A 123518-nucleotide genomic window follows, 5' to 3' on the forward strand; every position below is an offset into this window, starting at 1 on the left:
GCTGTGAAGAGTTGCTTCTTATAAAGCCCCCAGAAGAGTATCTGGCACACAGTGACTATGGAATGAATTTAGCCATGATCATTTTGTATCAAACTGTGTGTATGTGTTTAGAAATTACACACACACACGGGAGAGAGAACCCAGATTCAGATACAATCTCTACTCAGGATCAAAATACATATACCCTCCCCATTTTTGCATTTAATTAATCATTAGGAGTTTTTGAAAATAACCCTGAAGATACATGACATCCAAAATCATCATTTTGCCAAGGTTTGACTTTAAAATCATGCCCATTATGAAGCCAGAAAGGAAGAATAAGTCACGGAGCAAAATAAGGGAGGCTGATGAACTCATCAGCATATGCATCTCAATTCAAGTTTATAATCTTATGTAATATGAGATTTTATTTAACCTTAGACTCATCCCAGTTATTTCCTCTCTTTACAGATGAGCCAATTATGTGCTGCAGCAGTTGAGTCACTTAAAGATCTCTCTGGGGCTTCCCTGGTGGCGCAGTGGTTGAGGGTCCGCCTGCCGATGTAGGGGACACAGGTTCGTGCCCCGGTCCGGGAAGATCCCACATGTCGTGGAGCGGCTGGGCCCGTGAGCCATGGCCGCTGGGCCTGCGCGTCTGGAGCCTGTGCTCCGCAACGGGAGAGGCCACAACAGCGAGAGGCCCGCGTACCACACACACAAAAAAGATCTCTCTGTTACAAATAATGAAACCACAGCTCAGACTAGTTGAAGCGGGCGTGGACATTTATTAGCTCCTGTAACTGGGGAAGATACTGGATTGGTACACCTGCAGGCTCAGCTGGGTTCAGGGGCTCAAACAATGCTCTGAGTTCTTTTTCTCCCTTTGTGGCTTTGTCTCCCTCTGTGTGTTTATTTCATTCCAAGACAGATCTTCAAGGAAAAAAATCGATGGGGCCTATGAACCAGAGTCTCAGATCTAAAAGGAAGAGAAACTCTTTTCTTCCCCATCGGTACATGTGTCTACAGCAGAGCAAGGAACTGTGATTGACTTAACCTGAGTCATGTGCCGAGCCCACAGAAACCATCTTAACAGTGAGGACTACATCTTCTGTGAGCAACACAGATGCAAAATCATGGCCACTTAAAATTCAAGTTTAGCCAAAAAAGTGTGTAGGCAAGCAGTCCAAGACTGCCATGGCAGGCTCAGATCCACGTGGCTCTCAGGGTTTCAGTACTTCCTGTCTTTTTGTTCTGCCCTTCCCAGGGTACAACATAGCCCCACATGGCAGGATAAAGAATAGGGTGGGGGAAGCATGAGACATTTTCAGACTTTCAAACAACTCTGATTCAGCCCCACTACATAAGGCCAAGGAATCCAAGTATACGCATACAGAGAGGGCTTCCCAGTTTTTCACATGACTTAGCTAAATCCCAAATCCCACACTGCCTAAGGACGTTGAAATGCTTACTTCTCTATCCACCTCCTCGTGACAGATGCCTACGCATCCATCAACAACTCAACTCCTCAAAAGAATAAAGTATCCGCTAATCCTCCTGGTATGGTGGAGAACTGCAGGCCCAGAGAAAAGCTAAATACACCGTCTGCTCTGTGACGAGCCAGATTCCTAATCATGCAATCAACAGGGCTGACCGCACATCGTCAATGGAGATGAATCGAGATGGTGGGTATGGAGCTGGTGCTGAGAAATATCAAAATGTTTTCCCCTCAGCCTGGTTCCCTCCTTGTCATTGTTTTAGCAGTTTTCACTTCTAATACTAGATCCAAATTCTAAGTTACCCTTGACATTTGGGCTTCTGCTTCCTTCAGAGAGAACTCAGGTGTACAGGAAATGTTGTCCTCTGTTTAGGATGGGGTCTCTCCTCTGAGCTGGACCAGATCTAAGCCAGGCATGGCCCAGAGCACATTTCCTTCGAATAAAACAAAAGAAAGACCATAGCAGCAACCACCGTGCCTGGAGCTCCCTTCTGAGGAGACGCAGGGGTGTGGAGGGAACACCTTCCCCAAGCCCAGCCTTAAAGTCAGTTGTGGATTTGCAGGGCTGTGAAGCATGTAGAGAAGCAAAGCTGCAGGTTATTTCCAATTTGGTTTTTGGAGATGAAGACTGGCTGGGTGGCCGGGTAGCTTCTCATCTACTCTGAAAATTAAACAGCACACTTTGCATATACTTTTCACTCTACCTTCTTATCCATAATCCCATTTTATTACTCTGTAACCCTGTAGATGTTAAAGTGGGCTGGGAGGAGCTAGTCAACTATTACTTTCGTTTGACAGATTAGGAAACAAAGACCAAGAGCATGTGTGATTTTATGATCGTTGCAGAGCTGGTTAGATGGCCCATCCAAGCCTGCAGCCAGGGAGCCTGATGTCCAGACCTCCTTTCTATCCACTAAAGCAGCAGTTCTCAGCATCAGCATCACCTGGGAACCTGCTAGAAGTGCAAATTCTGAGACCCTACCCCCGATCTACTGAATCAGAAATTCTCAGGGTGGTGCCTATGATCTGTGCTTTAACCAGCCCTCCAGGGGATACTGATGCACCTCAGGTTGGAGAGTCGGTGCTGGGACTGGAGGTTGCACGTACTCCAAACACTTCTCACACCTTTGCATTAAAGGGACCCTTCTTAACCCCTCGCGTTTGTTTCCAGAGTGGTCATGAAATATGTACTTAGAAAGCTGGTAACTGAAAGCCTGGACCATTCAGGCTCCTTGAAATACTTTCTCTTAGTAAACTTCTAGAGCCAGCTCTCTGTGAGGCTTGTGCTGATTAGGGATGGAAACCTCAGCTTTCCTTCTTACTTGATCTCTCTTGGAACTTTCTTGCCTCAGGTAGTTTTGTCTCCTAGGAACCACGGAAAGAAAGTGTGTCTACCAATACTCCCTTTAATTTCTCTTCTACCTGATACTTTCAATGTGTTAATAATTTTATACACGAACAGTATATAAATATACTTTATTTTTTAAATATTTATTTATTTATATTTTTGGCTCCGTTGGGTCTTAGTTGAGGCACGCGGAATCTTCGTTGCAGTGCGCGGGCTTCTCTCTAGTTGTGGCGCACGGGCTCCAGAGTGCGTGGGCTCTGTAGCTGTGGTGCGTGGGCTCAGTAATTGCAGCCAGGCTTAGTTGCCCCGCGGCATGTGGGATCTTAGTTCCCCGAACAGGGATCGCACTTGCATCCCCTGCATTGGAAGGCGGATTCTTTACCACTGGACCACCAGGGAAGTCCCTTAAAATGTACTTTAAAATTTAAAAAGATCTGAGAAAGAGCTTTCCATACACACACACACACACACACACACACACACAAATTCACATGCAATTCTGGACCCCTTGAAGGTACTGACGAAATAGTTATTGAATTTATTAAAGACTTTCCCTTAGAATCAGAGGAGGAAAGCAAATACTGCTGCTAGGAGGAATCTTTATTCGAAATTCTTTAACACACAAGATCCTAAAAGAATAATAAACCTATTGTGTCTGATGGAAAACAGGTATTTGAGTGTTTGATTCTAGTACAAAAAACATATGCGTTTCATTGTATACATCTTAGTTGCAGTAGAAAGGAGAGAGTTTCTATATCTTAGTTGTTCATTCAATTACTGGCTCATTTATTCGTTTTTACTGAGTGACCATGCATGCCGGGCCAGGCAGACTCCCAGGCACTGGGCTAACACAGTAAAGGTGGGTCTGCCCGCGTAGAGCTTACAGTATATGGGAAAGACAGTCTATTAAACAAGGGATAAGAGCGTCATCACAGGACACACTAGATACATTTGGAGCACAGAGCAGGGTAAGAGAACCATGTGAGGGTGGGGACAGGAAAACCATAAGGGTCACACAAGAGGCTGGAGGCAAAGCAAGGCCGATAGAAGCTGCCCCAAACTGCAATGAGCACGGGAAGGAAAGGGAGGGTCCAAGGGCTGGAGGTGCTTCTGCAGTCTAGTTGATGTCAGCGGGCATCACTGCCTGGCCTTTGGCGAAGGATGGAGAGGATGGTGAAGGTCAATAAAACCATGCTGGCTGCGCCTCCGATCATCAGGCCCAGGAGGCTGCCGTGCACCTGCACGGCCTGACATCGCTCCCCAGTGTAGAAGAAGGCGTGGCCAGAGACGCACCTGGGGAGACAGGACACAGGGGCGTGTGGGAACCACCTGAGCCCCAAGGGCTTCCTGACAACAAGACCAACACAGCAACAATGGCAGGGGACACTCAGCAGTTACACGCACCTGGCCTCGTTCAAAGTGCTTTACGCAAGTCAATTAATTTAATCCTGGAACAACCCTTTGAGGTGGTGGTTATTACCAGGCCATTCTCATCATCCTTATCTTTCAGAAAAGTTAGATAATTTGCTCAAGGCCATGCAGTTAGTAAGTGTCTCACTCTTGAAGTCTAATCTCTGAAGGTCTGTCTCCAGACCCTGTCCTCTTGGCTACCATATGCAAAGTTCAGGAGGAAGGTTTGGGACACTTAAAGAACGTGTTTCCTGACACACAGTAGTGATGGTTCAGCAAACTCCACCAACGGCTGCTGAAATTAGTGGGTGAGGGTTTGAGGAAAGGCAAGATGTCTGCATGGCCTCCGAGTGTCTCTCCCAAGACGTGTGTTAATTAAAGAGTGAGGAATGGTAACTTCTCAGGAGACAGGGCTGGCAGACACCCTCTTGGCCAGATGACAAGGTTAACATCACCGGTAATAACACATATTGACATCCGGTACCCCTCACATGACACACTGAGAAGGTCATATCACGTCTTGGTTCTTACCCAAAATGTACAACCTCAATATAATCATGAGAAGACATCAGATAAACTCAAATTGAGGAACAATTTGTAAAACAACTGATCAATGCTCTTCAAAAGTATCAAGATAATGAAAGACAAGACCAAGGACCAGCTCAGGATTGAAGGAGCTAAGGAGACATGAAAACTACATGGAACACGGGGTCCTGAATTGGATCCTGGAACAGAAAAAGTGTATTGGTGGAAAAACTGGGGAAATCTGGATAAGATGTATCGTTTAGTGAATACTATTTTTAATAGTATTTACCTTTGTTAATGCCCATTTCTTGCCTTTGCTAATGTACGGTGGTTATGTAATATGTTGACTTTAGGGTATGGGGAACTCTGCTGCATTTTTGAAGTGTATCTGTAAATCTAAAATTATTTCAAAATAAAAGTTTAAAAAAGAAAGAACATAGTGGAGATCAAAAAGAGCTGAGAAGAAATGTAGGTGTTTTGGGCCAAGCAGACCGGCTCCCACATCTGCTACTATTCTATCAAATGAAACTGATGCTTCTGTCATCACATACATCCTTTTAGGAAATATTTTATGCAAATAACAAACATTATAAAAAGAACTATTAAATATAGCAAACTGTGCTGACAGACAGACCTGGATGGCAAGTCTAAGCTCCAGCATTTACCATCTGGGTAATTTCAGACAAATTACTTACTTCTCTAAGCTTCAAATTTCTTATGCCCTAAACGGGGATAAGAAGGGCCTTTATGTCACAGGGTGGCTATGAGGAATAATTTAGATCATGAATGCATACTGCTCAGGGGAGCATGTGACACAGAGCAAGCAGCCCCCAAATATCAGATATTCTTCTTCTTCTTATTGAAAACATAAATATGATAATAGTACAATTGCACTAATGGACAATAGAAATAATAATTAATAACAATAATAACATTTGCAGTCAGGGAAGGTTTAAGCTTGGTCCTGAGTCCCTGTGGTGGAGCCTTGATGCTAAAAGCTCTGGGTCGGGACTTCCCTGGTGGTGCAGTGGATAAGACTCCCTGCTCCCATTGCAGGGGGCCCAGGTTTGGGCCCACATGCATGCCACTAGATCCCACATGCATGCCACTAAGAGTTCACATGCCATAACTAAGGAGTCTGAAAGCTTCAACTAAGGAGCCCATCTCCCACAACTAAGACCCGCTACAACCGAATAAATATTAAAAAAAAAAAAAAAAAAAGCTCTGGGTCATTTTTGAGCCCTGCAGTGGAGTTCAAAGTGCCAACAACATTCAAGATGCTGTTGACAATGTCCCAGAGGTAGCAAAGGGATACACGTGAAGAGACAGGAGATTTGGAACTCTTCTGCTCTGGCAGGACCCCTGCTCTGCCCTCTGATTCCAGGCACGGCATTGTGGAGTCAAGGACCGACACGGTTGACCATCTGATGGCATGGATGCCCTGACCCGAGAAACGTGCCTTTTAGCAGGGTAAGCAGACATAGGGCTCCCCTCTGCCGGCCTACACCTGCCGCCCCAGGCCACAGAGCCTACCTGCAGCTCGCCATCCCCTTCACGTTCACACAGATGCCTTCGTTTTGACAAGGGTTCGGGTCACATGGGTCTCTGAAGTACTGGGGCCAGTTGTGGTCCTCCATGGGGCCCGTGTTGTCCACCGACCGCTTCTGTCGGCTGCGATGCCCCTGGCCCAGGCTGCCCAGTAGGTCTTTTTCTAAGGAGGCCTTTCCCGAACCTTCTTCTGAAGCCGGCTGCTCCTGGCCTTGGAGAACGAGGCTTTGGGGGACCAGCCTGCTGTCTTCAATGTGAACTTCAGTCTGCTCAAGGTGAGTGATATCTTGAGGAAAGAGACAAAGGGTGGTGAGGAAGATATATGATTAAACCTGACAACAATTCACTTCCACTCCTGGAGGAAGCTCCCTGGGCTGCCTCCACCCCTCTTGGTCACCACCTTTAGTGACGTAGAAAAGCGGCTTTGAATCCAGCGGATTTTCATGATGCCAACTGTTTTATAGATGGATTATTTTTTATTGAAGTATAGTTGGCTTAAAATATTATATTCGTTTTAAGGTGTATAAATAGTCATTTGACATTTTTATAGATTACACGTCATACAAAGTTATTATAAAGTATTGACTATATTCCCTGTGCTGTACATTCCATCTTTGTAGCTTATTTCATACATAGTAGTTTGTACCTCTTAATCCCCTGCCCCTATTTTGTCCCTACCCCTACCCCTTTCCCCTCTGGTAACCACTAGTTTGTTCTCTGTATCTGTGAGTCTGTTTTGTTATAGTTGTTCATTTGCTTTGTTTTTCAGATTCCACATGTAAGTAAAAACATACAGTATTTGCCTTTATCTATCTCACGTATTTCACGAAGCATAACGCCCCTCAGGTCCATCCATGCTGTTGGACATGGCAAGATTTCATTCTTTTTTTGCCATGTTTATGTTTAAAGTAGTCCAATCACGATTTTATTTATTTAACTTGAGAAGAGAAGCATAAAGTGAGTATGAATAGACTGATTGAAACTAAATTGAAGTCAGCCAACTGTCACATCTGATAAGTTATACAAAAAGGTGACACTAAAATTTTAGTTTCTCCCCAGGACAGTTAAAATCGAGATGGGAGTCCTTCAATAAAAGAGCACAATGTGGTTCTCTTAGAGCACATCTTTTTTTTTTTTTTTTAACCTAGTCCCCCCCAAAGATCCCCACCTTCCATGAGATGCTTTAAAAAAATCCATGTAAAGTCAATAGAACACCCAGAACACAGGATTATTGATTCAGGAAAACCAGCAAAATACCTTCAAAGTCCACAAACAAGATAAGGTCGTCATTTTTAAGGTAACTCCTCCTTTTCAGCATTTGGTGGGAGATGATAGCACCCCAGCCCCAGTCGATGCTTCTAAAACAGGCACAGCTCTTGTCATAGGACCCCACGACAGACGGCCTGTCCCAGATGACGGAGCCATTCACTGCTGCAAAGTTACAGGTTACAGAAAATCACATTATCGCTTTACTTTTCACTTTCCATCTGTCTTTAATGAGTATAGAGAGCTTTTTTTTAATTGAAGTATGGTTGATTAACAATGTGTTAATTTCTGCTGTACGGCAAAGTGATTCAGTTATATGTATATATACATTTTTTTACTATTCTTTTCCATTATGGTTTATCATAGGATATTGAATATAGTTCTCTGTGCTGTACAGTAGGACCTTGTTGTTTACCCATAAGAGCTTTGTTAATCAGAAAAAATGTGTTGGAAAAATATCAGGTTATTTACTCTTTCCAGGAGAATTATGCTGGAGAGGGTGTGGAGAAAAGGGAACCCTCTTGCACTGTTGGTGGGAATGTAAATTGATACAGCCTCTATGGAGAACAGTATGGAGGTTCCTTAAAAAAACTAAAATAGAATTACCATATGATCCAGCAATCCCACTACTGGGCATATACCCTAAGAAAGCCATAATTCAAAAAGACATATGCACCCCAATGTTCATTGCAGCACTATTTACAATAGCCAGGTCATGGAAGCAACCTAAATGCCCATCGACAGACGAATGGGTAAAGAAGATGTGGTACATATATACAATGGACTATTACTCAGCCATAAAAAGGAACGAAATTGGGTCATTTGTTGAGATGTGGACGGATCTAGAGACTGTCATACAGAGTGAAGTAAGTCAGAAAGAGAAAAACAAATATCGTATATTAACGCATGTATGTGGAACCTAGAAAAATGGTACAGATGAACCGGTTTGCAGGGCACAAGTTGAGACACAGATGTAGAGAACAAACATATGGACACCAAGGGGGGAAAACCGCGGTGGGGTGGGGATGGTGGTGTGCTGAATTGGGCGATTGGGATTGACATGTATACACTGATGTATATAAAATTGACGACTGATAAGAACCTGCAGTACAAACAAACAAACAAACAAAACAACTTATACTAAACTTTCTTTGGGTTATTTGTATGGAAATATGTTAATATAAATGTTTCGGACATTACATGAAATTTCTAAAAATCTTGTATGTTCTGGTGCAGTAAGTCATAATTCTAGTTATTACTTTAAAATGTGTATCTCAGAAATAACTAAATTTCCTTGGCAATTGCATTATTATGAACTTTCGTCAAATCTTTAACCGTGGTCATTTTTAAGTCTTTTGTCATTTACAGACAGGTCTGGGTGTACTCTGATGCTTTTGCAAAAATGTTCCTATAAAAGGTTTTCATCTTCAAGGAATTCATGGAAAAGACTCTGACAAGTACAGGTTTCTGGTAACTGACTATACTGCCGAACTGAATGAATAAGCATTTTCAGAACTCTAATGGAAAACTGATGGATTCATAAAAGTGCTAACAAAAGATCAAGTTAAAAAAAATTAATTACATGGGACTGAGTGAATTGATGAGGATGATTATAATTTTTGTAACTTTCTGTTTGAATAATAAACCCCCCCAAAAAAACCCCTGAGAATTGGGAGGGGGGTGGAGCAGCGAACCACCCCTGTGAAGGGTCATTGCCCACTACTGAGTAACTTTTCAATGAAGGGGAAGAGAGAGCTATAGCTTCTTCCTTTTAAGGCTTAAGTCTCTTCTTTTGAAAAAAAAAAATAGTTTGCCCGTTCCTTTATTCATGCAAGTTTGTTTCATGGACCTACTGACAATGAGTAATATTCCAGGACTCAGTGCATTAGTTTTGCACAGAGCCTCACAAATTCTGAGTATTTGAAAATGATTAGCTGGATCTGTCTTCTCGGACTGAGCTCAGTGAGGCAGGGACTGGCTGGTTTGCTTGTACTCTAAGGGACTGGCACAGAGCTTGGCACCTTGCAAGCCCTTACTTAGATGCTTGATGGATGAATTCAGGAAAGAGAGAGAGATAAGATGACACTGAAAATTTTCACTTACATAGAAAACAAACTTCTGGTTACCAAAGCGGAAAGGGGGTGGGAGGGATAAATTAGGAGTTTGGGATCAGCAGATACAAACTACTGTATATAAAATAGATAAACAACAAAGTCCTATTGAATGGCACAAGGAACTGTATTCAATAGCCTGTAATAAACCATAATGGAAAAGAATATGAAAAAGAATAAATATGTATATCTGAATCACTTTGCTGTACAGCAGAAACTAACACAACATTGTAAATCAACTACACTTCAATGAAAGAAAAAAGAAACAAGGACATTTTAACTTAATGCTCCAACATGACATTGCTGTAGATGTGCCCAAGGAGGAAATGTGAGGGGAAAGTTAATCTCTCCTGTACAGATGAGAACTGTGTCTGTTGGCCCTTCCAGGTGGAGGGGCAGGTCTTCTAACCACCTACCTGTAGACGTCTGGGACTTGGAGGTAGTGAACACCATGCTGGAGGACATTCTCTTCCTGACATCGGGTTCCTGGTCGAGTATTGTCATTATCACCTGTCTGTTCTCCACTGGCCACTCCAGGACAGCATCATTCTCTCCACTACACAGATGAAAGGCAAGTCCCAAGTACCCAGAGCTCCTGGAGGTCGTTCTGCCATGAGGGTACAAAGTCAACCCCAAACCGTAGCCCTCTGAATTGTAGAATCGAGGGCTCTGAAGCTTGTCCCCTTTGACTGTGTTCTGCAGGACTTGAGAGAATTTCCGGACCGTCCAAACCCCTGCGGGGCATGGGGTTTCTGTCAAAGTGATGTCATCCAGGGAAATTCCCCCACTCAAGTTCTGGGGGTCACCCTTTGTGCCCTGGAAAATGTAGCGAAACTTCTTTTCCTCTCTTAGTGTAACATGGGCAATTTTCCAATTTTGGTCCAAATCTCCTGAGGACAGAGAATAAAATTGGTGACAACTGTGACTAACATTTTTGGAGCACTTGCTTGGAACCTCGTACTGTGGCAGGTGCTTTACATGAGCGATCTCATGTAATCTTCACAACAAACACAGGAGAGAACTGCTATAAACTTGTTAAGGAACTTTTCCAAAGTCACATATCTAGTATGGGAAAATCGCTAAAAAAGAAAAAAAAAAAAAGACACACTCTGATTTATCATAAAAGTCTTAATCATGAATTTGTTTTCCATTATTATTCCATTCTGCAGGTTCTGGGCTTTCCCCTGGGTTTGTTGGTATAAATGCACCCCACCCCCTTAATGTTAGCACTGAATGCACAAGTACTGGGCTGAACCGTATAAAACAGACCTTTGATAAGTTAAAGGTCAAACAATGGCAATTTCATATGTCCATATTTATAATCCTTGGTAACACAGCAAATTCTCAACTCTTAAAGGGCACCTAGCTGTCATCCCTCTATTTGATAAAGATGCTCTGTAAATTTCAGCCAGAAAAGTGAACCCCTCAAAACCATTATTTGTAGTATTTTCTACCCACAGAGTGACCTGGGTAGAGACAATTTGGGCCCCCGTTCTTCTGAGTAGCCTTTACTAAGGAAGCCTCCACCCTTCAAGAGCAGCAGCTTCTTCTAGAAGTACACAAAGAATGCTTCCTTTATCCCATTTTAATTGAGAAATTCTTTGTTGAATGGAAAACTAGAAAAACACGTCTCTCCTTTTCTATTTATGAACGAACCACCACCATAATCAAAGAATGTAAGTACTTAGCTTTTGTAACCCTGGATCTTGATTTTCAGTCAGATTACTCTCACAACCAACTAACTACCTTAGCATTTTAAGGTTTTCATGATCTTCTTATCGAAATACATAAAGTATCACTAAGGAATATATAAGTGATCTTAGTGAAGTTAATGTATACAAGTCACTTGCTTGCCACCAACTTCACAAGTGGGTTTCAAGTTACCTCAGTGTATTAAATAGTGGTATCGATCAGTTTGCTGAAACAGAGGCAGCTTCCCTTTTACCTTCCAATCTCCGCCTTTGAATCACCAATTTTCTCTATTCTGTCTTTCTCCAAAGCTCTAGTGAAAACTAGATTTTTATATTCTGATTGGCCTTCTTTTTTCTTTCCCTGATTGGCCTCTTTCAATAGTATATTTCAGGCTCACCTGAACCCGCAATTTCTGAACGGTTAAAACATCCATTGAGTGGTTAAAACATGCCAGGCATTATGCATTTCAAAGAGGCAGAAGGGAGGTGGAGGAAAGGAAGGAAGAGGAGACAGAGGGGGAGGAGGGTGAAAAGGGAGAGGGAGGGGAAGGAGGAGAAAAAGCACAATCCCAAATATGAAGCCCAATCAGTCCTTGCAGGATGCCTTTAAGTACCTTGAAAGGTCTTCACCTTGACCAGCTTGCGAACGTTGCCCGTACCGTCATCCCTCCTGACCCAGATGGTGAGTCTGTCTGAAGGGCTTCCTGTCATTTTATAGAAAAACTGCAGGCATTGCTGCTTCCTCTTTGGGTAAAGAATCCGAGACTCCAACAGGGCTGCCTCCTCTGCTATCCCCAAGCTGGTACTGAAGTACATGAAGTAGCCGGCACCTATGGAGAGAGGACCCTAAAGTCCCACCTCTGGCCACAAATACCCCAGGGTGCCCTCAGCCCAGGCAAAGTGAAACAGTGAGCAACAGCCATCAACCATGCAACAAAGGCTAGAACTCTTCTGGGGAAAATAAAAAGGTTGTTTGTCAGTAAATATTCTGTCTGTCTCCACGGACAGAATTGCTGGTCAAAGTCACAGCTCTCCACTGCCTCTTCTGATTGCCTTTGTTCCCAAGGTTGTGAAATGTACACCTCTGACTTAAGGAAATACAGACTTTAAGCAAAGTTGATGGAATCTAGTGTCTGTGAGATGAATTCCATTTTCTTCATTAACTTTGTTGTTTAGAGATTCAATCCAAGGAAAAGCGATGGCCTCCTAGCTATATAAGAAACTGTGGGATTCAAAGTTTTAGGAATTGAATTTTAAATATTCACAATGAGAAGGGTTCAGTTTCATCCTTTTGTAGCCTAATAACTGGGTGTACTATCCGTGGTAAAGAATCAACTTTACTGTGTCCTAAGAAGAGGCATTCAAGGCACATTAGGGACCAACTGAGGGTTTCTCCTGAATGTAAAGAAAGCCTTGGAGGAACACTAAGAAAGAGGGGAGAAAGGGTCTACATTTATGCCAGAGGCTGGGTTTGCCCAACTCATGTATCTCAAAATTCTCTCCCCTAAAACAAGCAGGTGGCTAAACAAATACATCACTTGGAAAACCAGCACACTTTTTCAAAGGCAAGGACAATGAACAATTCTTGCATATAAAGAAGTCATCTAGGGCTTCCCTGGTGGCGCAGTGGTTGAGAATCCACCTGCCAATGCAGGGGACACGGGTTCGAGCCCTGGTCCGGGAAGATCCCACATGCCGCGCAGCGACTGGGTCCATGAGCCCCAACTACGGAGCCTGCGCGCGTCTGGAGCCTGTGCTCCACAACAAGAGAGGCCGCGATAGTGAGAGGCCCGCGCACCGCGATGAAGAGTGGCCCCCGCTCGCCGCAACTAGAGAAAGCCCTCGTGCAGAAATGAAGACCCAACACAGCCATAAATAAATATAAAAATAAATAAATAAAAACGTTACCATTCTTTAAAAAAAAGAAGTCATCTAAACTTACTCCAATACTCAACCTCTTACCAAATGCTCCACTCAAAACATTTCATCAAGTAAAAATGAAGTGGGCATCTACAGTTCCAGGTACTTTGACAGTATGAGTCCTTGCCTCATCTTGCCTCACATATGGGGCATGAGCAAGGATGTTTAAATAAGCTTTCCACAAAGCTGAAAAATACCATATGTCTTTAATATATCATCAGGGTAAATTATATTTGCCGGTATGTTCTTCTCAATACTTTATCTTACTAGCCTTAGACTTTTGTGTCGTGAATTGCTGAGGGCTTGGGTTAGGGTAAACAAGAGCTCACAGGGCTAAGAAGGTCTCCTGGTTATCCTTGCTCAGGAATTCCACCAGTTGAGGTCAGAAGTATGAAGTGCAAGCCCAATAACTCAAGCTGAGGAGTCAGGAGACCTGAATTCTTGCCCTAGAGCTGCCAGTAACTGGGTATTCATTCATCCCTCTGGGATTCAAGTGGGAAGTGGCTTCTATCCTTCGAGCTCTTTGAGTGTATGCATCTACCTGAATAAGGCAGTGCTCTCTAGCAAAGGAAACCCCGTCCCATTATCTGCCTCCTGTGGAAGAAGCATAATGGCTGGTCAAGTTAACCTGAGAAAGCTTTTCTAGTTACCTCTCTGGGCTGTGGTCCTTTCCTTTCCTACTAAAATGCTAGAATATTCTTTCAGCAGATTCCTCTCACACGGAGATCACCTTTCTGTTTAGCTGGAACTTGCACATTAGCCTAGCAGCAAACCCACAGGAGAGATTAGATTAGAGGCTATGATGGAAATTTAAAGAGAACTTCAGGCGTAGATCACCGTTTGGACACTGGAGATTATATGTTTAATAATCTGATGTGTAACAGAGACTTTCGCCCTTTGCCAAGGCGCGAGGAAGAGTGGCAATCGTTGACAACCTCTGACATTCTCCCTGGTGGCCTGGCATCTGGGTGATAAGCTGGGTCTCTTCCGTGAAGGAACTCTTACCAACTCTCACACAGGCGTGGACTAAGGGACTTGATGATAGTCCAATCTTTAAAAGGCTATTATAATCTATAACCCTGCCTGCTTCCAAATAGGGTTGGTACAATTTCAATGACAAGCACATAATAAAAGGGTGTTAAGATAGAAATTGAAAAATAAATAGAACCTCTGGAAAGAAAGGGACGATGGGGGAAATAAGTAGGGAGTCAGGCTGCTGGTCTGCCTTGGAAGATTCTAGACGCATTATCTCTTTCCAAGCTCACTGTGAAGGATCAATAGCTTGATGGTCAGAGAGGCTTACAAAAAGCCAAAAGACTTAAACAGCAACAACAACAAAAACAACTTCCTGGGGTCACAATTAGCAAGTGGTGGAGCCAGATTTTAAACCCAGGTCTCTCCTGACTTTATGGCTTTTTCACTGCACAAACCATGTACAGGAACTGTCTGAAGCTGTTATCCAATATGACAGCTACCAAACGTATATGGTGACGGAGCACTTGAACTGTGGCCCGTCCAAACTGAGATTTGCTGTAAGGATAAAATATACACCAGATTTCAAATACCTACTGTAAAGAAGTGTGAAGTATCTCATTAATAGTTTTTATATTGATTGCACATTGAAATGTTAAGATTTTGGATCTATTGGGTTAAGTATATTACTAAAGAGAATTTCCCTCATTTCTTTTTTATGTGACTGTTAGAAAATTTTACATTACATATGTGGTGCGCACTGTAGTTCGGAGGACGCTGCTGTTAGAGACATTGCCCTAATTTACAAAGTCATATATATATATATTTGGCTGCACTGGGTCCTTGTTGCTGCTCGCAGGCTTTCTCTAGTTGTGGCGAGCGGGGGCTATTCTTTGTTACAGTGTGCAGGTTTCTCGTTGCAGTGGCCCCTCTTGTTGTGGAGCATGGGGTCTATGCAGGTGGGCTCAGTAGTTGTGGCTCATGGGCTCTAGAGCAAATGCTCAGTAGTTGTGGCACACGGGCTTAGCTGCTCTGCGGCATGTGGGATTTCTCCAGACCAGGGATCGAACCCGTGTCCCCTGCATTGGCAGGCTGATTCCTAACCACTGCACCACCAGGGAAGTCCTACAAAGTCATATATTTTTTAAAATTAAAAAAAAATTTTATTGAAGTATAGTTGATTTACAGTGTCGTTGTTAGTTTTAGGTATACAGCACAGAGATTCAGATAGATAGATAGATAGATAGATAGATAGATAGATAGATATAGATATTCCTTTTCAGACTCTTTTCCCTTATAGGTTATTACAAAATATTGAGTACAGTTTCCTGTGTTACACACACTCTATATAAACTAGATAACCAACAAGTACAAATTCATATCAACCATTATGTCTGTATCAGTTTTGTCATCACTTAAATGAACGTTTCTTTTGCATGCCCAGAACCTGGATGCTTTTTATTGTGTTAATAATAAAGATATGTCAGGCTTCCCTGGTGGCGCAGTGGTTGAGAGTCCGCCTGCCGATGCAGGGGACACGGGTTCGTGCCCCGGTCCGGGAAGATCCCACATGCCGTGGAGCGGCTGGGCCCATGAGCTATGGCCGCTGAGCCTGCACATCCGGAGCCTGTGCTCCGCAACGGGAGAGGCCACAACAGTGAGAGGCCCGCATACCGCAAAAATAATAATAATAAAGATATGAGAAATGGTTTTTGTCCTCACTCAGAGTTCCAGGTTTGATAACTAGCATTCCAGCTGAGGCCAAACATGCCAGCTGCCATTTCCCCTTGAACCTGGAGAACCTCCATAATGTACCCTCTTGCTGCCTTCACTGACCTGTGCATCGTCCCTCCAAGGTGTGATCCGCTTGTCCAGGCTGAGTGCTGTCCCCATGGACCCAGTCAGCAGTATCTCTGGTACTCTGAATCATCCCACAGATGTTTGCCTTCTCGAAATCACAGTGGTCCAAAAGGGTGTGAGTTGTGGCTGCAAATGATATTTTTGTCACCTGGTTAAAAATTTAAGGTCTCTCATGTCAAATGCCTAATGGCTAAGGCTACTAAGATGTCATTGTTCTGGCAGGATCATGAACCTTTCGTCGTCTTGATTTTTCTCAATTGTAAGTCCTGCCATCGTGCATTAGATAGCAGAACCTGCCAACACAGATGCAGCCCTACACACTTCACAGAGTCAAACTATAAAAAGGCTTACCATCATGCTTTTCTGTAAATGCCAACCATCGACTCCTTTAGATCAAGAATGAGGTACCTATTATGCTGGGCTTTGTTCTTAGTAGATCTTCTCTACATACATATTGAACAGGATTAAAGAATGTGTCTCTGAAGACCAATGGGGCCATTTTAGAAAACATCCCATCTCTGAGCATTAGAGGACTCCAGGAACCACTAACCTGGACAAAGAATTTAAGATACAAAATACTTTCAAGCCTATAACTATCTTGGGCTTTACATAAGGATGCTCCCTTCAAAGGGAAGCTGAAGACGTTGGACAATTCCAGCTCCTTACATTGGCCCAATAGTTTCACTTTACAGAACACAAACACATAATTGATTTTCATGACCATCTTGTGGGGTAGGTGTTACAATTTTTTCTAAGGATAGGGAAACTAATGTCCTTAATGAAATGGACAAATTAACAAAATTAACAAATTAACACAAAGGAAAATGTACAGGAGTCCCGTAAGGTCAGGGCGGTTACCCAGTCCTCAGAACCAGAGGTACTCACTGCAGTTGTACATTCTGTTCAGCCTCTCCAAATCGATACCACTGAAATCCAGGCGCTGCCCAATGATGGAGTTAAACTCAGGGATCTTGGCTGTGATGGTGGGGACACTAGCATTCTTGTTAAATGAGAGAGGCTCATAGTGCATCAAAGACTCGTAATCATAGGGTGTGTTGAGGTCTGTGATGAAGTTGTCATCGTAGGTGTTAAAGTTGTGCTGATAACCTGTCAAGGAGGGAATCCACAGGCCCTGATCAGTCATGTCATTTCCCCATCCTACCCTCTTTGACTAGATACTCAAGCAGAGACCAAAATAAGGGAGAGGGGGCAGAATAATGCATCTTTGATCTAAATATATATACATATTTAACATATTTTATAATTTGCACAATGTATATAAAATTAATATATATCAATGTTCACTAATAACATTGTAAAGTACTAATATATTATATAATAGTACATACAATTATTATAATGGATATTAAATAGAGAAAGCCTGTGGGCAGCAACAAAGACTCAACACGGCCAAAAATAAATAAATAAAATTAATAAATTTTTTAAAAAGTAAGAGGAAGCTGGTTTGAGTGGGAAAGAGTCATGAGCTGGGGCCACCTTGTCCAGGTCAGGAGAACTGATTCTGAGAATCTTTCCCTAACTCCTTGTTCAGTAAAATTGTGTGGTAGCTTGAAACTGGCATAGTAATTAAATAAATGGGTAAATACTCCCAAAGAGAAAAAAAATACATGTTATAATTAATAATAAATATATACATATTATTGAATATGTGCATAATATATACATATAATGTAATGTAAATATACAATGCATGTTATTAAATGTATATTTAAATCAAAGATTCATTTTTATACATATAAATAAATAAATAAATGTGTGTGTGTGTAAGTATGAGGATTTAAGAAAGAGAAGATAAGATATCGAAGTGGAGGCAGGTATTCCTCATGGTAGGAAAAGGAATTTTTGAACTCAGGAAAATATTCAGGATTGATCCATCTTGCTAACAGCCAAGTACTTCATCCACCAAGAGCTGTACCTGGCCAGCTCTCCAACAATTTAGGAAAAAGAAATCTAACGGGCGGAAGGAAAGTTTAGCACCTGGCGAGAAAGTGGCGTCCTGTCAATCAAGGCTCACACTCTCCTGTTCTAGAAATGGCCCCATGGTGAGAAAAACAGAATAGGAAGAAAACTGACTTTCCTTTCAAAATAGAAAATGAAAATATTTTAAATGAGATTAGCATAAGTAAGAGAATATGCCCTGCAATGTGAAATGCTGAAATGAGAAACCACCCAGATACTCTTTTAATCCAGCAGCCATCAGGAATTTACTGGTTCAGCTGCAATAATGGGAAGTTCACGGTTTTTAATTCCCTTCTTAGGAAGTGATAGAAAAACTGAATGAGAATACTCATAACTCTCCCAGTCAAAACTTCCCACCTTCATCATCTCTTTCTCCCTTTCTAGCTTCCCATCCAACTGTTTTTAATAATTAGAAGAAAATGTGACCAGCTTTCAAAGACATCAACTCAGGTACACTCAGGATTGGAGAAGTGTGGTACAGCCTGGCAGTGGTCCCCAGATGCTTTTGGAAAAGCCCATGAACCCCTTTGATCAGAACTTGTTTTAACTATAAAATGACAATACTGATGTTACATCCTCCCAACTCACAGGGGTTTTATGGGGACTTAATCCAAGAGGGATCGAAGCATTTTCAAAGTTGGTACAGAACTGCAAGAAGTAAATAACCCCAACAGGGAAGGAGGAGAGTCATTCCTTCCAGAGCATGTGGTCTTCAGATGGCCGTTAAGGGGGCAAAATTATAAAAAGCATTTAGGGGGTGTGAGGACTTGGGCGTGGGTCTGGGGTCTCCTGGTAACTCTCAGTGGTATCTTAAGCAAGGCACTTTCAACTCACTGGCTGCTTTCCTTAACTTGCAATAAAATCATCAGGTTAAAATAGATAGTTTTATTCTTTATTATCCAAGGATACTTATCAGAATGCTTTACCAAATAAATGTTTTTAATACATTTTAAAATTTAACTCAACACATTTTTGTCATGTCTACTATTTACTGAGAGCTGTGCTAGGTGGGTGGTGGTCCCTGGCAGTGACTAGGACAGGCACGGTCCTTCAGGGAACTCACAGCCGAGAGGCTGAAGAGGAAGTGATCTTGTAAACCAGAGCTCATGGGCAAAACTTTTGTGTAAAGGGTCAGATAGAAAATACTTTTGGCTTTGCAAGATGTATGGTCTCTGTCACAACTACTCAACTCTGCTGTTACAGCACAAAACCAGCCATAGGCAGTATGTAAACAAATGGGCACGGCTATGTTCCAATAAAGCTTTATTTACAAAAGCAAACAGATATGGCCCACAGACTGTAGTCTGTAGACCCCCTGCTAGACTTCAGAAGTGTTTTGCTTAATAAAAGAAAACAGATCCAGAAAACACAATTCTGACTTCAGAAACAGAGATGGATCTGGGGAGAGAACTATATGGCCAATAGAGTATCTTCCTAGGTTAAATAATAAGATTGCCATCAACTGAAGATGAGATGCAATAATGTCATAAATTACCCTGAGCAATAATACTGCCCTTGCTTATGATCTAAATTGGATTTGATGTCTCATTTGAGGAGAGTTCTCCAGTGATTGCAAGCAGTTTAGATATATGAAATTACACCTAATGAAAACACAGACAGGAGATGAGCAAACATGGTGAGTCATTTATGCTCAACCCAAAACTGAGCATGTCTGCAAATTATCCTTGTAAGTGTACAGGCTCCCTCTGAGAAAGGGGACCTCATATGGTCTAAAACGATCTTAAAAGCACCGAGCATTGTGTTCTTCAAGACTTAAAAATGCGAATGTTTTCTGCTTCCTCATGTCATTTTCAGCAGAGTTAAGTATATAAGAGAAAGTAAGAAATTCAGGCCTCTCGCAAATTCAGACGAAGTCTAACACTGCCCGGAGCCTCACAAGCAGAGATTCGGTCCTTTGACCTGCACTCTTCTGGCGTATCTACACAGACCCAGATATAAGGCAATTACCCCTGGGAGACAAAATATACTGTTTTTGATCTATTATTTCATACTTGGGTGAATACTGTCTAGAACTTCTCTAGATTGTATCGGGGGACAAATAAGAATATTACTTGGCCTCTAGCTCAGTGGTTGAATGGTAGGATGGGTGGGAGTATAGGTGTGGGTCCAATCCTGGTAACAGATTAGGCTTTTACAAACCACATGGTTTCCCCTCCTCCCACCAATACTCCACATTCATGAAATATCAGAATAGGAGGTGCCGGGAGGGACACAGATTGAGAAACCCCAGAGGTGATTTCGATAGGATTAGCCATCTGTACCCCTGCCTCCTGTGAGATCCACGGTTACAGCTGACTCCAAGACGAGCCAGTTCTAGCAGAAGTCTTTTGGAGACTGCTATTTAATTGTAAAGTATGGCCAGTTCTTCCAAGTCCCTAAAATTATTAGAGATGCACTGCAGTCTGTGAACTCATACGTTAAACTGGGATCTAAATGAAACAGATAATTACGAGGCAACGATTTGCTTCATGAAAACCATGTGTGGTCATAGTTAAGGCACTTGCAATACATTAAAGTTTCATTAAGCTATCACTGCCAAAAATGATGCTTTTCCACTTCCTGAACTAATTCCTAATCAAACACGAGGTGTTGGGACTTCCCTGGTGGTCCTGTGGTGGTTAAGATTTCACCTTCCAATGCAGGGGGTGCAGGTTTGATCCCTGGTCAGGGAGCTAAGATCCCCCATGCCTCATGGCCAAAAAAACCAAAACATAAAACAGAAGCAATATTGTAACAAATTCAATAAAGACTTTAAAATCGAAAGAATCTTTTTAAAAAAACTAGGTGTTTTCAGAAACACAGCATGGAATGTCCATTGGTAAACTGAGTTATAACATCTTCATCAGAATTTTTAGAATAACTGCATAATCATATGTGAAATAAAACTGTGTTATCCTTTATGGGTTGGGGGCAGAAGGAAAGAGGTGCTTAGAAAGGAGAAAGAAAAGACTTGTGCATTTTGATGAATCAGAAAGACTATTAGCTAGAATTAACACAATTGGGAGTGCAAATTCAGATGAAAGGTGGTTTTGGTTTTTGCTGTAGTTGTTTTGTTTTTAAGCACCTATTGTTGATTTGGTAAAGCACCAAAAAAAATTCTGGAGTATGTCTTCGGATTATCATACAGTCAACTAAACCTCATGTAGTTTTCTACACAAGATTTCACATGCAGAAAAAGGACCCTGACATCCTCAGGGACCTAATTCATTTTACTCACTAAGACAGGAGAATAGAATTTTAGATAGATTTTCAACAAAAACACTGAAACAAAGCAAGAGCTTTTGATGATCAGTTAAGCCTACATTTAGTTAACCACCATTCGCCTTTCCCTGAGACACTTATATGGGATCAGTTGTGATCAGATGAGCACAGCCTACAGCAGAGGCCATATTTTGTGTTCCTCCTGGAGAAATTGAAGCTCCCATTCATACATAGGTTTGGCCTGGTCATCCCAGGGTTGGGCTGAGCAAGTGATAAAGATAATAGCACCTTGGGTTCATACACACCTGGAAGAATTTCATCCCACCAGATCTTCACATAATCATCCCGGTCCGTCCTTGACTGCTCATGGTAGAACCCCAGAGCATGCAGGATCTCATGTTCAATGATAGCCTTATAGTCGCATCCCTGGCCAATGGAAAGGTTCTGTCCTACGTGTCGGTCGCCAACCTCAGACCAGCACCTTTAAAGAGAAGAAAGAAATTTTCTTCTAGAGAATTCTTAAGCAGCTGTAATTCATAGGATTCCAAAACACAAATTAGGTTAGGTTTGAAGAAATTTAGTTTTGATTTCAAAAAGAAACTACTGATACCATTCTCATCAACATAGGGCACTGGTGAAAAAAGCAACATTCCCTGGAGAGAATATTATGCAGGCTTTAAAAGTGATAGGCCATTATAAAAGTACGCCTACATACTCAGAGGCAAATCAATCCTAATAATGCATCAGGTAAAAAGAAGTAAAAATTGGCATTTTTCTTCACCTTCACAAACCCATGGGGCATTCCAAAGAACAACACTATTGCTTCTATACCACAAAGCTGTCTGAGCAGTGGCTGTGGTTGATTTATGTCTTCTCCTTTACATTTTCATGACTTTTCAAATTTCCTATAATGAGCAGGCATATATTTTATGATCATAAAAAAGAACCTCATTAAAAATGCAAGTTAATCAAGTTCATTTCTTGGGGTATTACCCAATCTGCAGCATTATGACAACACACAGCAGGTGGCTTAACTTATGACTGAAGGGCTCCAGGCAAGAAGGACCCATAAATTCCCTCAGAAAATAGTGGACTCAGGACCTGCTAGCAGATACTCTAAATTCCTCGTGTGCAGCCTCTTTCCCTCTTTTTCCCAATTATTTTTGTCTTTTCTCGTACATCTGACTTTCCACCTCAACAAGGATCTATACCTTAACCAACGCTCAACAGAATAAGAGATCTGACAATAGTTTAAATGCTACCAGTGAATTGTGAGTTCCTTGGTGACAATCACATTAAATTACCTGCCACTGTTTTCCAAAGACTGCTAACATCATATAAGTTCAAATGCTAATAGGCTTGATTTCTACTCAAAGATAGACCTTAGTTATTTTCTAACAACTTTATTAAGGTATAATTGACATACCATAAAATTCACCAATCTTAAGTGTACAATTCAATGATCTTTAGTTAATGTACTGAGTTGTGCAAACATCACCATTATCACCTTGCCTGACGGTAGCATTTTATTACCAATTCAGAGTTAACTCTGCAAAATATCCACAATCCAGAGGGAGCATTTATTATTTATCTTTTTTTTAACATCCCTCCCCAAAGGAAAGGTGTAAGTTGCAAAATACGGTAACTCCACCACTCTGTAAATCTTTGACCTTGTCCTTCTGAAAGAGCCCAGTTAACCTCCAGCTTCAGAGGACCAGGATCCTGAAGGGTTTGGGGCGCTTTGGGCCAGCCCCTTTCCTGGACCCTCTTCCTCCCTTTTCCTCTCCCCTAACTTAAGTGTAATAGAGACATCTCCCGACCACAGGCAATGAGTCCCCCGAATTCGGGTTTTCTCTCTCTTTCCACCTCCCATTTGCCCTTCCCTTTCCTCTACCTCTCCATCCTTCTCCTTTCTTCATCTCTCTGCCACTCAGCTTGGCTCTGCCTGAATCTTCGCTTCACACTATGTCCTGCTTCTGCGGTCACCATAGCATACTAGACCTATTCACTTGTTATTACTCCACCACCCCTACTGGCCAAGCTTACACCTTTCGAGGTCTAAGACTCTTCTCGAGGAGCTAAAGCATGTGCTAACTTCCTTCTTTACGTCTGTTACCCATCCATGATTAACAAAATCCCCACCTTCAGAACTAGACAACGAAATCCAGGCAACACCTAGAGGCCATGTTGGGAACTGCAGTGTGAAGAGATACCTACAGAGTCACGGCAGATGGTGGCTTTGCTTCGCAACTTCATCTAGCTCAGACTGGTTGATATACGCACCGCTGAAGACAAATGTCTTCTTTCTTGATATACCATTTATTTCTTCTTAGAAATAAGTAACTCTGAAAAGCAAATCTACATCTAGAACTTTTCAAAGAGGTCCAGCCATCAGAGTACTATACTTTAAAACAGAGCCATTAAAAGGATGCATTTTATACTTTAATAAACCTGACAAAAAAAAAAAAAAAGGGGCTTCCGTGGTGGCGCAGTGGTTGGGAGTCCGACTGCCGATGCAGGGAACGCGGGTTCGTGCCCCGGTCCGGGAGGATCCCACATGCCGTGGAGCGGCTGAGCCCGTGAGCCACGGCCGCTGAGCCTGCGTGTCCGAAGCCTGTGCTCCGCAGCGGGAGAGGCCACAACAGTGAGAGGCCCGAGTACCAGAAAAAAAAAAGGACTGTAATTTAAAGCATAACCTCAACCCAGGAAAAGAACTGAGATGAGTCTCCCTGGTTCCCCGAGGTTTCCAAACAATTCATTCTCTACAGAGCTCATTAAAAATGTGATGCCACTTTAAAAAATTCACAGTGAAAGATTTGAGTTTGCTTTTAGTTTCTTTCCAATTTCTTCTTTTAGCCTTTGAAAGAGATGTGTCACTTTTTATAATCAAAGGACATGTGATTTTCACACTCTGTAAAATTTCATACTAACCCATCAAACTGCTGAAAGATGATGTACGAGCTCTCTCCTTCATAGGGCTTGAAATCCACACAGGACTTGAGGCGGAACATTTCAAAGGCATAGAGAATAGCTCCTTTGGCATTCAGTGCTGCAGAAATCAATAAAAATATCAATGAGCCTTAGCTAGCTCTTGGATAATATATATAACCTATGAACATAGAAAATCACGCCACCACATGAAATCCACTGGGGGCCATGACAGATTTTTTTTTTATAGTAAATAGATCCCTTGAAAACTAAAACTGACACATTATTTGTGGATATAAACACTAAGTGCATATGTTAAATACATAATGTATATGTATCTACAAAATAAGAATACACTTACGTATGTGTGGCTGAACAAAATCATAACTTCCCCACTTTCTCCCTTTCATTATCCCCCATTTGAGCAGAAGTTCTGAGCACCTTCCCTCAGGAGAGCCGCACGGCAGAGCACAAGACAGAAGTGATTCAAGCCACTTCTGTCTTCTGGATAAAGTACTTTGGAGAGCATTGGGAAAGGGATTCCTTCCCCCAATCTAAAAAGTCACCACTCTTGCTAGAGGAAGAGAGCAGAGCTTACAGAGGTTTATGGCTCCTGAAAGCATAAGAAGTATGTGTAATATTTATGCTGCTTCCCTGTAGGACCCCCAATAGATGGCAAGCCTAGATAGGCAGCTCTGCAGGCAGCCTTAGAAAAGAGTTCTGTAACCCAAGTTTGGAACCAAAGCAGCAGAAGCCTTAGGGACCTATAGATGCCTATTAGTAACCTTTGTGGATCAATGACCAAAGATCAAATATCATTCCTTTTGCCTAATCTGCACGTGTACATACCTTGGTATTGCATAAGACAAGGATGGGTGGGGGAGAAAGATACTCCAAAGGAAAGGAGATTGTTTCTTACCGTGTGTGTGTGTGTGTGTGTGTGTGTGTGTGTGTGTGTGTGTGGTTTTTAATCCCGTCAACTTGTTGGAGGTAGGTCTCTAAGTTACAACTTAAGCTAAGTTCTATAAAATTAAATTACATTCTTGCACATTTGATTTTCAGCATTCTCTCAAAGAGTTTCTAATTCTCGGCACTTTACCACATACTTATCTCATATTTTTAAAATTAATGTTTCTTAAATCATGTCCCAGTAAATAGGGATGCTCCTTGAATTTCCAAGTGCCCTGTCAAACACTGGGGAAAAACAACTCAGCTCAATTTTCCATAAAATAACTGAGAAAAACAGCACTTGTTACTACGTAGCTTTTCTCCAGAAAAGGCATGGGAGGCAGCACTGATAAAAAGTGATGGAAAATTCTTGAAACATAATCTATGTCTCCTGACAAGGGGAGCAGCACAGCAGCTCATTAAGACTGAGCAACATTGTCCTAGCTTCCCCTCTCCTCTTGCCCATCCACAGAGGATGGGCCTCCCAGACAGGCACTGCATCATGGTGGCTGCTGAGCTGTCAGTCAGGGGCTTGATGTCGGCCAGTGTCCACGCGTGGCTTCTAATATTTATTTATTTCCACCAATTACTATTTTCAACAATGAACAAAATGCAACTGATTTCAGTCCTTTATATTAAGAGAGAGAAAAGAATAGAAAATTTTAATACAGAGGAACAAGGACAATGAAATATAGTCTTTTCTATTTCTCAAAAGGGTGACATGTTTGTCTTGCAACAGAAAGGGAAGAAATCAATATATTGAAACTAGTATCCTGGTACCATATTTAGATTCAACCTAAACAAACTGTTATTGCAAGTGCACATTTTTCATTGCTATGATGTCAAATTATATTTAATTTTTGTTCTTTGTGTTGCTCTTGGTCTGATTAACATGTTAGTGTGTTCTGCATTTTAAAAATCATTATTTGATACTCTGTATCTCAGACTGGTTAAGCAGCATGGGTTCAGATGTAATGTCATGCCTCTCATACCGTGCGGTAAAGAACTGTCAGAGCTTAGAAACCCTTTTATACGTTGGTAGTTACCCCAAGTCTGAAGCTGATGATCAGGAGGAGAGGTGAGACAGAAGAATTCAACTCAAAACTCGTAATGAAGAACAATTAATATTACCCAGATTGTCGGCCAGGATGTAAGGGATGGGGAACTTCCACCTGGCGCTGGGGTCTCTCAGGCCATTTCTGGAATTCTGCAGAAATAAAGGCAAAGGTGACTGGACAGTTGGTCTCCTTGGCTTCCCCCTTCTCTAAACTCTCACACCACTAACAATCTGTCACACAATTCAAACAGTTTAGTCAACTTATCTTCTGATTATATTGTAAAATCAATAGAAGTTCATTACAGACATTTTAGAAAATTCCAGAGAAATTTTTGAGAACCAAATAAAGGTGACCTACAATTCCTCAAAACTGAAATAGCCACTTTCAATATGGTGGTGGATTTCCTTCTCTCTCATGCTTCACTTATTAGGAAAATTGGATGGACAAGCAATTTAACAATTATAGACTGTCTTGTACTGTTCGCTAATGTTTTTGTCTGTTTTTGTTTACCAGCAACCACAGTGGAAGTCTTTGTGGGTACAGATTATAGATGAGATTTTTTCATCTCAGTGGCTGGACACAGAGCAGAAGCTCACCATCCTATGACACAGCCAGTCCTGGGGGGAATGTTATTGTGTTCCTAGCAGGTACTCACCTGTAGAAAAATGTCCCCCTGAAAGAGGTCCAAGCCTGCCGCTAGACATGGATTTTAAAAAAAGAAATATTTGAATGAGAATTACTAAAAGGGATCTCTCAAAATAAAATGAATCTTTTCTATTGTAAGTCTTTAGTTGTTAATCTTTATGTGGTGAAACGCTTTTGAAACAATGCAAAAGTTTCTTCTAATTGAACAAATGTAAATAGTCAATAAATATCAGATATTGTCACATTCTCTATTGTCATTTTTGGAACAAGAAACCTAGAGGGCATTATGCTTAGTGAAATAAGTCAGACAGAGAAAGACAAGTACTCTATGCTATCACTTATATGTGGAATCTAAAATATAAAACAAACAAGTGAATATAACAAAACAGAAATAGATATAGAGAACAAACTAGTGGTTACCAGTGGCAATAGGGAAGGGGGTTGGGAAGGGCAAGATAGGGGTAGAAGATTAAGAGGTACAAACTACTATGTATAAAATAAATAAACTACTAGGATATATTATACAGCACAGAGAATATAGTCAATATTTTATAATGACTGTAAATGGAGTATACCTTTGAAGATATTGAATCACTCTGTTGTACACCTGAAACTAATATTATGGTGTAAATCAACTATACTTCAATTAAAAAAAAGAAAAGAAATCTTGTCCAAGAATCTTAAAAGTAAGAGACAAGTTAGAAGGAATCTTTTTGGTCATTGACTTCATTGACTTCAAAACTCTTACACTTTGGGGGTTGAAATGGGACTTCCTGAGACAGGAAATGAGGTACCAGGTGGTCAGCAGCTGAGTGAGCTATAGTTTCCCACTTCCCGTCCAGGGTCCTTTCTGCTATTGTACTATCCTTCTTCCCCACCCTAGCTAAATGTGTTGATTTTGCTCTTCCCCATGAAAAAACAATGGTGTCCTCCAAAGCCAAGCTCAGGGTGCTGCCCTGATAATAAAGAAGACCTGGCAAGTATGGGTAGATCCATTCAAAACCATGGCTCCAAACATCTGCTGTCAGGACCTTAGCAGAATATACTTTCTCCCTGATGGCATTGGTAAGATCCTTAAAAGGGACGATCCTGGTGGGAAAACTAAGGGCATTTAAAAGAATGTCACTTCTTATTACAGCCCTAAAGTTTGACAAGCATCCTTCCCTTGAAAACACAGACTACTTCAGACAGAATCATCAGATCATACTTCATTCTGAGAACAGCCCCTGATTTACAGCTGGAAAATCACACTAGAGGATAATCACCACAACTTCACATGGAATCAGTGGTCTCATTTGGCAAAGCTTACAGCTCATTCAGGAGCTGGGTTCAGGCTCTGTAATGACACCGTGGAGGTGTTATTATGATGAGGCTTCCTGGTTGTGCTTGTTAATGACTAACTAAGGCTGTCCCTGAATCACTCCCTCCCTCATGCCCATATTTCCTAGATTTACTTAACCTCAGGACCATAACCTAGTCATATAACAGCACAATTAAACAACAACAAACAGCAGTGATGCCACTGCCTCAGAGGCAGCAGGACCCAGGTTTTGAATTGCCTTTTCAGTAGGGCTACTATGGGCTGGTCCATCCATACTCTTGCCTAGGCCGGTCCTGGGCAAAATTATGCATTTCTTGACCCCTGGCCTGGATGAGGGAAGGGCTCTTCCAGAGCAATGTGAAGAAGCCTACTGGGACCTTGGCCCCAAGGGCTGGTCAGCATGGATGGGGTCACAGAGGAGTGAGAGAGTGCAGTAGGAGAATTTCACCAAGAAGTACAGATCCATTGAAAGCAAGCCCCAGCCTGTTCACTACCCAGTTTGTTCATGAAACATATACTTATTAAGTGCTTAATGTGTCCTATGCCTTGTTCTAGATGCTGGGGATATAGTGGAGAACAAAACAAAGTACTCGGGGAGATGACATTCTTGATTGGAGAGGAAGGGGATACAAATAAATAAATAAATGTAAAGTATGGCTGATGGTGAAAAGCATAATTGAAAAAAAAACCCCGTAAAACAGAGTAAGAAGGAAAAGAGTGCTGAGGTGAAGGAGGGTTGATATTCATAAATGGTGGTCAGGGAAGGCCTGCCTGAGGAGGTGGCATTTACGCAGAAATCTAGTGGAGTGGGGAGTGAAGGAAGGGAATTGAAGGCAGGGGCAACAGCAAATAGAAACATCCTGGGGCAGGAAAGCCTTGATGGTTTAGAGCAGCCTTAATAGGGGGGAAATAAATCTAATCTCATTGGTGTTGAATCCTCTGGGGGATTCTGATGCTAAAGTTTGAGAAGCACTGCTCTAAAACCTCAAGGCTTTCCTGCCTCAGGACCTTTAAGATACAGCAGATCCTCTGAATTACAGACACCTTGACTGCCTGACTTTAAAGAGAGAGGGCTTGATGCCTGGCTCTGAAGTCTTGAGACCCATGCACCCATTTACTTTCCTAAGTGATTTCTACTTTACCCCTGCAATCATTCTCAAGGTTTTCCAACTAAATATCACCTAGACTGGCTTCCCTGTAAATGGGACAAAGCCAGAGGAATTTACCCCTAAGGTATGGGATTTTTTAGTTTTACATTCTTCATATAGGACTGAGCTATTAAGCTATGAGTCACAAGACCTGGAGGTGAGCTCTACCACTGCCATCTGTGGTCTTGGGTGAGTCAACTTGACCCAAAGGAGCCTCCTGTTCCTTCCTGCAAAATGAAAATAGCACTCACCCCATTACAGATTTTTTTTTTTTTTTTTTTTTTTTTTGCGGTACGCGGGCCTCTCACTGCTGTGGCCTCTCCCGCTGTGGAGCACAGGCTCCGGATGCACAGGCTCAGCAGCCATGGCTCACAGGCCCAGCCGCTCTGCGGCATGTGGGATCTTCCCGGACCGGGGCACGAACCCGCGTCCCCTGCATCGGCAGGTGGACTCTCAACCACTGCGCCACCAGGGAAGCCCCCCATTACAGAATCTGACAAATAAATATGCAATTGGATATGAAAGCTTTTGTAAACTATAAGGTACTTATGATCAGAAATATGGAACCTCTGTTTCCCACCAATTCTAACCAAAGATACCCAGAATGTCGCAGCTTCTCCCCCATTTTAGAGACAGGACGAGAGAGAAAAGAGAGATGATTACTTGGCATCTCTCTCCTCTCAGTAATGGATGAGACCAATGGATTTCTTCAAGGAATGTTTTTGTGGACAAGATGTCGAAACAGAGACACTTCACACTCCTCTCCAAGTCCCAAGCAAACAGTTGTTAGTGAATATGATGGGCCAGTAAAGGGACTGGGGTTTTTTCCCCACTAAATATAACCAAAGGCATATTCCTTACATTTTTCTTTAGCAAGCAAAATAATCATCCATTTTCCCTTCTTTTTTCTTTTTTCAAAATGAAAACTGGAAGAATAAATTGTTTACCAACAAAAATCTTGTTATATATTTCTAGATCCGCTGAGCACTCACTAGTTCTAGAAAATTTGGTCTAACCATTATTCTCCTTCCACATTTCCATTTTCAGAAACTCTGCAAATTCTAATGAGGCACGAATGAAGAGTTCTCTCCTACAATTACCCAATACCATACTACGAAGGTTAAGAGGTTTTCAGCAATCCTATCACAGGATTTTAAATTATTTAAAGGCATTAATGATGGCAGAAATTGCACCCACCTAAATTGATTTCTGAAATAGCCTTCTGTTCATCAAACTCTCCATCATGTACTGTTAAAAGTGGGGGAAAATATTGTTACCAGTATTGCTGAACAAAAGAGAGAAAGTTCAGAAAACACTCTATACATTTCAATTAGTTCTTACCATTTCCTTTAGAAAGATGCTTAATCTGAAAAGAAATAAAGATACAGTAAATGGATAACATACACTACAATGAATATTTCTAAATACCATGAAGAACAGAACCTACTTACCGATACAGCTGCTATGTGGGCAAAAAACAAGATGAAAGAGAGAATGCAAGCAGATCTCGTCCAAATCATTTTTGCAAGTGAACAGATTTTAGCAAAGACACCTTGTGATAAGTACTTGGACCTTGCTCTGGCTGTCATATTAGAAACTTTGACCCTTACATGTGTTCTGTAGCATTTTCTGAAGCATTGAAGTCGTCAAAGAAAATGTCTTTGCCCCATTTGAGGACAGATACTAAGTTTAACAGAAAAGCTCAGGTTCCAGAGACCAGGGAAAAGTTTGAAAAAGTTAATATTGAGATAAGCATATAAAAATAAATGACATTCCTGTACACTAGCAATAACTGTTCACACAATATAGTAGGTAAAGGAGCCATTTCACAATAGAAATAAAAATAATCTATAAAATGATCATAAATTACGTAAATCTAATAAAAATGAACTAGAGTTATATGTAAATGTTATAAAGCAATCAACAAAAAAATAAAAGAGCTATCTATACATACACACATATACATATATATTTATATATATGAGATATTCATTGATGGGAAGACAGTATAATAAAGATGGTCATTATTTTGATATTAGTCTATATATTCAATGTTATTCTAATAAAAATCTTTTTTAAATTTTTAATTGAAGTATAGTTGATTTACAATGTCATGTTAGTTTCAAGTGTACAGCACAGTGATTCAGTTACACATATATATATCTTTTTCAGATTCTTTTCCGATATAGGTTTTTACAAAATATTGAGTATAGACCCTATGCTATACAGTAGGTCCTTGTTTGTTATCTATTTTATATATAGTAATGTGTATATGTAAATCCCAACCTCCTAACTTTCCCTCCTTCCCCTTTCCCCTTTGGTAACCGTAAGTTTGTTTTCTATGTCTGTGAGTCTCTTTCTGTTTTGTAAATAAGTTCAATGTATCTTTTTTGTTTTAGATTCCACATATAAGCAATATCATGTGATATCTGGCTTATTTCATTTAGTATGATAATCTCTAGGTGCATCCATGTTGCTGCAAATAGCATTATTTCATTCTTTTTTATGGCTGAGTAATATTCCATTACACACACACACACACACACACACACACACACACACACACACACACACCACATCTTCTTTATCCATTCATCTGTCGATGGATATTTAGGTTGCTTCCATCCAGAGGAGCTTTTATCTTTCCCTTCCTTCTTAGCCTTATCTGCACAGTATACTCTAATGGTGACTTTGGAATCTGATGGATAAGAAATAGAGTTCCACATCTACCACCAACCAGGTGTGGCACTTTGAGCATCCACTTTCCACGTGTAAAAAAAAAAGAGTGGTACCTGCTTCACGGGTCGAATGTAGGGATTCAATGAGACAACAAGTGCAAACCACAGATACCAGAAACATAGGAAGCACTCCGTAACCTATAGCTCTTTCTATCCACATACACAGCCTCCTGGGAAAAGTCAGGCAGTAAGGACGCAGCGCAGCACCTGCTTTGTTCAGTGGAGCCTCTGAGTGGGAGCATAGGTCTTCAGCAGATACATTTGTGCCTGGTAAGTTTCTTTTTATGATCTTGATCGGAGGTGTTAATTAGTTACCAGTTACCTGCAACCCCAGGCATTTCTTGCCCCAGGGCGTCAAGTGAGCAAGGCTGAAGCCTCAAGCCTGGGGTTTAAAGGGCTTATGGCTTTGCAGTTAAAAAATAGATTAGGCACTCCATGGGGCAAGGTCCGTGTTTTATTTTCTGTATCTGCCCTGGTGCCTGGAATATAGTAGACAATTGGTGATCGCATTGGGTGAAATACAGTAAAACAGCACTTTTCAAAGGTATTGGATGTAGTGATGTGTTTTGAGCTCAGTGAGGGCATTTTACAAATTGACCAATTGGGAAAGCAGAGTGAAGACTGGAAGAAGAAAGCCATCGGCAGGTGGAAAGAGGGAAAACCCTCCCCTAAGCGTCGTCAGACTCACTCCAGTCTCTTGAAGTCCAGGCCAGACTTGCTCGGGACTGCGGTAGGAGGCTGGCAGCGTCCTCTCACCCCAACCCCTTCTCAGGAGTGTCCTCTGCTTCCTCCACTTTCTACCCTCTTTCTAGATGCCGGTTCCTTCCGCTTCACTCACAGAACTCTGCCCTCGGCTGTTAACCTCTAACACAACTGCCTTTGCTCTTCCTCCAGGCAATCAGCCTATTCACGGGGTTTCAAAGAAGAGGAAGTGTTGGTAATTATTTTCTGAAAAGGTCAAAGAATAAATATTTTAGGCTTTGCAGGCCAAGTGGTCTCTGTAGTGACTATTGAACTCTGCTGTTGCAGCTGGAAAACAGCCACAGACATTAACGTAAAGGAATGAGCCTGGCTGCAACCCAGTAAAACTTTATTGACAAAAACAGGTAAAGGGGCATAACTTACTGACCCCTGAGTTTTAGAGAATTGACTGCCCCCCCAAGATGGTGGAGATGGAGATGGTGATAACACTTATAAAAGAAGCAGCAGTAGCAGCAGCTAACATGCACACAGCTTTTACTGTGGCTTGGGTACCGTTCCAAGGATCTAAAGTGCAATTGCTCACTTAATCTTGACAATAATTCTATGAAGTAGGCAGTATGTATCCCATTTTATAGATTGAGAAACTATATATATACAATAGAATATTACTCAGCCACAAAAGAATGAAATAATGCCATTTGCAGCAACATGGATGGACCTAGAGATTATCATACTAAGTGAAGTAAGTCAGACAAATATCTAATGATATCACTTATATGTGGAATCTAAGAAAAATAAAGATACAAATGAACTTATTTACAAAACAGAAATAGGCCCACAGACATAGAAGATAGACTTATGGTTACCGAAGGGAAAAGGGGTTGGGAGGGATAAATTAGGAGTTTGAGATTAACATATATACACTACTATATATAAAATAAACTACAAGGACCTACTGTATAGCACAGGGAACTATACTCAATATTTTGTAATAACCTATAAGGGAAAAGAATCTGAAAAAGAATATATGTATATGTATAACTGAATCACTGTGCTGTATACCTGAAACTAACATAACATTGTAAATCAACTATACTTCAATGAAAAAAGATTAAGAAATCTGCCCAACATCACACACCTCCTAGAGATGCTCCTGAAATTCCACCTGAATTTTTTAGAAAGCTTTCCCTACCTCAGCCTGGACCCTGGCAGCTCAGGGGTGAGGCCTTCACCATCAAGTTGTAGCAGACTCAGCCCCATATGCCCCAGAGCTCCATCTCCAACAGTTTACTAAGAAGACTTTGCTTTTTAGGGAAGCAGTTCCCAAGCTATAGAGTTTTTCAAAAATCCCCTGTAAAGCTTGTTAAAGTACAGACTCCTGGGCCTGGGATAGGGAAATTCTGATGCAGGTCAGAGGGTGAGAAGCAGGAATCTGCATTGTTAATATGCATCTCCACGATTCTGATGCAGGTAGTCTGTGGAATACACTTCGATAAACAGGGGTCTAGGGAATTTCTGTTAACAGGATGCTTCCACTCAGAGTGTGGTTATTAGGTAGCTTCCCCTGGTTTCCTTTTTATAAGAAAAATCAAAAGATCATAGCAGCCTCCAATTTTCTAGTGGGGACATATCCGATATTAAGATTTAGAGATTTTCAATGCAGAAAGAAATCCACTTCAGGAACAACCTCTCTGGGGTATAGCTCAAGAACCCACATTTTTAACAAGCATGAAGGTGAACCCTGTGTGGAAAATGTGAGACCCACTGAGCTTTACAGCAGCTCTGTTTGGGGCTGTACGGAGACCAATCTGAGCGGACCTCTTTGGAGAACCAAGCAGAGACTTCTTCCTCCCCTGGGCACTGAGATCCCTGATAAGCTACTCTCCACGTCCAGGTGGACATTCGGTGGGCTTTGATTTCAGCTTTTTCTCCTCTATAGGATCGTCACCCATCTTTTATGGGGTGGGGAAGAATCAGACAAGAGGCTTACTCCATTCTTTCCCCAATTCTCTTCTTATTTTTTTGAGCCCTCATAGAGTACTTGAAATTGAAGCAGACCCAGATGAGAGCTCCAAGAGTGCCCGCTGATTTCAGGAAAAGTCTCTAACCTCTGCCAATTACAAGGGTTATCACCATCCAAGATGCCAAGTTGGACCATGGCATCGGGAGGAGAGACTAAACATTGAATTGTTTAATCAACAATTCCCTTAAACTGTTAATTCAAGGGAAGATACAAAGCAGGGAGGGATACATCGGGAGGTCGGAATGGACATACACACACTACTATATATAAAACAGATAACTAATAAGAACCTACGGTACCGCAAAGGGAACTCTATTCAATACTCTGTAATGACCTATATGGGAAAAGAATCTAAAAAGGAGTGGATATATGTATGTGTATAACTGATTCACTTTGCTGTACAGCAGAAAGTAACAAAACATGGTAAATCAACTACACTCCAAAAAAAATTTTTTTTAATAAAAATAAAGGGAAGACGCAATTGGGATGGGCTTTTCTCTGAAAGGAGACATGATTCTAAAGAGGAAGAGGTCTAGCCGTTATCTACTGTCAAAAGACAAAACTATAACAACATGTGATGAGTTTGATGCCCTTTATTGAAGGGGAAATAATCCCTGGGCTGTGGGAGTAGAAGACCTCACAAGCAGTGAGGCACTTTTCCCAAGGGATCTGGGGCAGGAGCAAGTTTTATAAAGAGTTCGAAGAAGCAGTCAGGAAACAGGGCACGACTGGCTGGGGTTGCATATCTGACCTAATTTAGAAAGATCAAGGGACGAGGAAATAAGTGTAGACCCCAGAGTTGGCCTGGCATTTGGGGCTTGACTGAATGGATTTTCCGCATTTACGATCAAGCAGAGCACTTACAAGAACACAGAAGTTTGGTTTGCTGGCATGTCACCCTGGGCAGCAACGGCTCCATCTTGAGCCTAGAAATTTATTTCACCTCCACTGTCCCTGAAGCTAGGGTACAAGAAAACAGGCTAAAATTGCAAAAAGGACACAATTGTTGGATGCAAAGTCCTTCCTGATCATCTGAGGATTCCGAAGTGTTTCAAGGAGGCAGACAGTGTTAGTCACAGAGAATAATGCCAGAGCTACAGGCTAAGAGGGAGGCAAGTGTGGACAGATGAAATTATTCAGAGAGAGATGATGTTGGAGAAGAAATAGGTGGCGCCTGGCTTGGGGATTTTTCTTTGTCCTGGGAAGTCATTCAGTTTTGAGGTCATCTAATGGAAGCAAGATGATGGTAAGTCGTATGTTTAACTTGATCCAGAGAACAAGGGGATCAGCCCTCTGAGAAAACAAATGGGAATTGTAATTCCATTTCCCTTTGAAAACCGCAAAATTGTTTTTGGTACAGCTGATTCTTTTATGCAAGTGGCCAGCAGGTCCATTCAGGCCCAACTGCATTATCTGTGACTTCAACTGGAATCTGATTTAGCACCAGGGGAAGGTAAGAGGAGGGACTGTGCGGGAGGCGCTATTGGAAACTCCAAGGATGATTGGCCAAAGCCCATCAGGAGGCTTCCTGAATTAGGAACAGGTCTGTTTATATTCATAGACTGAATCAAAGTTTTCAACATAAGCTGATATTCTCATTACTAACGGGGAAGATTACAGTGGCAGCCATTTTCCAAAGCAATGCCAACTAATGAGAACAGCTTTGCATAGACACGCCAGCAAAAATGTCAGCCACGGATGCCCTGTAAGTAAGTGGGCTAAAGGACCACACACCAGGAAAGGAAGAAAACTAGCCACGCCTCGGTTTTACAGTTGGATTTCTGGGAAGAGGAGTTTGTAATACCCTACAAAGTTCCCCACCTTGAATGGCATTTCTTGTTATTCAAGTAATAGCAATGATTATGATAACAACCAGATGACTTTTCACGCACTTATTACCTGGCACGCACTGTGTAAAATGCTTTACATAGGCTATTTCATTTAATTATCATAACTGTCCCATAAGGAAAGAATTGTTGCCCTCGTTTTATAAAAGGTTGAGTTCAGAGAGGTTATATATAGTATCCAGAATCTGAAAAACCTCAAAATAGAGAAATTAGTTTAATGATGTGTTTCTCTTTCTAGGGCAGCTTCTATTCTCAGTTGCTTAGTTAAACACCAACATATTGCGTCCATTCATTCATTTGTTCATCTATGCATTCATCCATAAAGTTAGTACTGGGGGCATCCTCTGTGCCAGGCGTTGAGGAAACAGTTGTGAACCAGACAGACACTGTCCTTACCCTCAAGGAGCTTAGACGCAGGTGAACACCCTGGGGAGGCAAGCATTTACCAGCATTTTACTAGATCCTCAAGTAAAGATGGATCAACGGGTAAGCAGATAAACAAGTTGTGATATATTCACAGATCACAATAGGACACTGTCACCAAGGAATGTTACTGCACAATTAGAAAGAAGTGTAGGGACTTCCCTGGTGGCACAGTGGTTAAGAATTCACCTGCCGATGCAGGGGACACGGGTTTGAGCCCTGGTCCGGGAAGATCCCACATGCCATGGAGCAACTAAGCCAGTGTACCACAACTACTGAGCCTGTGCTCTAGAGCCCGTGAGCCACAACTACTGAGCCAACACGCTGCAACTACTGGACCCTGCGTGCCTAGAGCCTGTGCTCCATAACAAGAGAAGCCACCACAGTGAGAAGCTCACGCACCGCAACAAAGAGTAGCCCCCGCTCACCACAACTAGAGAAAGCCCTCGGGCAGCAACAAAGACCCAACACAGTCAAAAATAAATAAATAAATTTATTAAAAATAAAAAAAAGAATTGTACTACGGGTGCATACAGCAACATGAATAAATCTCCAAAGCATTAGGCTAAGAGAAAGATGCCAGATATGAACCATATGCTGTGGGATTCCACTTATATAAAATACTAGAAAAGGCAAAACTATTATAAAAGAATCCAAATCAGCAGTTGCCAGGGGCCAAAGGTTGGGAATAGAAAGAGACTGACTCCACAGGGCAAAAGGGAACATTTGGGGGTGACAAAAATATTCTATATCTTGATTATGTTGGTGGTTATGCAGTTTTATAAATTTGCCAAAACTCAAGAAATTGTGCTCTAAAATTGGTGAATTTTATTGCAGACAAGTTACATCCCAGTAAAGCTGACTTAAAACAATCAGGGACATAGGTCCTCTTCCCACCCCTTCCACTTACATACCAGAAGACATCAGGCAAAACGCTGAAACTGTGTTTCGGTTTATTCTTTTTTTTTTTTTTTTTTTTTTGCGGTACGCGGGTCTCTCACTGTTGTGGCCTCTCCCGTTGCAGAGTACAGGCTCCGGACGCGCAGGCTCAGCAGCCATGGCTCACGGGCCCAGCCGGCATGTGGGATCTTCCCGGACCGGGGCACGAACCCGTGTCCCCTGCATCGGCAGGCGGACTCTCAACCACTGCGCCACCAGGGAAGCCCGCTTTGTTCTTTTATAATATGGGGCTCATGAGAGCTGTTCTGCCTCTTTTATTACTAAGTCAAGAGAATTTCAAATGTGCAGGAGAAAGGCTTTACAGTGTATCAAATCCCATGTAAGTACGAAATTTAATTGTTCGTATTCCCTCACTGAAAATTATTCTATCTGGATTCTCAGAGGCCTAGAGTAAGTTTAATTTGATAGGTTTCATGACATTTTGGGTTTTCATCTTCTTATAAGAAGGGCAGCCTCAGAGGCTGTGACAGGGCTTTAGAGTCCTGGGTCAGCATGTTTCAGAGGAGAACCAGCCATCTGCTTTGGATTTGGACCATCAAGTGGCTGAGCTGATGGAAACATCTTCTGAAGCTTTTTGCCAATGACCACACATCCCTACATCCTGAGCAAACCCATGTCCCCTGCCTAGCTGGATGAGAGACAAATGCTGAGGGTGGGTCCGTGGAGCTTGGTCACAGAACAAAACAAGCAGCTGATGGTTGGCTGTATGGTCAGAAAAGCTCCTTGATCCTCATCCAGGGATTTGTATCTTTAGTGCTGACTATTTTCCTAAGAAGCAGAAACATTCTCTTTCCAATTCTGAATGCAGTTCTCATGCCACCAATTTTTATTTTATTTTATTTTACTTTATTTAGTTTACCCTATTCACACTAAGAAGGAACATGAATAGCACAGAACATCAGCTTTGGCATATGACCCATCCAGCTGGTCTTTACCAAAATTCTCTTGGTCCCCTGCTGGATGCTGAGAAGAAAATGAGAAGAATATTGCATATTCCTTGTCCTCAAGGCCTTTAAATGTAACTTTTCCTGACAGTAAAGCCTCTTCATTTAGTGGGTAAGGAAAACAAAAACATTTGTAACGTGAAAAGATGTCCATTATGAAACGTTTAATAATTAAACTATTTTAAAATATGAAAAAGAAAAAAAATCACCACCGATCACACTCTTGACATATCGTCTGTTTCCTTCCAGTTTCTCACTATTTATATATGCATATTTTATAATAATATAAAATTTTATCCACTGAAAGATTGGCCACCAGGGCTCTCAAGGAGTCATTGAGTTGGAATGACATTGATTTTTTCTAAATTATTCTTCTCTAGAATGTTCATTTGTGCTCAATCCTCCCCCAGCAGATATTCACCAATGCAGAGCCCCACCAAAAACATGGGGGTCCTTGGATGCCTCAGCTTTTTAAAGGATCTTGTCTATTAAGTTTTTCTATATTCATAATTAATACTCATTCAAAAAGTTTTTCTATATTCATAATTCATACTCATTCAAAAAGTTGAAAGACACAGTAGGAAAATGCTAACTTTAATCCCACCACCAAAAATAACCACTGCTAGCATCTTGGTATATCTCTTAGATTTTCCCCCATGCTTATTTTTCTTTATAAGAATGTTAGTTACATTAGGTTTATAGACTGGCTTGTACATGTTTCCCCATGTCACTAGATACTCCTCAACAACACACTTGTCAGTGGCTCCATATAATTCCATTGAATGGATGGATGGGACGTAACCAGCCAAGCCTGTGCTTTGTGTGGAGGTTATTTTCAGTTGATTCTTCTTATCACAGGCAATGCGGCAATAAATATCCTTGCATTTGTGATTGCATGTACTTTCAGCTATTGCCTTAGACAAATTCCAATAAGTAGAATTGCTGAGTCAAAGTGTACTGAGTAGTTTTACGTTTTTAAAGGAATGTAATTACTAAAGATCTCCAATCTTCCCACCCTCTAAAAGCATGTCACAGAAAGGTGAAGGTAGTTTGAACTCCTTTAGCCAAAGACTCTGAGAAAGCAGGACTTAACTCTTTAAAAGGGAAGCAAATTAATTGTGCTATGGTTTGGAGGCTTAACAAAAGGCAACACAAAAGTGAGGGATATTAGGACTCATAACATGGGCAAAGCAATGTCCATTCTTATTCTTTGTTAAATGCTGTAATACAAGTAATAATACATTTACCAAGAGCAGAAAATGTGTTTCCTGTAGTAGACCCTTCCAATGGGATAATGGCTATGAACACAATAGACATGGCAGGTATCTTAAGGGACAAAGAAATTCACCTTGTGTTACCTGCAGCTGCAACCAGAACAGAGCCAGTTTTTAGCATCATTAAATCACTTAATCTTCACTCAAGCCCTTTGATGTATGTTAGGGTTGACTGTGCCGGGACCCCCCCATCAAATTCATGTGGTGAAGCCCTAACCTCCAGTGTGGCTGTATTTGAGGATGGGGTCACTAAAGAAGTCATTAAGGTTAAATAAGGTCATAGGAGTGGGGCCCTGATCCTATAAGAAGAAACACCACGGAGCCCACTTTCTTGCTCTCTGTGTGCACGCATTAAGAGAAGACCAGGTGAGGAGAGAGCAGGAAGACAGCCATCTACAAGCCAGGAAGAGGGCTCTCACCAGAAACGGAATTTGTTAGAACAGTGATCTTAGACTTTCCAGCCTCCATTACTGTGAGAAAATAAATTTCTGTTCTTTAAGCCATCCAGTCTGCAGTATTCTACTATAGCAGCCCAAGTAGGCTAGTACCCCATGGAGACTATCATCATCACCTATGTTATAGATGAGAAAACTTCGAGAAAAATTAATGAGTTGTACAAGGTCACACAGTAAGCAGTAACCAGCTTTTAAATTCACCTCTGTCTGATGCCCATGTTCTATCTGCTTTATCCCTTTGACTCTCCAGTAGGAAAAATTGGTGACTATCCTTCAAGTGTGATTTGAGACACTCTATTCCGCCCTTTTAGGACCCAAACCACGTCCTTAATCATCTGTTTCCATTCCTGAAAAGCCCCCATTGTTCCAAAGTCTCCTCTCTTTTTTGCCCCCTCCTATGAAATTCTGAAACCCCTAAATAGAATAATATTTTAGCCAAGGAATCTGACATGTAGCCCCCTCCCCAAAGGTACAGCCCACCTGAAATTTTAGAACATGCATCCAATTACCTAGACTCAATAAGGAGACCAACCAGGCCTGACCAGTTTGCCCACCAATGCAATTGTATTACAAACAAACATCAAACAAGGAGGTTTGAATCAATAAGTGGTCATCATTAAAACTAAATGTAATTATTATATAATTTAGAGTTACTTAATTCTGTTGCAATTACATCTTAAAGTTCTGTTGTAATTACAGGCGTGATGAAAGTTTAGTAACAAAAATAAAACAAAGAACAAAGTCTCCATCATGTCCTTGACTTTTTCTTTTTTGAGTCTCATCAACACCAGCAAGCCAGGTACAGGCTTTCTCAAATGCCCTTGTTGTCAATTAAATATCCATGCGGACATACACACTCACAAAAGATTTCAGACTATGCATCCTGATCCTAAAAACATGTAGACAACTCATCTCTTAACTTTTTCAGCCATTCTTTACTCAAAGAAACCCCTACCTCAGTTACAATACATCCAACTGCCCCAAAGTAGAAACTCGGGAACCATCTTTGTCTCTTCTTCCTCGTAACAATCGATTTCAGTAAGTTCTGTGGATGCAGCCTCATAACCAACTCTCAAAACCATCCGCTTCACGCTCTTCCCAATTATCCCCACCCCATCACAGGTCAGTATCACTAATCCCTTCTAAACTGGATCAGCCTCCTAAGTCCCCCCCCCCCCAAATCCACTTAATCTAGGGAGAGAAACTTCAAGACTGTTTAAGGAGTACAGAACAGTAAGACATCACTAAAAATTTTCTGTTTTCATATTTGCCATACTACAAGTATCTCTGTGTGGTCTTTTATGTTAATGCTGTCTTCATGGAGTGTCTTAAATTCTTAGCAGGACCTCAGATTTGTGATGCTTTATGATTTGAGGACAAGTCACTAACTTCTTGGAGCTTTGGTTTCCTTATCTGTAATATGATGTCACACCTTGAGGATTAACATCTCAAATTCTAAGGTTCTGTGATGTCTTGAAGAAACTTACTATCCACTTCTAAGATGTTTTTTGCTTTCATAGGGATTCAGTGTGTACATTTGTGGAGCTAGTGCAGGGTCCCCAACCCCCAGGGACTGGTTCCTGTTAGGAACCGGGCCGCACAGCAGGAGGTGAGCAGCGGGCCAGTGAGTGAAGCTTCGTCTGCCCCTCCCCCTCGCTGGCATCACCGCCTGAACCATCCCTCCCAGCCCCCGTCCATGGAAACATTGTCTTCCACGAAACCGATCCCTGGTGCCAAAAATGTTGGGGACCGCTGGGCTAGTATATTTAGACTGTTTTATACTTCCTGACTGAAATCTGTCTCTTTGGTATTACGTGGTCCACAAGAGGGCGCCCACTTTCCAGCAAATTGGACATTATAGCCTTGGTTTCACAGAAATCTTTCTCTTAAATCTCAGAGAAATTCCAGCAAGCACAGATGATAAGCAATTTACAATGCACTTGTAACTTATTTAGATATTTCAAATGATAATTGTTAGTACAAATAGATTTCAATTTAAAAAAAGAATGTCCTCACAAATGGGAGGAATTTGTGATTTCACCCATGATGTTGGGGTGATGAAACATGTAAAATTCGTACGAAGCTAGGCTTGAAGTTCTATTCAACGCTATAGAGAATCCCCAATTCCTTAACTTACCAACATCTTACTCAATGGTCGTGCCTCCCAGTTACTTTTGCTTGAAGCATCACCAGGCAACCAAAGGAGTCCACCGTACGAAAAGGTTAAGAACTTACCCTGTTCAAGGAAAATGGCTTGAGGGCAGGAATGACATCTTCCTCGTCAGTCACAGCACTTAACACAGTTCAGAGGCTCAATACATATTTATTGAGCAGAGGGAGGGATGGGGCCCCGGGTGACCCCAGCAGCTCACAGAGGCTGAGCCTGGCCTTCGCGCCAGACGCCCTGTGAAACGCTGCCCACGCCTCTGGCACTGAATCGTCACAGTAACAATCTTTTGAAGACAGAACATTATTCTCCTCAACTCACAGATGAGAAGTTTAGAGACGTTAAGTTTCCAAGGTTAAACCCCTCACAGATCCACCTGACCGGGAATCCAAGTTCTTATCCACTGGGCCCCTCTCCCCTGGGCTAGGCCAGCACTTTCCCAGCTGGTCTTCCTGCCTGTGTTCTTGCCCTGCTCCAATCCATTTGCAGTGCCCCTAGGTCACCCCACCCCGGCCTGAAGTCCCTCTGAGGCTTCTTGACATCATCCAGGTGCCATCCCACGGCCAACTGTGAGCTGCCTTCATGTACCCTCCAGGGAGCCCCCTTCCCCACCCCGTGGTCACCCCTTTCACAGCCCATCTTCACTTGTGATTGTTTTGGGTTAACTTCCTGCCTTCCTAGCTGGACAGGATCCAGTCTGTTTTGCTCATTTAAGGCAAGCACCTTGCATAGTGCCTGGGCCATGTTGATCATTAAATGATGGACCCAATCTATGAGTAATAAAGATATGATGATCTACTGTGAAGAATCCATCTATCTATTTTCTATGAAATGTCTAGAAAAGGTAGATCTATAGAGAAAGAGGGTCACGTTTGCTGGCAGTGGGAATGTGGAGTGACAGTCTATTGGGTAGGAGGGATCTCCTGGGTGTGATGAAAATGTTCTAAAATTCTTAAAAGCATTGAATTTTACATTTATAGTGAGAGCACTTTATGACATGTACATTATACCTCAATAAAATTGTTAACAACAACAACAAAAAACACCTAGTGTTGGCTAGCAAAGAATCAGCCAGTTCCAGAGATTTCTCTGATGGCAGGAAAGATACCCCCAAATTGTATGCAGCGTAACATTTTTGTAAAAGCAATACGCAGCATCGAAGTTCACTCTTTCATAGGAAACCTTAACTTCTCAGTGGAAGGTATTTCACTACTTTGCATTCTTCAGAGTTTGTGATCAAGTTTCATGGCGACAGATAAAGAAGCCCACAGTCACAAGAGAGAATTCCAGTGCTGAACGTTGAGAAAGAAATCTTTGTGGCTTAGTTTGCTCGAAAAGCAGCACGATGTGCAGAAGTAGGAAGATGAGAGTAGAAGTTGTTTCTCCAATTTCTGAGCCCTTGGGGCAAAGTTGCTAAACAGTCACATGGTTCTTAGAGGGTAGAAGGTCTCTGATTTCTCTTCTGCAAATTTAGCAAGAGTTCGGAGTTTGGTAGGCTAACATGGAAGAACATAGGTGGATACAGGCGGGCCTGGACCCCAGTCATATTCCAGGAAGGAGCCGCTTCTTTGCCCTGATCTGGTCAAATGAGATGGGGCAAGAGATAGCTTGCCCAGGGGCTGCGGCTGGACCTGGGGTTGCCCCACGCCATGCTCTGGTCCCCAAACAGAAAAATCATGGTACTTCTCAGGCTCAAGGTCCAAGGAGAGCTCAAGGCTGGCTGCCTCAAAGCCCCTTGATCCTATGGAACCTAGGACTGCCTGAGGGTGGGGGTCAGAGCAGCAAAGTCAGCGGGGGAGAAAGTTCCACGGCTCCAGCTCTGGGTTGTCTCTTGCTGGGTGTTTGCTCTTTTGCACTAGAATCATTGGTGATACCTGATGGCCATGTAGTTGGTCTGCATCATTTTATAAGATGGAAGAAACAAGCCTTCTCAGGAGGAAGATTGATGCAATGACAGAGTACTAGACTGGAACACGGAAGGCCTGAATTCAAAGGCAAGTGCTACCACTAATCAGCTGTGTGACACTGGGAAAATCAGTTTTCCTCTCTGAGCACCCGATGGTCCATCTGTAAAATGAGGGGTTTGGGTTAGATGGATTTGAAGGTCCTTTTGACTCTGATACTAAGAATATTAGTGACTCAAATTTCCGAATCATGGTGCCAGGGATACCTGCATTTATTCCTAAGAGACAGGCATAGTTTTCACTGTTTATGAATAAGGAAACTAGGGATAAAGCAGGCTAACGGAATTGCTCGAGTTCAAAGTGCTTGGAAGCTGAATTGCTTGGACTTGCCCAGCTCTGTCTACACTGGGTCCTAAACCCCAACTACACAGCAGAGTGTGAAGGAATGTTCCTCATTCCCTGGCTTGGGGGTACCACAGACACTTCCAGAGGCCACTGGCTGCTACAGAAAAGCTGTAGTTTTTTCCCCCAATGTTATATCTAGAAAACTTTTAATATACAGAAAATTAAAAGAAATTTACAGAGAACACTTATACCTATTTTCTGCTAGCTCTTACTGTTCACTTTGTCACCTCTCCAGCCATCTAGTCATCCCTCTGTCCTTCCATCAATCCATCTTATTTTTTGTGGAATCCTTTGGTTTTGATTAATTTTGAGAAAGGTTGCTCCTGTCAAGTTTTCTCAGTTCTTTCTTCCTGGTCATATACCATTTAATCATTACAAGAGCTAATGCAAAAGAAATTGGAGAGAACAGCTTCTACTCTCTACATCATCTTCCTGTTTCTGCCCATCATGCTAATCTTCGAGCAAACTAAGCCACAAAGATTTCCTTTTTAATGTTTTGTACTGGGATCCCCATGACCATGTGAGTCTGGGCTCCTTTATCCTGCCTTACAGATGAAGAAACAGGCTCGTAAAAATTAGCAGCTGGCTGAGTGTCACTTAGCTGGGGAGCACTGGAGCCCAAGCCTCTCTGGGGCTAAAGCCTTGACTCTGACCCCTATGCTCTCATACCCTCTGACATGGCACTTTTCCAAAGCACAGGCATTATGCTTTCACTTTAACCAATCTTCATTTATTTCCACTGGGGATTTTCTCCATAAGCAATTAACAGCTTTTATAGCCAAACGAGACAAAACAAAAACAACTCAGGGTTCATTCACTCAGTTATGACACGATCTTCAAACATGGTATCTTAAAAGAGAATAATAAATTATGTGGCCCTTCTCTCATAAAGCTTAATTTTTATTTATTTATTTTTTTGCGGTACGCGGGACTCTCACTGTTGTGGCCTCTCCCGTTACGGAGCACAGGCTCCGGACGCGCAGGCTCAGCGGCCATGGCTCACGGGTCCAGCCGCTCTGCGGCATGTGGGATCTTCCCGGACCGGGGCACGAACCCGTGTCCCCTGCATCGGCAGGCGGACTCTCAACCACTGCACCACCAGGGAAGCCCTAAAGTTTACTATTTATAGTTTGGTTTTGTGTGTGTGTGTATGTGTGTGTGTACTTGTGTGTATTCCGTAATAGCTGTTGCTTTTATAAGCCAATGCCTTTGGAACTCAGTTCACAAGCTTGGCTGTTTCTCTTTTATTTCTTTTTGCTTGCTCGTCATGCTCTTGAAATGGAAAAAGAAGTCTCGTCAGGGTGCAGCAGGGTGTGTCAGCACTGGTGTGACATGGGATTGTTCAGATTATTCAGCGTGGCTCTCAAGACCCAAGCTTATTACCCTCAACCTATCAGCTCAGCTCAAACAAGTACACAAATTCTGGTGCCAACCTGATTGAGCAGTGGGGTGACATTATTCTACGTGAAATAAGCCAGTCATAGAAGGACAAATACTGCATGATTCCATTTATAAAACAGCCCAACTCACAGAAGTAGAAGGTGTCTAGCAGAGGCAGCAGGTACCAGGGCCCAGTGTGCAGAGGCAGGGTAGCACCATGGATGTGTGGCCAGGCTGTGGACCTGGATTAAGTCCAAGGTCCAGCTCTGGCCTCTGCTAGTTATATGACTTGGGCAAATTACCTAACCTCCCTCAACCCCTATGTCCTCACTTATAGCAACATTTGCCTCACAGAATTATTGACTGGGACATAGTAACATGCCTAGCACACACGGTATATATTACCAGGCAGTGAGCAGCCCAGCTTGACAGGTACCAGGGGTCTCTAAGGATGAGAATTCAGAAGTGAGCTTAGATTACAAGCTTGGGATCAGATGACAAACATTCTATTCTTCTTCCTAATTTTGATTTCTGTATTAACTCCATTTTAAAAGTCTGTCTTTTCTCTGAATATGGTAGCCCCATATAAATAGTATTATTCTTGATCAAGTGACTTTAAGAGTCTCCTTACTGAGAGATTTTTTAATCCACAGTTTAGTCACTTTACCTTCTGAATTTGCCATCCCTTTACTTAATTACAAAAACGTTTGTGGGGGGAGAGATTTAGGAGTCAAGATATTATTGTCTCCTAAGACAATATTGCAATAATCAAAGAAGATGAACTGAATGATCATTTTAAGTATGATGGGATAATTCAGTGTGAAATATGGGATCTGGTTAACTCATTTTTTTTGTTGGATGTTTTTGTCCTCACCCACGAAGTTTCTCTTTTCAGAGTTTTTAAGTGAACGTGCCTGCCAACAGAGTATACAGGACAGAAACAGAAAACAAAGTGTTGGCCTGAATTCATAAGGTCAAGGATGAAAGTCAGAACACTGGTAAGAAAAAACTTTAGTAATGTTTTTGGCTCAACCCAAGCTGTTTGGGACCTTCTCTCTCAAGCAATGCCAAATAATTGATGTTATAAAGAAAAATAAATCCCACAAACCTCTTTGATATCATAAAAACACCAAACAATAAGATTGTTGACTGCATTTTTCCTGTTTTATTTCATGAAGATACACCCTGAGTGCTCTGTTGTGTGGTACAGTTCTTGGAATCTGTTCAGTAAATACTGACTTTTAAAAATTTTCCATGGCCAAGAAAAGACTTCCATGTAATTTAAAGACCCTTAAACGTGGAAAGCATTGTACTAAGTGTTTGACGTGAGTTACCTCATTTAATTCTCCCCACGATGCTATGGTATAGACACTCTATCCTCCCCCAAGTTACGGACGGGGAATCCGGAGAAGTTAAGCAACCTGTCCGACATCTCTAACCCTGAAGGGTTAAAGCTCCATCCAATCCAGACAGGCTTTAAAGGTTTTATGACCATCAGTCAACTGGTCTAGGGCAAGTCACTCAACCTCTCAGAATTTTAGTTTGTGATGTCAACTGGGTACAATGACACCTGCCTTGCAGGCGTGTCGTACAGATTCGATATAACATAGTACCTGTAAAGTGCTTAGCACAGAATCTGCATCACAACAGATCCTTCACACAAGGAAGTTATTTTGGCGTCCTCTTTCTGTTGCTCTTATAAGCTATACAAAAACTAATGGGACAAGAAATATATTCCTCCTCCTAACGCCTCGATGAGGATAACAATGAAAGGAGGACTCAGTGAGGACACTGAGAGGCCGTGAGTTATGGACCACGTGAAGGACCCTAAGAACACTTACTGCAGTTTGGCCCAGGTCTGTCCAGCCAATGGAAGATGGGCTATTCTCTGTGCCATGACACTAGGCAGAGGGGGTATTTATGGACTGAACACTGGAGAGCCTCACTCAACCTAGAAAAGGCATCCTTCCTGGATGCCTTTGGGGTTCTCAGGGAAAAGCTGAGCTCACGCCTATAGCAATACAATCGCCATTACATGGACCAGGTGCAGAGTGTTGACGCCAGCATGTTACACGTTGTCTCATCCACACAGAAACCAGGAAGTAAGGATTATTTTGCTTATTTCATAGGTGCGGATACAAACCTAAGTCTATTTGACTCATAAGCCCGTGATCTTAAAATACTGTGTTTATGAAGAAAGACTGGTTGTAAGGGAAAGACAACCGTTCAACGAGCTGTAAGCAAAAGGGGAAATCTCGTTACGAAAGTGGTATCTCGCAGATTTCCTGAGAAAGGAGCCAGAACTGGAAACTAGAAAGTTGCGGGCTTGTGCGCTCTCTCCCTCCCTCCCTCCCAATCTCTCTGTCTCTCCCCTCATCTTCTCCTTCTCTTTCTAGAACACCCCTCAACCCTTCCTCAGCCCTATTATAGAACTAGCTACTCCACACTTCTGAGGTTATACGCTATTGGTCCCTGCTCTCATGAAGACTTCAAGTTCCCAGGAGAAGAATACTTTTTTTTAAATTCTTTTTCTTTTTTTATTATCCATGGGGGGTGTGAAAGCTGAAGAAGGACCACAGAAACTCCCGAGTTCAGCCTACTCTTACGTCGGAGTCTTGTGTACCCCTGGAAGATGCTCAGGCGTCTGTTTAGACACCTCAGGGCAGCCAGCTTTACTGTGGGAGTCCTGGCTGTTAAAATACCCTCCCTTTTACTACTCCCACCTCTATTAATTCCCCTCCACGGGTCCCCTGCTGGTTTAGGGAGCAGGCCCGGCCCCAGTGTTTCCCCGTCCCTCCCATCCCAGCCTCTGGCCCACGAGCTCTAGTCATCAATGGTCCTCTGAAAATGGACACCCAGACCAGATCCAGACCAGATCTGGCCACCCTCCATGTCTGACCTCCAGGCCCGGTTTCAGTGCCATTTGGTCAGCCCAGCGCCTGGGGGCCAGTGCCTGGAAGGACAAATTGCCCCAGAGGAAGAGCCACCGGGGGTCACTCAGGGGACAAAGACAATGATGAAGAGGGAAGTGCGAGTGAAGATGCATGAGGACCCCAGGAGGGTCCCAGCTGAGGTGGCAGATGCAGAACCTACAGCTTCCTCCCCGCTGGACCCAGCTCAGAGTCACAGGTCCTGAGACGGCCTTTCTGAGGGCGTGCGGCCAGAGCTGAGGGTGGAAGGGAAATTGTGAAACGGCGGCTCCTTGAGCGGGCTGAGGTCTCTGAATCAGCAGAGGGCTCAGTGAGGGGAATGGGGACCCAGTGAGGGAGGAGGCTTATCTGTGGGCGGGCCATCAGTGAGGGGGCCCCATGAGAAGACAAGGCTCAATATGAGTGACGAAGGGGAAAACTAAAGGACCTTTTTTTTTTTTTTTGCCAAGGTGGGAGGCTCAGTGGTGCAGCCTGGGCCCTTTTCCACACACTGCCACCCCTCCCCCTCCCTCCTCTCCCTCCTTCCAGCTCCCCGTTTCCCCTTTCCCTTCTCCCTTGGCCCACAAGCCTCTGCATGGGCTGTGCTCATGGTGGGGGAGAAGTGTGAACTTGCAGAGAGGATGGAAACTCTGCACAGAGGTCAAGGGCAATGTGTGTGTGAGGGTGAGTCAGGAAAGAAGTCGGAGATCCCCATGTCCCCTGAGTTTAGCCGCATCCCCCAGAATCAGCGGGCCCAGGGGCTCCCCCTTCATACTGCCAGGAGAAGATGGTTATTGGTCCAGCTGGAGTTGTTGCCACTGGTTGAGGACTGATTGAAGGATGGCAAGCAGGAACCATCCCTGTGAATTGCAGAGACTGGAGAAAGGAAATTGATGCTCGGGATGGATAAACGCTAGACAAGGCACCCTCCACACCTATACTGCTTTCCTATAAGACGCTCAAGCATTTGTTTATTTCAGAAAATTCAACTAAACATGACCTGTATTAACATAAGCATTGAGGAGTGTGTAATTAAGATGATGTTTGGCGCCTAAACACATTGATTTAGGCAGAAAAATTAGTAAGCCTAGAAAGTGCCACTTCAAGTACACTGGGCCAGCTGCCTGGTAGAGGCTCTAACTATTGTCTGGTTTTTACTGTAGTGCTGTCTGATGGGGGAAAAAAGCAAGCCACCTATATAATTTTAAAAACTCTACTAGCCACATTTTTTTAAAAAACTGAAAGGAAAAAGGTAGAATTCATGTTAGTAATATGTTTTATTTAACCCAATATCTAAAATATTATCATTTCAATATGTAATCAATATTATTAACGAGCTATTTTACATTTTTGTCCTAAGTCTTCAAAATATGATATGCATTTTATATTTATAGCATATCTCAATTTGGATACAATATTTTCATTGGAAATATCTGATCTGTATTTAGATTTCCTAAAATATACAGTTGACCAAGTAGAGTTGTAATTACATGTTCCATTATTTTATGCTAGCTCTCATTATTAAGTGGAATAAAATTAAGGTTTTTATTTCTCACTGAGCTAGTCTATTGTCCAAATTGTTTCTCCTGTGTAGAAAGGATCATTGGTAAAAATGGCCCTACTGAGACTGTGGGCTTCTTCCCCAAGCAAAAAAAAAAAAGAAAAATAGCTGGAAACTCAGAGCTATATCTCTTCACCTCTTTGCTTGGTCTATGTGACAACAAATAATTTTTTTCATAGATTAACTGACCTGAGAATGTTGGAAATTTCTGAGGTTTTGTTGTTACAATACTTTTTTTTTTTCATCGAAACAACCAAGTTTCCTTAGGAGAAGATTTTTCTTTGCCCCTGAAATGCTATAATTGCATATAGGGGTTCAGGAGATGCTGACAGTGCAAATCACTGGTGACAAAAATGCAAACAGCTGACGTTTGTCCCCTCTTGGTAGTACTTAGGGACAGCAGGTATGGGCAAGGAGGAGACAGCCCATGTAGAGAGTCCCCAGGCCAGACTTCCAGACTGAACAACAAGTCAGGAGCTATCGGTAGAAGCCTTGTGGGTAATTAATGATCTAGGAGTAAAATCATGTCAGGACAACACACACCAAACAACACCTAGTCTGGTGCCAAGGAAAGTCTCCTGCCAGAAAGCCCAGCTCCAGTTCCTGGGATGCCAGCCTTCTCACACTCTCCTGTCCTTGGTATTGCTGAGCCTGGTGGGGCCTCGAGTCTTATTCTTTTTCTTATTAGTGTTTTGCTTTGAGGAAGGAAGAGACAGCTCCAACTCCCTCTTCTTGGCATCCCAGTCTTCATCCCGCTGATCAAGCTGCAGCCCCTTCTGCTTGGTGGCCTGGCGGTGGTCCCGGCACTGGGGCTCAGCCCTAGGAGAGGGGAACCAGCTCTCAACCCCCAATGCCCGTGGACTGGACAGCCTGCCCGGCCTGCAGAGGGGCGTCTCCTCTGCCCTCTGCATGCGGCCTGGGCACCTCCGCCGTCCAGTCGAGGAGAAAGGCGGCCAAGTTCAAGCATTTCCAAGTGTACACTTAGGGAGGTCTCAGACACTAAAGAAACTACTCCGAGGTGGAGAAAAACGGTGCCCGGGTGGGATGTCCATAGAATCAAAAACAAGCACTTAGTTTGAAGTGCTTGTCAGTTTTAATGACAGTGACTGCACCACTAAGCCCCCCTACTCATTTTTAAAGTGCTCACATCAACAGAGCAACCTGCATATTATGGGGAGGCTGTTTTCCTTCATTTATTTTTTAATTGCATTTTTTCCTAATTGTAAAAGCTATGTCTGTTCATTGTAGAAAAATTTAAAGTACAAAAACAGGTAGGGAAGAAAATAAAATTATAATCACGTACGTATTGTATGTATAGATGGATTTATGTAAAGAATAGTTAGACGATAGCTACAGAATCTTAGAACAGGTGATAGATGGAGAAATAGATGAATCGATCATCATACACACACGGACGATGGGAAGCATACAAAAACACTGTTTTGTATATGAGGCCAAAGGTGAGTATGTGACTTGCTTAAGGACACTGGTGAAAGCCCATTCACGGAGATAAGGTTTGAGCCAGTATGAGGACAAATGAAACTTGAGAGGATAAATGATCATACAGGCAGGGCAAACAGTATTGTAAGCGCAAAGCATGATAAAAAGCACAGTTCATTCCGAGGACGGCAAACCTGCTTGTCGCTCAGCCTTTGTGCCCCCAACAAGCTGCAAGTGACCTCTCCGTATTCAGACCACAAAGCCTCCCTCCTCTGACCTGCTCTTTTGACCTTGTCACTTTCTATCTTGTGTTAGTGTTATTTATGTAAATCAGTTCTCTCCTCCTCTCCCGTCCATTCTTGCAGACCCTGCCCAGAAATCTTGCTTTTTCTTCCAAGTCACTCTACCCTGACCTGTGCTAACACCCCTAAGGCTCACTCTGCTTTCGGCAGTCTCCATGCCGACTGCAAAACCAAATACTTGGCAACGACGTGGACGCACTTTGAGGGCATTATCCTAAGTGAAATAAGTCAGACAGAGAAAGACAAATATCATATGATCTCACTATACATAGAATCTGAAAACAAAAAAACGGAGCTCATAGATACAGAGAACAGATTCGTGGTTGCTGTGGGTGGGCGCAAGATGGGTGAAGGTACAAAAGGTACAAACTTCTAGTTATAAAATAAATGTCATGAGGATGTAACGTACAGCATGGTGACTATTGCTAATAATACTGTATTGCATATTTGAAAGTTGCTAGGAGAGTAGATCTTAAAAGTTATCACAAGGAAAACAATTTGTAACTATGTATGGTGGCAGATGTTAACTAGACTTACTGTGATATTTCACAATATATACAAAAATTGAATCATGCTATATACCTAAAACTGATACTATGTTGTATGTCAATGACATCTCAATAAAAAATACATCAAGTCCCACTTACATGAAAGCTAGCACAGATTAAGAGCACAGGTTTTCTCGTCAGAGAGATGTGGGTTTATACCTGACAATAAATACCGCTTGCTAACCATGGCATCCCAGATGAGAAACAAACATCCGAGGTTCAGTTTCCTCATTTGCCAATTAAGGATGTATTCACTTACCTTACTGAGTTCTTGTGAAGCACAAAAGAATCACAGGCGGGGCTTCCCTGGTGGCGCAGTGGTTGAGAGTCCACCTACCGATGCAGGGTACGCAGGTTCGTGCCCCGGTGCGGGAAGATACCACGTTCCGCGGAGCGGGTGGGCCCGTGGGCCATGGCCGCTGAGCCTGCGCGTCCGGAGCCTGTGCTCTGCAGCGGGAGAGGCCCGCGTACGGCAAAAAAAAAAAAAAAAAAAGAATCACAGGCGTAACGTACACAGCCCAGCGCATAGCAAATGTTCACTGACAGGTGCTTTAGCATAGCTCCCATCACTTTGTACTGGAAAATTCTCCCAACTGATGTCTCTGCAGCCAGGCTTGCTTCCCGCCAACCCATTCGCCATACGGGAGTCAAAACAAATTTTTTAAAAGCAAGGTTGACTGTAACACTTCCCTAACATTCTTCAGTGGTGTTCTATGGCTGAAGGTCTTGACAAGCCCCTTGGCTGACTTTTTGCCGCGACCCTCCTCCAGTTCTATAACTGAGCCTTGTTTGGCGTGCCCCAGCCATGAACAGGACAAAGTTCCCGTTCTGCCCTCAACAGGGCAGAAAGCTAACATTAATTGAGAGTCACTACTTGCTAGGCAGTGCACATTCGCTACCTTACTGAATCCTCACCACGAGATTCCAAGGCAGCATTACTGCTCTCATCATACAGATGGATAGACTAAGGCCTGGAGATGTTAAATAACTTGCCTAAGGTGCTACAACTAATAAGTGGAGGTGCCAGGATTGTAATGGCCCCCATTCATTCATCTGACTCCCAAGAAATGTTCTTTCTACTACCCCACACCGACTACCAACGGGGAACCTCATGAACAGTGGTCTCGAAGGGATGGATCTGCATAGGCGTTGCCTACTCACCCTTGATCGCAGCCCAGTGAAGTGGGGTTCGGTCATTCCAGTCCACTTCCTTGTAGTCTGGGCCACAGAAACTTTTCTTCAAAATCTTTTTCACTGAATTGTAGTCCCCAGCAGCTACAGCTTGGTGGAGTTTTGTCATGTCGGACAGTTTGGTCAATTCCATGACCAAAAAAACAACTGTGGGAAAAGCATGCCACTTAGGAAATTCTCTGCAATACTTTATTCCTAGGGAGTGATTCCATAGGGTTCCTGATGGTTTAGTTTCTTTCTTACCTCATACCTTTGCATCCAGGGTTGCTTCATGTGTACGCCCTGCTGAGTGTGTATTTGGATCTTAGCTACTGTGGTTAGTGCTTGCCAATCCCCTATCCAAAAACTATCAATGGTTCCTTTCTGCCTATAGGATTATACGCTAAGCTCATGGGCTGACATTGGCTAATTGGCCTCAAACCTCTTCCCAGTACTACTTCCCACTCCTACTCAAAAGTGCTAGCAGTGTGACTCTCAGTAATTCTGTGCCTCATCTTTCTCATCTAAAGAATGGGTATAATGGGCTTCCCTGGTGGTGCAGTGGTTGAGAGTCTGCCTGCCGATGCAGGGGACACGGGTCCGTGCCCCGGTCCGGGAAGATCCCACATGCCGCGGAGCGGCTGGGCCCGTGAGCCATGGCCGCTGAGCCTGCGCGTCCGGAGCCTGTGCTCCGTAACGGGAGAGGCCACAACAGTGAGAGGCCCATGTACATATATATATATATATATATATATATATATATATATATATATACCCAGCATAGGAGCACCTCAATCCATTAGGCAAATGCTAACAGCTATAAAAAAGGAAATTGACAGTAACACAATGATAGTGGGGAACTTTAACACCTCACTTACACCAATGGACAGATCATGCAAACAGAAAATTAATAAGGAAACACAGCTTTAAATGACACAATAGACCAGATAGATTTAATTGATATTTATAGGACATTCCATCCAAAAACAGCAGATTACACTTTCTTTTCAAGTGCGGATGGAGCATTCTCCAGGATAGATCACATCTTGGGTCACAAATCAAGCCTCAGTAAGTTTAAGAAAATTGAAATCATATCAAGCATGTTTTCTGACCACAGTGCTATGAGATTAGAAATGAATTACAAGGAAAGAAACGTAAAAAACACAAACACGTGGAGGCTAAACAATACGTTCCTAAATAACCAAGAGATCACTGAAGAAATCAAAGAGGAAATCAAAAAATACCTAGAGAAAAATGACAATGAAAACACGACGATCCAAAACCTATGGGATGCAGCAAAAGCAGTTCTAAGAGGGAAGTTTATAGCAATACAAACCTACCTCAAGAAACAAGAAAAATATCAAATAAACAATCTAACCTTACACCTAAAGGAACTAGAGAAAGAAGAACAAACAAAACCCAAAGTTAGCAGCAGGAAAGAAATCATAAAGATTAGAGCAGAAATAAGTGAAATAGAAACAAAGAAAACAATAGCAAAGATCAATAAAACTAAAAGCTGGTTCTTTGAGAAGATAAACCATATTGATAAACCATTAGCCAGACTCATCAAGAAAAAGAGGGAGAGGACTCAAATCAATAAAATTAGAAATGAAAAAGAAGTTACAACAGAAACATCAGGAATACAAAGCATCCTAAGAGACTACTACAAGCAACTCTATGCCAATAAAATGGACAACCTGGAAGAAATGGACAAATTCTTAGAAAGCTATAACTTTCCAAAACTGAACCAGGGAGAAATAGAAAATACGAATAGACCAATCACAAGTAATGAAATTGAAACTGTGATTAAAAATCTTCCAACAAACAAAAGTCCAGGACCAGAGGGCTTCACAGGTGAATTCTATCAAACATTTAGAGAAGAGCTAACACCCATCCTTCTCAAACTCTTCCAAAAAATTGCAGAGGAAGGAACACTCCCAAACTCATTCTATGAGGCCACCATCACCCTGATACCAAAACCAGACAAAGATACTGTAAAAAAAATAAAGTTACAGACCAATATCAGTGATGAATATAGATGCAAAAAACCTCAACAAAATACTAGCAAACAGAATCCAAGAACACATTAAAAGGATCATACCATGATCAAGTAGGATTTAACCCAAGGATGCAAAGATTCCTCAATAAACGCAAATCAATCAATGTGATACACCAGATTAACAAATTGAAGAAGAAAAACCATATGATCATCTCAGTAGATGCAGAAAAATCTTTTGACAAAATTCAACACCAATTTATGATAGAAACTCTCCAGAAAGTGGGCATAGAGGGAACCTACCTCAGCCTAATAAAGACCATATAGGACAAACCCACAGCAAACATCATTCTTAATGGTGAAAAACTGAAAGCATTTCCTCTAAGATCAGGAACAAGACAAGGATGTCCACTCTCACCACTATTATTCAACACAGTTTTGGAAGTCCTAGCCACGGCAATCAGAGAAGAAAAAGGAATAAAAGGAATACAAATTGCAAAAGAACAGGTAAAACTGTCACTGTTTGCAGATGACATGAGACTATACATAGAGAATCCTAAAGATGCCACCAGAAAACTACTAGAGCTAATCAATGAATCTGGTAACGTTTCAGGATACAAAATTAATGCACAGAAATCTCTTACATTCCTATACACTAATAATGAAAAATCTGAAAGAGTAATTAAGGAAACACTCCCATTTACCATTGCAACAAAAAGAATAAAATACCTAGGAATAAATCTACCTAAGGAGACAAAAGACCTGTATGCCGAAAACTATAAGACACTGATGAAAGAAATTAAAGATGATACCAACAGAAGGAGAGATATACCATGTTCTTGGATTGGGAGAATCAATATTGTGAAAATGACTATACTACCCAAAGCAATCTACAGATTCAATGCAATCCCTATCAAATTACCAATGGCATTTTTTTACAGGACTAGAACAAAAAATCTTAAAATTTGTATGGAGACACAAAAGACCCCAAATAGCCAAAGCAGTCTTGAGGGGAAAAAGCAGAACTGGAGGAATCAGACTCCCTGACTTCAGACTATACTACAAAGCTACAGTAATCAAGACAATATGGTATGGCACAAAAACAGAAATATAGATCAATTGAACAAGATGGAAAGCCCATAGATAAACCCACGCACATACGGTCAACTAATCTATGACAAAGGAGGCAAGGATATATAATGGAGAAAAGACAGTCTCTTCAATAAGTGGTGCTGGGAAAACTGGATAGCTACATGCAAAAGAATGAAATTAGAACACTCCCTAACACCATACACAAAAATAAACTCATAATGGATTAGAGACCTAAATGTAAGATCAGACACTATAAAGCTCTTAGAGGAAAACAGGAAGAACACTCTTTGACATAAATCACAGCAAGATCTCTTTTGATCCACTTCCTAGAGTAATGGAAATAAAAACAAAAATAAAAACATGGGACCTAATGAAACTTAAAAGCTTTTGCACAGGAAAGGAAACCATTAACAAGATGAAAAGACAACCCTCAGAATGGGAGAAAATATTTGCAAACGAATCAATGGACAAAGGCTTAATCTCCAAAATATATAAACAGCTCATGCAGCTCAATATTAAAAAAACAAACAACCCAATTAAAAAATGGGCAGACCTAAATAGACATTTCTCCAAAGAGGACCTACAGATGGCCAAGAGGCACATGAAAAGCTGCTCAACATCACTAATTTTTAGAGAAATGCAAATCAAAACTACAGTGAGGTATCACCTCACACCAGTTAGAATGGGCATCATCAGAAAATCTACAAACAACAAATGCTGGAGAGGGTGTGGAGAAAAAGGAACCCTCTTGCACTGTTGCTGGGAATGTAAATTGATACAGCCACTATGGAAAACAGTATGGAGGGTCCTCAAAAATCTAAAAATAGAATTACCATATGGTCCAGCAATCCCACTACTGGGCATATACCCATAGAAAACCATACTTCAAAAAGACACATGCACCCCAATGTTCATTGCAGCACTATTTACAATAGCCAGGTCATGGAAGCAACCTAAATGCCCGTCGACAGATGAATGGATAAAGAAGACGTGGTACATATATACAATGGAATATTACTCAGCCATAAAAAGGAATGGAATTGCATCATTTGTTGAGACGTGGAAGGATCTAGAGACTGTCATACAGAGTGAAGTAAGTCAGAAAGAGAAAAACAAATATCATATATTAATGCATATATGTGGAACCTAGAAAAATGGTACAGATGAACCAGTTTGCAGGGCAGAAATTGAGACACAGATGTAGAGAACAAATGTATGGACACCAAGGGGGGAGAGCAGCAGGGGGTGGGGGTGGGGTGTGATGAATTGGGAGATTGGGATTGACATGACATGTATACACTGATGTGCATAAAATTGATGATTAATAAGAACCTGCTGTATAAAAAAATAAAGTTCAAAAATTCAAAAAAATAGAATATTACAAAAGTGACCAATAATTTAGTTTATATGTATGTACTTGTTTATATGGGGAAAAGCTTAAAAGAATATACTTTGTAGTTAGATTAGTTGAATGAGCACTTATAACTCACACAAACAAAAGAAACATTTTGTAATTGTCAAGGGTAGAGCTTTTAAGGACCTTGATTAGCTGTGGTAACAGTAGGAACGGGAAGGAAGATATGGATGACACTGTGAGTGTAGAATCAAATAACTTGGCAACCGAAAAAAGGAGCCAGGTAACTGTGAATCACAGCGCCACCGGGTGCCTTGGACTTCGCACAAAGCCTCCTACATCTTGATTGGGGTTAGTAGCAGTGTTATCAATGACTCAGGCAAAGAAAAATGTCCTGGAGACTGGTTTGGCAAGCCAGATCTTAGAGTCCAATTACTGAATGAATACAAACAAGCCGCTTGTGACAGCCACAGTTCCAAGTCACAAGTAAACCAAGTCTACAGAAGGCATTAAGACCTGCCAAGGAGGAATGAAGCCTAAGCCTGGCATTGGATGATGACTTTTGGAATTGGCTAAAATACTGAATAAAAGATTCTTCATCCCTTCTCCACTTTTGAAACTTAGAGGCATGGCCATCTGGGACCTGCCGTCCTCTGGAAGTGCTTCACCTCTGAGGTCTTGTGTTTCAGATTCCATTCTCGATCATGACCTTCTACCCGACTTCCATCACGCTGCCTCAGGGTAGTTTCCTCCAACCCACTCAAATCACCAATATTTTTCAGTTCTTCCTGGTTATTCATGTTACGTATATGTATAGTCATATAGATATGAAGTCTCTTTCCCATAGCTGTGTGAGTATATATGTGTGTCGTATAGTAATATGGACATGAAATCTCTTTCCCATAGGTGTATGTGTATATATACATATGTGTGTATTGATGTATAGATATATAGGTACATATCTATGTATCAGGTGCTCGTTCTGCTTGCCAAATACTGTTCTAGGCAATTTACATGCATTACCTCTTTTAATACTCACTGAGCCCTCGTGATATAGATGATATTATTATTTCTATTTCACAGCTTAGGAAACTGAGGGGTTTAAAGTCTGTGTAAATTGCCCAGGGCCTTAGAGCTAGTAAAGGTAGAACTGGATTCGAGCCCAGGTCTGTCTGACTCAGCCCTCTTAATTACCACATTTACCTCTGGAAAAGTATCTGGAAGACATGTACTAAGTTGTTAAATAATTACCTAATGAGGTTGGGGTTATGGTGGAACCCTCGTATTCTATATTTTTCTCCTTTATTTTGTTTGGATTTCCATCTAAAAATTCTTTTTCCGTTAACAACAATTCCCTCATTTTTCACTGCCCCTGGCCAGTCTGCTCTCCCAGTTTCCAAGCCCAGATAGCCCTCTTCTGTTGTTTAGTTCCTGGACTGGCAAACATCACCAGGGAAAGCACATCACCAGACAGACTGAATCCATGACTAAGGAGTGGATTCCAGCCACCATGGGGCTCAGAAAGATTCAAACATCCTCAGGCAGTTCTCATTGCCATTCCCCAGATTTTCACTCTCTTCGTGCTTTCTTTCACTCAAACTATAGCCACGTGTCTTTTCTTTTCCATAAAATGTCTTAAAAGTAGTCGACACATATTGTCTTTGTACCCTTTATTCCTTACTGACTCCCTGCCTTAACCCCTCTGTTATACTCAAACTGGTCTTAGGTGTCACCGATGCCTTCCTGATTGGGAAATCCCACAGCCCTTGCTTTAGTCAATTCTATTTAATCAACAGTGTCGATCATATCTTTTAAACTCCTTTCTCTCTTGACTTCCGTAAAGCTCCTCTCTCCCATTTTCTATCCTCACTTTGACCAACCTCACGATTTCATTCACGACCTCCTCTTCCTCATACCTTCCATGAATGCGACTGTTCTTTAGAATTTTTTCTACCACTACCCTGTCTAAAAACACTCCATATCAATTCCATGCACTCTCAGTATTTTTATCTCTAAATAAATGACTTCTGCCCAGGTCTCTATATTGAGCCTCAGACCTGTATAACTAACCACTCAGTGTGCTGGCTCACTAGAGGGGAGAAAAATCACATTTTGGAGTATTTGCTGAATTCAAGCCACCCACATGAAGTCACTGCAGAGAGAGCTGGAAAATGTGCACAGTGGCTCTCTCGAGCAGGGATAAGTTGACTTCACACACCACTTGGTACCCAAGGGCAAAGGGTCTCAAACTATTTTTTTGACATACTGCAGAAAAGAGGTTTTATGTCAGTTACATATATATGCTATGGAAACCAAATTCGATGAAACAGCACTAAACTTTGCCACATGTGATGCACTTTAAAAGTTGTCATGTTCCATTTCATTAAAAAATATTTGTACCCACTCACCAAGTAGATTTCATAAGCCATCAGTGGTTCAAGACCCACAATTTATAAACATCATCCTTGGGTTTTTCAAACTCAATATGCACAGAATTGTGTTTATGATCCCACTTCTACAACCTGTTCCTTTTCCCTAATTTCCTGTGTCAATCAATGGCTCCATCATCTACCTGGTTTCCCCAGCTAGAAATCTCACGGCCATTTTGGACTCATCCCTCTGCTTTATCCCTCATGGCCATTTCTGCCTTGTTCATATCTCTCAAGTAGATCTTCCAATCTCAGTCCCCACTGTCACTATCCTGTTTTATATCGGCTTTCACATAATAGTCTCCTAATTCATCCCCTGCTTTTGGTTTCTCCAATCTCAACTTATCTTTTTTCAGTTCAAAGCCATCTTCTAAAAATAAGTACTGCTACTGCTCTGCTTAAAAACTCTGATGGTTCCTCATTGCCCCCAAATATTTCTTATTCATTCAGAAAACATCTATTGGGCAACTACTGTGGGCCAGGCTCTGTATTGGACACAGGGGAATAAAAATGCCATGGTTCCTATCCTCAAGGAGCTTACAGTCCGAACTCCATTGCATTACTGAGAAGACTCTTTTAGTAGTTCCAGCTCACCTTTTCACCTTACCTTCTGCTCCAGCCTGTCTATACACCTGATGCCCTTGTCACAGTAGAGGACTGGACATCACCAAGGTGTATCCTCCACTTCTAGGCTCCGGTGCCTTGGCTCATGCAGTCCCACATTCTGTGGGATGCCTTCCTCTTCCTTCTAGATGAACTCCTACTCATTCTTGAAAGCCTCTGTCTTGGTGAAGCCTTCCTTTTCACAAGTTCCTATTCAAAAATTTTAAATATTGAATCAATGTAATCATGCCCATATCCCAAATAGTTAAATAGTACTGAGGTGCTAAAAGAGAGAAGCGAGAGTCTCCCACCTCAACTCACCCCAACTCCAGCCCAATTCCCCAAAGGTAATCACCCTTAATGATTTTCCTTTTCAGATATCTGGTGATCTCCATGTTTGCAAAATAGTATGCTATATTATTATTTCTTGGTGTATCATCCTAAGCACTGTCTATCTAATTTCTACTAGGAGAGTGAGCATTTAGCTCACATCCATCCTGGTCCTATCTTTTCTCTTCTCTAACCCTCCTAATAGAGTTACATCTCTCTACTCAGGCCCTCCACTACATCTCTCCTCTGCAAAGTCACTGTGCATCCAGACCTTTACTTTTTGTTCTACTAACTATGGACATTATCTCTTTTGACTCTCGACATTTTCCAAAATGAGACCCTTAGTAACTCAACCTTTTCTCCATCCTAGGAGGCCTCACTTCTACCTCCTTCTACCTACTTACCTATAGGTACTTCTACATTTTAGAAATCAATCATATTTACATTCTCCTGTATAATCACAGTTCATTCTTCTTTGGCTTGTTTAAAAGGTGTTTCTAAGAGTTGAAAACCAGTAAGCATGCTTGCACTGTTAGACTAGTGAATGTTGTTTTCGATCATCTAGTGGAATACTCTGATCATACTTTCTTCTCTGGTCCGTTCAGAGAAATATATTTTTAGATTTCAGGTTTAATAGTGTCTCCACCCAATAGCTCAAAATCAATCCATTTTAAATTATTTCACACTTAACATCATGCCTTTCCTGGACATTTTCCCTCTTGGAGTTTCTAGTTTTAACTTTAATTGTCTTCAATTTTAAATTTAAGTAATTTAATCTTTTAATTTTTTCTTTTGCATTCTGTTACCTTCTAAGGGCCTCGAGGGTTTCCAAGTTCCCAATCATACTTTTAGTTTTATTGAATCCCATTGTTTCTTCTAGCTTCATTACTTTAATCAGGATGGGTTAGTTTCCAGACCGTCACCCTGGGGCTTCCCTCCTCTGCTCATCTGGCTTGGAGCCTCTTTTCCTTGGATCCTGTGCAGTGAGAATGCCTTTCACTTCCATCCCTTCCAAGGAGAATTAATAACTCACTTCTCAGAAACCCCACAGTCCTTGTATTTACCTACAAGGGCTCACTTGCTATGGTGTGATTTCCTTAGCCTCCAGGGGTAGTCATCCTTGAAATGGTACCTAACATACAGTTTGCCCTCAATAAACACTATTTGAAAACACTATGGAGCACATTATTACTATTTATTCCAAAATCTTGATTGAGGACAGAGTCATCAGTTTTTTTCATGTTAAGGAGTAAAGAAGCACTTCTATATTGATGGGAAATGGGAATAAGAATTAAGAGATAAGAAACAGCTCAACAAAGAATCAATTTATAAACACAAGTACCTTATTTTTTTCACTACATCAAAACAAAAACAAAATCCATATCAGATCCACCTTATAACCTGTATGTCTACGTTGACTTGCCATCCTTTGGAATGTGAGGCCCATTCTTTATTCATTTCACTGGACTAGGGTTGCCAGAAAAATTACAGGAAGCCCAGTTAAATTTGAATTTCAAATAAACAACACATAATTTTGAGTATAAATAGGTTCCAAATATTGTATGGAATCTTCTTATACTAAAACCTTTTTGTCATTTGTCTGAAATTCAAATTTAACTGGATGTCCTGTATTTCATTTGCTAAATCTGGCAACCCTACACTGGGGACCTTCTCAGGACATTAACCTGCTAAATGCCAACCAGTCTGACCTCCTCAGAGAGAGTAATCTGATTACAATGGGAGGAAGCACAGAGTTGACATGGAAAGAAAGAAAGAAAATATTTCATACTTGCCTTCAAGACCTGCTTTCAAAGCCCACCACCTTTTTAGGTGTGATGATGAATTTTCTGATTGTGTCTTCTGAATCTTCATCCTGTCTTAAGGTTAAAGGGAGGAGGTCCTTAGAGACCTCTAACGTAGTGTATCATGTACACTTTTAGATTAATATTCTGGGGCAATTTGTTTCATAGGCGGTTATCCCAGGAAGTACAGGAAATTGTCATTAGGCTGAGATAGTTTAAATGTTCACCTATTGTCAGGTTTAAATAAGTCACTGCTTCTTTAAAGATAATACTATTAGACAGCACTGTGTATGCTCTGTCTTAAGCATTTCACATACATTTGCATTTCGTTCTCACAAGGTGCCTCTGACTAATGTACTTTGATTATCTCCGTTTTACCCTTGAGGAAGCTGAGAAGCAGAAAGGATAAAGAACTTGCCCAAAGTGACATCACTAACAAGTGTGAGAAAGGAGCTATAATCCATGCCTTCTTAATCTGGAGTCCTCCAAATAAAAATAAAATAAATTTCATCTACAGTCCTGCCAACCTCGCCAAAAAGCCAAAAATCACTAGTTAAAAACATAAAACATTAACTCCACCCATGAATGTCAAACTACTTTCTCTGAGTCTCTAACTGACGCTTTAAATGAATATTTTAAAATTAGAAAGTTGGATTGAGGAGAAAGCATTGGAAAATGAAGGAAGGAATTTCAGCGAAACCGCAAAGAACTGGGTTAAGCTGAGCTATCAGATGGCCCCTTTTCACACCATTTCCCCCCAAGTCATAAAAGCTCTTCCTGATTGCCCTTCACTGTATTTCCACGGAGAAATGAAACTAACTCAGTGGCAGGCCTTCCAAGCCGGAGCATAGTCCACATAATTTCTAGTTCCAGTGTACTATAAAACGGAAAGCGGACTGCGCAAGGCATTGCGGATTGCAGATGGAAACAGAGTAACCGGGAATTTAGTGAAACGAGCAAGGTCGGCGCGATGGGGGGGGGGGTGAATGGAACTGGGAAAGATCTGATCGGAATAGAGTCTGAGAACAGGAACTGGGGGCGCAGCACCCGCTCTCTGCACGCGTGGGTCGGTCCCGGGGGGGAAGGGGGTTAAGTTAACCCGCGGGTCCAGATTGCAGACCGCCAGCCCTGGGAGGGTGCTGTGTTCGCCGAGCTCGCCCGCGTCCCAGCGCCTCTGCTGGTGGGAGGACGGTGGCCTCAGCTCCACCCCTTCCCTCCTCCTGCGGCGCCGGGGGAGGTCAGAGTCGGGGCGACCAGACGGCGCGGGGCAGAAGGAGCGCGAAGCCAGCGCGCAGCCCCTCGCCCGCCGCCCCGCGGCCACGGTGACCCGGTGACAGCGGGCGACAGAGCCTGCGGTACTGGCAGCGAGCAAGCAGCAAAGGGGTCGGCGCGCCCGGTCCCGGTTCCCGCAAGCAGCTCATCGCGGTGCCCGGGTGACGAGGTACGCCGGGGCGGGTGGGAGCCGGGGGTTGCCGCCGGCTGGGGGGCTGGGAGGTTGGGGGCTGAAAGGATGGGGATGGGAGGATGGGGGAGGATGGGGGTTGGAGGGCTGGGACCCCGCCCGCACCCACCTCCAAGCCGGAGCTGGGCTCGCCTTCCCTGCCGCCCTCCGAACAGCTCTGGGATCTTTGCGGGGAGGGTGATGGAATTCGAGCCCAGTTCTCCCAAACCTTTTCTGCTCCGATTACTTACTCCCCATGTCCCAGAGCTCCAGGCTGCAGCCCAGATAAGATCTCGGCTGCGCTACCCTGACTCTGCGGGAGGCTTGTTTTTAAAAAGCCAAACAGAACCAGAAACAGAGAACATTCTCTTCCCCGTCATTACCTGGAGCCTCTCATAGACCTTTCTAGCTCTAAAAACGAAAAGGTCAGGCTTTCATTCAGACCTCTGGCTTCCGAGGTGGCTGCGGAAATGGGAGGAAGGAGGAGGGAGAGGTGGGTGGGCTCATAAGGGGGCTGGGAGCCCTTGAGGGACTTACGTGTTCAGGTTCGAGAGGGATTTGTGCTAACAAATCAGTATTGAACAAATTACCTTTGACCCCAATAAGAATGCTGAGCCAGGAGGTTGGTCTATGAGTAGGAGCCAGGAGGTTGGTCTATGAGTAGGAGCCGGGAAATGCACCCCTTCAAAGTGTTGACAGTTACAAAGGCCTGGAACCTAATCTTGGGCTAACACTGAACTCAGGGATCCGAGCATTAAGTATTGGCCTGGTCCATAGGAAGGGGAAGGGGATGGCCTTCTTTTTTTAAAAAAAATTTAATTTTATTTATTTATTTTTTATACAGCAGGTTTTTCTTAGTTATCTATGTTATACATATTAATGTATATATGTCAATTCCAATCTCCCAATTCATCCCACCCCCACCCCCACTTTCCCCCCTTGGTGTCCATACATTTGTTCTCTACATCTCTGTCTCTATTGCTGCCTTGCAAACCAGTTCATCTGTACCATTTTTCTAGATTCCACATACAATATTTGTTTTTCTCTTTCTGACTTACTTCACTCTGTATGACAGTCTCTAGGTCCATCCATGTCTCTACAGATGACCCAATTTCGTTCCTTTTTATGGCTGAGTAATATACCATTGTATATACATGTACCACATCTCCTTTGTCCATTCGTCGGTCGATAGGCATTTAGGTTGCTTCCATGACCTGGCTATTATAAATAGTGCTGCAATGAACACTGGAGTGCATGTGTCTTTTTGAATTATGGTTTTCTCTCTGTGTATGCCTGGTAGTGGGATTGCTGGGACATATGGTAATTCATTTTGAGTTTTTTAAGGAACCTCCATGCTGTTCTCCATAGTGACTGTATCAATTTACATTCCCACCAACAGTGCAAGAGGGTTCCCTTTTCTCTACACCCTCTCCAGCAATTGTTCTTTGTAGATTTTCTGATGATGCCCGTTCTAACTGGTGTGAGGTGATACCTCATTGTAGTTTTGATTTGCATTTCTCTAATAATTAGTGATGTTGAGCAGCTTTTCATGTGCCTCTTGGCCATCTGTATGTCTTCTTTGGAGAAATGTCTATTTAGGACTTCTGCCCATTTTTTGATTGAGTTGTTTGTTTTTTTTAATGTTGAGCTGCATGAGCTGTTTATATATTTTGGAGATTAAGCCTTTGTCCGTTGATTCGTTTGCAGATATTTTCTCCCATTCTGAGGGTTGTCTTTTTGTCTTGTTTATAGTTTCCTTTGCTGGGCAAAAGCTTTTAAGTTTCATTAGGTCCCATTTGTTTATTTTTGTTTTTATTTCCATTACTGTAGGAGGTGGGTCAAAAGAGATCTTGCTGTCATTTATGTCAAAGAGTGTTCTATCTATGTTTTCCTCTAAGAGTTTTATAGTGTCCGGTCTTAGATTTAGGTCTTTAATCCATTCTGAGTTTATTTTTCTATATGGCGTTAGGGAGTGTTCTAATTTCATTCTTTTACATGTAGCTGTCCAGTTTTCCCAGCATCACTTATTGAAGAGACTGTATTTTCTCCATCGTATATGCTTGCTTCCTTTGTCATAGATTAGTTGACCATAGGTGTGTGGGTTTATCTCTGGCTTTCCATCTTACTCCATTGATCTATATTTCTGTTTTTGTGCCACACCATATTGCCTTGACTACTGTGGCTTTGTAGTATAGTCTGAAGTCAGGGAGTCTGGTTTCTCCAGCCCCGCGTTTTTCCCTCAAGACTGCTTTGGCTATACGGGGTCTTTTGTGTCTCCATACAAATTTTAGTATTTTTTGTTCTACTTCTGTAAAAAATGCCATTGGTAATTTGATAAGGGATTGCATTGAATCTGTAGATTGCTTTGGGTAGTAAAGTCATTTTGACAAGACTGATTCTTCCAATCCAAGAACATGGTATATCTCTCCATCTGTTTGTATCATCTTTGATTTCTTTCATCAGTGCCTTATAGTTTTCTGAGTACAGGTCTTTTACCTCCTTAGGTAGGTTTATTCCTAGGTATTTTATTCTTTTTGTTGCATTGGTGAATGGGATTGTTTCCTTAATTTCTCTTTCTGATCTTTCATTGTTAGTGTATAGGAATGCAAGAGATTTCTGTGCATTAATTTTGTATCCTGCTACATTACCAAATTCATTGATTAGCTCTAGTAGTGTTCTGGTGTCATCTTTAGGATTCTGTATGTTTAGTATCATGTCATCTGCAAACAGTGGCAGTTTTACTTGTTCTTTTCCAATTCGTATTCCTTTTATTTCTTTTTCTTCTCTGATTGCTGTGGCTAGGACTTCCAAAACTATGTTGAATAATAGTGGTGAGAGTGGACATCCTTGTCTTGTTCCTGATCTTAGAGGAAACGCTTTCAGTTTTTCACCATTGAGAATGATGTTTGCTGTGGGTTTGTCCTATATGGTCTTTATTATGTTGAGGTAGGTTCCCTCTGTGCCCACTTTCTGGAGAGTTTTTATCATAAACAGGTGTTGAATTTTGTCAAAAACTTTTTCTGCATCTATTGAGATGATCATATGTCTTTCATTCTTCAGTTTGTTAATATGGTGTATCACATTGATTGATTTGCCTATATAGAAGAATCCTTGCATCCCAGGGTTAATCCCACTTGATCATGGTGTATGATCCTTTTAATGTGTTGTTGGATTCCATTTGCTAGTATTTTGTTGAGGATTTTTGCATCTATATTCATCACTGATATTGGTCTGTAATTTTCTTTTTTTGTGGTATCTTTGTCTGGTTTTGGTATCAGGGTGATGGTGGCCTTGTACAACAAGTTTGAGAGTGCTCCTGCCTCTGCAATTTTTTGGAAGAGTTTGAGAACATGGCTGTTAGCTCTTCTCTAAATGTTTGATAGAATTCACCTGTGAAGCCCTCTGGTCCTGGGCTTTTGTTTGTTGGAAGGCTTTTAATCACAGTTTCAATTTCATTACTTGTGATTGGTCTGTTCATATATTCTATTTCTTCCTGGTTCAGTTTTGGAAGGTTATAGCTTTCTAAGAATTTGTTCATTTCTTCCAGGTTGTCCATTTTATTGGCATAGAGTTGCTTGTAGTAGTCTCTTAGGATGCTTTGTATTCCTGTGGTGTCTGTTGTAACTTCTTTTTCGTTTCTAATTTTATTGATTTGAACCCTCTCCCTCTTTTTCCTGATGAGTCTGACTAAAGGTTTATCAATTTTGTTTATCTTCTCAAAGAACCTTTAGGTGTAAAGTTAGATTGTTTATCTGAGATTTTTCTTGTTTCTTGAGGTAGGCTTGTATTGCTATAAACTTCCCTCTTAGAACTGGGTGTGCTGCATCCCATAGGTTTTGGATCATCGTGTTTTCATTGTCATTTGTCTCTAGGTATTTTTTGACTTCCTCTTTGATTTCTTCAATGATCTCTTGGTTATTTAGGAACGTATTGTTTAGCCTCCATGTGTTTGTTTTTTACGTTTTTTTTTCACTGTAATGGATTTCTAATCTCATAACGTTGTGGTCAGAAAAGAAGCTGGATATGATTTCAATTGTCTCAAATTTACCGAGGCTTGATTTGTGACCCAAGATGTGATCTATCCTGGAGAATGTTCCATGTGCACTTGAGAAGAAAGTGCAATCTGCTGTTTTCGGATGGAATGCCCTATAAATATCAACTATATCTGGTCTATTGTGTCATTTAAAGCTTGTGTTTCCTTATTAATTTTCTGTCTGGGTAATCTGTCCAGTGGTGTAAGTGAAGTGTTAAAGTCCCCCACTATTGTTGTGTTACTGACAATTTCCTCTTTTATAGCTGTTAGCATTTGCCTTATGTATTGACGTGCTTCTATGTTGGGTGCATATATATTTATAATTGTTACATCTTCTTCTTGAATTGATCCCCTGATCATTGATCATTATGTAGTGTCCTTCCTTGTCTCTTATAACATTCTTTGTTCTAAAGCCTATTTTATCTGATATGAGTATTGCTGCTCCAGCTTTCTTTTGATTTCCACTTGCATGGAATATATTTTTCCATCCCCTCACTTTCAGTCTGCATGTGTCCCTAGGTCTGAAGTGGGTCTCTTGTAGACAGCATATATAAGGGTCTTGTTTTTGTATCCATTCAGCCAGTCTGTGTCTTTTGGTTGAGCATTTAATCCATTCACATTTAAGGTAATTATCAATATGCATGTTCCTATTCCCACTTTCTTAATTGTTTTGGGTTTGTTTTTGTAGGTCCTCTTCTTCTCTTGTGTTTCCCACTTAGAGAAGTTCCTTTAGCATTTGTTGTAGAGCTGGTTTGCTGGTGCTGAATTCTTGTAGCTTTTGCTTGTCTGTAAAGCTTTTGATTTCTCTGTCAAATCTGAATGAGATTCTTGCCCAGTAGAGTAATCTTGGTTGTAGGTTCTTCCCCTTCATCACTTTAAATATATCGTGCCACCCCCTTCTGGCTTGTAGAGTTTCTGCTGAGAAATCAGCTGTTAACCTTATGGGAGTTCCCTTGTATGTTATTTGTCGTTTTTCCCCTGTTGCTTTTAATATTTTTTCTTTGTCTTTAATTTTTGTCAATTTAATTACCATGTGTCTGGGCGTGTTTCTCCTTGGGTTTATCCTGGGACTCTCTGCTCTTCCTGGACTTGGGTGGCTATTTGCTTTCCCATGTTAGGGAAGTTTTCGACTATAATCTCTTCAAATATTTTCTTGGGTCCTTCCTCTCTCACTTCTCTTTCTGGGACCCCTATCATGCGAATGTTGGTGCATTTAATGTTGTCCCAGAGGTCTCTACGCTGGCTTCATTTCTTTTCATTCTTTTTTCTTTATTCTGTTCCATGGCAGTGAATTCCACTATTCTGTCTTCCAGGTCACTTACCCGTTCTTCTGCCTCAGTTATTGTGCTATTATTCCTCATTATGACCGCTCGACAATCGCTTTCCCTGCTAGGGATTTTAAAGACAAAAATCACATCTATTTTTGAAATCTTTTAATCCGAAACATAGTGACTGACACATAGTCACTCTTAAAATTGAGTAAATGGACTCGTGAACAAATGCATGAATGAGGCAGCCAGTCATTGAATTATTTGGAGAATTATTACTCTGGGAATGAGGTCAGATAGCACATATATAGGGTGATGAAAAAAACTCAGCAAACAGTACTCTTACTGTTCCGTTGCAGACATTTCCAAACACTGCCTCCTGGTACTGGCTATACCAGAGCCCATAGGGAGCTAACATATAGATGCCTGGACCTGCCTTCTGAAGATTCTGCATCAGAAAGTCTGCGATGGGTCTCAGGAGTCAGCGTGTTCAAAGGTTCTGCAAGAGCCTTGCAGCCTGCCTGAGGTTAGGCAGGGAACTGGCGCGGGCCATTTCACCTGGCCTTAACTCTGCCGGTTCCACTATAAGGACAAAAGGTGATGGCCATGGCACTGGTCTGGTAGGAATCATGGGGAGGGCAGAGCACCCCAGTCCTGCTTGGAGGACTCGGGGAAGCCTTGCTAGCCATTGGCTGTCTCCACTTCTCCCTGAGGTTATTGACAGGGAAGATGTGATGAATACCCAAGTTGCTATGGGCAAGTGAGCCTTCTTGGGGTTAGTGCAGGGTTCCTAAAAATCACTGTTGATTCCTTATGTGTTTCACTTTGTCTTCTCTTTTTCACCTCTTCATCCCTCGTGATCTTCCAATGGGCTGTACGACACTCCCCTTATTCAGCCTGGGCTGTAAGCACCAGGAGTGGTAAATACTTTCTGTGGATGATGTTACTTGATGAAAATCCAAGTGGTGACATTGTAACAGAGGGGTAGCAGTGGAGGCTTGTGAGGATCCAGCCTGGCTTCAGTGCAACTTCTTCTATTGCTTATTTGGGAAACTTAGCTATGTCTCGGGATTCATACAAAGTACTCTGAAGTTTCCAAGGGTCTTGGCATGTTGCTCCAATATAAATTAGGGCAAGAACAATGAGACAGAGTCTCATCTCTTTGGAGAACAATTTCTAATTCTTTGTTAAGTCATCTCTCAATCCAGCTCTGACCAGTTTAGCATCATTAAAATAACTGTTCTGTTCATTAACTTTAGAAGATTTTGGTTTTAGAGTGAACAGAATTTGACATTATATCAAGATGCCATGTGGTGGGTAAAAGGTGGCATTCAGGCAATCTGGGCTTAAGCCCTACCTCCAGCACTTGCTAGCTGTGTGATTAGAACAAGTCACTTAAACTTTTCTGGCCTCAGTTTCCTCATCAGTAGAATGGGGATAATTAAGCTCCCCTGACAGATTGTTTTGGTGATGATTGAGTAAGGGACCATGTGCCAGAAACTGTGCAAAATACTTGGCACTTAGTAAGTGTTCAAATGTTAGCAATATTATCATCTATTTAGTGAGCAAACTTTTTTTTAGCAACTCCTAGGTGCCATTTTTAAATAAAAAGACAAATTATAGTGCTAGGTACTCATATGAAAAGATATTTATAATATATTTTCAAATTAAAAATGGAAGTTGAATATATCGTATGACGTTTTATAAACAAACTTTAAAGCTATATATGTATGTATATTTATATGTATGGGTGTATATGTTTGTCTGTATTGTGTATGTGTACATGTATTTACGCATGGAAATGCATCTGGAAAAACATCTGTTGGCAAGGGATTATTAGTGCAGAGACAGCTCCATTTCTTAATTTACTTTATTGTCATGGTTGAATTTTGAAGTCATGTATTAACGTTATAATAAAATTGAAAATAGTAGTGAAATAAGATAAACTGAAGTCAACCAATATTATAAATAATTTAAGGAGTTAAACTGTACATGCTTTTTCTGATTCCCCCCACCCCCCTAAAAAAAGATATGGAATAAGGAAATGCCAGACTCACTCTACAAATAACCAAGAAGCTTAGAGCTCCAGGGACAGTTTTCCCAGCTACCTATCTGGATTTTTAGCCTGTGTGATAAGAGCTGACCTTTCTATAGCCCTGTCTCCTCTGAAATCTTATTCTCCGAATTCCTGTTGCCCTGAGAATTTGTACCATATCATCTAAGAATTTGGAAATGTCCTTGTCATTTGCTTTCTTCCTGTATTATAGATGTGAGTCTTGTTTCTGAACCCTTATTGTAAGCTCTTTTAGAGCAGGGATTATGTCAAATTCTCCGGTATTTACCACAGTTGTTGACATAGCAGAGGGTGTGTAGCATTTGCTTAGTAAGTACCCATCGACTGAATGACTGCAGATCTGATGTTACTCAGAATCGGCCCTGTTGCACTGTCATAATGGAAAACAACTTAACCTGGAGATTTCAATGGGTTAACACAACAAAGGTTTATTTCTTGTTCATAAAAGGCCATATGAACTGGCAGAGGCTCTTTTCTGCTCAGTGATGAAGGATCCAGACTTCCTCCATCTGGAGACACACATGTGGCTTCTAAGTTTGTTGAATGAAGGAAAGGAAGGAATGGAGAGACATACTGACGCATAAATGTCCTAGGCCACTTCCATTCAAATTCCCATTTATCGGAAATCAGTCCCGTCTAGCTACCAGGGAGGCCAGGAAATTCAGGGGAGCACATAGCTACTCAGGAACACTGATTTCTGGGCCACGGATCTACATCTTCCTGCAGAATAACCATGCCAGCTAGTTAGTACCCCATTCGTATCAGTGGGACAAACACCCACATGATCACTAAACATGGCTCAGTTTATGTGAGTAACCGATGTGTTAGAAACTACCAGGATTCAGAATTTATCCATGCAGCAGGCATTTACTGGTGCCTGCTATGTGCCGGGCACTGTTGTAGGTCCTGGGAATACAGCAGGGAAAACAACAACAACAACAAAAAAACCCAGCCCCAATTCTCTATGCTCACAGAACTGACTTTCTGGAAGAGGAAGATAAACAATTAACAAGTAATCCAGAGAATCTCTACTGGTGATAATATTATGCAGAAAAATAAAGCAGTTGGGGAAACAGGACACATATTGGTGTATGCGTTGGGGGGTAGATTGTAATTTTAAACTGGTCAGGGAAAGCCTCACTGAGAAGGTAACGTGGAAGCAAAAACCTAGGAGTGAGGGAGCTGGTTATTTGGGTGTCAGGGCAAAGAGCCTTCCTGGAAGAGGAATACAGGTACAGATTCCAAGGTGGGACAAGGGGGGGCCTGAAATGTTGGCTGGATGGCAAGGAAGACGTGTAGTTGCAGGGAGTATGTGGGTGAGTGTGCAGGAGAGGCTGGGATGTCTGCTCAGGAGTCTGTTGAGTACAGGCTGCAGAGCCTTATATGTTACTTTAAGATCTGTGGCTTCTGCTCTGTGTCGTGTGAAGCCATTTGGGGGCTTTGAGCACGAGGAATGGCATGATCACTCTGGCTGCTATATTGGGAATTGACCATAGGGTTCGGGGAGACCAGTGACAGGTTATTGCAAAATTCAAGAATGAGATGGTGATGGCTTGGACCATTTCCATCACCCCAAAAAGACGGGAGAAATTTTCAAGGGGAAAAGTGATTCACAAATACAAGATAGTTTTTGCTGCTAAGATGTTAGCAAAGAGCCTTCCTGTAATATAATTTATTATCATCACAAGTCCAGTTGTATTCATCAGTGCTACCGACATTTCTCCCACACAAGCTGCATGCCAGGACCCCTGTCAGGCACTTGGGACAGCAAGTAAGATCTGCCCCCTGCCTTTGGGAGGCTCTCAGACGTAGCAGGGTTATAGAGATCCCCCCAAATATAACATCATCAGCACCAAAAACACACCCAGCTGCTGCAACACGATTATTTTACAAACATGACGGAAACGTTAGCCAAAACATACTGAGGGTTTACTAGGAGCTAGACATGCCCTTGGATATGATTATGATTATGACATGTGATAAAATTATTAGAGTTTGATGCTCTTCTTTCTAACCACACTAGACTGCTACAAAGTTAGGGAACTAGTGGCCGAAAACCTAATATTATAACCTAAAAGTGTTATTTCTGGGCTCTGCAATCCAGCACGACCAAGAACTCTGACACCCTGGTGCCTTCCAAGAACCCATCCTAGAAACTGCATGTGCTGTGTTTTCCCAAATGTCTTCTCCCTTTATGACACACGGAATCATGTTGCTAGTCCTTTAATCTCACTGATAGGTTAGCCTATTTAAGTCCTCGTTGTTGCATGTCTTTTTTTTCCTTTTAATCATCTGCCTTGAAGAAGGTTAAGCTGAAACGGCTGCTCAGCTTCCAAGATGTTGCCACCCAAACTGCACGCGCTTTTCTGCCTCTGCACCTGCCTCACGCTGGTTCATCCCTTTTACTGGCAAGACCTAAATCCTGTTGCCTATATTGAATCATCAGGTAAGAGGTATATTTGTTCAAGGGCTTGAGCCACTGACCTGTTGCCAGACTCGAAGTGGTCCCAGGGAAGTTGCACGTGTGGACTTCTAAGAAGATTCTGATGAAGATGAGATCCTCAGTTCTCCCGGGGGAGGGGGGAGGGCCTCACTCTTTCCTCTTCTTAACGAAACTAGAGGAGTGCCTTCTTCTTCAACATCAGGACTGCAGGACAGCCTAGGATGAGGCCTTTTCAGACAAGCTGGAACCTCAGCGTGCAGTCACCGTAGAGAAGGTCTACACCGCCCCTTCTATACCTCATTGCCCTGACTCACGCCCTCTCCGTGCAGTAACACACTTCCCCTGAAGTGCCTTCAGAGGCAACCCCAAACCTGCCCCCACGAAGGTGAAGGAGAGGCAGGAGTCTTGATCAACAGGTGAAGTCCTGGTTGATGGTGGAGTGTGTGAGAAGATGGCGATTTAGAGTTTGGGATGCAGAGGGGGACAATCTTTTCTATCTAATGACAGGCAGGAGCAGGGACCAGTAGGCACTCGGAGCTCCAGATGAGCATGGATGTGCATCCCTTGCTCTTTCTTACTTTGCAGGGTGGAGGGAAGGAGAAGAGGGGGAGGCTTAGTCAAGCCCAGGAGTGGCGGCTGGAATGGGACAGCCATCTCTAGACAGGGACATCTCCTGTCACCTAGAATAACCTTGATTGAAAAGCGATTCCTTCTGGAGCTTTGTGAATTCCTGCTAATCCCAGAGGGTTGGGATGCATGAACTTCTCTATTTAGTCTCCTCAGGTGAGCAGCATCAGCGGCCTCTGCAAGGTGCCATACTGTCTGTACCACAGACGCACGCACCTGGGGAGATAGGGCAGCCCTGGATCTAGTTGTGCGGTCTTGACGGGTGACTCCTTACTGCGACATTTACCAAAGATCTTTCATAACCAGTGCCTTACAAATCTGGCCCTGCTTCATAGTTGGGGAAATGATTGCAACAGCAGAAAAGGGACCAGATCTTCTATCTATGTTTGCATAGGAAATGGCATCATATCTCACAGGTCCATTCATGCAACAATACTTATCAGAGAACTGAGGTGTGCGTAATACACTGGTGACTAAGACAGAGGGCTTGTAGTCAAGCTCAAGGAGGTTAAATTAATTCTCCCATTCCCTTATCTGTATGTTGAAAACAGGTAACATCTTACACGACGAGCAAATTCTTACCTAGGAGACATTTGCCTCATGTGCTTTTTATCGGTACAGAGTGGGAATTTCAAAACATGTTCTCTATTCCCCCATGTCTGAAAATCACTGGAAAGCTGTTACTGGACAGTCAGAAACTTGAGGACACACTTGATTCATCTTTGTCATCCCAGCCTGGAGCCCAATGCCCCATTCATTTGAACTACTCAAAAATGAATGCATAAATATTTTTAAAATTATGCATAAATAAATTTAAAATTATTAGAAATAGTTTATTCAATAAAAGATGAAAATAATAGATGATTATTTGTATCATTCTTAATAAATGAATACATAGAAAATATGATCATGCAGCCAAAAAGTTTGTAAACATGGCTAGAGATATCCCATTCGCTAATGGAGGACATAAAGCCATATAAGAGAGTGTCATTTTCCTAGCACGTGTCCATTCCATCTCCAACCCCAGGAATGGACATCAGGACTATTTGATAAATGAACATCACCAAAAATGTATAATAAGATTAACAGCATACCATAGGTTCTAATGCTCCTATTAAAATAGAGTTGAAGAAAAATAGGAAGTGACATTTGTAAGTTCTGAACCACAAAACTATATCATCTACAGAGTGGCCATTCAACCTGGCAAGTCTCTTCCCTGCCTCTTCCTTCGTGATGAGTGCTGATAGTTGGTTAGAGAATGGGAAATCTAGGACCATGACCAGATTAGCTGCGGGCTGGTGAACCTTTTCTTTCTTTCTTTTCTTTTCTTTCCTTCCTTCCTTCCTTCCTCCCTCCCTCCCTCCCTCCCTCCCTCCCTTCCTTCCTCTTTCTTTCTTTCTTTCTTTCTTCCTTCCTTCCTTCCTTTCTTCCTTTCTTTCTTTTCTTCTTTCTTTCTTTTTTCTTTCCTTTCTTTCTTTTTCTTTCTTTCTTTCTTTCTTTGTTTATTTTATTGAAGTATAGTTTATTTACAATGTTGTGTTTAATTTCTGCTGTACAGCAAAGTGACTCAGTTATACATATATATTCTTTTTCATATTCTTTTCCATTATGGTTTATCACAGGATATTGAATACAGCTCCCTGTGCTGTACAGTAGGACCTTGTTGTTTGGTGAACCTTTTCTGCAGCCTCCCTGGCACTCACCAGCCACAGGGCCCTGGAGGCCTACACTCAAACCTGGGTCAGCTCAAAGTTTCCTGAGACCTTTTCAGGGGTCAGATGTCCTGGAATACACCTCTCACAGTCCAACAGAAGGAAAGGAGCAGGCAAGCTGAATCTAGAAAACTGAATCCAGATACACTGATATATGGACTCACCATCCTGAAATTACATGAGGACTTGATTGGGGGTTAGAAAGGGGAACAGGTGAAACTGCAGGTGTGTTAAAGGGTTTTGGCACCAGAGAGAGAAAATGTTTCAAGAGTGGGTGGGTAAAAGAATAGAGGCCATGGGCCTTCCCTGGTGGCGCAGTGGTTAAGAGTCCACTTGCCAATGCAGGGGACACAGTTTCGAGCCCTGGTCCGGGAAGATCCCACATGCTGCGGAGCAACTAAGCCCGTGTGCCACAACTACTGAACCCACATGCCACAACCGCTGAAGCCTGTGCACCTAAAGCCCGTGCTCCGCAATAAGAGAAGCCACTGCAATGAGAAGCCCGTGCACCGTAACAAAGAGTAGCCCCTGCTCGCCGCAACTAGAGAAAGCCTGCGTGCAGCAACAAAGACACAATGCAGCCAAAAAATTAATTAATTAATTATTAAAAAAAAATATATTATATATATGCCATCAAGCATTTAGCAGAAACAAAAGAGACCCAGTGACAGTGAAAAGCTTAATTTAACTCATTTTCACAGATATTTTTTGAGCACCGTTTATGTGCTAGACATTGTGTTAAAGATGTGAGGATGCAAAGATATGGATGCAGCTCTTACAAAATAGCCTTGGGAGACAGAGTGTGCAGACACATAATGTTACTCTAATATGATAGGAAGAAAGATAAAAATATATACAGGGAATTGATTTGATACTGAGGATGAAACGATTAAGTCTGGGGTGGTGGTCAGGGCAGGCTTCAGAGAAGATCAAGATATTAAAGGTTGAAGAGGAGTTTGCCATGGGGATTTCAAGCGCAGGGAACAGCATTTACTAAGGTGTAGACGCATGGAACAGCCCCGTGTGTCACTCAGCAGTGCTGGAGCACAGGGAGGGAGATAACAAAGGAAAAAGCAGCAGAAGAGGAGGAGCCAGTGGACCTCCAGATCATGGAGGGTCTTTCTTACAGTGCCCGGGAACTTGGGATTTAACTTGTGTACCTGTGAACCTCTACGAGCTTCAACCCCCAAACACTGGAAAGATAAGCCACCCCACACTGGAAGCCATGTGTAGATTTAAACATAACCTACAAACTGCCTTCCAGAAAGATTCCAGTACATTCCCCCTTCAAGAAAAAATACCTGGTGATGATAGGAAAGCATTGAAGGATTTGAAGAATTGCCTGGTGAGATTCATGCTTTAAATCACTCCAGGAGTTGTGTGAAAGATGCAGTTGAAGGAGTCAGGATCCAAGGTGAACAGGACACTTGGGAGAGATGGCGACTGTCCGGTCAAGAACAGTTAAGGTGTAACTGAGAGAGTTGAGCTAATGGGGCAAGGCTACATTGGAGAGAGAATCCTAAGCTAAAAACAAATGTTAGAGATTGGAACTTGGTTGGATGTAGGGGATAGAGGAGAAAGGGTTAGGAGAGTAGCATGATTCCCAGGTTTCTGGCTTGGGGTCCCCAAGCTAGGGAATTCTGGAGTTGCATGCTGTGTGTTTGGAAGATGAAGAGGGGGAGTTGGGAGATGGTCATTTAGTTTCATTCTGGACCATAGGCTTTGCTGTTCCAATAGGAAGGCTTCCAGTGGGAAGTCGTGAGCCCAAATCTGAAAGGTGGATAGAGTTCATGTTTAGGAAAAGCAGATTTGGGAAGTGGTCTCTAATATGCTCTGGATAGGAGTAGAAGGTAAGGGCAAAGCTGGAAGGATTGGGAGCTGATCCTCAACATCTTAGGAAAAGGGCTATGTCGACCGCCATCTTTTTCCCCACACAGTGCTTTGCATACAGCAGGCGCTCAATAATTATTTGTGTATTTTACTAATTAGTAAAGAAATGGAGGCAGGAAACTATGGGTAGTCCCTTGATTCTCTTGGAGTTTCTTTGTGTAATAAAGTCTGGGGTGTAACGGCTGACAAGTGAAATAATATTGACCTGTTTTCCAGCGTGGTTCAAAAAACTACAAGCTCTGATGGCTGCTGCAATGTTTGGCCAAACTAAAATCCCCAGAGGAAATGGATCTTATTCCGTCGGTTGTACAGACTTGATGTTTGATTACACGAATAAGGTAGTGATTTGACTAATACCACTTATCCTTATATTCTAATATTGACTGTGGCTATGGCCCATGAGAAGGTTTTGAAACCTGACCTTGCCCTCAACTGAGAAAGACTTATTTTGCCATTTGTATGGTCTCCTGGGAAGCCTTTGGCAGTTTAATTCATTCCCCAATTCGTTGCTCTCATCGGATTAACTATAAACTCTTTCTTCCCCCTTCTTTGATGGCTGAAACCAGGCTGCTCATACTTTCTTTTCACTCAAAAAGCACACTGTTGTTCTATTTCTCTTCCTTTTGACTGCATTCAATCACTACGGCAACTTAAAAAGCTCTCTGGACCTCTTGCGCAATAGAAGTATTTGGGTCCCCGCTAATTAAATATGCAAAATAGCTGTTAGAACATGTTTAAGAAGCAACTTGACTAAAAGTACATTAACTTCTTTCCTCTACAGGGCACCTTCTTGCGTTTGTATTATCCATCCCAAGATCATGGTCACTGTGACACCCTTTGGATCCCAAACAAAGAATATTTTTTTGGTCTTAGTAAATTTCTTGGAACACACTGGCTTATGGGCAAAATTTTGAGCTTATTCTTCGGTAAGATTTGTGTTGCTTCTGCTTTTAGGCTCTAGAATATAAGAAAAGCTTGAAAATAGCAGGAGTTTCAGGCAGTGAAAGACCAAAGTAGGTTGTCTCCTGTCCAGACATCTCCTAAGATGACAGAGTATTTCTTAAAAGGCCAGGTAACTATCAGAGAACCAAGGGTTCTCGTTTTGTCTATTCTGAATACGATGGGGTGCGTGGAGGGAGTGAAGGTATCAGACTTTCAGGCTGGCTCTAACATCTCTCTATGGCTGGCCTGATTTTTGCTTCTTACATATTCTTGGAGGCAATCATGTGGTGAGACCAGCAGCTGGACTGATGTGACTACTACCTTCTATGCTCTGCGCTAAAGTGCTTTCTACAGTTGGGCAAAGAGAGAAAGAAAACAGAAGCCTCCATAACTCTCCAGATCCTAAACAAAGGAGAGAAAGCTAATTTCTTACATGTCATAAATGAGGAAACTACTCTCATTCCCATCACCGATCCCCAAGCGGCCAGCCTCTCTCACTAAGACAATCCGATGTGCATTCATCACTTAATATGTCTGTATTTCGCTAATATTGAGTTGTCCTTCCTTATCTGTTTGACCAGACACTACTGTTGGGTTGATGTTAACCACGTCTTCAAATTTCCCCTCAGAAATACCTACAACTTTTGGCCTTCATTTTAAACATCTCGTTGGAGTTTTCTTAAGAATCAATTTATAAGAGAAATGATGTAAATATTATCACTACGCATCTTTACGATGCTGAATAACTTATAAGTCACTTCCATAGCAATCATCACATGCAGTCTTCATGACCACATCTGCATCGTATTGATGTGAAAGTGAAACACAAATAATTGATGATAATGATGACAATAACAAGCGAGAAGTGAAGGAAGAAGAGACAACCTCTTCCATTTTTTTGAGCCCTTTACTATGTGACTGGATAGATGTGCTTTACATTTTCCTACTTAAATATGACTCTGACAAAACCCCCCTGAGATAGATATCATTTCCCTCATTTTATAGGAGTCTGAGGCTCAGAGAGTTCTCTTGACTCGCCCAAGGTCAGTAGCTAGTAAGTGGCAGAGCTTCCTCCAAAGCTACATCTAAGCATGCAGTCGAAGGTCTCTCCACCTTCCTCTTGATTTTGATCAAGTTAGAATGAGATGATTCTCCGATCTGAAGATTCTGGATCTCAGTGTAATATTCCTGAGGTTTACTGGTAGTTTAGTTTCAGAACATTCCCTCTGAAGTTTTGCCCAAACCTGGGATTCATCATAAGGAACGGCCTTCCCGAATACACCTCTAAGTAGGAAAATGTCTCACCTCAAGTTCAGAGCTGGCAGTGAGAACCGATAGTTAATGATCGTACGGTCCTAGGAAAAACACATAGTTCAGGCCCTCGGTTGGTGGTATCTAGTAGGAGACTTTTTTAATGAATTTACTATTAATGCATAAAAACATGAATTCCATGGGTCAGAATTTTATACTAAGGAGATATGTTAAATTAAATAGCAACACTCAAGTCAGAAAAAACACTAATTACAGTCTCCCACTGCTGTCTAGGTTCAATGACAACTCCTGCAGCCTGGAATTCCCCTCTGAGGACTGGGGAGAAATACCCACTCATTATTTTTTCTCATGGTCTTGGAGCATTCAGGTAAAGTCTCAGAGGTTGAACGACTTTAGATTCTAGGGACAAATGACTGAATGCAGTTTTCCCCCAGAAGAGGGACAGCAGATTATGGAGTGTCAGGCTGTCCCCTGTCCTGGAGGACTTGGCGTTCCTCAGGAATTAGCTGGGATCTGTTGATCGGTCCTATAGCCCTGTTTTTTCCTGCCTCCAGCCCATGGAGACCAGCTTCACAACAGAGGAAGACAGGCTGTCGCATTTTGGGTTGTTGTCTTTCTATATTATAGTATTTACACTCTCAAAATCATTCATCGTATTAGTTCAGGTCCTCCGAGAAACAGCCACCATGACTAGATTAGCGGTGAAAGACGTGTATTACAAAATGCCCATGGAGGATAGAAGGGAAAGAGCAGAAGCAGAAAAGATGGGGAGAGCTTTCATGATGCAGGCTGGACACCTGGGAAGGAGATGGGAGACAGAAGGACTGGATACGGAGCATCTCGAGACCGCAGCACAATTCTAAGAAAGATTGGGCCAGGCCGATGGAGGGAGTGCTTGACCAAGAACTGCTCCTCAGGGCTTCCCTGGTGGCGCAGTGGAAGGCTAAAAAAAAAAAAAAGAACTGCTCCTCAGAGGAGCACTGCACCTCACAGGAAAGGACCTGCGTTAAACCCACACCATGTCCAGTCGCTGGGACCGACCCACAGGAAGCCTAGCTTTCACTCAGATCCACAGGGGTGGGATCTGCGAGGGGTCTTTAGTCAACGGTGATCTGTGTGCCATGACGAGTGGCACATTTTCATGGCCACCGCACGCCCTCCACTTTCTTCCTACATCTTCTCAACTGCCTCCCCGTCTCCCCCCTCAGAGGATTATAAGACTTTCAGAAGAGTGGCTTTTAGCTGGTAAGAAATTGTGTAGCATCTGCAATAAGAAATTATCGTAGTCCAGCTAGTTATTTGATTCCTTCTAGACCAGTGGTTGTCATCTCAGAATCTGAGGGCCAGCTCCAGCCTGCTGCCTGCTTCTGTAAATAAGGTTTTATTGCAACTCAGCCACACTCATTCATTTCCCCCATTGTCTCTGCCGCTTTTGTGCTGTAACAGCAGAGCTGAGCAGTTGTGACACATAGTGTGTGGCCCACAGAGCTGGAAGCAATTACTCTCTGGCTTTTTACCGAAAAGGTTTTGCTGATCCCTGTACTAGATGATTTTCCCTTCCTGAGTTGGTCCTGCATTGTCAGGAGTACAAGACATGGTGCCTACCTCCTTTTTGTTCCTTATGGCCATTTCCTATTGAATACATGATAGGAGAGAAGATTGTGCAGAGCAAAGATGTGGAAGGGATTCTGAATGTAGTTGCTAATTAGCACATGATCCTTTAAGCATCTCACCCTGTCCAGTCATTTACATAACAGCTAACGTGTGTTCGGTATTTCCCCTGTTGCAGACACGGTTATAAGCACTGAAACTGTGTAACTTACTTAATCCTTACAGTAACCCGACCAGGTACCATAATCTTATAACATCACCCTTCTACAGATAAAGCACTAAGGCAGAGAAAAGATAAGTGACTTATCCAAGGTAGAGAGCTAATAAGTGAGGGAACCAGGATACAATCACCTGCAGTGGTCAGAGTGTAGGTCCTGTTCTCTTAAGCGTCACATTGTACCGCCTTCCTGCACTGTGTATTATCTTATCAAAACCTTATCACTATTCTAAAGCAAAGGCTTTATTATCTGTCCCCATTCTACAGATGAGGACAGAAATGCAGTAATGTAATTACCTAAAGTCACATAGCTGGTAAGTGGCAGACGCAAGATTAAAACCCAGAACTCTCAGTTTGGGATTGACACGTACACACTGCTCTATTTAAAACGGATAACCAACAAGGATCTACTGTATAGCACAGGGAACTCTGCTCAATATTATATAACAGCCTAAACAGGAAAAGTATTTGAAAAAGAATAGATACATGAATATGTATAACTGAACCACCTTGCTGTACACCTGAAACTCTCACAACATTGTTAATCAACTATACTCCAATATAAAATAAAAAGTTAAAAAAAAAACAGAATTCTCAAAGGCAATATTTATAATCACTGCACCAGTGTTTCTCAGCCTTGGTACCACTGATGCTTTGGACTGGATAATTTCTTGTGGAATGTAGTCTTGTGCATCATAGGATGGTTTTAGCAGCATCCCTCTATCCACTAGATGCCAGTAACACCCTCCCCCTACTCATGATAATGAAAACCCCTCCAGACATTGTCAAATATCCCCTGAGCGGTAAAATCAGCCCCCTTTGAGCACCACAGCTCTCTGCTTTACCCCAGGGCACTACTACAGGGGCGTAATTACCTCCATATTCCTACGTTTATTTGTGGACCCCTTGTAATCATGACTGGTAGTTGAACGCTTCCCTCTTTTTGTTTTGAAGGACAATTTATTCTGCTATTGGTATTGACCTGGCATCTCACGGGTTTATAGTTGCTGCCATAGAACACAGGTACGTCACCTGGTATGTGGCTGAGCTCTACCTTTCATACAGGTTTATGAAAAGTGCTGATAGGATTGTCAACTATGGTTACATGATGAACAAAAAAGGAGACTGAGCTAGATTGTCAAGTATGTAAAAAAAATAGCTAACATTTCTAGAATGTTTATTGAGTGCCGTGTTCACAGACCATCTCATTTAATCTTCATAACAATGCTTTAAGACGGTTATCATTACCACTGTTTCAAGGAGGCAGAGAATGAAGCTGAGGAAGGGTAAGTAATTTGCCCCAAACCACACAGCTAGCAAGTGACAGCACTGGGATTTGATTCCAGGAGAGAGTTTTCAACACCGCAGCCTCCCAGAATTGTGAAGATGGAATGGGTTGTTCACAGGCAACCATGTCTTTTTCTTAGAACTCCCTTGGGGGCTTCTTTGATTTAAAAAAAGGTAGAGTGCAAGAAAGGGAGTCAGAAAGAGTCACGGCTGGGGATGAGGAACACAGGTGAGATGAAGGAGAGAAAGAGCAAGCGTAAGTAATTGATTCTGTTTGTATTGTAGAGATGGCTCTGCATCTGCGACTTACTATTTCAAGGACCAGTCTGCTGCAGAAATAGGAAACCAGACTTGGCTTTATCTTAGAACCCTAAAACGAGGGGAGGAGGAGTTTCCTCTACGAAACGAGCAGGTATGTTGCAAGAAGAAGAGAGGTGGCATGGTGACCAAAAAGCATAGGCAAAATGATGACATTTGTTCGTTTAATTTAACATATGGCAGACCGTGCTCCTAGATCTCCTTACTTCCCATCCCCAAAAGATCTGTCAGAGGATTCTCTGAGTAATCAAATGCCCTTAATGAACTATCTGGATCATAGTAAAAACAAAGACCAACAAAAAAATCCTCGGAGATGACAGTGAATATTCAGAATCCTTTTGCATTAGAAGTAAAGACTACTTTTCACAGAGGTGGTATAGAATAGCATTAAGAGTCCAGGCCTTAGAATGTAACTTTCTATGTTTGAATCCTGGCACCATCACCTCGCAGTGGAGTGATCTTGAACAAGTTACTTATTCTTTTTGCTTTGCTTCCATGTTTGATCCGTTACGAAATAATGAATATTAACAGTATCTTTCACATGGGGCTTTGAGGAAGATCAAGTGACATAAAGCACACTGCTTTCCATCTCAGTACCAGGCTTTATAGTGGGTGCTTTTTATATATGTTATTGCATTTAATCCCACCCACATTCACTGAGGCATTATTATACAATAAATGGAAGTTCAGAGAGGTTAAGTAAATCATCTGAGGTCACACAGTGGGTAAGCAACAGAGTCCGGATTTGGACCAAGCCATAACTACCTGTAAAGCTGGTGCCTGGGTCATCATGCTAGGCTGTGTTCTAATCACTAATCTCAAAGTCATTTCCAGTTTATAAGCAACCGCGTATTTTTTCCACCTGCCCCCTCTGCACAAGCTTTAAGTGTTACAACTCTTTTCTTTGCCATTTCCTTCTTCTGATCGTCATATTAGGTACTGCAACGAGCAAAGGAGTGTTCTCAAGCTCTCGATTTGATTCTGGACATAGATCGCGGGAGACCAGAGAAGAATGTATTAGATTTAGAGTTTGATGTGGAACAGATGAAGGTGAGCTTAAAAAAAAAGCCATTTTCCCCTGGCCTAGACTTCTTTATTGCTCACATTTTTGTCTGTCTTACTGCTGTAATACAAGATACAATATGATAAAGGGCTGCAAAAAAAAAGTACCTGCAAAATATTCCAACAGTGAGGAACACATCAGGTTGAACTACATATGAAATTGCCACCAGGCAGCTTTGATCTACAAAAATGGCAAATTTCATATATTTCAACTTAATACAACCAGTGGAAGTATTGTAATTTCTTGGGCAGTTCCTGCATGTTTTTGAGCTTGATCTTGAAACGCTGGTGAAAAGTTTTAGACAAAATATTGGGGTGGGGTGGAAGGATATCAGAGTGGACCGCATGAATGAAGACTCAAACGTGTGTGTAGGGGGGTGGAGTGTAGGAAAGCACAGGGCACTAAGATGATGGTATGTCCTCCAGACACAGTGAAGCGTTTGTGTCCCTCGGCTAGCCACTCTCCTGTCTCCATACCTATGGACGTGTTGTCCCCTTGGTCTGACACCCCGTCTTCCTGACTCAGTCCTGCTTAATCGTCAACTCAAGTCGGGTATTACCTCGGCCATGAAGCTTTCTTGGGCCTCACTGCCCACCCTGGACTGGTCTGGCTGTCTATCATATGTGCTCTATGGTACGACCCTACTGCATCTGCATCATGTATCCGTCGCTCCTTCCCTAATAGACTGGGAGCTCATGGAAAATGAACTATAATGCCTGGCACAGAGCAGGTGCTCAATCGATACTCAGGGAGTGAACAAACTAATAAACATGGAGGGAGGAGGGGGAGAAATCAGCAATGATGTTGATGCTTGAAGTGTGGGTGAAGAGGAAGGCCATGAAGTTTACCTCTGAACTCTTAGAAATGCTCAACAACTATGTGCATGTCTTTGTGTATATATAGGTAAGCATGCATGTATATGTACATATATGTGCATATGTTTAAATATGTGTATGTGGGTGTGTGGGTGCTCGTGAATGTATGTATGTGTATATATATTTCTTTTCTAAGAAACCAAGGTACTTAACCATGCCTGTGAAAAGATAAGTTTATAATTCACAAAATCACTGCCTATCCTCCGAACAACCTGCAAGATACTGATGAACTTACATCATGCTTTTTCACATAGGACTCCATCGACAGGGATAAAATAGCGGTTATTGGACATTCTTTCGGTGCAGCCACAGTTATTCAGAGTCTTAGTGAAGACCAGAGATTCAGGTAAGAGAATGAGTCTCAGTGTTTGGAAGCGGGGGGAGTGATAACACACGTGAGATAGAATTTATCAAATTCTTAGTGAGGAAGAGATCCTTCGGAATTCACAAGTTTGTTCTTTTGCCTCCGTAAAGTCCTCCGTATGAATTTTCCTCAACAGAAACCAACTACGTCTCTTGCTACTGAAAACTCTTCGCATCTCTCCATATTTTTCCTCGTTATTATTCATCTGCTCAAGCGCTTATTATTTTCATTTGGAAGTTTAGCTTTATATATATGTATTATCTGTGACATAATAATTGTAATAAAAATATTGTCATCTTATACTATTTTCTAGACTTCCCCAATAGGTAGGGCATTTTTTAATTAATTTTTTTCATCCTTAAGATGAAGTGTGGGCTAAAATTACATAGTTATGTGGGTGGAAGTCAGGCCCCCAGTCTTCTAACTTGAAGAAATATTTTCTTTCTTGAACCATTTTATCCCAGATTGATGAGACCATGTAGAACCAACCATGTAGAAAGAGGGTAGGATCATCTGTGAAACTTCATCTCACATTTCTTAAAATCTGTTTCAACGTAAGGGGATTCTCTTCTTTCCTCCATTTAGCACATAAAATAGAGTGTCCAAAAGGCTAAGAAACATAGGATAACTTACTTTTAAAAAGAAAATTAATTACATTTCATTTTCAAATGATATACTCCATAGGCTTTTCTTCAACACCCAGACACTCTTCCAGGTGAGGAATGGGTCTAACTGTTACTCTGAAAGAAGTATAATGAGTACACGACAGTGTCCAGAAGGACTAGAAACACAGGGGCAATAGTGCATGTACTGTATTTTTTCAGATACCCCCCAATTTTGAAGAATAGTACTTATAATATTTTAAAATTTATCTTGAAAGATGACAAAAAATGAATAAAAAAATTTTAAATATTATGTCTTTCTAAAGGTTGCAATTCTTAAATGCCTCCTAAAGAAAATGATTGTATAATTACAAGTTTGCTACCTTATAAAGCTAATCATATCCCTTTCCCACAGTGAAGTATAATACCTCTTCAGCTCAGTGAGATAACCCATAATGATCTGGTGTGCTGTGTGTCTCTGAATCCTTGCATTATTAGACATTCCTGTATCTGGGCCAGTGTGTAACCAGACTTCTTTGATCAGGTGCGGTATCGCTCTGGATGCATGGATGTTTCCAGTGGCTGATGAAGTATATTCCAGAATTCCTCAGCCCCTCTTTTTTATCAACTCGGAACGATTCCAATACCCTTCTAATATTATAAAAATGAAAAAATGCTACTTACCTGATAGAGAAAGAAAAATGATTACAATCAGGTAAGTATCAGTAAGTGACTTATTACATCATCTGAAACAGAAACTTGAAACTTGGATAAACAAGTAACGATATCATTTGGTTGCTACTCTAGAATTATTCAATTTGTTGTTTAGACTTGGAATAAGGGAGAATATTAGATAATCTCAGTTTCCAAGTGCATTTAGACTTACTCTTTTTAAAATGCAAATTTTTGGGGCTTCCCTGGTGGCGCAGTGGTTGGGAGTCCGCCTGCCGATGCAGAGGGTGCGGGTTCGTGCCCCGGTCTGGGAGGATCCCACGTGCCGCGGAGCGGCTGGGCCCGTGAGCCATGGCTGCTGAGCCTGCGCGTCCGGAGCCTGTGCTCCACAACGGGAGAGGCCACAGCAGTGAGAGGCCCGCGTACCGCAAAAAAAAAAAAAAAAAAAAAAAGTAAAATGCAAATTTTTGAGTAGTGTTAATATACTATTAATGTTAAATACTATTAACTATGTTAATATACTATACAGCACGTGCTGATAAATAAAATTTGCATGATACATGCTACCTTTATCTAAATGTAAGAGCAAACCTATACATTTTTAGGGCTGGGATGGGGGAAGTATTCCATCAGTAAGCTAGGCTAAGAACTCTTTAGAAAAAAAGTAAGATCATCTGTTGAGAACTGCAGTGTGTTTATCTGTTTGGTAAGCAGATGAATTTATAAATTCTCAAAAGTTATAATAGAGTCCCTTGAAGGGTCAGCAACATGCTTATATCGTGGATGTGAAAAAGAACTCCCAATAGCGTTTTGAACTCACGATGAGATGCTACAAAGCAAAGACTGAGCTCCTTCCTCTCCTATCTGAAACCTGATTTACTTAGAAGGGCACAGAAGAGGTGGCAAGAAGGAAACACACACAGTAAAGGCAGTAAACACCCCCAGGACAGAGAATGGAGGACTCTTCCAATTAAGGTGGTCAGAAAAGGCTGCTTAGAAGAAATTGGGGTAGAATTGGGTCTTGAAGGATCAAGAGACATTATTATTATTAAGATTTAATTTAATTTTTATTTTTTTTGGTTGTGCTGGGCCTTTGTTGCTGCGCGCGGGCTTTCTCTAGTCGTGGTGAGCGGGGGCTACTCTTCGTTGCGGTGCGTGCATGGGCTTCTCATTGTGGTGGCTTCTCTTGTTGTGGAGCACAGGCTCTAGGCACGTGGGCTCAGTAGTTGTGGCGCATGGGCTTAGTTGCTCCGCAACATGTGGGATCTTCCCGGACCAGGGATTGAACCCGTGTCCCCTGCATTGGCAGGCGGATTCTTATCCACTGCGCCACCAGGGAAGTCCCTCAAGAGACTTTAGATAGATGGTGAGGAAGGATCTAGATATTTAAGGTAAGATGTCAACTTAGCTTATTGGTATGTGCAAGTCTATTTAATTCTAAAGCAGAAATATTACAGAACACCCAACCTTCCTTATTGGCTATCACTCTCTCTGTTTCTTCCCTTCTCTGCTAGAAAGAAGAGCTTGTACTTAATATTCCCTGTCCTTACATCCATTTACTCTGAATTCTGCAGTCTGTCTTCCTGAACTGCCACCAGTGAGCTGAAAATGGCCCCACTGAGGACATAGAAGTTTCAGTCGCCTATTGGCAGCCTCAGCCTTTCTCTCTGCATCCCTCCCACCTGTTGACTACCCCCATTTCTCCTCCCTTGGGTACACTAACCCCACTCTCTCCTGCTTCTCGCATCCTGTAGATGGCTTCCTCCCTTTCTCCCCCACCGTCTCCTCCTCTTCAGGCCATCTCTCCACTGTTGGTGGCATCCGGGGTTCTGCTCTCAGCTGTGCTGCGACCCTGCCTCTATTTACCTTCTTTATACTTTTGACTCTCAAGTTTGGATTGGGATGTGGGGAAGAGTGAGCAGAGTCTGGGCCTCGGTTTTGCGTAGAGATACCTAAAAGAATGGTGGTTTGCTTATAAGCAGCAAAGTGAAGAGGAAAAGTGGCATTGGGTGGGGCTGGAAAGGTGTGTTTTAGCCTTGGGTAAAGATGTCTGGCCACAAATTAGCAAAGTATATAATCTGTATATTATTAATGAAATCTATGGAGGAGATGAGACCACAAAGTGCGAGAAGAATTGGTCTAATAGAATCTTGAGGATTTAGGGGAAAAGCCAGTGAAGAACAGAGTAGTTCGGGAAAGGAGGGAAAATGTGATGTCAAGGGAAAAAACAAATGCAAGAAAATCAAGTGTCACGTGTCTCAGAGGTAGTAGAAAATGTGCAGTAAAAAATGGCCGTTTTGGGGAGGAGCTTCAAGACGGTGGAGGAGTAAGACGCGGAGATCACCTCCCTCCCCACAGATACATCAGAAATACATCTACACGTGGAACAACTCCTACAGAACACCTACTGAACGCTGGCAGAAGACCTCAGACCTCCCAAAAGGCAAGAAACTCTGCACGGACCTGGGTAGGGCAAAAGAAAAAAGAATAAACAGAGACAAAAGGATAGGGACGGGACTGGCACCAGTGGGAGGGAGCTGTGAAGGAGGAAAGGTTTCCACACACTAGAAGCCCCGGAGACGGGGGTTGGAGGGGGGGAAGCTTCGGAGCCGCAGAGGAGAGCACAGCAACAGGGGTGCAGAGGGCAAAGCGGAGAGATTCCCGCACAGAGGATCAGGGCCGACCAGCACTCACCAGCCCGAGAGGCTTGGGCTTCGGAGGTCAGATCCCAGGGAGAGGACTGGGGTTGGCGGCGTGAACACAGCCTGAAGGGGTTAGTGTGCCACAGCTAGCGGGAGGGAGTCCGGGAAAAAGTTTGGAGCTGCTGAAGAGGCAAGAGACCATTGTTTCCGGGTGCAGGAGGAGAGGGGATTCAGAGCGCCACCTAAATGAGCCCCAGAGACGGGCGTGAGCCGCGGCTAACAGCGCGGACCCCAGAGATGGGCATGAGACGCTAAGGCTGCTGCTGCCACCACCAAGAAGCCTGTGTGCGAGCACAGGTCACTCTCCACACCCCCCTTCCGGGGAGCCTGTGCAGCCCGCCCCTGCCAGGGTCCCGGGATCCAGGGACAACTTCCCCGGAAGAACGCACGGCGTGCCTCAGGCTGGTGCAACATCACACTGGCCTCTGTGGCCGCAGGCTCACCCCGCACTCCATGCCCCTCCCTCCCCCCGGCCTGAGTGAGCCAGAGCCTTCGAATCAGCTGCTCCTTTAACCCCGTCCTGTATGAGCGAAGAACAGACGCCCTCCAGCGACCTACACGCAGAGGCGGGGCCAAATCCAAAGCTGAACCCCGGGAGCTGTGCGAACAAAGAAGAGAAAGGGAAATCTCTCCCAGCAGCCTCAGGAGCAGCGGATTAAATCTCCACAATCAACTTGATGTACCTGCATCTGTGGAATACATGAATAGACAAGGAATGATCCCAAATTGAGGAGGTGGACTTTGGGAGCAACGATATATATATATATTTTTCCCTTTTTCTTTTTTTGTGAGTGTGTATGTGTATGCTTCTGTGTGTGATTTTGTCTGTATAGTTTGCTTTTACCATTTGTCCTAGGGTTCTGTCTGTCTGGTTTTTTCTGTTTTGTTTTGTTTTGTTTAGTATAATTTTTAGCGCTTGTTATCATTGGTGGATTTGTTTTTTGGTTTGGTTGCTCTCTTCTTTCTTTTTTTTATTACTTAAAAATACTTTTTTAATAACTTTTTTTTATTTTAATAACTTTGTTTTATTTTATCTTCTTCTTTCTTTCTTTTTTTTTCCTCACTTTTATTCTGAGCCGTGTGGATGACAGGCTCTTGGTGCTCCAGCAAGGCGTCAGGGCTGTGCCTCTGAGGTGGGAGAGCCAGGTTCAGGACATTGGTCCACCAGAGACCTGCCAGCTCTATGTAATACAAACAGCGAAAATCTCCCAGAGATCTAAATCTCAACACCAAGACCCAGCTCCACTCAATGACCAGCAAGCTACAGTGCTGGACACCCTATGCCAAACAACTAACAAGGCAGGAACACAACCCCACCCATTAGCACAGAGGCTGCCTAAAATCATAATAAGGCCACAGACACCCCAAAACACACCACCAGACGTAGACCTGCCCACCAGAAAGACAAGATCCATCCTCATCCACCAGAAAACAGGCACTAGTCCCCTCCACCAGGAAGCCTACACAACCCACTGAACCAACCTTAGCCACTGGGGACAGACACCAAAAACAACGGGAACTACGAACGTGCAGACTGCAAAAAGGAGACCCCAAACACAGTAAGTTAAGCAAAATAAGAAGACAGAGAAATACACAGCAGATGAAGGAGCAAGGTAAAAACCCACCAGACCTAACAAATGAAAAGGGAACAGGCAGTCTACCTGAAAAAGAATTCAGAATAATGATAGTAAAGATGATCCAAAATCTTGGAAATAGAATGGAGAAAATACAAGAAACGTTTAACAAGGACCTAGAAGAACTAAAGAGCAAACAAACAGTGATGAACCACACAATAAATGAAATTAAAAATTCTCTAGAAGGGATCAATAGCAGAATAACTGAGGCAGAAAAATGGATAAGTGACGTGGAAGATGACATACTGGAAATAACTACTGCAGAGCAGAATAAAGAAAATAAAATGAAAAGAATTGAGGACAATCTCAGAGACCTCTGGGACAACATTAAACACACCAACATTCGAATTATAGGGGTCCCAGGAGAAGAAGAGAAAAAGAAAGGGACTGAGAAAATATTTGAAGAGATTATAGTTAAAACTTCCCTATTATGGGAAAGGAAATAGTTAATCAAGTCCAGGAAGCACAGAGAGTCCCATACAGGATAAATCCAAGAAGAAACACACCAAGACACATATTAATCAAACTATCAAAAATTAAATACAAAGAAAAAATATTAAAAAGCAGCAAGGGAAAAACAACAAATAACATACAAGGGAATCCCCATAAGGTTAACAGCTGATCTTTCAGCAGAAACTCTCCAAGCCAGAAGGGAGTGGCAGGACATATTTAAAGTGATGAAGGGGAAAAACCTACAACCAAGATTACTCAACCCAGCAAGGATCTCATTCAGATTTGACGGAGAAATTAAATCCTTTACAGACAAGCAAAAGCTAAGAGAATTTAGCACCACCAAAAGAGCTTTACAACAACTGCTACAGGAACTTCTCTAGGCAGGAAACACAAGAGTAGGAATGGTAACAGAAACATACTTATCAATAATTACTCTAAATGTAAATGGATTAAATGCTCCAACCAAAAGACACAAGCTTACTGAAAGGATACAAAAACAAGACCCACATATATGCTGTCTATAAGAGACCCACTTCAGACCTAGGGAGACATACAGACTGAAAGTGAGGGGATGGAAAAAGATATTCCATACAAATGGAAATCAAAAGAAAGCTGGAGTAGCAATTCTCGCATCAGACAAAATAGACTTTAAAACAAAGACTATTACAAAAGACAAAGGAGGACACTACATAATGATCAAGGGATCAATCCAAGAAGAAGATAAAACAATTGTAAATATTTATGGACCCAACACAGGAGCACCTCAATACATAAGGCGAATACTAAGAGCCAAAAAAGGGGAAATTGACAGTAACACAATCATAGTAGGGGACTTTAACACCCCAGTTTCACCAATGGACAGATCATCCAAAATGAAAATTAATAAGGAAACACAAGCTTTAAATGACACATTAAACAAGATGGACTTAATTGATATTTATAGGACATTCCATCCAAAAACAACAGAATACACTTTCTTCTCAAGTGCTCATGGAACATTCTCCGGGATAGATCATTTCTTGGGTCACAAATCAAGCCTTGGTAAATGTAAGAAAATTTAAATTGTATCAAGTATCTTTTCCGACAACAACACTATGAGACTGGATATCAATTACAGGAAAAAATCTGTAAAAAATACAAACACATGGAGGCTAAACAATACACTACTTAATAACCAAGAGATCACTGAAGAAATCAAAGAGGAAAAAAAAAAATACCTAGAAACAAATGACAGTGAAAACACGATGACCCAAAACCTATGGAATGCAGCAAAAGCAGTTCTAAGAGGGAAGTTTACAGCAATACAATCCTACCTTAAGAAACAAGAAACATCTCAAATAAACAACCTAACATTACACCTAAAGCAATTAGAGAAAGAACAAAAAAAACCCCAAAGTTAGCAGAAGGAAAGAAATCATAAAGATCATATCAGAAATAAATGATAAAGAAACGAAGGGAACTATAGCAGAGATCAATAAAACTAAAAGCTACTTCTTTGAGAAGATAAACAAAATTGATAAACCATTAGCCAGTCTCATCAAGAAAAAAAGGGAGAAGACTCAAATCAATAGAATTTGAAATGAAAAAGGAGAAGTAACAACTGACACTGCAGAATCACAGAGGATCATGAGAGATTACTACAAGCAACTAGATGCCAATAAAATGGACAACCTGGAAGAAATGGACAAATTCTTAGAAATGCAAAACCTTCCAAGACTGAACCAGGAAGAAATAGAAAATATGAACAGACCAATCACAAGCACTGAAACTGAAACTGTGATTAAAAATCTTCCAACAAACAAAAGCCCAGGACCAGATGGCTTCACAGGCAAATTCTATCAAACATTTAGAGAAGAGCGAACACCGATCTTTCTCAAACTCTTCCAAAATATAGAGAGGGAGGAACACTCCCAAACTCATTCTACGAGGCCACCATCACCCTGATACCAAACCCAGACAAAGATGTCACAAAGAAAGAAAACTACAGGCCAATATCACTGATGAACATAGATGCAAAAATCCTCAACAAAATACTGGCAAATAGAATCCAATAGCACATTAAAAGGATCATACACCATGATCAAGTGGGGTTTATCCCAGGAATGCAAGGATTCTTCAATATATGCAAATCAATCAACGTGATACACCATATTAACAAATTGAGGGAGAAAAACCATATGATCATCTCAATAGATGCAGAGAAAGCTTTCAACAAAATTCAACACTGATTTATGATAAAAACCCTCCAGAAAGTAGGCATAGAGGGAACTTACCTCAACATAATAAAGGCCATATATGACAAACCCACAGCCAACATCGTCCTCAATGGTGAAAAACTAAAACCAATCCCACTAAGATCAGGAACAAGAAAAGGTCGCCCACTCTCACCACTAGTATTCAACATAGTTTTGGAAGTTTTAGCCACAGCAATCAGAGAAGAAAAAGAAATAACAGGAATCCAAATCAGAAAAGAAGAAGTAAAGCTGTCACTGTTTGCAGATGACATGCTACTATACATAGAGAATCCTAAAGATGCTACCAGAAAACTACTAGAGCTAATCAATGAATTGGGTAAAGTAGCAGGATACCAAATTCATGCACAGAAATCTCTTGCATTCCTATACACTAATGATGAAAAATCTGAAAGTGAAATTAAGAAAACACTCCCATTTACCATTGCAACAAAAAGAATAAAATATCTAGGAATAAACCTACCTAAGGAGACAAAAGACCAGTATGCAGAAAATTATAAGACACTGATGAAAGAAATTAAAGATGATACAAATAGATGGAGAGATATACCATGTTCTTGGATCGGAAGAATCAACACTGTGAAAATGACTATACTACCCAAAGCAATCTACAGATTCAATGCAATCGCTATCAAACTACCACTGGCATTTTTCACAGAACTAGAACAAAAAATCTCACAATGTGTATGGAAACACAAAAGACCCCAAATAGCCAAAGCAATCTTGAGAAAGAAAAACAGAGCTGGAGGAATCAGGCTTCCTGACTTCAGACTATACTACAAATCTACAGTAATCAAGACAGTATGGTACTGGCACACAAACAGAAATATAGATCAACGGAACAGGATAGAAAGCCCAGAGATAAACCCACACACATATGGTCACCTTATCTTTGATAAAGGAGGCAAGAACTCAAAATGGATTAAAGACCTAAATGTAAAGCCACACAGTATTAAACTCTGAGAGGAAAACATAGGCAGAACACTCCATGACATAAATCACAGCAAGATCCTTTTTGACCCACCTCCTAGAGAAATGGAAATAAAAACAAAAATAAACAAATGGGACCTAATGAAACTTAAAAGCTTTTGCACAGCAAAGGGAACCATAAACCAGACGAAAAGACAACCCTCAGAATGGGAGAAAATATTTGCAAATGAAGCAACTGACAGAGGATTAATCTCCAAAATTTACAAGCAGCTCATGCAGCTCAGTATCAAAAAAACAATCAACCCAATTCAAAAATGGGCAGCAGACCTAAATAGACATTTCTCCAAAGAAGATATACAGATTGCCAGCAAACACAGGAAAGAATGCTCAACATCATTAGTCATTAGAGAAATGCAAATCAAAACTACAATGAGATATCATCTCACACCTGTCAGAATGGCCATCATCAAAAAATCTACAAACAATAAATGCTGGAGAGAGTGTGGAGAAAAGGGAACCCTTTTGCACTGTTGATGGGAATGTAAATTGATACAGTCACTATGGAGAACAGTATGGATGTTCCTTAAAAAACTACAAATAGAACTACCATACGACCCAGCAATCCCACTACTGGGCATATACCCTGAGAAAACCATAATTCAAAAAGAGTCATGTACCACAATGTCCATTGCAGCTCTGTTTACAATAGCCAGGACATGGAAGCCACCTAAGTGCCCATCAACAGATGAATGGATAAAGAAGATGTGGCACATATATATATACAATGGAATATTACTCAGTCTTAAAAAGAAACGAAATTGAGTTATTTATAGTGAGGTGGATGGACCTAAAGTATGTCATACAGAGTGAAGTAAGTCAGAAAGAGAAAGACAAATACCGTATGCTAACACACATATATGGAATCTAAGAAAAAAAAAAAAGATCATGAAGAACCTAGGGGCAAGACGGGAATTAAATATGCAGACCTACTAGAGAATGGACTTGAGGATATGGGGAGGTGGAAGGGTAAGCTGGGACGAAGTGAGAGAGTGGCATGGACATATATACACTACCAAATGTAAAATAGATAGCTAGTGGGAAGCAGCCGCATAGCACAGGGTGATCAGCTCGGTGCTTTGTGACCGCCTAGAGGGGTGGGATAGGGAGGGTGGGAGGGAGGGAGATGCAAGAGGGAAGAGATATGGGAACATATGTATATATATAACTGATTCACTTTGTTATAAAGCAGAAACTAACACACCATTGTAAAGCAATTATACTCCAATAAAGATGTTAAAAAAAAAGGCCATTCTATTTGATGTTAGGCTGTTGGTGGATTTCAAGTCCATCAATAAGGGATATTTATGAGGTGCTTACAGTTTAAATAATACAAGGCAAAATTTTGTTTGTCTATTTTTTAACCTACTTAATCCAAGGCTTAAATGCAAAGTGTTTTTGCCCAACAGCAAATAGGTATCCAGTTAAGTGTGGTGGTAAGGGGGCAGGATTCTGGCTCTGAGTTCAGGGACCCTCAACATATAAAGCATTCCACCTACTCAAATTGAAAGTAATCATGTCCTCTACAAAGCTGGAATCATCTCTTCTAAAACCAAGATGCCAAGCAAGACAGCAATCTTTGCCTTATTGATCTAGACGGGAGGAAGAATATATACTCTAGCACCCCTAAATGAACATCTTTGTGACCCTCAAGTACATCTAAGGAGATCAAATCTACAAATTTTGTTTCCTTGGTTTTCGTAAATAGGCCAACCAGGCCAGCATCTTTCCTGCACGGTAACTACAGAAATAATTTTGTCCAACAAAGTGATTTGTAAATGTCTCCTTTCTCTTTCAGGGGTTCAGTCCATCAGAATTTTGTTGACTTCACGTTTGCAACTGGCAAAATAATTGGCTACATATTCACACTGCAAGGAGAAATAGATTCAAACGTAGCCATGAGTCTTAGCAACAAAGCTTCGTTAGCATTCTTGCAAAAGCATTTAGGTAAGAAAGGGATCTTCTTTCCTGACATAAACCAGATGATTCTCAGGAAAAAACTGTTTATCTTAACTGTGCATGAGTCCCATTTTGACTGTTCCCAGTTGGTTTACGATGGAACACTGCAGTCAGTCCATTTGAAAACAATTTAATTTTGCTGCTTTGCATACTACGCGTCATAGGCAGCAAGCCTACCTGTTAGAGCTAATAGTCTTTCTGTGAAGGCTGGGGCGGATTTCCATGCAGAGGATTCGGACAGCATAGTGCCTCAATTCCATCTCTCGTTCTGATGTTGCAGCCACACAGAGCTCACACAGAGCACCTTGCCTCCATAATGGTGACGCAATGTGGGTCGTCTGTGAGGCTAGGGTGCCACCTAGAGGCACTGAACTGTTTAACACTTTCCAAAGTTGAATATGTTTAGTGACATTTGTATTTTACAGGACTTCAGAAAGATTTTGATCAGTGGGATTCTTTAATTGAAGGGGAAGATGACAATCTTATTCCAGGAACCAACATTGACACAACCAACCACCACGCCACCCTGCAGAACTCTACAGGAATAGAGAAGCCAAATTCAGATTAAAAGAGCTTTTTAAAAAGTCTTGTTTAAAAACTGTCTAAAAGTGTGTGTGTGTATGATTTTAATGTATTTTCTCAAATAACTCACATTTGAAAATGTAGGCTGTACCACAATAGTGATTGAAGCTTGGATTAAGATTTTTTTCCTTTAAATGTAAAGAAATACTGCTACATATAAAAATCATACCAGCCTAAATTTTAGTTTTACTAAAGTGTTCCTTTCTCGGTGTCACAATAAAAAACTGATTTTACATTTCTTTAATGGACAAGTATATTAAAACAGGCATCATGCCATTGAAAATGTGTTACAATGACCTAACAGTCCCTAAAAACATAATAAAAACAGATTTTCTTGCCTCTTTTTTTTCTATTATAAGCAGTAGAATTGAGTTTTAGCAACATGGTCTTCTGCGTGGGACTTGGTAGCGCTTCTTTGACCTTGGGTCATGGTAAGAGAAATCAGGCCAAGCGGATAATAAAGCCATTGCTTTACTGTGGGATGGGTGCGACTGCACAATTTCAACATAATGACTAAACGGGGAATGGATGGGGGTAAGAATATTGGTGACAAAGCAAAGGCAGCAGATTAAAGCAAGTTGGTAATCTGTTTGCATTTACTTTAATGGTTTACCTCTGAGGCACTCTATTTACTAAAGAAAGGTGCATAAGACAGGCCCACGATTCCAGCCATCACACATTAAATCACTGATTCACCCGAAGGCTGCGACAGATAAGAAAGGACATAATTTTAACTGCTTCATTTTCCACTAGTTTTATTGATATTTAATGAATTTTTAAATTTTATCTGTAGTAGTGGGAGGGGAAAAGCACAATAAATGGAGGTAAAAAGATAGCTGAGGGCTTCCCTGGTGGCGCAGTGGTTGAGAGTCCGCCTGCCGATGCAGGGGACACGGGTTCGTGCCCAGGTCCGGGAAGATCCCACATGCCGCGGAGCAGCTAGGCCCGTGAGCCATGGCCGCTGAGCCTGCGCGTCCGGAGCCTGTGCTCCGCAACGGGAGAGGCCACAACAGTGAGAGGCCCGCGTACCGGGAAAAAAAAAAAAAAAAAAAAAAAAAAAAGGTAGCTGAAAGATTTGTGCACTAATGTTTCTGGGAGTCACGGAAAATGTGTTTTGTTTCCCAAGGGGTATAAACATTTCTGCCACTCATCAGTTAAGTATATTTTTGTCTAAGAATGGTCTTGTTCCTATGAATTCTCCATAATTAAGTTTAATTATAGCCTGTGTGAACAAGGATAATCAGTACTTGGTAAGCAAGCCTGGTTAACTACTCTATCCCTATTCCTTTTGCCCAGTTAATAAGTAACTGTGTTTTCTGATTTGGCACTCAGGCCTATCTTAATGTTTTAATGTGCAAAAACACCCATTTTGAGAAATATGATTTCTCCTCTAACTGTTCAGATTAAACATTTTTAAATAGAGAGTTAAACTGCTTAGCATGAAACTGATGGCTTTCCATAATCCGACCCTAATGCATCTTCTCTGACCCTTTCTCCCAGTAATTAACTCACAACTATATCTCCTACATGAATGAGCCAAATGTGTCTAATCATTATCCCAGGAACAAGGAATATACTCATCTACCTCAATTACGTTTCATGCAGAACACTCTTCTTTTTACTTATTGAAGTTATACCCAACTTTTAAGGTTCTTAATTCTCACTATTCCCATCAGGCTTCAGGGTCTCATAATGTTTCATATACATACATCTTTTCCCCCATTCACATGTAGCAAACCTCCTTACTCATTTTAGAAATGGATAACCATTCCAATTGTACTGATGTCCCATTCACTAGCACCTCTTTAAAATCCTTTGTTGGTGGCACATGCTGATACTGAAAGGAGAAAATAACTGCTGAAAGGATCCAGTGAGTTAAAGTTTAAGAAATACAACCTACCGGGCTTCCCTGGTGGCGCAGTGGTTGAGAGTCCGCCTGCCGATGCAGGGGACACGGCTTCGTGCCCCGGTCCGGGAAGATCCCACATGCCGCGGAGCGGCTGGGCCCGTGAGCCATGGCCGCTGAGCCTGCGCGTCCGGAGCCTGTGCTCCGCAACGGGAGAGGCCACAACAGTGAGAGACCCGTGTACAGCAAAATTAAAAAAATAAAAAATAAAAATACAACCTACCATAGTGCATACTGAGTATCTTTTGGGGGAAAGAAGGAAATATTTATCAAATGCCTACTCCTTTTCTGGCACTTTACATAAATTATTTCTAATCTTAAAACCACTGCAAGAAAGGTTTTATTAACCCCATTTTACAGATGAGGAAGGTCAAGACTCAACAATGTTATAATAACCTACCCAGGTCACATATCTAGTAAGCAGCATATAGCTAAGATCTGTTTCCTAAAGCTAGGACCTATACTTTGCATACGACCCCTTATGCAAAACCAGGTTTCAAAAGCATGGGCTTTGAAGTTAGATGGGTCTAGGTATGATCAAGCCTCCAAGATTTGTTAGCTCTTTGACATTAGGCAAATTATTTATCTTCTCTAAAAAGCTTCAATTGTCTCACCTATAAAATATGGATAACATTAATATGCACCTCAGAATCAAGGATTAAATGAGAAAATGCATTTAAAGTACCAACTGAGTGATTAACACATAAAAGCTAACATTTTTATTTATATTTTTATAAATATTATAAATATTATATTATTTATATTATTATTTTATTATATATAATATATAATATATATTAATATATATAATATATTTTTTAAAATATATTTTATAATATATATTATATATTTATATATAATATATTATATATTTTATTTTTAATATATTTATTGTTATATTAATATATTATTTATAATATAAAGTATTATATTGTTTTTATTTATTATTTATAATATTACTATGTTTCCCCCAATTGTAGAAAGGTGGTTCATTCCACGACTACAGATATTCCAGAACCACAGATATTTCCTTTTTAATGAAATGACACCACTATACTTTTAAGGACAAACGTTATTCAAATCTTGTGTCATATTAGTATACTTCTAAATTCAAACAGAATATTAGTCAAAACTAGACAGAAAGGCAAAGCTTCAGAAAGAAAACAAAAATTTTGAAGGACTTACTGCTAACAAAGCCATCCTCTCAAGTCGCATCATATAATATGCTTGTCATAAACCTATAATTTTCTATTTTAAACACTATATTCAGAAGAAACCCAAATAGTTTTTTTTTGCAGTGTGAGCTATTAGAAAGATAACACATTTAAAGGGAGAGGAAAGATCCCAGCTCCGTATATGCAGAAATAGCGCTATGAATACACCACACAGGCAGCCTGAGATCTGTTTTGTTTTTGACACATATCAAGCTTTTTGGAAACAACAACTTCTTCTGATTACGTGCCCTCAATTTTCTGAAATATTCTGTTGGTCTGGGCGAGGTAGCACTTGTTTAAGAGCAGCTTCTGACTGACTGGCCGCGTTTATGGACGCAGTTAAATCTCTATCATCTCCAGACCTCTTTTCTGAAACAAGAAGAGAAAAACCTCAAGTTGAGAAAAACATAAAACTAAGAAATTTTGTGTGTGTGTGTGGCGGGGGGCCATGCTGCAGCATGCAGGACCTTAGGTCCCCAGAGCAGGATCGAACCTGTGCCCCCTGCAGTGGAAGCGCCGTGTCCTAACCCCTGGACCGCCAGGGAAGTCCCAAGAAAATTCTTTACATGGGTGCTACTGTGACAAAATTAATGTCCTCTAAAAATGGGGAGAGGGAAGAGATGAGCATTCTAATTACTACAGGGAATTATTCCGACTGACGTGATTTTTAAAAATATTTTGGTTCTCACATTGCACCTATTATCATGTAAAACTTCTCGAAAAAGGTTATGAAATTGGTATATTTTATATTTCTCTAGGATGATATTTGGCAAGGCTGATAACCAATTAGTTCTTTGTTCTCTTTCATTAGTGCGTATATTTCACATAATACTAAAGTCACCAAAAGCTGATTTCATTCTCCATGTGCCTCAGTGTGCTACTTACAAACAAGATCATGCAATAACCAGGAACATCCAAAAAACAGAATCATCACATACACTAAAAATCTCAAAAGAAATTCCAAGAGATTATTTAACAAAGATCATTTGAACATCTGAGCTAACACTGAAAAACTCCTTTAAAATATGAATTTATCATACACCTTCAAGATTAATTCAATCAACAAATTCCCTGTATTTCAAGAAATCTTCTTGTTTACTTTTCACCATTTTTAGCTGAAGTGGTTTTTATTTTCCTACTGCTAACATCCATGGAAATGGATGAACCATTTTTACTTGAGAGATTCAGGGTAATCGTACCTTAAAGACTTGGCCATTCTGGTTGGTAAAAGTATTTTGTTTTAAAAACACAAGTTACCTTTGACCACAGTATCATCCAATGATAGGCAGTAAAGATCTTTTCCCACTATCTGGAATACAGCCTAACAAAAGAAACCTTTGGATTACTACCACTTCTTTATTGTAAATACAAAATAATTAAAATCAGAAAGGGGACCATAGATACACCAGAAAAATGGTGAACAACAAAAAGTAATCCTATTAAGACTATGCCAATTTGATTTTATAATGAAGAATAACGTCAAGTATATTTTCTATTCTTCAAATACCCATTTATCTGGAATATCTCCACTGTAGCATTCCATGCAAGGACTAAAGTGTCCTTTTCCAATTTTCAGCTTTCAAGAGGTGAAGAAGGTCAATAATTTTTTTATAGTGAACAAATTCACTATATGTCCAACAAGAGGAGAAATGGTTTAATGAATCATTGTCTAGTAATGTCATGTAATATTATGCAGCTATGGCCTTCTGGTTGCAGCCAAGATGGAGTAAGCTGACTTACACTGATTACCATGGAAAATTCTGGAAAGAATACAAAAAGCAACTACCTGAGGCTTCTGAAAAGTAAATGGGATCAGAAATATAGAAGGACTGTAGTAAAAACTTGAATAACGACCCAAAACGGGTGAGTTTCACGCCAAATCACAGCTGCCAGGCTGGGGTGGGCAGCAAAACTGAGCGAAATCCCCTCTTTCTAGCCAGTGGAGTGAGGAAAGAGGCCCCGAATACTAAAGGGTGGGGCGTTGGGGGGGAAACCCCTTCACTGTTTTACTTTTTCTGCACAGCAGTCACAGTGCAGGCACCTACAAATCTGAGAGAAGACGCTGGCCAGTGGATTGAGGAAAACAGCCCTTTGTTATCTGAAGAGTCGAGAGGCAGGGGGTGGGGTGTGGGGGTTTTCTCTCTCTTTTCTCTATCTGCTTCACACCAGAGGCAGGCCTGTCAAACAGAGCTGCCTGGTCAGCACGCGGGGAAACACTGGGAGAAGCATGCTTTCTGGCCAGAGGACCAGGAAACGGGGCCCCTGGGGGCTGAATAAGAGAGGACCCTTGGAGCCTCAAAGTATGGAGGAAATCTCAGAGAGGAAAGGAATTGGAAAATTTGAACCCCTAATATTATATGTGAACCTAAGGTCATTCCGAATGATGCAAATGCAGAACAGAATCAAGAAAAGAAAAGCATAGCTAAGTCTTTAACCCCTGAGTGACTGTATAAACCTCTGTCCAAGTTCTAGACTAACCCCTCTGTGGCTTATGCCCTGGGCAGACCCAAACATTAGAGCAAAGACGTTGAAGACTAAACTGACACTGGAACCACCAAACACAGAGAGAGAGAGAGAGAGAACTTGTGGTATGAACCTAATCAGGTTGACCACCTGCTAAAACAAAAACTTTAACATTTTCCAGAAGATTTTAACAGCCTCCAAAGTCTTACAACATCATATTCAAAACATTCAGAATATAATCCAAAATTACTCAACATACAACGAACGAGGAAAGGCTAATCATTTCTTAAGACAATCAGTAGATGAAAACCCTGCCATGACGAGATACTGGAACTACCAGATACAGATTTTGTAGCAAGAAGTTCAACAAACTGCAAACAGGATAAACACAAATGTCTAGATATATCATAACAGCATGGGAGATTGCCTACCGTATAATCTTAAATGAAGAACACAGAATATAAAACTGAATTACAATGAAATCAACCATGTTCAAAATATGTAGATGATATATTTATATTCCATATAAACAGAAAGATTATTAAAGAAAACCAAACTGATCAGTCCGTTTGCCTTTGGAAAGATGTATTACAGGTGATTGATACTTCCTCTTTTTAACTTTGCCATATTCCCAGATTTTCTGCATCAAACGTATTTCATAAAGGTCACAAATGCCAAACAATTTTCCTTTTTTTAAATTCCAAAATGAAAATCAATGAGTAAAACATTAATAAGAGATACTGGGCATAAAATCTAGAAACATTGCATTATTGCTATTTTCCACTGTTATTATTACAATAGTAGTATTTTTTCCTCTATTATTCCTAAACACAAGGGCTTTGGAAATAGTTCCAGTCACCTTTCAAAATGAAAGAGAACACTCTCATTAATTACTATTTACATAAACCCATACCTCATATGGACTCTTATCCAATTTGGGTATACCATTCCAGACATTCTCAGGGTTCACTACCTCTTCCATACCATTTGAAAGGTTCAAAACCTACAGGAGAAAAAAAATAGTAAAAACCAGTCATTCCAAAAGCTGTGACTGATGTATGTACCACAGCAACCATTTTTAAAAGGAAATACTTGAAAAGGTAATTAAATGATTTTATTAAACATCAATATTACATTTCAACTCAATGGTACTTCAGTTCAAAAAACGTACATTGAGTATCTGTGCCTAGAGATCAAAGGCATAAAATTTAGATCTCAAGAAGTTCAAAATTTGGTGGAGGAACAGACCACTAAGCAGACAGTTACAATACAGTGTAGGAAGTACAGACTCCTGCCATAGGAGGTATAGGAATACAACACAGGTATAAAGCTTTTGTTGGCGGGGGACAGAGAGGAGTGAAGAGATGGAGAGATTTAGAAAATAATGCTAGTGAATGCTTCCTGGAAGAGGCAATGGCTAATCTTTTAAAGATAAGTGGAAATTATCCAGTTTGGGAAGGGGACAGAATACAGGCAAATAGGACTGCATTATTAACTATATCAAAGAAGCCAAACACAAGAGTATAATAAGAGAAATCAAGCAGTATGGTGTTCATCTAATATAAGATACAAAACCCAAAGGAGTAAGACCTAAGGCTGGATGCTCAACCCCAGAGAACCTTCTGTGGCATGTTAATGACTTTTCCAGACTTGAGGGTCTCAAATTTTCATGGTGCAAGAGTACACGTTACTGGTCCTTCCCCTGGAAATCCTCAATCAGCCAGCCAGGGCAAGGTCCAGAAATCTATCAATACATTTAAGAAATGTGCCAGGTGATTCTGATTAAGGTGGTTTTCAGACCACAGGAAACACACAATCTACTGGAGGTTTCCAAGAGGTTTTCCACAAGCGAATGATGGAGTCAGATTTGCATTTGACAAACTTCACACTGGCAGTGTGGAGAATCAACTGAATAAAGACTAGAAGTAAACCAGTAGAAGGTTATTAGAGGCATCTAGCTGTGAAATGAGAGACTTAATCAAGACAGTGGCATTAGGTATAAAAAGTTTTAACGAAGAGATAAGAAGTGGAAAGTGCAGAACTCAGTGACTGACAGATAGGATTTCGGGAGTAAGGGAGATGAAAGAGCCCTGGATGCTTACATAGGAACTTTTTAAATGATTCTTGCACTGCATCAAATTATCACGGGGAATGAGCAGGTAAATAATCTACTCAATTGGATTTTCTAGTCTGATAAAGTTTGGTAAAATTTCCTTAACAATCTGCAAGTACATTTTGAGACAAATTACTTCAGTTTTACATACCCTTGTGCCTTCTTCAGCTAATTCCAAAATCTCACATTTAGACCACGTGTTTCTTAGACTTGACCACACAACACATTTGGATCCCACGGTAAATCCTTTCAGAGTGTAGGTGTTCTCTGGTTGAGCTGCCAAATTGAATAGAGCAAGACTCAATGCATACCTCTTAATTCCTTAAAGATATGCAAGCAAAGCATTCCCCCAACATGCATTTACTATTCTCATATCATCAATATCACATACGGGACGACATGTTCTAAGTCTCCCTCCCTCGATTTTATTTTTAACTTCTTCCAGTGGCCCTTCCCCGTATAATTCCTTACCGTTCTCCTCAAAAAACACGACCATGATGCGCTGTTTTTTTAAGGATGTGAATCTGATTTCTAACGTTGAGAGTTACTACTTAAAGCTGGCTATTATAGCCACATGGAATGTGGTCTGTGGTTACAACAGCCATTTCTACAGCAAAGCAGCATGGTACATACAAGTGAGCAGACACTTTTATCACAAAGCTGTTACTTATTATTAAAATATGACAATGAGGACTAAAAATCCAGGCTGGTATTTAAATAAATTACTGTACATCCACAGGATGGCATACTACAGAACTAAAATATTTTTGAAAGCATATTTAAGGGATTAAAACGCAGGATTCAACACTGTATGACAGTATGACCTCTAGTTAGTTTTTTAAACTGTATGTGAGTAGACACACACAGAAAGGGTGAGAAACGTCAGGAAGTATATACACCATCAAAGCATTCACAGTGGCCATTTCTTGGTGCTGGGATTATGATGATTTTCATTCTCCTTAGTCTATTGTTTTCTCTATTTTGTACAATGGCTCAAATTTAATAATATCAAAATTGACACTTAAAAAGTCTAACATTGATTATTTTTTTAAAAAACCTAAAAGATAGCTATTTTGTGTAACTTTCAAGTCTCGTTAAGTAGCCAAGAAAATAGCAGCAAAAATAATTTATAAAAAAGTTAGTGACAATAAATGTTCTCCAATATTTACTCATGGCTGTAAACTTGCTTGATTAATACAGGCTCCCTAACTCCGTTTTTTTAAGGGCTTCTAAACGAATGGCAAGGTATATGATGAAGCAAAACAGTTAATTCTTAAAACTGTACTGGGGCTTCCCTGGTGGCGCAGTGGTTGAGAGTCCGCCTGCCGATGCAGGGGACACGGCTTCGTGCCCCGGTCCGGGAAGATCCCACATGCCGCGGAGCGGCTAGGCCCGTGAGCCATGGCCGCTGGGCCTGCGCGTCCTGAGCCTGTGCTCCGCAACGGGAGAGGCCACAACAGTGAGAGGCCCGCGTACCGCAAAAGAAAAAAACTGTGCTGAAATGATCCCTACTGTAAATTCATGCCTACATTATTATGCTTGGCAAAGGAACACTATATTTTTCAAAACTTACCAAAAAACATAACCTCTTGATTTTAGAGATGATTTGTTTATATTTTAAATGTGATTACTTTTTGGAGACACTGACTTGAAGCATTCTATTTTTAAAAGCAAAATTAATAATTCAGCATTTCACCCAGCATATAAAGAATTATTTTACGTTGATTTTACTACTTAATTACCCACGTTTAAAATACCCTTCGTAAAATCCAAATCTGATTCTCTTCTCAGGTTTTAATCTTCCCTCCCCCAAATTAATATTTTAAAAATTCTAATAAGAATTATTCTCTTTTCTTTAAAACAAATAAGTACTTTTCACTTAGTTAAGTAAAAGCGAATGGGAAACAACAACAACAACAACAAAAAAATGCACATACCCGAGACATGATCGGGTAAAGCGTGATTGTGTTTCCCTCCGGGTTCTTCTTCAGAAAACACAGAGTTCAACGATGACACGGCATCTCTAAACAGAGATGTATGTTCTGCAAGTTCTTCTTTATAGATACTCATTTCAATCTGCATCTTGGCATAGCAGGTCTTTCCCTGCTGGCACAGCCTATGCTCCTCATCAAAGTATTCCGCACAACTGGACCTTCTTGCGTCCTCAGCACACAGGGATTCTTGGGCTTTCCGACTAACTCTTAAAGACAATGGGTTTATTTTGTCCTCTAGACACAGCTGGGCTGTAGGTAATTCTAGTTCAGGCTGTTTCTCGGCTTCACAGTTGAGGGGCAGTAGCCCTGCCAATGGTGGCAGGTTGGCCGCTGGGTCACAGCCTTGGGGAAGAGGCACAGACAGAGGCACCTGGCCCAGCTCTTCTTTCCCCTCCTCTGCAACTAAGGAATGCTGCAATTCAATGAATTCCAGCTCCAGGAATTCTTTGGACTCATCATCAGGAGAAAGCTCTACCTCAAGGGAATTCAGTTCCAGGGCCTCCTTTGTTTCGGTGGCATGTGGTAACAATGCGCTAAATCCTGTAATTAGGTACTTATCATCAAACTTTGCTTTGTCACCCAGATGGCACTCGACTTTACCTTCCAGCATCTCAGTGCCACTTTCATCTTTGCCTGGGTTTTCAAAAGTTTCAAAAATGTTATCAGTTTTGGGGACAAAGAATTTACCTGGTTTGGTTTCAATGATGTTTAAGTCTTTGTCAATTCTTTCCAAGAGCTTACCTGTCTGTGATTGGACACAGAGCGCTTTCTCTTGTCCAGCTTTGCTACTTGGTTTCTGAAGTCCAACATCTGGATTGGGGGACCCAAGAGCTCCCTTTATGTCTACGCCATTGTTTTCATAGGGCAGGTCACTGTCACTCACACCGATCTTAGAATATTTCTTCATTTTCTCACTAATACTTTCGCCTTTGCTTTTCAAGTCAACGATGGCTAAAAGGATATCACAAACATCCCTTTTGATTTCTAATATTGTTATCTCCAACATATCTTCTGTTACTATTTCATAAAAGTAGTCATTTCCCTCTTGAGGGCATGCACCTTCTGAAATATTAAATCCTGAGAGGCAACATGGGAAGGCTTGCATGGGAACTGCCAACAGTTCAGAAGGGATGTTCCAGAGGGCTTTGGGGTCCACACAGTCTTCAACGTTTCCAAAGTCCACAAGCCTGACGGACACAAGAGAATCTTCACAAATATTGGTGACAAGTGCCCTGTAATAATGTCCGTCTTCTCTGTATCTCACTATGCAAGGATCTCCGATATGAGGACAGGGGATGCAGCTTCTCCAAGCTGTCACCTGCTCTCCAGCAGTTTGTACTTCCACTTCTAAATACTGAAGTTTCTCTGTGTCCGCAAACTGACACCAAAAATATTCAGGTCCATCGATCACCGTGGCATAAGCTTGTATCATCTTCATCTTTGGATTATACCAGTTAAGAAATACAGAAGTGTCTACACCTGTTCTGTTGACAGACTTTGAACAGGCACCTTTAACTATTTGGGTAGAAAGTCCTATTTGAGATTTTTCACTGAAAGCATATCTGCTCATCATATCTTCTGCTATGATCCCATGTTCATCAGCAAGAATAACTTCCCATTTGTCTTGAAATTGAACAAATTCGCATCTTAGTGGCGCCTCCTCTGTCCTTCGGGAAAAGTAATTCATCATTTCCTTATGGTTTAAAATCTTAGGAGCCCCAAGTCCCCTTAAGGAACAGTGAATGCACAGTCTGGGTGATAGTGCATTAACAAGGTCAAGTTTGCCTACTGTGTTGGTGTGAACCACAGAAACATTGCCATAATCTATAAACTGCACAGAGAGAAGGTCATTGGGTTGATGTTCCTTGACCACAGCACGATACCATAAATTGTCTTCTGGGAAAACAGCACATATTATATCTCCTCTTTGCAAAGGTGGACCTGCATAATATTCAGGCCTTGTTCTAACAGTGTTTAACCTCTCTGAAAGACGATCAATTTCAGCCTCATCTTCTGTTAGTTGAACATAAAAGTCTGAAAGGTCATTTATATGAGAAACATACACAGTTGTTTTAAAGCCAGGCATTATAGTCTTCTGAGGGAACTCAGAAAATTTTAGAGGCAAACCTTTGTTACGTGAATCTCCTATTTTTCTCTCTGGAAGAGTGGCTTCTAGTTTTGTGGCTTTCAAAGGGGGCTCAGCCGAACTTACTAATTTCTTTTCTACTGGTAATGGAGACACTTGATTATTTTTATTTGCCACAGAGTCCGGATACTGAGTGACTAAGTTTGTCTTCATTGAACTGCACGAAAATTTGATTTCCTTACATGCTGAGCTGATCTGAGGTTTGTACGATTCTCCTAAGATCACCAAACTGTCTGATTTGTTCTCTATTGATTTACTTAAATACTGTGTAGGTGACAACTTCACAGCTTCCTTTTTTGCTTCAGGAGTTTCAGGTGTAGAGAGGAGTGATTCACCTTCTTTTTTTCTTGTCCCGCCTTTGGAACCCAGGAGTCCTAACTTCTCATTAATATTAGCATTAATTTGAATGCTGTTGTCATATAGTTCTATAATCAGTCTTCCATCTGGATCTTTTGCTACAACCAAAGCCTTCAATGACTTCTCTGAAATAGTCTCCTGAAACCGCGTTGTAACTTCTTCTGGTATATGATCAGGAATATCAGATAATGAACATTTAATGGCTTGCATGGGCAAAAGTAAGATGTCATATGCATCGCTAGGTATTGGAAGCAGATCATCATTTGTTACCACATAACTATTCCCAAAATCAACAAAAAAGACTTTATTTGGTTCTTTTTCTATGATTATCCCCCTATACCAGTTTCCGTCAGTATACCTGGCAAGGCACAATGTGCTGGGGACCAAGGGAGATGTTTTTAAATGCAGCAAAACTTTACTTAATTGTGTAATATGATATGACAACTGTTCTAAAATATTTGCATTTCTTCCCAGCTGGCAATAAAATGTCCAAGGGTCATCGACATGTGTTATATACACGGATTCTTCACTTCCAATTTTCATACCATGTGTAGAATAGTAGTAAGAATGGAGCTGAACAGAGGACACCAGAGGCTTCTGAAGTTTTACTGGTCTTGCAAGTCTCTGTTCCACCAAAAAATGGCATGCACTCTGGAAAGGTGTTAGCAAATCCACAACATTAAACAGTTCTTCAACGTGAATGGAAGCCAAAGCAAATATTGTGCATTTTAATTCTACATTGTCTTCCCACGCCTTGTGCACAAATTCACTAAAAGCCTGGATTGCCTTTTCATCCCAAACAAAAGGATTGTGACCCGTTGGTTGAATTAAATTATAAAGGCTGCACCTAAACGCTTGAACCTTAACCTTGAGAAACTCTTCACTAATTGAATAAATATTCTTCACAGATACCGTTTCTTTGTCTCCATAATCTACAAATATGACGTTGACATGCTCTGAAGATTGTGCCCCAGTAATCAGAGCTCTGGACCATTTTCCATTTGCTGTTCGTTTTGCCAAACAAGCAGGGGTGGTTCCCTGGTAGGGAGTAGCTGTATTCTTGCAATGGTCCTGAATACTACACATTAGCGCTTTAAATCCTTCTATGTTCCTGGTCAGCTGGCACCAGAAATAGCCAGGGTTTTCAACATGAGACACTTTGACTTCTACTGTACTTCCAACTTCTAGCTCCTCTTTACAAGAAGAGCCTGGCTTAATGTCCAAGAAATTCTGTACAAGAGGAGAATAAACAGACACTCTTTTCTCTTTGTCCTGTACAACTAGTCCAGTTGAAACGTTTGTCACAACTGTTGTGTCATTCACAGTTTCTGGAACAGCTGTAGTTTCACCCTCTCTCTTGACTTTGTGTTCTACTTCCTTCTTGGCAGAAGATATTTTGTTATTGTCTGCAGTAAAATGGTTTGAAACATGCCCTGGAGAGTGGGCACTTTTGCAAATATTTTCCTTTGTTTCAAATTCCTGATACTTGGCAAATCCGGCCTGAGCAATTACCTTACTAATGTTTTCTTCCCCTGTTCTTGATTCATCGAGAATCTCAATAACATACTGACTATCCTGCTTATCAAGGACATGGATAACTAATTCTTTGTGCAGCACAGTCTTTTTAAAAAAGGAAATTGCCTCCTGGCTCCAATTTTTTCCCAAAGGCCAAATATCGGCCAGGGTGCACCTCAGGGCCAGTATTGGTAGCCGCCTAAACTGAGGGAGCAGCATTCTCACATCATACCGGTCCATATTTTCTGAATTGCCCCGGTCAACGAAGAATACATCCACACTCTTGTCGTCTAATCGAGTGACCATAGCCCGATAATAGCCACTTTCTTTCCATTTCACACAGCAAAGGTCATCGGCTTCAGGTTTCAAAATAACACCATCCAGCTTACTGGCAGAGGCATAGAAACTGCACATTCTCCTCATTAATTTGCTGAAGGTGCCATTGTGTTTCCTCAACCTAATCCAAAACTCAGAAGGATTTTTCACAAACTCCACCTGGGCATCATAGAAGGCGTTCATCTTTAACCTGATAGATCTCAAGGCTGGGAGTGAAATCTCTTCATCCACTTCTTCAGCAGGAGACTGAGACTGAAAAGCTGTTTCTGGTTCCTCCTCCCCGCCCCCCCTCCTCCTCCTCCTCTATTCCCTGGCTCTGAAGCAATCGGTCAGCCAAGCAACAGGACTGTACTCCGAACACACAGTTAAGATTAATCCCATCTTCTCCATACAGGGTGACGTAATACACATGCTCAAAGGAAGAGTAAAATTCAATCTTTGCGTTCACTGCCTGGCCCAGAAACAGTGCCTTCAGGTCACCGACCTGTGACCGAGACCAGCCTCTGCCACCATCCCAGAGTCCGTACAAAGCGCAAGGGTATGTCACCACGGGTATTCGAAAATATTCGGGCAGCAAGTAGCGAAGGCTATTACAACTCACTAACTCCTTCCTTCCATAGTCCACATGAAGTACCTGGGCACAGCGCTGGGGCCGGAAAGTCTCAAGCAAGAGCGCTCTGTACCAATGTCCATCCAACCCGCAGGATGCGCACGGAGAGCCCGGCTTGTCTGGGCTCTCCTCCCTCTCCTCCCAGGTGGCACTGGTATAGTTCTCATCCCCTGTCCCGGGGGAACCCCTATATATCTGGGCCATGCTCTCGGAGAGGCGGTGGACCTCCTGCGAGAAGCTGCGGAGCCGGCAGTGAATGCGGTGGGGATGGCACACCTGGGTGACCACCATGGGCTCCGTCACGCCCAGCTGCAGCTGGGGGTAGAAGTAATCCAGGCCAGCCTGCTCCTGCTTGGGCGGGATTCGCGGGACGACCGGGGCCCCGGGGCCCAGGACAGCCGCGGTGGCCGAGAGGTAGCGCTTGAGCAGGGAGCGGAAAAGGCCGTCGGGCACCTGCCGGGCCAGGCCGAGCTCCTGCATCTGCTGGCTCAGCTCGGGCACCTCCAGGAGGACCAGACGGTGGAGCAGCAGCACGTCCAGGACCCGTCCGTGCATCTCCTTGCCCTGCAGGTTGCTAAGGAAGTCCACGGCGCTGGCAGCCCAGTGCTGGGGCTCGGCCCCGCCCACACCGCCGCTGCCGCCCGCAGGCACCAGGCCAGCCAGCACGCAGCCCAGCACCTCCGACGGCAGGTGGAAGAACTCGCTGCGCCCAGGCGCCAGCGAGCCCGCGCCGACTGTGATGGTGCGACCCTCGTCCAGCAGGAAGACGCGGCTCTCCTGCGCCTGCCGGCTGACTACGCGGCCGCGGTGCCACAGCAGACCTGCCTGCACCAGGCACAGCTCGCCCGGCGAGGCCGAGGTGCCGCCCAGCGCCCATGGGCCGTGCGCGGCCGCCGCCGCTTCCTGGATCTCCCGGCTCAGCCTCACGTACTCGTCCCGCCTTTCGCCCACCAGCCCCCAGAGCTGCACGGGGATCACCGCAGGCTGCACGTCCACGAAGGACACCCGTAGCACCAGCGAGGCCCCCGGCGTCGGCAGCCCCGGCGTCGAGCACATCTCTGCCGCGCCGCCCGACCCGCGAAGCCCCCGCGCCGCTGGAAGGAGAGCCCCGCAGACTCGGGCTCGCAGGACACACGGACTGGGAAGGACACCAAGCCGGGCGACCCCGCCGCAACGCCGCCTCCGGGCCTCCCGGACTCGCGCTGACTGGTAAGACCCTGCGGCCCGACCAACCGCCCACGGTTGCGCCCCCGCGCAGGCATTTGTAGCGCGAGGTGGCCCGGCTTCTGGCCGCGGGCGGCGGGCGGACCTGCTTACCTGTGCTGGGGGGCGCAGAAGGGGCCTCGAGGGCCGAGACGTGGCGGGATCCGGACGCCACCTGCCTCTTCTCAGAGCGCCTTCGACTCTGGAGCACGCAGGGAGTCGGCCGGGCCTGGGGCGGCGGCGAGGCCCAGACCACGCAGGGACCTCCTTTTCGGCCGCCCGGCTGAGACCGACGAAGCCCGGCGAGCCCGGCGCGGTGCTAGCCATTGAAGAACCGGGGAGGAGAAACGGAGGCGCCCACCGCACGTTCTGGGTGTTGGGCCGGAATTCTCGGAGGCCCGGCGCTCTCCCGCTGCGGGCCGCGCGGTGGCGCTTGCGCCCCCGGGGCAGGGCGTTGGCTGTGTGCTCTCAGCGTTGTGGCCTCAAGCAGGTCGCTGACCGTCTCTTCTAGGAACCTGTTTGATCGCCTGGATGGATACAGTTGTGATAAGAGTTAAAGTATGAGAGTATATGAAGACTGTTAAATGTTTCTTTCCCTACGATTACCCGGTGTGAGTTTCTTTGCTGTATCGTTTGCCCACTTTGCAGGCGTTTAGTCTTCATTTACGCACGGAGCTAGCACAGAACTGGGCTCAGAGAAGGAGGTCAAGAGTTTTGGAAGAAACATGACTTCCAACGCTTGCTGCATCTGCTATGGCGGAGGGCCTCTTGGCTGGACTGTCGTTCTTTTTCCCACCTAAATCTTACCAAGGTAACCCTTAGGAGACTCTGTTTGTCAACAGGAAGGGGAATGGAAAAGTGCAGGCAAACTAGGCGTAACTCCCAGAATTACTACATTTGTGCTGAAATGTTTGTTCATTGGCGAAGTTAGGCACAGTCCTCGGGGTTTCTCATACTTTTCCACTTCACTTTTTCACATTCTGAAATGTCATCAAATTTAATAATAGATGAAATCAAGACAGTGCTTAATATAACCCTGGCCTGACAGTGTAAATCTCAGTGTCTTCAGTCTATCCAGATTAGAGGTTGCCAGGTGCTTCCAAAGCCTCCCGTGCTTGCTATGCAGTTTCACATTGTGTGGCAGTTGTCTTTGATCACTCTGTCATCCCACCAGCTTGAAAGCGCCTTGTGGCAAGAACTGTTTGTTGCATTCCTGGAATCGAGCAGGGGGCTGAGGCAATAAATACTCGCTGAATGAATATATGAAAGAATGATTTTGATTTCTCTAAAATATTAGACTTTTACCTGATAAACTCATCCTAGAAAACTCAGTTCAATTTTCCAAATTTTCTCTAATGTTTTACAATAATAATGGAAGAAAAATAAACATTTGGTTTAAACACATCTAGCAAGTTCTAGCTCAGATGTGTCTTCCTCATGACTTTACTATTCCCAGGCAGAATTGATTATTCCCCCCTTTTACATGCCTCTATTATATTATCTATCACATCTTGCAATTGTTTCCTTTTGCTCTGTTCTGCCAGAGTGTGAACTTCTTGAAAGCAGGAACTCTTCTCATTTATTTTTGTATTCTCAGTGCCCCACAGAGTGCTGGACTTTTGATTAGCACACAATAATGTTTAGCAACAACAAAAAAGTAGATAATCTGGCACTATATCCTTGATGATGGAAGAAAGGAGTTCATTATAAAATGGTCTTACTGTCATTTGGGATTGTTTGATCCAACATGGAATCGTGATTTCAACTAATCTTCTATTTCAGTTCAAGCTGTATAACGCAGCTCTTACAGAGACCACAGCGTTGTAGACAACAATCTAAGCAAATGACTTCTGTTTCCTGTTTAACTTGCTCCCCACCCTTTTTCTGTAACTCAGAGCCTCTAATCCTCAATGTCAAGGTGTATCGTGTAGCTGATGGGCTGATCGGAGCCATTCCTCACATCCTCCCAGATATTTCCAGTGTCCTGCCTCTGCTGCAACTGGGATAGGTAGCTTTACTTTGCTCTGTCTTGCTCTGCTGCTGGATAGGGATCTTTAAAAAATCGGACCATGGCACTGTGAAGATTAAACTCCTGCTCTATATTTCCCATACTTTATTAAGCAAAATATCTTGAGTTCCATAAAAAATAAAAAAACTTCCATCTTCTATTTTTTTAAATTAGGGAATTCCCTGGCGGTCCAGTGGTTAGGACTCCGCACTTTCACTGCCGAGGGCCCAGGTTTGATCCCTGGCTGGGGAACTAACATCCCACAAGCCATGTGGTGCGGCGAAAAAAATTTTTTTTAATTAAAAAAAAATTCCTTAATAAGACACCAGTAGTCTGAAGAAGTGGTATCAACTGTTATATATGACTTTTATTTACAACCTCAGTGAAGCTTAATAAATTAATGATGATTTCCTAACATGAAAGCACAAAACTTCCCTCCTCTTAGGCTTTGAGGGCCTTGGCCTCAGAAAAAGTGAGAGGGAGTAATCCGATCCTTTTACAAATATTTAAGGGTTAAAAGAGAAAAGGATAAGGTGAGGGATAGAATGTTTCTGAGAGATATTTGGACACTATATTGTGAGTTATTTCAGCATTTTTTTATGGAAAAATGCAGAGAAATTGGGCAAAACATATGAATCATTTATTCTGTGCTATCATATCTGTATATGGAGAACTCTAAGCAGAAACACGTACACTTTAGACTCTGTAGTTTCTAACCACTAATTAGCCCTGTTTAAAGATGCTTACTTAGAAGATTACTGTTCAATAAATATTTTTTTAAAATTATTTAAGTGAGAAATACCCTGTTAAGAGAATGAAAGGACAAGCTAAAAGGAAAGATAGGGAAAAAATACTTGTAAACCACATGTTTGACAAAGGACTTGTATCTGCAGTATATAAAGTACTCTCAAAACTTAACAGTAACACAAAATTGAAAATGGGCAAAAGATATGAAGAGACATTTCACTGAAGAGGATATACAGACGGCAAGAGCAATATGAACAGATGTTCAACATCATTAGCCATTAGGGAAAAACATTAAAACCACAAGCATATATCATGACAACCTAGGATAATGACTAAACTAAAGCAACAGTGATAAATATCAACACCGACCAGAATGTGGAGAAACTGGATCATTCTGATTGCTGGTGGGAATGTAAAATGGTAGGCCACTTTTTAAAAACTAAATATGTACTTACCATATGACCTAGCAATTGCACTCCTGGGCATTTATCCCAGAAAAATGAAAACTAGGTCCATGCAAAAACCTCTACATAAATGTTTATAGCAGCTATATTCCTAATAACACCAACCTGGAAACAACCCGGATGTGCACTGGGTAAATGGTTAAACAAACCATAGTACATCCATGCCATGAGATATGACTCAACAATAACAAGGAAGAGTAATGAACTCTTGACACATGGATCAACTTGGAAGGTTCTCAAGGGAATTATGAGTGAGAAAAAAAAAATCCCCAAAGATCACATACTGTATGAATCAATTTATATACTATTCTTGAATTAACAAAAGTAGTGATAGAGGACAAATTAGTGGTTGCCAGGAGTTAGGGATGAGGGGAGAGGGGATGAGTGGCTATAAAGGGATAGCAAGAGGGCACTGTTCTGTGTCTTGAATATGGTGGTGGTTTATATGAATTTAAGAAGGTAATAAAATTGCATAGAACCAGACACCCACACACACTTGTAAAACTGGTAAAATCTGAATCTGTGGGTTATACCAATGTCATTTTGCTGGTTTTGATTGTATACTACAGTTACTCAAGATTGGAAGATGTTATCATTGGGGAGGACTGGGTGAAAGGTGCATGGGACTTCCCTGGACATTTTTTGCAACTTTATGTGAATCTAAAATGATTTCAAAATGAAGTTTTAAAAAAATTCTATGAAATTCAGATTTCAGTGTCCATAGCTAAAGTTCTATTAGAATATACACACACACACAAATAATTCAAGACTGTGCTATTATACGGGGTCAATTAGAGTAGGAGGAGCAAACCAAGGAAAGTTATTTATCTGTCCTCTTCTTTCCACATCTGAAAATGGGTTTAAGACACAGACCTTATAGGAAAGTTCTGAAGCATGATTTAAGTACAGTTAACATGTGTGCATTGAATAAATACTTGAGATGCAAAAAACCCCATAAAAAGTCCCTGGTTCTCATCGCAGGATGACATGGACAATGTACTTTTCTAAGTTAGTTTTCTCATCTATAAAAATGGAATTATACCTAACTTTATTATGAAGATTAAATGACACAATATAGATAAAGGTCCCATCACAGCCCGCATATAACAAACTAGAGTTATTAGTAGTTAAATAAAATAAAAATTTAAAATACTTTCTTAGTTCTACTAAGTTAAAGGTTAAAAAATCTTAAATTAGATTTTTTTAAAATTAGGTTTACTGAGGCATAATTTACATAGAGTAAAACTCATTTTTTAAATTGTGTAGTTTGATGTTTTGACAAATGTACACAATTACATATTTGTATACAGTGTGCATTTTTATATGATATAAATGCACATCACCACAAATGTACAAATATATAAAGTTGTAAAGGTATACCATCACAGATAAAATATAAAACATTTGTATTATCCAAATAGTTTCCTAATGCTTCTTTGCAGATTACCCCCTCCCTCCATCATGGGCTCAGTTCCTGGCAACCACAGTCCCTGGCAACGTCTGTCCCTCGTAACAACTGTCCCTATCATTTTGCCTTTTCCCAAATTCATATAAATGGAACCATACAGTTTGTAGCCTCTTGTGTCTACCTCCATCATTTAGCATAATGCCTTTAAATTCATCCATGTTGTTTGTATCAATAGTTTATTTTTATGATTGAATAGTTTTTCACTGTATAGACATACATTTATTTGCTAGATAATGGACTTTCAGATTATTTCCAATTTGGGGTGATTATCCATATAACTGTGTAAACATTCATGTACATGTTTTTGTGTTGACGTAAGTCTTCATTTCCCTTGGGTAAATACTAGGAGTAGGATTGCTGGGTCATATAGTAAATGTATGTTAACATTATAAGAAACTGTCAAATTATTTTCCAGAATACCATCATTCTACATTCCCACCAACAACATATAAACTGTTCTGCATCCTCAGCAGCACTGGATATTGTCAGGCTTTTTCATTTTAGCCATTCTTGTCTGTAGTGGTATCTTATTGTGGTTTTAATTTGTAATTTTTAATGTTGTTGAATATTCTTCATGTGTGTCCCTGCCATCATCTGTCTTCCTTGGTAAAGTATCTGATCAACTCCTTTGCCCATTTTTAAAGGTATTGTCACCTTAGTTTTGAGTTGTAACAGTTCTTATATATTCCGGGTACATGTTTTGTTATCAGATACGTGTTCTGTGTATATTTTCTCTCAGTGTATGGCTTGTAATTTTCTTTTTTTTAAATTAGTTATCCATCTTATACATATCAGTGTATACATGTCAATCCCAATCTCCCAGTTAGTCACACTCCCCCACCACCGCTCTCCCCCCTTGGTGTCCATATGTTTGTTCTCTGCATCTGTGTCTCAATTTCTGCCCTGCAAACCGTTCATCTGTACCATTTTTTCTAGGTTCCACATATATGCATTAATATACGATATTTGTTTTTCTCTTTCGGACATACTTCACTCTGTATGACAGTCTCTAGATTCATCCACGTCTCTACAAATGACCCAATTTCATTCCTTTTTATGGCTGAGTAATATTCCATTGTATATATGTACCACATCTTCTTTATCCATTCATCTGTCGATGGGCATTTAGGTTGCTTCCATGACGTGGCTATTGTAAATAGTGCTGCAATGAACATTGGGGTGCATGTGTCTTTTTGAATTATGCTTTTCTCTGGGTATATGCCCAGTAGTGGGATTGCTGAATCATATGGTAATTCTATTTTTAGTTTTTTAAGAAATATCCATACTGTTCTCCATAGTGGCTGTATCAGTTTACATTCCCACCAACAGTGCAAGAGGGTTCCCTTTTTTCCACACCCTCTCCAGCGTTTGTTGTTTGTAGATTTTCTGATGCTGCCCATTCTAACTGCTGTGAGGTGATACCTCATTGTAGTTTTGATTTGCATTCTCTAATAATTAGTGATGTTGAGCAGCTTTTCATGTGCCTCTTGGCCATCTGTATGTCTTCTTTGGAGAAATGTCGATTAAGGTCTTTTTTGGATTGGGTTGTTTGTTTTTTTAATATTGAGCTGCATGAGCTGTTTATATATTTTGGAGATTAATCCTTTGTCCATTGATTCGTGTGCAAATATTTTCTCCCGTTTTGAGGGTTGTCTTTTCGTCTTGTTTATAGTTTCCTTTGCTACACAAAAGCTTTTAAGTTTCATTAGGTCCCACTTGTTTATTTTTGTTTTTATTTCCATGACTCTAGGAAGTGGATCAAAAAAGACCTTGCTGTGATTTATGTCAAAGAGTGTTCTTCCTATGTTTTCCTCTAAGAGGTTTATAATGTCTGGTCTTACATTTAGGTCTCTAATCCATTTTGAGTGTATTTTTGTGTATGGTGTTAGGGAGTGTTCTAATTTCATTCTTTTACACGTAGCTGTCCAGTTTTCCCAGCACCACTTACTGAAGAGACTGTCCTTTCTCCATTGTATATCCTTGCCTCCTTTGTCATAGATTAGTTGACCATAGGTGTGTGGGTTTATCTCTGAGCTTTCTATCCTGCTCCATTGATCTACATTTCTGTTTTTGTGCCAGTACCATATTGTTTGATTACTGTAGCTTTGTAGTATCGTCTGAAGTCAGGGAGTCTGATTCCTCCAGCTCCGTTTTTTTCCGTCAAGACTGCTTTAGCTATTCGAGGCCTTTTGTGTCTCCATACAAATTTTAAGATTTTTTGTTCCAGTTCTGTAAAATATGCCATTGGTAGTTTGATAGGGATTGCACTGAATCTGTAGATTGCTTTGGGTAGTATAGTCATTTTCACAATGTTGATTCTGCTATCTGTTTCTATGAATTTGATTATTCTAGGTATCTCATATAAGTAGAATCATATAATACATGCTAATTTGTGTCTGGCTTATTTCACTCAGCATAAAGTTTTCAAGATTTATCCATGTCATAGTGTGTCTCAGAATTTCCTTCCTTTTTTTTTTTTTTTTTTTTTTTGCGGTACGCGGGCCTCTCTCTGTTGTGGCCTCTCCCGTTGCAGAGCACAGGCTCCGGACGCGCAGGCTCAGCAGCCATGGCTCACGGGCCCAGCCTCTCCACGGCATGTGGGATCTTCCCGGACCGGGGCACGAACCCATGTCCCCTGCATCAGCAGGTGGACTCTCAACCACTGCGCCACTAGGGAAGCCCTTCCTTCCTATTTTAAGGATGAATAATATCCCATTGTATATATATACCACATTTTATTTACCCATTCATACATTCATCTGTCAGTGGACATTTAGATTGTTTCCACCTTTTGTTTATGTGAAAATACTGCTATGAACATTGGTGTACAAATATCTGTTCAAGTCCCTGCTCTCAATTTTTTGGGTTATACCTAGACATGGAACTGTTGGATCATATGATAATTCTATGTTTAATTTTTTGAGGAAACCACATACCATCTTGTATAGCAGTTGTGTCATTTTATTTTTTCACCAGCAATGCACAAGGGTTCCAATTTCCCCACATCTTCACCAACACTTGGTGTTTTTTGTGTTTTTAGTAATAGCCATCCTAATGGGTGTAAAGTGGTGCTCATTGATTTTTTTTGCATCTATATTCCTAAGAGATATTGGTCTGTAGTTTTCTTTTTTATAAATGGGTTTAAGTATTTTGGACTGTAAGTAAACAAATGAGAAGTCAAGGATGTCCTGAGGTTTCCTGGCTGCAGTACGAGGCGTGTAGCACAAGAGAGACTTCTGGAAGAAGAGTACATTGTAAAGGGCGGTGAGAAAGGATTGGAACAAAAACTACTGATTTAATATTGTTAATTTTGAGCTCACAAGGACTGTGGGCCATCCTGGTGGAGAGATAAAGTTGGCAATTGAGAAAACATGAGTAAAGCTGGATAAGTCAGTAAGGACCAGAAACACAGATGATGGTAACATCTACCATCTACTGACTGCCTAGTATGTGTTTGGGAATTACCAGCCCAAGTGTAGTAGCTAAAGTCAGAGAAATGTGTGGCTCCTCCCAGAGAAAGAGTGAATTTTGAGAAGAGGGCCAAGAACAGAACCTTGAAGA

General features: G+C 41.7%; 4 protein-coding genes across 5 annotated transcripts; 1 reads left to right on the forward strand and 3 right to left on the reverse strand.

Annotated features, from left to right (window-relative positions):
* Positions 1 to 3419: 3419 nt before the first annotated feature.
* Positions 3420 to 30895, reverse strand: MEP1A (meprin A subunit alpha). Its single transcript, XM_060021703.1, has 14 exons — positions 30827 to 30895; positions 30717 to 30741; positions 30573 to 30623; positions 26917 to 26957; positions 26335 to 26410; positions 24259 to 24376; positions 21633 to 21808; positions 17011 to 17232; positions 16102 to 16251; positions 11988 to 12203; positions 10099 to 10572; positions 7563 to 7736; positions 6291 to 6591; positions 3420 to 4115 (listed from the first exon to the last, which is right to left on the reverse strand). Exons 1-14 carry the CDS (start codon positions 30893 to 30895, stop codon positions 3950 to 3952), a joined length of 2259 nt encoding a protein of 752 aa, XP_059877686.1. The 3' UTR covers positions 3420 to 3949.
* A 20792-nt stretch (positions 30896 to 51687) lies between these two features.
* Positions 51688 to 75240, reverse strand: ANKRD66 (ankyrin repeat domain 66). Its single transcript, XM_060021627.1, has 5 exons — positions 65958 to 75240; positions 62006 to 62211; positions 54519 to 54695; positions 53651 to 53804; positions 51688 to 52012 (listed from the first exon to the last, which is right to left on the reverse strand). Exons 3-5 carry the CDS (start codon positions 54679 to 54681, stop codon positions 51688 to 51690), a joined length of 642 nt encoding a protein of 213 aa, XP_059877610.1. The 5' UTR covers positions 54682 to 54695; positions 62006 to 62211; positions 65958 to 75240.
* PLA2G7 (phospholipase A2 group VII) lies at positions 65348 to 99770 on the forward strand. Of its 2 annotated transcripts, XM_060021704.1 has the most exons (12): positions 65348 to 65574; positions 75253 to 75395; positions 79838 to 79959; positions 80403 to 80547; positions 82109 to 82202; positions 84618 to 84686; positions 85236 to 85362; positions 86205 to 86318; positions 87461 to 87552; positions 88717 to 88887; positions 98671 to 98819; positions 99257 to 99770. In XM_060021704.1, the coding sequence occupies exons 2-12, from the start codon at positions 75287 to 75289 to the stop codon at positions 99397 to 99399; spliced, it is 1335 nt and encodes a 444-aa protein (XP_059877687.1). In that variant the 5' UTR covers positions 65348 to 65574; positions 75253 to 75286; the 3' UTR covers positions 99400 to 99770. The 2 variants fall into 2 exon arrangements, with proteins under 2 accessions (XP_059877687.1, XP_059877688.1); XM_060021705.1 differs by lacking the exon at positions 75253 to 75395.
* A 3068-nt stretch (positions 99771 to 102838) lies between these two features.
* TDRD6 (tudor domain containing 6) lies at positions 102839 to 115123 on the reverse strand. The gene is given in 5 exon segments (XM_060021259.1): positions 102839 to 102902; positions 105910 to 105999; positions 107261 to 107385; positions 109047 to 113736; positions 113738 to 115123. Coding segments are annotated over 5 exon segments (6321 nt in total). The 3' UTR covers positions 102839 to 102872.
* Positions 115124 to 123518: the final 8395 nt, after the last annotated feature.

Source organism: Delphinus delphis, chromosome 10 (assembly GCF_949987515.2).
Source record: "Delphinus delphis chromosome 10, mDelDel1.2, whole genome shotgun sequence".
Taxonomy (NCBI): Eukaryota; Metazoa; Chordata; class Mammalia; order Artiodactyla; family Delphinidae; genus Delphinus; species Delphinus delphis.

Coding starts and splice junctions, on each gene's coding strand:
- MEP1A (XM_060021703.1), bottom strand. CDS start 30,895: ATGATTTGGACGAGATCTGCTTGCATTCTCTCTTTCATCTTGTTTTTT. Junction 24,377..26,334: donor CATCCTGGCCGACAATCTGG/GTAATATTAATT, acceptor TGATTTCTGCAG/CACTGAATGCCAAAGGAGCT. Junction 10,573..11,987: donor CAAGGTGAAGACCTTTCAAG/GTACTTAAAGGC, acceptor CTCTGTCCTCAG/GAGATTTGGACCAAAATTGG.
- ANKRD66 (XM_060021627.1), bottom strand. CDS start 54,681: ATGGAATTGACCAAACTGTCCGACATGACAAAACTCCACCAAGCTGTA. Junction 53,805..54,518: donor TCACTGGGCTGCGATCAAGG/GTGAGTAGGCAA, acceptor CTCCCGCTGCAG/AGCACAGGCTCCGGACGCGC. Junction 52,013..53,650: donor CCACCAGGGAAGCCCCGCCT/GTGATTCTTTTG, acceptor TTGGCCGCCTTT/CTCCTCGACTGGACGGCGGA.
- PLA2G7 (XM_060021704.1), top strand. CDS start 75,287: ATGTTGCCACCCAAACTGCACGCGCTTTTCTGCCTCTGCACCTGCCTC. Junction 79,960..80,402: donor TGTTTGATTACACGAATAAG/GTAGTGATTTGA, acceptor TTTCCTCTACAG/GGCACCTTCTTGCGTTTGTA. Junction 98,820..99,256: donor ATTCTTGCAAAAGCATTTAG/GTAAGAAAGGGA, acceptor TGTATTTTACAG/GACTTCAGAAAGATTTTGAT.